The sequence below is a fragment of the Lepus europaeus genome, chromosome 9 (genome assembly GCF_033115175.1).
Source record: "Lepus europaeus isolate LE1 chromosome 9, mLepTim1.pri, whole genome shotgun sequence".
NCBI lineage: Eukaryota > Metazoa > Chordata > Mammalia > Lagomorpha > Leporidae > Lepus > Lepus europaeus.
In genome coordinates this window covers 21550714-21686610 of record NC_084835.1, presented here as the reverse complement: position 1 = coordinate 21686610, position 135897 = coordinate 21550714, and the positions used below count along the sequence as shown (strand labels likewise).

At 55.8% G+C, this 135897-nt stretch overlaps 8 protein-coding genes across 8 annotated transcripts; 6 read left to right on the top strand and 2 right to left on the bottom strand.

The window, feature by feature from the left end:
* Nucleotides 1-19035: 19035 nt before the first annotated feature.
* On the top strand, nt 19036-29932 carry LOC133766225 (serine protease 44-like). Its single transcript, XM_062199945.1, has 11 exons — nt 19036-19175; nt 19524-19786; nt 20423-20569; nt 25324-25470; nt 25650-25803; nt 26017-26181; nt 26493-26755; nt 27468-27484; nt 27527-27664; nt 29508-29654; nt 29840-29932. The coding sequence occupies exons 1-11, from the start codon at nt 19036-19038 to the stop codon at nt 29930-29932; spliced, it is 1674 nt and encodes a 557-aa protein (XP_062055929.1).
* A 5414-nt stretch (nt 29933-35346) lies between these two features.
* LOC133766223 (serine protease 44-like) lies at nt 35347-39729 on the top strand. The gene is made up of 7 exons (XM_062199944.1): nt 35347-35362; nt 35916-36062; nt 36160-36403; nt 36638-36781; nt 37154-37416; nt 38470-38630; nt 39667-39729. The coding sequence occupies exons 1-7, from the start codon at nt 35347-35349 to the stop codon at nt 39727-39729; spliced, it is 1038 nt and encodes a 345-aa protein (XP_062055928.1).
* Nucleotides 39730-42661: 2932 nt separating this feature from the next.
* Nucleotides 42662-59357, top strand: LOC133766222 (putative serine protease 45). The gene is made up of 6 exons (XM_062199943.1): nt 42662-42797; nt 44588-44614; nt 56615-56762; nt 57665-57939; nt 58652-58815; nt 59124-59357. Exons 1-6 carry the CDS (start codon nt 42662-42664, stop codon nt 59355-59357), a joined length of 984 nt encoding a protein of 327 aa, XP_062055927.1.
* A 1117-nt stretch (nt 59358-60474) lies between these two features.
* Nucleotides 60475-73876, top strand: LOC133766221 (serine protease 46-like). Its single transcript, XM_062199942.1, has 5 exons — nt 60475-60559; nt 60960-61137; nt 61320-61579; nt 62557-62720; nt 73637-73876. The coding sequence occupies exons 1-5, from the start codon at nt 60475-60477 to the stop codon at nt 73874-73876; spliced, it is 927 nt and encodes a 308-aa protein (XP_062055926.1).
* Nucleotides 73877-75465: 1589 nt separating this feature from the next.
* Nucleotides 75466-81112, top strand: PRSS50 (serine protease 50). Its single transcript, XM_062199941.1, has 6 exons — nt 75466-75721; nt 75804-75938; nt 78209-78371; nt 79195-79478; nt 80482-80648; nt 80873-81112. Exons 1-6 carry the CDS (start codon nt 75466-75468, stop codon nt 81110-81112), a joined length of 1245 nt encoding a protein of 414 aa, XP_062055925.1.
* A 1849-nt stretch (nt 81113-82961) lies between these two features.
* TMIE (transmembrane inner ear) lies at nt 82962-89915 on the bottom strand. Its single transcript, XM_062200145.1, has 4 exons — nt 89820-89915; nt 87144-87261; nt 83836-83985; nt 82962-83551 (listed from the first exon to the last, which is right to left on the bottom strand). The coding sequence occupies exons 1-4, from the start codon at nt 89913-89915 to the stop codon at nt 83448-83450; spliced, it is 468 nt and encodes a 155-aa protein (XP_062056129.1). The 3' UTR covers nt 82962-83447.
* Nucleotides 89916-96001: 6086 nt separating this feature from the next.
* ALS2CL (ALS2 C-terminal like) lies at nt 96002-116602 on the top strand. Its single transcript, XM_062200711.1, has 27 exons — nt 96002-96034; nt 96344-96462; nt 98759-98887; nt 99112-99310; nt 99615-99680; nt 99943-100108; nt 100452-100583; nt 101053-101172; nt 101921-101979; nt 102090-102156; nt 102477-102673; nt 103498-103563; nt 103950-104048; nt 104154-104315; nt 104527-104638; nt 105445-105522; nt 106097-106227; nt 107250-107423; nt 107527-107623; nt 107755-107912; nt 108288-108353; nt 109105-109278; nt 110104-110146; nt 111038-111099; nt 111197-111346; nt 111608-111704; nt 112046-116602. Exons 3-27 carry the CDS (start codon nt 98785-98787, stop codon nt 112124-112126), a joined length of 2859 nt encoding a protein of 952 aa, XP_062056695.1. The 5' UTR covers nt 96002-96034; nt 96344-96462; nt 98759-98784; the 3' UTR covers nt 112127-116602.
* On the bottom strand, nt 116265-117319 carry FAM240A (family with sequence similarity 240 member A). Its single transcript, XM_062200712.1, has 2 exons — nt 117177-117319; nt 116265-116355 (listed from the first exon to the last, which is right to left on the bottom strand). The coding sequence occupies exons 1-2, from the start codon at nt 117317-117319 to the stop codon at nt 116265-116267; spliced, it is 234 nt and encodes a 77-aa protein (XP_062056696.1).
* Nucleotides 117320-135897: the final 18578 nt, after the last annotated feature.

Genomic DNA, 135897 nt, shown 5'->3' with positions numbered 1-135897 from the left:
ATATATTTTTCCTGACACAGGAAGCAAGCATTTCTCTTCCTTTCCTTTCCTTTCCTTTTCTTTTTTCTCTTCTCTTCTCTTCTCTTCTCTTCTCTTCTCTTCTCCTTCCTTCCTTCCTTCCTTCCTTCCTTCCTTCCTTCCTTCCTTCTTTCTTTTTTAAGATTTATTTATTTATTTGAAAGTCAGAGTTAGAGAGAGAGAGAGTCTTCCATCTGCTGGTTCACTCTCCAGTGGCTGCAGTGGTCAAAGCAGCACCGAAGCCAGGAGCCAGGAGCTTCTTCCAGGTCTCCCATGTGGTGCCGGGGCCCGAGGACTTGGGCCGTCCTCCGCTACTTTCCCAGGCCATAGCAGAGAGCCAGATTGGAAGTGGAGCAGCCAGGTCTCGAACTGCTGCCCATATGGGATGCTGGTGCTTCAGGCCAGGGCGTTAGCCTGCTATGCCACAGCGCTGGCCCCAGGAAGTAAGCATTTCAAGCAGTGACTTAACCTACTGCACTACAACACCTGCCCCAGTAGTATTATTTTTATAAAAAAAAAACTCTCAAGGATGGCATTGTGGTGCAGCAAGTTAAGCTACTGCTTGGGATACCAACATCCCATATCACAGTATCAGTTTGAGTCCAACTGCTCCACTTTTGATCCAGCTTCCTGCTAATGCACCTGAGATACTTGGATGGAGTTTCAGGCTCCTGGATTTGACTTGGTCCAGCCATGGCCATTGTGGTCTTTTGGGGGAGTAAACCAGCAGATGGAACATTCTCTCTCTCTTACTCTGCCTTTCAAATAAATAAATAAATGTTAAAGATAAAAAAACCCCACAATTCAAAGTATGTTAATCCTGTCCATAATTTTTTTGATGGATTTCTGTTTTACCTATTATTTTGTCCCCTTTCCTCAAATGCTTTCTCTGAGTTTATTCTGTTAATCCTTTCCACTTTTTGAGTTGAATATTTAGCTTATTTGTTATTAGTCTAATTTGCTTTCTGATGGCCAAAGCTATAAATTCCTTTCTAGGACTGCTATATAAAGGTTTAAAAATGAATGGAAGATAAGTTTATTTTAATGCAAAAATTTTGAAATACATGCATAGTTTTTTCAGAAGATACATTTTTCACCACCCCTTTGAAGTGCTGTTGTATGTATACCACATGTTGTAGTGCTTTTATTGGCAATCATCTCTAATTTTATTATTTTCTTTATGCTTTCCTTTTTAACAGAAGAGCTATTTAGAAGGATTTTGGTTTTGTCTTACAAACATGGGATTTTTATAAAACACTTAAAGCATTGATTTTAAAAAAAGATGTATTTATTTGAAAGGCAGAGTTACAGACAGAGAGAGGGAGCAAGGCATAGAGAAGCCTTCCATCCTCTGCAAAGTATCATCCCAAATGGCCCCAACCTATAGGCCCAGGGCGGGAGCCTGAAACTCCATCCTCATCGCCAATGGGGTGGGGGGGGCTCCAAGCACTGGGAACATTTTAAACCGCTTTCTCAAGCACAGTAGCAGGGAGCTGGATGGGAAGTGGAGCAGCCAGGACTCGAACAGGGCCCATGTAGGGCTCTGGGCTCACAGACGGCAGCTTAACCCTCTGGGCCACAGCACTGGCTCCTTAACCAGCCTCGGACCTGGTTACGCGCAGGCCCATTAAGGGCTCCAGTGCAGATTTTGACAATTGGGATAATCCAGGAAGATGCTGTCTTAAACTGTATTGGACTCAGTACATACAATCTCTGCCTTGGAATCACTACAGAAAATGCTTTTGGAGGGATAACCGGAGGTCGGGAATCTTGGGGTTTTCCAGGGTGCCCTCAAAACACCTTCTCCCCAGCACGAGCGCAGGGGCGTGCGCCGCCGCCAGGGGGCGCAAAGAAGGCTGTGGCGGAGCCCATGGCGTCCCTAGAGGGTCCCCGCGGGGGCCTGTCCCTGGGCCTGCTGCTGTGGCTCCAGCTGGCTCAGCCCGTGCTCAGTGAGGCCCTGGGTGGGCGGGGAGAGGACGTGGCTGGGCCGGGCGGCGCACAGGGCCGGGGACGCGGAAGGTGGTGGGGATGGCGGTGGGGGTGTGGCGGGCACCGCAGGCCAGGAAGAGGAGGAGGAGGAGGCCGAGGGGGCGCCGGGCTCTCCTGTCTTCCTCGCTGGGCTGTTCTTCTGCAGGTGTGGGTTACCGAGCCAAGGAGGAATCTGGGGTGACCATGCTGAGCCCAGAGCCCCCGGGACCCCCGGTACCACAGAAATCCCTGAGGATCCCGGAAGTCACTGCAGCTCCGGGGTCTCCAGTGCCGGCTGGGCCTGCGGGACCCCGGGTCAGGTCAGCACTCACAGGGCGACAAGACTTGGAGCAGGCGGAGACCTCTCTGCCTGAGGAGCTGTTTCCTCGAGGTACTGCGTGGGGCCAGGTCTGTGGTGCGGGGTTCGAGAGATGGGAGCTCCCTGAGGGTAACCTGCTGTGCCCTGGGCAGCCTGGGCGGAGATGGTGGGGTGGGGGCGGCGGCTTCATTTCCGGTGCCCTCTCTTTACCGAGCCAATCAGTGTGCGGCAAGAGAACCATGAAGATAGTGGGTGGAGCGCCGGCTACAAAGAAGAAGTGGCCCTGGCAGGTGAGCCTGCAGATCGATGACGAACACCAATGTGGCGGCTCCCTCATCGCCAGCAGATGGGTGCTGACTGCGGCCCACTGCATATTAGAGTGAGTGTGGCTCTCAACACGGTGCCCCAACCTGTCTGTTGTCCTGGAGCCAACTGTGTTCCCCTGATTGAGCTTCCTCTTCATCTGACAAAGAGGGCGATGCTCCCGTGGTTGCCCAGTCGGGGTGAGACTTGAGGACTGGCCTTGCTGCCATGGCCCCGGGTGATGCTGCTGTTTGTGGCCCACACGTGGGTCCCCACGGGGCACCGTGGTCAGGGGTCCTGGGAGGGGATGTGGTTTGGAGGGTAGGTGACTGATGGCTGTCCTAGGAAGATGGGGCTGGGAAGGCGAGAAGGTAGACTCTCTGGGATCCCTGTGAAGGCCCTGTCTTTTCCCCCGCAGCCTTGAAGAATACACAGTGAGGCTAGGAGGCCGGATGTTGCATGGTGATTCTGAACAGGCCGTTGTAATCCCGGTGGCAGACATTGTCTACCCTTCAGATTTTGATGGAACAACGTTTAGTCATGACATTGCACTTGCTGTGCTGGCCTTCTCCGTGAATTTCTCTTCGTACATCCAGCCTGTGTGCCTCCCTGAAAAATCTCTGAAAGTGAAAACTGGGACCCTGTGCTGGGTCACAGGATGGGGCCAACTGTCAGAGAACGGTGAGACTGCCTGGCAGCGGGCTTCAGTGGGGCAGCCTGGTGGCCTGGGTCAGCCCTCCAGCCTCAGGCAGGAGAAAGGGGCAATAGGTGAGTGGGTGGGTGGGGTAGGGGGGGAGCAGACACTGCAGGGGGTCTTCTGAGCTGGTTGAGATTCCTGTTGCTGTGCAGGACCCTGGGTGTGGGCGCCAGGTATGGTGGGTTCTCTCCAGGGGGGATTCCAGCTCAGGGGTGAGGAGCTGTGTGCCCTATGGAGCTGCCCCTCACTAGAAATACCTGCCCCGATGGGATGGGCTGTGTGTCCCCTGGGAGGTACAAGGCAGAGCCACCCTGTGAGTCTGCAGGGCCACCTCTCCTTAGAGAAAGGCTGGGTGTGGTCCTCTTCAGGCAGTACCTGTGTGAGAGTCGGGATCCTGTTCTAGAAGGTAAAGATGCTCTGCTGATGTCAGGGCTGTCAGATTAGCACTGATGCTCGGAGGCAGATGCTGGGTCTTCCTTTCTCGGGCTGGCACGACCTTGCCTGTCTTCCTGTATTTGTTCTTGCTTACACAGACTTCATTGTGTTTCTGATCCTTCCTCTCCTTATATCATACCGGGACTGAGTTTTACCCTGTATCAAATGGGGACCCTATCCTCTGCCTTGCTTGTTGCTAAGGGGACATCTGTATGTGACACTGGCCAGGACCCAGAGTGTGTACTGAGGGATCCTGTCCTGTTTCCATCATGCAGATCCACTAACTTCTAAATTATCTTTCTCTAGTTTCAACATCATTACCTATTATTCTTCAGGAAGCTGAGCTAAGCATTATTCGCTTTAAAGAATGTAAAGCAATATTCCGAAAAAACTTGATGAAGTTAAGTAGATTGGTCAAGGCAGGATCTCTCTGTGGCTACAGTCCCCAAGGAAAGGACGCCTGTCAGGTCAGTTGCTTCCCCTGCACTGCTCTGCACTAAATCTGACTGAGTTTCCTCAGCCCTCGGCAGTAGGGCTTGAGCATTGCCTAGCCCTCCACTTACCCAGCGTCAAGTTAGTGGGATGTGAGCATAGCCACCAACTCTCCTGGGCTAGCCTGAGTGGACCCTCAGACACAGCAGCTGAGTCTGTCAAGAGGGGCCGGGGCCAGGGCCAAGTGAATCTGGCTGGTGCTACCAGCAATGGCAAGTACTGTGTTTTTCAGCCAATTCTGTGTAACAGGCAATGTGCTTGGGCAAGCACTTTACTCATTATTGTCTGAGTGGGTGCATTTTCGTTGTTTATATTCGATTTGGGAGAACACAGTCTTGAGTAGGTACATAATTTTGTCTTGTTGAAAATTGTCAGTTTTCAAATCTGTATTCACAAAAATCTATGGGCTACAGGTCCGTTGAGGAGTCTGGGCATGCCCCATAGGTACCTGATTGCTCAGTAGCTTGCTGTGTAGTCAGCCTGGTCTGATATGGATCTGTTCCATGCCTTCTGTTGGTTTCTTGCTCTTTCTATAGGGAGATTCTGGAGGACCCTTGGTCTGTGAACTTAATGACTCGTGGATCCAGGTGGGGATTGTGAGCTGGGGTTTTGGCTGCGGCCGCCAAGGCCTTCCTGGAGTCTACACGGAAGTTAGTGTTTACATGGACTGGATCTATAAGAACATGAGTCAGGCTTCCTGCCTGCACTCGACTGCCTTCCTCATTTTAAGCCTGTGTCTGGTGCTATCTGTGGGCATCCTGGTGGCCCCATGGTCACTGCAGACCATTCCTCTCCTATTCCTGAGTTTCCACTAGTCTTTTTCTCCAGCCTCTCATGACATTTCACTATCCTTGCCTCAAATTCAAGTTGAGATCAGTTGACGCTGAGAACCTCTGTATAATAGAGTGTGGCAGAGACACTAGGTCCTGCAGTTTCCAAGCCTGATGCTGTGGTCACCTTCTTCAGCTAAGCCTCCATTGTTCTACCTGACTGGAAGGATAGAAGTAGCCATTTCCAGTAGAAGACCAGTAAACAAGATGGTTGGACCAACATCTTGGGCAACATCTACCAAATAAAAGACTTTGTCAATGCTGAAACAAGTCCTAGACCTGGCTCTGGTTTCAGGACTCTTACCTGAGACTGGATCAAACCAGTCAGCTTGGCTATGGCTCAGACGGAGTGAAGGACGCATTGCTAGGACTCTACAGAGGTGTGAGATCCAGGACTTCCATATCTGGTTCAATTGTCTGGAGCTGACAGAAGTACCCTGGCTCCCCCGTATGGGCCACCCTATCAGAGAGAGCCTCTGCCATGCGGGATGTCATGGGGCAACAAAGTTTGGCACCCCCTTCCTAGTGCCCCATTAATGATGTCCAGAGACAACTTAACGTTGTGCTTGAGCCAGCTATGGAGTGTGGAGACTTCAGATGTCAACTGAGTAAATGTTTGCAATGTCCCTTGGGTCCCTCTTTTGCCCTGTGGGGTTTTCTTGTATGCAACATACTCTGTAGAGAGCTACTTCACTATTTAGCAGAGGGTGATTATTCATGGTCTTCTTTCCCCTGGAAGAAACAGGGCTGAAGAGCTTCCTGCCCCAGCTGGGTTTGATGGGTGACCCGCGGCCTGTGTCTTGTTGCCATCAGCATCTCTAGAGCAGGCAGGGTTATAACACCACTTAGCAGCCTCTGCCTGCTTGCCCTGCTGCTCTGTAACAGATGGGGCTTGAGGGGGTCCCATGGCTATGGGTTGGGCTGTGATTCCAAAGCACTGTGTCCCCGTGGGGAGGAGGATGACTGGAAGGGGCATCTGTGTCTCAGTCCCCGACTAGTGTCTCTAGCTGGTGTCCCAGATAAGCCGGCTGGCTGCTGGTCATCTTAGGATTTGGCTCCTGAGCATGTGTCCGTCTCAGTTGGGCCAGCTATCAGAGGGCCTCAGCAAGCAGTCTGTGATAGTCCTACCTGGTGCCTGAGGGAGGCCGGGGTGGGGCCCAAGTGCTTCCCCGACCCCACCTGGTCACAGCCAATCCCAGTAAATTCTTGGTTGCATCCTTCTAGAAAAATGCCCACTGGCAGATGTAGAGCCTCAAGGCTTGCCACTTACCTCCAGTGTTATTGCAGACTTCTCTGCGGCTCATCTAGCTGACCTTTTTCCATGTTGGTCCTGTGCTGGCATTGCCTGTATGGTTTCTCCTTTCCTTTCTACTCCCCCTCATCAGTTAAGCCCCCAAACAAGCCTTCCCTCCTCCAAGGAGCCACTCCGGACTTCACTGAGCTGTGTAAGGTGACATGCTTTTTTTTGGGCTACTCAGACTGGAGGTCCTGCATTTGTTAAATTTTCTGTTTCCTCAGGTGGATGAAGACTTCCTTAAGGTCAAGGGACAGTGTGTAGTTGATCACTGTCTTCCACCCGGCAGCTCCCAGCCTGGACTCTGTAGGGGTTAAGAATTATTTGGTGAATGAGAGAATGCGTGAATGATGGAGCAGATAAAGAGTACATGACCCTTCTCCCCCTGCTCCTTCCTCTCACTGCGCTCTCAGCTCATGCTCTGTCTCACGTTGTCTCAGAGAAGAAGAAAGAACACAACAGGGCAGGAAGGTTCCAGCCCCCATGGTAGGAGAAGCCCCAGGCTCTGGAAAGTTAGGGTTGCAGATGGGGTGCCCTTTGGTCTGCAAATGTCAGAGCGTGTGTCTTGTTGGAGGGGACTCAGTTACAGAATCTTGGTGACCAAGAAACAGCTGTGGTCACCAAGAAAGACAGGCATGGATCCCAGAGACCTGAACACCAAGGGATGTTAGCAGTGTTAAAAACAGACTGTGGATTGCCTTTGACTGATCAGGCAGTGGTCTGGGGCAACAAATCGGAGGTGGATCCCACGTGGGAGGACAGAGATAGTCATTAGGAGGGCCTTGGGTAAGGGGTTAGAGGCTGGGTAGACAGCCTCTGGGAGACACAGGTGACTGACAGGGGAGAAAGGTCAAGTGGCAGAGAGTCAGTTCTAAGAACAACGCACTCTGGAGAAGGAAGCACAGAGTCACACACACAAGCCAGTGGGCCGCCCGTCTCTAGGGGTGAGTGACATACAGCAAGTGAGCATTTTGAGTGCCCAGATGGTGGGTGTTAGATCTGTTTCCTACCAAAAGAAACTGGGGGTTCTTGGAGAAGTGGCTCAGAGAAGTACAGGTGTGGAACAGGAGTGTGTGAAAGGGACCTGAAACATCCTGGCACAGCAGAGAGCAAGGGAGCTTCCCCAGGACCCCAGTGGAAGAGGCACCTGGAGTGGGGTGTGGTGTTCTAGCTCTGTAGAGATTCGCACCCACTCTCAGCTTCTAGAAACAGTCACAAGAAGTGCACTGCACCGCGAGCAACACTCTCCCTCCAGACTATGTTCTTTTCGGGGGCTGCCCGTGGCAACTGATTGGTGTATGGAGAAGTAAAGACCCAGCCTTAGTCCTTCAACCAGGGACAAGTTGGAAGGGCCTCTTGCGGAACTAACTGGGATCCTAGGTGCAACTCCCTTGTTCCTCAGCTCCTCCCAATGCCCGGAACTGTCCCACTTACTCCCTTACACGTGTAACACTGAGTAGCTGTCCTCAACCAGTCACCGCACACCATTATCTCTCAGAGTATGTCCAGGAAACCCAATCTAGGACCCTCTGCCTGGCAAGAGTTGGGAAAACTTGGCCTTCAGGAAACGCCTCAGGGATCTCTTGCTGTGCAGGAAATCGCCACAAGGTCAGTGGCTCAAGATTACACAGTGCATTGTAGTCCCTCATCATTGTTCAAAACTTCTTGTTTGCAAATTTAGCAACTGGCTGAACTTTCTATGTACTTATCACCAAAGTCAGTACTCACGGTGCTTTTGTGTCCATTTGGAACATACACAGAGCATTGGAAAGTTTTCATGGTCACATTGACTATATGGCTAATGAACTTCATCAGTGGCATGCATTGCCTGTTCCTTCAGCTCTCATATGATGAACAAGTATCTTTTAACGTCATCTCTTACTGTCATGTTTTTATTTTATTTTTTTGCATTTTGTGTTTTTTTTTTTTATTTGACAGAGTTAGAGAGAGAGAGACAGAGAGAAAGGTCTTCCTTCTGTTGGTTCACCCCAAAAATGGCCGCTATGGCCGGCACACTGTGCTGATCCAAAGCCAGGAGCCAGGTGTTTCCTCCTGGTCTCCCATGTGGGTGCAGGGCCCAAGCACTTGGGCCATCCTCCACTGCACTCCCAGGCCACAGCAGAGAGCTGGACTGGAAGAGGAGCAACCGGGACTAGAACCTGGTGCCCATATGGGATGCCAGTGCCGCAAGGCAGAGGATTAACCAAGTGAGCCATGGCGCCGGCTCCCTATTTTGTGGTTCTTATCACTTGATATTTGGTGTTTGAAAGGGCCCAAGTGCACTGCTGACTGCTCACTGTTCCTATGTGCAAGAATGCTGTGAAACGCCTCAGGCATAAAAGAGGTGTGTTAAGTGTGTTTTGCTCAGGAATGAGTTATAGTTATCTCAGGCGTAAGTTTAATGGTCCACAGAGTATGTTAAGTGATTTTTTTTTTAATTAGTCATTTAACTTGAAAAGCAGAGAGAGAAACGGTATAAGAAACAATGAAAGAGAGGACTCTCACCTTCTGTTTGATTCCTCAGTTGCTCGCAATGGTCTAGGCTGACACTGGGAGACTGCACCTGCACATAGGTGCCCTACATGGGTGGTAGGAGCCAGACCACTGAGTCATCATCTGTGTTGCCTCCCGTGGTAAACATTAACACCAAGCTGAAATCAGGAGTGAAGGCAGGATTTGAACACAGATACTCTGACATAAGATGCAAGTGTCTGACCAGCATCTTAAATGATACCCCAAATGCTGGCCTGTTAAAGAGGTTTCTGTAAGGGGAACATATGTAAACACAGGTTATTTGGTGCTGATTTGAGGAGACTATTTTGAGTAAGCAATTATTTCTGTATTTCCACTGGGAGCAAAGTTCCTGTAGTTGCTAACCCAGTGCCCCGGTGACTATGAATCATCGCTGCTGTGAGTTAGAAGGTTCAAGCGTGTTTCCTAGAATTTTGCTGATTAGTTGGGCAGTTGCGCTGTTCTAGTCTGAGCTCCCTGCCATGGCAGCATTCCTGTGATAGCTCCGCTGGGGCTAGGATGTTCCAAGTGGGCCTTGCTCACCAGGAAGTGGTGCTGTGGGAGCGTGGCGGGGGGCGGGAGGGTACCGGCTCGGTATCCTGCAGTGGGCATGACAGGTGGGCTCAGGACTCAGGTGTTTCAAGCATGTTAAAAGAGAAGCTGCAGGCTGGCGCTGCGGCTCAATAGGCTAAACCTCCACCTGCAGTGCCAGCACACGGGGTTCTAGTCCCGGTCGGGGTGCCGGATTCTGTCCCGGTTGCTCTTCTTGCAGTCCAGCTCTCTGCTGTGGCCCGGGAGTGCAGTGGAGGATGGCCCAAGTGCTTGGGCCCTGCACCTGCATGGGAGACCAGGAGAAGCATTTGGCTCCTGGCTTTGGATCAGCGCGGTGCGCTGGCCGCAGCAGCCATTGGAGGGTGAACCAACGGCAAAAAGGAAGACCTTTCTCTCTGTCTCTCTCTCTCACTGTCCACTCTGCCTATCAAAAATTAAAAAAAAAAAAAAAAAAGAGAGAGAGAAGCTGCAAAGCTTCTGACTGCTAAGTTCATGAGTTCTACACTTTCTTTCCACCACACTCTGTTGGACAGAGCGTGTCACAAAGCCCGCTCACAATCAGTGCCTGTGAAGAACTAAGTTCTGTTTCTTGGTGAGCATAGACAGGGTCCTGAGGCCAGATTTCCTAATCTACCACAGTGAGGGTGATACTGAAGAGCCGTGACACCATACAGTATGGCAGCATTCACAACCTCTGTGAGTTGCATTTGTTGAGCTGGGTTGTCGGCACAGGGATGGTCCCTGTGTGATGCTGACTTCAGCTGCATAGCTGCTCTGGGTGGTGTTGGGAGCACTTTTCCTTTACCAGCCGTGAGCCTGCAAACAGCCATGTGGAACCCATGAGTGAAATGGTGTGGTGTGAAGCTTCCTGGGGCGGGGAGGTGTCTGCACTGCAGCCCGTGCGGTTAATCACGTGTTCAAAGTCCCGTCCTTCACAGCATTACCTAGACGGGTTATGGTCTCCTAAGGGGCATCGGGAGCAGGACTCCTGGGAGAGCAGCATTCCCTTGACCCCTGACCCCACGTTCCCGCCAACAGGAGTGCAGGGGTGCGTGCTGCCGCCAGGGGGCGCAGAGGAAGCTCTGGCGGTGCCCGTGGAGGTGCCCATGGCGTCCCTAGAGGGTCCCCGCGGGGGCTTCTTCCTGGGCCTGCTGCTGTGGCTCCAGCTGGCTCAGCCCGTGCTCAGTGAGGCCCTGGGTGGGCGCGGAGAGGACGTGGCTGGGCCGGGCGGCGCACAGGGCCGGGGACGCGGAAGGCGGTGGGGGTGTGGCGGGCGCCAAAGGCCAGGAAGAGGAGGAGGAGGCCTAGGGGGCGCTGGGATCTCCTACCTTCCTCGCTGGGCTGTTCTTCTGCAGATGTGGGTTACCGAGCCAACAAGGATTCTGAGGTGACCCTGCTGAGCCCAGAGCCCCTGGTACCCCCAGGATACCCGAAATGCCCCGGAATCCCAAAAGGCATTGCAGCTCCGGGGTCTTCAGCCCCAGCTGGGCCTGCGGGACCCCAGGTCACGTCAGCACCCACAGGGGGACAAGACTTGTGGCGTTCTGGGGCCTTTCCGCCTGTGGAGCTGTTTCCTCGAGGTACTGCGTGGGGCCGGGTCTGTAGGGGCCGAGCCTGGCTGGGGAAGTTGTAGAGCCGGAGCCTTAATGTGGGGTTCGAGAGATGGGAGCTCCCTGAGGGTAACCTTCTGTGCTCTGGGCGGCCTGGGTGGAGATGGCGGGGAGGGGGCAGCAGGTTCACTTCTGGTGCCCTCTCTTTCCCGAGCCAATCAGCGTGCGGCAAAAGAATCATGAAGATAGTGGGTGGAACGCCGGCCCCGGAGAGGAGGTGGCCCTGGCAGGTGATCGTGCAGTCATTCAATGCACACGTGTGCGGAGGCTCCCTCATCTCCAGCAGGGTGGTCCTGACGGCAGCCCACTGCGTATCTACGTGAGTCTTCGGGGAAGGTAACATGGGTCCTGATTTGGTGACCTGGAGCCGGTCCTCCTCCCCGCCTCAGCCTCCTGTTCCTCACATGAAGTAGTGGGTGATGCCCCATAGTTATGCGGTTGGGGTGAGCCAGGATTAGGACAGATGCTGCTGTGCTGCTGCTCTGGGCCCACACATGGAGCCCCACAGCCCAGGGTGCTCTGAGGTCCTGGGCGGGGGTGTGGTTTGAGGTGGACATGGCTGATAGCTGTCATGGAGATGGGGCCAGGTGCAAAGACACTGGAATCGAGAAGAGGAGTAGGTAGCCCCTCCTGGAATTCTGTGAAGACTCTGTTCTTTCTCCACAGCCATCGGCAATATTCGGTGAAGTTGGGAACCACAAAGATATACTCTCCGGACCCAAATGCTGTGGTGGTGCCTGTGAAAGATGTCGTCATCCATCAGAAATACCGAGTTGACACTTTGACGCATGACATTGCACTTGCTGTGCTGGCCCACTCCGTGAATTTCTCTTCGTACATCCAGCCTGTGTGCTTAGCAGAGAAGCTGATGGACGTGAAAGCTGGGACGCCGTGCTGGGTCACTGGATGGGGCCGAACAATAGGAATAAGTAAGATTGATGGGCAGGATGTGGTGGGGCAGCCTGGTGGCCTGGGGCAGCCTCCAGCCCCAGGCAGGAGAAAGGGGCGATAGGTGAGTGGGTGGATAGGGTGGGGGAGCAGGTGCTGCAGGGGGTCTTCTGCAGCTGGTTGAGATTCCTGTTGCTGTGCAGGACCTCGGGTGTGGGCGCCGGGTATGGTGGGTTCTCTCCAGGGGAGATTCCAGCTCAGGGGTGAGGGGCTTGTGTGCCCTATGGAGCTGCCCCTCACTAGAAGTACCTGCCCCGATGGGATGGGCTGTGTGTCCCCAGGTGGGAGGTACAAGGCAGAGCCACCCTGCCTGTGAGTCTGCAGGGCCACCTCTCCTTAGAGAAAGGCTGGGTGTGGTCCTCTTCAGGCAGTACCTGTGTGAGAGTCGGGATCCTGTTCTAGAAGGTAAAGACGCTCTGCTGATGTCAGGGCTGTCAGATTAGCACTGATGCTCGGAGGCAGACGCTGGGTCTTCCTTTCTCGGGCTGGCACGACCTTGCCTCTCTCCCAAGTGTTCTTCCATCTGTGGTCATGGGGGTGCTCTTACCCCTCCTCATCGGCAGCACACTGGGCCTGAGTGTCCTTTTGTGTAAATGGAAACCACGCCCCCTGCCCTGCCTCATCTGTGTGCTTCAGTGTGACCACCATTGTCAGGCCCCAGACGGGTGCTGAGGGTCCTGTCCTGTCCCAGGGGCGCAGTCCACAACTTGTCAATGGTCTTTCCTAGGGGCATCACCAAAACCAGAAAATCTCCAAGAGCTGCAGGTGTCTATTGTGGACACTAATGATTGTAAAATGAAGATCAATGAAGCTGTGGGATGCTATGGAATGGGCGTGCGGAAAGGGATGATGTGTGCCTACCGACAACAGCGTCAAAGTGTGTGCTGGGTCAGTCCGTGTGTGCTTTGCTTGTCCCTCTCCCTAGGGCCATGGCCTAGTTGATGGCATCTCCCTCACGCACCCCTCGGTTAAGGACAATCATGGCAGAAACCGGCCCTGTCCCGGGAGTTGTCAGTTGTGTTCCTCCCATAGGGAGCAGCCTTGCTACCTGAGGGCCCTGTGGGTGGGTGGGCAGTGGGGCAGGCAATGCTGATGCGCCCTTTGTGCAGTGAGTTCCCCCAGCGTGGCTGTCACCATGCAGCATGAGTGTTAACCCCATTATCAGTTAACCCCGCCCAACCCTGCTGCCCAGACGTCAGAAAATGTACCCATGTGGAAGATGAGATCCAGGATGAGGTTCAGGGTCTTCCTGTAGTGTCTGTGGGACCCCCAGGCTCACACGCTGCCCTCGGCCCAGAGACTCTGCGAAGGCAGCACTTGAGCAGGCTCTTAGAGGAGGGGGATCTGGTTTCTCGGCTAGAGAACGGCCCAGCAGGGATGGGGGATGGTGTGGACAGTGGCTCAGAGTTCTGTGGGAGCATCTCTTATCTAGAAAACCGTATTTTTTTTTTGAAGATTTATTTTTTATTTAATGGAAAGGCAGAGGTACTGAGACATGAGGACAAACAGAGAGATCTTCTGTCTGCTGTTTCACTCCCCAAATGGCCACAGTGACCAGGGCCGGGCCAGCTGGAAGCAAGGAGTTAGGAGCTTCTTTCAGGTCACCCACGTGATTGCAGGGGTCCAAGCACCTTTGCCATCTTCCACTGCTTTCTCTGGTGCATTAAAGGGGAGCTGGATTGGAAGTGCAGCAGCCTGATTGAACCCGAGCCCATATGCGATGCTGGCATCACAGGAAGACTTAACCCCCTATGCCACAGTGTGTAGGGAAGCTTTTATTTTAACCATGGCGGTCAATGAGGTGGCCAACGAGGCCCGAGGACGTGGGTTGCGGTGGGAATACACGCAGCCTGCAGAGCCCAGTCCGGGTTTGCACTTTCGTTCTGGCAGGAAACACAGGTGGGGCCTGGTAGGCGCGTGCAGGGCGACCTTGCAGAGCAGCAGCTGCCTTAGAGGGGCGCCAGGGGCTGCCGTCCAGGAGCTCGTTGTCATCACGGCGCAGTGACGGGCAGTGCAGGCTGGGCTGTGCTCCAGGCTGGCAGTGGCAGCCTGCGGGGGAGAGGTGGGGTGCGGGAGAGGTGGAGGGAGGCCCTGGTTTTCTCCTGGAGGGGGTTGCCGGTGAGACCCAGGGCCAGCTTTGGGGAGGAATGGGCAGAGCTGTGCTGGAGGAGGGGCTGGGCAGGGCTCAGGGTCTTGAAGGCAGGGGGGCTGATGTGGGGAGGGTGCGGGGCTCCTGGCTTGATGGCAGGGAGAGAATGAGGTGGAGGTAAGGGTTAGGAGCTTCCTTGCATGGGGGACCCTCAAAATACTGAGCAGCCTTGGCGTCTGAGGATGCCTGGTGAGAGTAGGCACTGCCTGGGAGCCACAGTGGGGCTCTGGGTGCCCACACTGCGTGGTCACCCCATGAGCAGCAGGGTCGGGGGTTGCAGAACGTCTAGGGGAGGACTCCTGTGTAGGGGAAAGTAGGGCCCTCAGCACCATGTTCCATGTGTTTTGGGGATACCTATGGGTTTAGTGTCTCATGTCTGTGTCCCTGAGCACCAGGAAGGAGCAGCATTCCTCCCAGGAGCTACAGTTTCCCATCAGCTTCTATCTGCTGTTAACGAACCCTCACGTGGAGGGCCCCTGCGGTGTGTGGGGAGGCCCCATGTGTGCCATGTCCTTGTGCCTGTCAGTGCTGCCTGCCTGCCTGCCTGGATGGGGATCCTCCTCCCTCCCTAGAATTTGTGTCTTTTTTCTTTTTCCAGGGTGATTCCGGAGGCCCTCTGGTCTGTGAATTCAACGAGACGTGGATTCAGGTGGGGATTGTGAGCTGGGGTGTGGATTGCGGTGATGCTCCCCTTCCGACAATGTACACGAATGTTAGCGAGTTCAGGGACTGGATGCAGTTCATCTTAAGTCAGGCTCCGTGCGTGCATTCCGTGGGGGTCTGCATGGTGCTCCTGGGCCTGGTGCTGCTGCTGGCCATGCCGCTGACCCGGTGACCTCCTCTGCCCACTCCCTCCTGCTTCCCAGTCCCCACTTCCGTGTCCCCAGCCCCCAGCATCCTCCCCTTCCTTCTCGGTGTTCTTGCCTCGAGCTCAGGTTGGCAGCTGTGGGCTCTGTGCAGATCACACAACACAGTGTGCACGGAGACTGGGTCCCGCCAGCTGCCTCTGCTGGTGACCTGGTGACCCGGTCTCCTGCCAGGCCGGGCTGCCCTGGCTGCGCTCTGCCTGCTGGGCAGGAAGGGGTGAAGTGATGCTGCCGAGAAGACGGCTCCCCTGCCCGGTGGAGCCGCTGACTGCCTGCCGTCCTGGGGAGCGTCTGGCATGAGCAGAGGCATCACCAGGAGTGAGCCAAGCCCCAGACGTGGCTCCGGTTCTGGGCTCTCACCCGAGACTTTGTCAGGCGGTCAGCGTGGGCTGCTCGGAGGGAGTGAAGCAGGCAGTGCCAGATCCTGCAGATGCGTGGGGCCCTGAGCTCTGCCTCTGGCTGAGCTGTGTGGGGCTGGGAAGTTCCCCTGCCCCCAGTGGGGACCCAGTGTCACGGAGAGGCTCAGCCTCCCAGGCCGTCTCAGGGCACCCCTTCCTCAGTGCCCCAGTGCCACATCAGGGACACCCCACGTTTTATTGAGGCATCACATATTGTAGAGGCCGCGGATGTCAGCTGAATAAATGTTTGCAGAGTGTCCTGTGTGTTCCGAGGCTCGGCTCGTCTGGGCAGGTCAGGGCTCCGTAGAGAGTGAGCTCCTGTTTACCTCGGGAAGATGTGCTGGTCCTCGTTATGTTGGAAGATTTCTGTGAGGGACAATCTTCTTTCTCTGACATGTGGCTCTCAGCGCTGTGAGCACAGCTGTGTTGTGTTTTAGCTCTCAGTGGCTCTGAGCTATCCGGCTTGTCGCTGTGAGGAGCAGGACAGCAAGGGGACAGAGTTGGGACATGGCACACACAGGTGCCTCGTGCCTCTCCCTGCTGCTCTGTAGTAGATGTGCCTTGAGGGAGCACCATGGGCTATGGGCTGGACCTTGATCCCTAGGTGCTGGTACCTGCAGGGAGGAGGGTGGGAGGAAGAGTTCCCTGTGGCAGCGAGAAGGCTTTGTGCCTCTTACTCCCCAGCTAGCGTCCCGAGTCACATGTTGGCTGCCAGTATCCCAGCCTTTATCTCCCGAGATCACGTCTGTCTCGGTCATGCCAGAAAGCCCAGGTGTCAGAGGTCCTCAGGGGGCAGTCTGTGGCCGTCCTGCCTGCTGCCTGAGGGAGGCTGGGGCTGCAACCCTCTGCTTTCGCACCCCCCGGTCACAGCTCATTCCAGGTGGTTCTTCGTCTCATCAATCTAGAGAAATGCCCATTAGCAGACATGGAGCCCAAGGCTGGCCGCCCACCTCCGATGTTATTCGTCCTCTCTCTCTGATACCTCTAGCTGGCCCCTTTTCCATTTGGTACCTGTGCTGGCAGTGCCTCTATGGTCATCCTTTCCTTTTTGCTCCTGTGTCATCAGTTAAGCTGCAAAACAAGCCTACCCTCCTCCTGTGAGCCAGTGTGTACCTCACTGTGCGGTGTCAACTGACAGCAGTTTGTTTGGGTTCTTACTCTGTGTGCTTATCTCAGTGCTTACAGGTGAGCAAGGTTGCTCCTCAAGGAAAGTTACAATTCCCTAATAATTTTTATCTTTTTTTAAAACAAGATTTTATTTATTTCAGAGGTACAGTTACAGACAGAGAGAGGGAGAGATAGAGTGAAAGGTCTTCCATCTGCTGGTTCACTCTCCAAATGGCTGTGACGGCTGGAGCTGGTCCAGTCCAAAGCCAGGAGCCAGGAGCTTTATCCAGTCTCCCACATAGATGCAGGCGTCCAAGTACTTGGGCCCATCCTCCACTTCCCTTCCAGGCCATACCAGGGAGCTGGATTGGAAGAGGAGCAGCTGGGACACGAAGTGGTGCCCACATGAGATGCCAGTGCTGCAGGTGGTGGCTTAGCCGACTATGCTGCAACGCCAGCCCCATGAAGTTTCTTTGTATGGGAACACACATGAACAAAGGTTACTTGCTGAGCGTTGATGAGAATTAAAAAATATATATTCATTTATTTGTAAATAAAAGTTATAGAGGAAGGGAGGGAGGTGAACTAGAGAGAGCGAGTGAGAGAGCTCTTCCATCCGCTGGTTTACTCTCCAAATGAGCACAATGGCTAGGGCTGTACCAGGAAGAAGCCAGGAGCCAGGAGCTTCATGTGGGTCTCTTGCATGGATGGCAGAGGACCAAGTACTTGGGTCATCTTTTACTTCTTTCCCAGGCACATGAGAAGGGAGCTTGATGGGAAGTGGAACAACTGGTACTCAGACCTGCACCCAATGTGTATGTTGGTGCTGCAGCAGCAGCAGCTTAAGTCCCTAGGCCACGCCATGGCCCTGATGAGAATTTTGACCAGGGCCTCACAGGCACCTAACCCTATATTTCCACTGGGAGCAAAGTTCCTGTGGTTGCTAACCCAGTGCCCTGGTGACTATGAATCATCACTGCTGTGAGTTAGAAGGTTCAAGCGTGTTTCCTAGAATTTTGTTGATTAGTTGGACAGTTGCGCTGTTCGAGTCTGAGCTACCTGCATGGCAGCATTCCTGTGATAGCTCCGCTGGGGCTAGGATGTTCCAAGTGGGCCTTGCTCACCAAGGAGTGGTGCTGTGGGAGCCTGTGTGTGGGGGGGGGGGGCGGGTACCGGCTCGGTATCCTGCAGTGGGCATGACAGGTGGGCTCAGGACTCAGGTGTTTCAAGCATGTTAAAGGAGAAGCTGCAAAGCTTCTGACTGCTAAGTTCATGAGTTCTACACTTTCTTTCCACCACACTCTGTTGGACAGAGCGTGTCACAAAGCCCGCTCACAATCAGTGCCTGTGAAGAACTAAGTTCTGTTTCTTGGTGAGCATAGACAGGGTCCTGAGGCCAGATTTCCTAATCTACCACAGTGAGGGTGATACTGAAGAGCTGTGACACCATACAATATGGCAGCATTCACAACCTCTGTGAGTTGCATTTGTTGAGCTGGGTTGTCGGCACAGGGATGGTCCCTGTGTGATGCTGACTTCAGCTGCATAGCTGCTCTGGGTGGTGTTGGGAGCACTTTTCCTTTACCAGCCGTGAGCCTGCAAACAGCCATGTGGAACCCATGAGTGAAATGGTGTGGTGTGAGGCTTCCTGGGGCGGGGAGGTGTTTGCACTGCAGCCCGTGCGGTTAATCACGTGTTCAAAGTCCCGTCCTTCACAGCATTACCTAGACGGGTGATGGTCTCCTAAGGGGCATCGGGATCAGGACTCCTGGGAGAGCAGCGTTCCTTTGACCTTTGACCCCACGTTCCCGCCAGCACGAGTGCAGGGGCGTGCGCCGCCGCCAGGGGGCGCAAAGGAGGCTGTGGCGGTGCCCATGGCAAACCTAGAAGGTCTTCGTGGGGGCTTCTTGCTGGGCCTGCTGCTGTGGCTCCAGCTGGCTCAGCCCGTGCTCAGTGAGGCCCTGGGTGGGCGCGGAGAGGACGTGGCTGGGCCGGGCGGCGCACAGGGCCGGGGACGCGGAAGGTGGTGGGGATGGCGGTGGGGGTGTGGCGGGCACCGCAGGCCAGGAAGAGGAGGAGGAGGAGGAGGCCGAGGGGGCGCCGGGCTCTCCTGTCTTCCTCGCTGGGCTGTTCTTCTGCAGGTGTGGGTTACCGAGCCAAGGAGGCTTCTGGGGTGACCGTGCTGAGCCCAGAGCCCCCGGGGCCTCTGGCACCACGGAAATCCCTGAGGATCCCGGAAGTCACTGCAACTCCGGGGTCTCCAGCGCCAGCTAGGCCTGTGGGACCCCGGGTCATGTCAGCACCCACAGGACGACAAGACTTGTGGCGTTCTGGGGCCTCTCGGCCTGAGTGGCTGTTTCCTCGAGGTACTACATGGGGCCAGGTCCATAGGGGCTGAGCCTGTGGTGCGGGGTTTGAGAGAGATGGGAGCTCCCTGAGGGTAACCTGCTGTGCCCTGGGCTCCTGGGTGGAGATGGTCGGGGGTTCACTTCCGGTGCCCTCTCTTTCCCGAGCCAATCAGCGTGCGGCAATAGAACCATGAAGATAGTTGGTGGAGCGCCGGCCATGGAGGGAACTTGGCCTTGGCAGGTGAGCCTGCGGATAAATGATGCCCACGTATGCGGAGGCTCCCTCATCTCCAGCAGGGTGGTCCTGACTGCCGCACACTGCATAGCTACGTGAGTATTTGGGGAGGGTAACATAGGTCCTGATTTGTTGACCTGTGGCCAGACCTCTTCCCCACCCCAGCCTCCTGTTCCTCACATAGTGATGCCCCATGGTTGTTCAGTCGGGGAGAACCAGGATTAGCATTGCTGCCATGCCTCAGCTGCTGCTGCTGCTGCTGCTCTGGGCTCACACAGGGAGCCGGTTGTGCTTAGGGGTCTTGGGCAGGGCTTTTGTTTGAGGGGGAAGTGGCTGAAATGGCTGTCATGGGATGATGGGGCCTGACAGGGAAGCCCTGGAATTGTGAAGGGGAGTAGGTAGCCCCTCCGGATTTCTGTGAAGACTCTGTCCTTTCTCCACAGCCATCAGCGATATACAGTGAAGCTGGGAACCTCGAAATTGTACACCGAAGACCCAAAGGCTGTGGTCGTGCCTGTTCGTCACATTGTAGTCCACCAGGATTTCAATGGTCGCTATTTGATAAATGACATTGCACTTGCTGTGCTGGCCCACTCCGTGAATTTCTCTTCGTACATCCAGCCTGTGTGCTTAGCAGAGAAGCTGATGGACGTGAAAGCTGGGACGCCATGCTGGGTCACTGGATGGGGCCGAATAATAGGAATAAGTAAGATTGATGGGCAGGATGTGGTGGGGCAGCCTGGTGGCCTGGGGCAGCTTTGCAGCTCTGCATAGGGCAGGGCGGCCATAAGGGAGGTGGACATGAGAGGGTGGAGCTGATGCCCTCGGGGAGTCATCTGCATCGGCCTAAGATTCCCATTGTCACGCAGGACCTGTGGTGTGGGTGCTGAGGTTGATGGGCTATGTGCCTGCCGCATGGGGTGAGCTGTGTGTCCCCAGGTGGGAGGCCAAGGCAGAGCCACCCTGCCTGTGAGTCTGCAGGGCCTCCTCTCCTTAGAGAAAGGCTAGGTGTGGTCCTTTTCAGGCAGTACCTGTGTGAGAGTCGGGATCCTGTTCTAGAAGGTAAAGATGCTCTACTGATGTCAGGGCTGTCAGATGCTGGGTCTTCGTTTCTCGGGCTGGTGTGACCTTGCCTCTCTCCCGAGTGTTCTTCCGTCTGTGGTCATGAGGGTGCTCGTACCCCTTTCCCCTGATGTTGTAGTGGGCCTGAATTTCGTTCCGTGTGAACAGACATGACACTTACTGCCTTTGCTGCGTCTTTGGCCTCAGTGTGACCATCACCATCAAGACCCAGAGAGGTGCTCCAGTGCAGCGGATTTACTGGTCAACTGTCTTTCCTCAGGGTCATCACCAAAACCCGATGACCTTCAAGAGTCACCGCAAGACATTGTTGACCATGACGACTGCAAGGAGAAAATTGAGGAAGCTGTGGGATGCTACGGATTTGGTGTGACGAAAGGGATGATCTGTGGCTTCCGGCTGGGCAAAAGTCCGTGCTGGGTCAGTCTCTGTATTTCCCTTGTTTCTTCTTCCCTAGGGCCGTGCCCAGAGTTGGTTTCGCTTCCCTGATTCAGCCCTTAAATCAGGAGATTCACGGCAGAAACTCACCGTGTCCCTGGGAGGTGTCACTTCTGGTCTTCCCATAAGGAGCAGCCTTTGCATGGTGGGTGGGTGGGAAGTGCGGTGGGCAATGCTGGTAGGCACGTTGTGTGCAATAACTTTCTCTGATGTGGCCTTCACTGGTTTGTGTCCCTGAGCACCAGGAAGGAGAAGCACTCCTCCCAGAGTGTTGCAGTTCTCCATAGCTTTAATCTCCTGTTACTGAATCCTGCACGTGGAGGGCCCCTGTGACATATGGGGAGGCCCCATGTGCGCTGTGTCCCTGTGCCCGTCAGTGCGGCCAGCCTGCCCGGATGGGGATCCTCCTCCCTCCCTGGAATTTGTGACTTTTTCCTTCCTCTAGGGTGATTCTGGGGGTGCTCTTGCCTGTGAATTCAACGAGATGTGGATTCAGGTGGGGATTGTGAGCTGGATAGTAGACTGCGGCGACACTCCCCTGCCTGCAATGTACACCAGGGTTACTGAGTACAGGGACTGGATGGACACCATCTTAAGTCAGGCTCCGTGCGTGCATTCCGTGGGGGTGTGCCTAGTGCTCCTGGGCCTGGTGCTGCTGCTGCCGTGCCGCTGACCCGGTGACCTCCTCTGCCCACTCCCTCCTGCTTCCCAGTCCCCACTTCCGTGTCCCCAGCCCCCAGCATCCTCCCCTTCCTTCTCGGTGTCCTTGCCTCAAGCTCAGGTTGGCAGCCATGGGCTCTGTGGAGATCACACAACACAGTGTGCACGGAGACCGGGTCCCGCCGGCTGCCTCAGCTGGTGACCTGGTGACCTGGTCTTCTGCCAGGCCGGGCTGCCCTGGCTGCGCTCTGCCTGCTGGGCAGGAAGGGGTGAAGTGATGCTGCCGAGAAGACGGCTCCCCTGCCCGGTGGAGCCGCTGACTGCCTGCCGTCCTGGGGAGCGTCTGGCATGAGCAGAGGCATCACCAGGAGTGAGCCAAGCCCCAGACGTGGCTCCGGTTCTGGGCTCTCACCCGAGACTTTGTCAGGCGGTCAGCGTGGGCTGCTCGGAGGGAGTGAAGCGGGCAGTGCCAGATCCTGCAGATGCGTGGGGCCCTGAGCTCTGCCTCTGGCTCAGCTGTGTGGGACTGGGGAGGTTCCCCTGCCCCCAGTGGGGACCCAGTGTCACGGAGAGGCTCAGCCTCCCAGGCTGTCTCGGGCACCCCTTCCTCAGTGCCCCAGTGGCCACCCAGGACACTCCCACCCCAAATGTATTGAGTGAGGCATTATGGAGTGTGGAGGCTGCGGATGTCAGCTGAATAAATGTTGCAGAGTGTCCCGTGTGTTCTGAGGCTCGGCTGTCTGGGCAGGTTGGTGCATCCATCTGCTTTGTGGAGAGCCGGCTCCCATTTACCTCGGGAAGATGTACTCGGTCATTCTGGTGTTGGAAGACACACGTGTGGAGCTGTCTGGGGGTCCCCAGGCTGGATCCTGTTATAGCCGTCAGCATCTCTAGAGCTGGCTGGTTGTACCTGGTTTAGCAGCCTCTGTGGCGAGGAGCAGGGCAGGAAAGGGAACGGAGTGTGGGACATGGCACACTCAGGTGCCTCGTGCCTGGCCGTGCTGCTCTGTAACAGATGTGCCTTGAGGAAGCACCATGGGCTAAGGACTGGGCCTTGATCCCAAAGATTAACCATAAGGAGGAGGGGAGTCGGAGGGGACCACTGTGTGTGTGCTTTTCATTCCCGACTAGTGTTCTGAGTCACCCATTTGGCTTTGCCGTGCATCTGTGTCGATCATCGGCAGACACCCCAGCTGTCAGAGGTGCTCAGTGGGTAGTCAGTGATAGTCCTACGTGCTGCCTGAGGGAAGCAGGGGCTCGGACCCTGTGCTTTTTGTGTGGCACCTGGTCACAGCTAGTCTCAGTCCCGGGTCACACCTTTCTAGAGAAGTGGCCACTGGGGCTTTGTGGATCCCCACGGCTGACCATCTGTCTCCAGTGTTACTTGCCGCTCTCTCTCTGATACGTCTCACTGGCCCTGTTCCATGTCAGTCCTGCTGGCGTTGGGTTTCTTTTCACTTTCTCCTCATCAGGAAAGCCGTCACAGGAGCCTCCCCTGCCTGTGGCAGCCACTGTGGACTTCACTGTGCAGTGTCATTCACAGGCATTTGCACAGGTCCTCCCTCTATGTGTTCATTTCACAGTTTCCACAGTGGGCAAGTTTGTTCTCAGGGCCAAGTTCCAGTTCCCTCATCGTTCATTATCTTTTGTCGTGCAGCACGAAGCTTAGCAGAGGAAGAGTCTGGAGCTGTGAGAGAACTTCAGAAAATTCCTTGCAAACGCATACATTAAATATTGTACGGGAATTTCAAAATATTTACACCAAATACAGTCTTAAGTCATTTCTCAAAAATTTTGAAGCCATCACAGATGGCTGAATGAGGGAGTGAGGGAGTGAATCCATGATGCATAAGTGGCTTCTCCCACGTCCTCTGTCCCCCTGCTGCTTCCTCTGCCTGCCCTCTGACCATGCTGCGTCCCCATTCCCTTCCAGGCTGCCTCAGAGAAGAGGAGAGAGCGCAACAGGGTGGGAAGGCTCCAGCCCCTGTGCGGGGGAAGTCCCAGAACTGGGAAGTTTAGGGTTACAGATAGGGTGCCCTTCGGTCTGCAAATATTAGGGTGCAAGTTTTGCTGGAGGGGACTCAGAACCAGTTCCAGCATCTTGGTCACTAAGGAACTGCCCTGGTTCCTGGAAAAGACAGACACAGACACAGAGAGAGCTGAACATCAATGGCCAGGCCAATCTGAGATGTCTGTATCTTAATAAATTAGACTGGTTTGCCTTTGAGTGATCTGGCAGTGGCCTGGGGCCACAAGTTAGAGGTGGATCCCAGGAAAGGGGGCAGAGGTAGTCATCAGCAGGACCCTTAGTAAGTGGCTTGGGGGCTGAGTAGAGGCAGCCTCTGGGAGAGACAGGTGACATGGGGTAGAGGGGTCAGGTGGCAGACTAAGTTTCGCTAAGAATGATCACTCTGGGGCAGGCATTGGGGCGTGATAGGTAAAGCTGCTGCCATCTTATGTGGGCACTGGTTCGTGTCCCAGCTGCTCCACTTCTAATCCTTCTCCCTGATAATGTGGCTGGAAAAGCAGCGGAGGATGGCCCAAATGTTTGGTCCCTTGCGCCTTTGTGGGAGACCTGGAAGAAGCTCCTGGCTCTTGGCTTCATGGTGGCCTAACTCTGGATACTGGGGAGTGAACCAGCAGATAGAAGATATCTGTTTTTCTCTATATATCTCTGTAACTCTGTTTTTCAAAAAAATAAGGTCTTAAAAAACAAAACAAACAAAAAACATGGGGCCAGCACTGTGGCATAGTAGCTTAAGGCTCTGCCTGCGGTGCTGGCGTCCCTTGTGGGTGCTGGTTAGAGTTCCAGCTGTTCAACTTCCAGTCCTCTTCTCTGCTATGGCCTGGGAAAGCAGCAGAAGATGGGCCCAAGTTCTTGGGCCCCTGCACCCATGTAGGAAACCTGGAAGAAGCTCCTGGCTCCTGGCTTTGGGTCAGCCCAGCTCCGGTCACTACAGTCATTTGGGGAGTGAACCAGTGGCTAGAAGACCTCTCTCTCTCTCTTGTCTCTTCCTCAGTCTGCAGCTCTACCTCTCAAATAAATAAATAAATCTTTAAAAGAAAACAAAATCTACAACAGTGAAGCACACAAGCCACTGAGCCTATAGGGACAAGTGATGTACAACACTGAACATTTCTGCTGCTCAGATTATGATTATGGGATCCCAGAGTCTTCAAGGGATGAAGCTCAAGGAGACAGAGGAGTGTGTTTGAGGAGCCAACATAATGGTGCAACTGGTTAAACTCCTAGCTGTGATGCCAGCATCCCATGTGAGCTCTGACTCAAGTCCTGGCCACTTCTGATCCATTTCCTTGCTAATGTGCTTGGACAAGCAGAGCAGATGGCCTAAGTGCTGGGACTCGTGTACCCATGTGGGAAATCCAGATGGAGTTCCAGCTTCGTGACTTCAGCTTGGCTTAGCCCCCGCCATTGTGGCCCTCGAGGGAGTAAAACCAGTGGATGGAAGACCTCTGTTTCCCTCTAACTGTGCCTTTGAAATAAGAATTAAGACTTTAAAAAAAGAGTGTGGTGGAGAGTGCCTTGAAGCTGTGTGATGACGGCAGTCATGCAGGGGTACAGTGTGGTGTCGGGGAAGCAGCTTGGAGTGGTCAACCCTTGAAGGCACACGAGGAAGGAGCCACAGAACTGAGACTGATGGCGGCACGAGAGGGTGGAGGACGGCTGTGTTTAGGGAGACCCCGGGGCCCTGCAAAGGGCCAGCAAGGGACATTTGTTGAGCTGGGTTGTTGGTATGGGGATGGTCCCTGTGTGATGCTGACTTCAGCTGCATAGCTGTTCTGGGTGGTGTTGGGAGCACTTTTCCTTTACCAGACCTGAGCCTGCAAACAGCCATGTGGAACCCATGAGTGAAATGGTGTGGTGTGAAGCTTCCTGGGGCGGGGAGGTGTTTGCACTGCAGCCCGGTAGGTTAATCACGTGTTCAAAGTCCCGTCCTTCACAGCATTACCTAGACGGGTTATGGTCTCCTAAGAGGGATCAGGATCAGGACTCCTGGGAGAGCAGCATTCCTTTGACCCCTGACCCCGCGTTCCCGCCAACAGGAGTGCAGGGGCGCGCGCCGCCGCCAGAGGGCGCAAAGAAGGCTGTGGCAGTGTCCATGGCGTCCCTAGAGGGTCCCCGCGGGGGCCTGTCCCTGGGCCTGCTGCTGTGGCTCCAGCTGGCTCAGCCCGTGCTCAGTGAGGCTCTAGGTGGGCGGGGAGAGGACGTGGCTGGGCCGGGTGGCGCACAGGGCCGGGGACGCGGAAGGTGGTGGGGATGGCGGTGGGGGTGTGGCGGGCACCGCAGGCCAGGAAGAGGAGGAGGAGAAGGAGGAGGCCGAGGGGGCGCCGGGCTCTCCTGTCTTCCTCGCTGGGCTGTTCTTCTGCAGGTGTGGGTTACCGAGCCAAGGAGGAATCTGGGGTGACCATGCTGAGCCCAGAGCCCCCGGGACCCCTGGCACCACGGAAATCCCTGAGGATCCCGGAAGTCACTGCAGCTCCGGGGTCTCCAGTGCCGGCTGGGCCTGTGGGACCCCTGGTCAGGTCAGCACTCACAGGGCGACAAGACTTGGAGCAGGCTGGGACATCTCCACCTGTGGAGCTGTTTCCTCGAGGTACTGCGTGGGGCCAGGTCTGTGGTGCGGGGTTCGAGAGATGGGAGCTCCCTGAGGGTAACCTGCTGTGCCCTGGGCAGCCTGGGCGGAGATGGTGGGGTGGGGGCGGCGGTTTCACGTCCAGTGCCCTCTCTTTACCGAGCCAATCAGCGTGCGGCAATAGAACCATGAAGATAGTGGGCGGAGCGCCGGCCCCGGAGAGGAGGTGGCCCTGGCAGGTGAGCCTGCAAGTCCACGATCACCACATATGCGGAGGCTCCCTCATCACCAGCCGATTCATCCTAACTGCAGCCCACTGCATATCTTCGTGAGTGTCTGGGCCTAGAAATGTGGACCTCTGACCTGTGTTGACCTGATGCCAACCAATGTCCCATATGTTCAGTTGGGGGTAGCCAGCACTGGCATTACTTCCAAGGTCCCAGCTGCTACTGCTGCTCTGTCCACCCCTTGAGCCCCGCTGGCCAGAGTGCTCAGGAGTCCTGGGTGGGGTGTGGTTTAGCTGGGGTGGCCAGTGGTCATCACAGAAAGATGGAAGCAGCCTGGGGAGCCCTGGGATGTGCAGAGGGGAGTATGTAGCCCCTCCCAGACATCTGTGAAGACCACATCCCTGCCCCACAGCGATCAGAAATACTCCGTGAGGATGGGAGACAAAATGTTGGTTTCTTCGTCCCCAAATACTGTGGTGGTTCCTGTTCGAGACGTCGTCATCCATCAGAATTTCAGTTTTAAGACCCTGACCCATGATATTGCGCTTGCTCTACTGGCCTACTCCGTGAATTTCTCTTCGTACATCCAGCCTGTGTGCCTCCCTGAAAAATCTGTGGAAGTGAAAACTGGGACCCCGTGCTGGGTCACAGGATGGGGCCAACTGTCAGAGAGAGGTAAGAATGCCCAGCAGTGGGCTGCGGTGGGGCAGCCTGGTGGCCTGGGTCAGCCCTCCAGCCTCAGGCAGGGGAAAGGAGCGATAGGTGAGTGGGTGGGTGGGGTAGGGCAGCAGATGCTGCAGGGGGTCTTCTGCAGCTGGTTGAGATTCCTGTTGCTGTGCAGGACCTCGGGTGTGGGCTCCGGGTATGGTGGGTTCTCTCCAGGGGGGATTCCAGCTCAGGGGTGAGGGGCTGTGTGCCCTATGGAGCTGCCCCTCACTAGAAATACCTGCCCCGATGGGATGGGCTGTGTGTCCCCAGGTGGGAGGCCAAGGCAGAGCCACCCTGCCTGTGAGTCTGCAGGGCCACCTCTCCTTAGAGAAAGGCTGGGTGTGGTCCTCTTCAGGCAGTACCTGTGTGGGAGTCGGGATCCTGTTCTAGAAGGTAAAGATGTTCTGCTGATGTCAGGGCTGTCAGATTAGCACTGATGCTCGGAGGCAGACGCTGGGTCTTCCTTTCTCAGGCTGGCACGACCTTGCCTCTCTCCCAAGTGTTCTTCCATCTGTGGTCATGGGGGTGCTCTTACCCCTCCTCATCGGCAGCACACTGGGCCTGAGTGTCCTTCTGTGTAGATGGAAACCACGCCCCCTGCCCTGCCTCATCTGTGTGCTTCAGTGTGACCACCATTGTCAGGCCCCAGACGAGTGCTGAGGGTCCTGTCCTGTCCCAGGGCGCAGTCCACAACTTGTCAGTGGTCTTTCCTTAGGGCCATCTAAAATTGCAGCTGAGCTTCAGGAGTTAGAGCAAGACATTGTTCTCTATGAAGAGTGTAATGCGGAGTTTCAGAAGGTTTTTGGAAGTTCTAGAGACTACGTGGGAGAAGGGGTAATCTGTAGCTACCGACCACAACGCCACAGTCCGTGCCAGGTCAGTCTGGTATGGTCTGCTTATCCCTCCATCCTCATGGGCGTGGCCTGAGTTAGTTCCTACCAAACCGGCCCTGTCCCGGGAGTTGTCAGTTGTATTCCTCCCATAGGGAGCAGCCTTTGCTGCTGAGGGCCCTGTGGATGGGTGGGCAGTGGGGCAGGCAATGCTGATGCGCACTTGTGTGCAGTGGGTTCCCCCAGTGTGGCTGTCACCATGCAGCATGAGCATTAACCCCATTATCAGTTAACCCCGCCCAACCCTGCAGCCCAGACGTCAGAAACCGTCGTACTCATGTGGAAGGTGAGGTCCAGGACGAGGTTCAGGGTCTTCCTGTAGTGTCTGTGGGACCCCCAGGCTCACACGCTGCCCTCGGCCCAGCGACTCTGCGAAGGCAGCACTTGAGCAGGCTCTTAGAGGAGGGGGATCTGGTTTCTCAGCTAGAGAACGGCCCAGCAGGGACGGGGGATGGTGTGGACAGTGGCTCAGAGTCCTTTGGGAGCATCTCTTGGTAGGGAATTTGGAAACCTTTTTTTTTTTTTTTGAAGATTTATTTTTTGTTTAATGGAAAGGCAGAAGTACGGAGAAATGAGGAGAAACATAGATAAATCTTACATCTGCTGGTTCAGTGTCCAGGTCTGAGCCAACTAGAAGCAAGGAGCTAAGAGCTAAAAGCTTTCAGGTCACCCATGTGACCTGAAAGGGGTCCAAGCACCTTTGCCATCTTCCACTGCTTCCCCGCTGCGTTAGCAGGGAGCTGGAATGGAAGTGGAGCAGCTGGGTCAAACCGGTGCCCATAAGAGATGCTGGCATCACAGGCAGAGACTTAACCTACTATGCAAAGATGTGTAGGAAACCTTTTACTTTTACTCATGGCGGTCAACGAGGTGGCCAACGAGGCCCGAGGACGTGGGTTGCGGTGGGAGTATGCGCAGCCTGCAGAGCCCAGTCCGGGTTTGCACTTTCGTTCTGGCAGGAAACACAGGTGGGGCCGGGTAGGCGCGTGCAGGGCGACCTTGCAGAGCAGCAGCTGCCTTAGAGGGGCGCCAGGGGCTGCCGTCCAGGAGCTCGTTGTCATCACGGCGCAGTGACGGGCAGTGCAGGCTGGGCTGTGCTCCAGGCTGGCAGTGGCGGCTGCGGGGGAGAGGTGGGGTGTGGGAGAGGTGGAGGGAGGCCCTGGTTTTCTCCTGGAGGGGGTTGCCGGTGAGACCGAGGGCCAGCTTTTGGGGGGTGGGGACAGGCAGAGTTGTGCTGGAGGAGGGGGCTGGGCAGGGCTCAGGGTCTTGAAGGCAGGGGGGCTGATGTGGGGAGGGTGCGGGGCTCCTAGCTTTGTGGCAGGGAGAGAATGAGGTGGAGGTAAGGGTTAGGAGCTTCCTTGCAGGGGGGACCCTCAAAATACTGAGCAGCCTTGGCGTCTGAGGATGCCTGGTGAGAGTAGGCGCTGCCTGGGATCTGCAGTGGAGCTCTGTGGTCACCCACACTGCGTGGTCACCCCATGAGTGTCAGGGTCAGGGGTTGCAGAAGGTCTGGGAAAGAGCCCCCTGGCAGGGGAAGAGTGGGGGCCCTCAGCACCACGTTCTGTGTGTTTTGGTCATAACTGCCTGCCTGAGGGTTTGGTGTCTCAAGTCTTTGTCCCCGAGCAGCGGGAAGGAGCAGCATTCCTCCCAGGATGTTCAATTTCCCCATCAGCTTTGATCTCCAGTTACTGAATCCTACACGTGGAGGGCCCCTGTGGTGTGTGGGGAAGCCCTGATGTGCTGTATCCCTATGCCCGTCAGTGCTGCCTGCCTGCCCAGATGGGGATCCTCCTCCCTCCCTGGAATCTGTGTCTTTGTTTTTTTTCCAGGGTGATTCCGGAGGCCCTCTGGTCTGTGAATTCAACGAGACGTGGATTCAGGTGGGGATTGTGAGCTGGGGTGCTGACTGTGGTGCCACTCCCATTCCTGCTGTTTACACACAGGTTAGTGAGTACAGGGACTGGGTGGACACCATCGTAAGTCAGGCTCCATGTGTGCATTCCGTGGGGGTGTGCCTAGTGCTCCTGGGCCTGGTGCTGCTGCTGCCGTGCCGCTGACCCGGTGACCTCCTCTGCCCACTCCCTCCTGCTTCCCAGTCCCCACTTCCGTGTCCTCCAGCCCCCAGCAACCTCCCCTTCCTTCTTGGTGTTCTTGCCTCAAGCTCAGGTCAGCAGCCGTGGGCTCTGTGGAGATCACACAGCACAGTGTGCACGAGACCAGGTCCCACCAGCTGCCTCTGCTGGTGACCTGGTGACCCGGTCTCCTGCCGGGCCGGGCTGCCCTGGCTGCGCTCTGCCTGCTGGGCAGGAAGGGGTGAAGTGATGTTGCCGAGAAGACGGCTCCCCTGCCTGGTGGAGCTGCGGACTGCCTGCTGTCCTGGGGAGCGTCTGGCATGAGCAGAGGCATCACCAGGAGTGAGCCAAGCCCCAGACGTGGCTCCGGTTCTGGGCTCTCACCCGAGACTTTGTCAGGCGGTCAGCGTGGGCTGCTCGGAGGGAGTGAAGCGGGCAGTGCCAGATCCCTGCAGATGCATGGGGCCCTGAGCTCTGCCTCTGGCTGAGCTGTGTGGGGCTGGGGAAGTTCCCCTGCCCCTAGTGGGACCCACTGTCACGGAGAGGCTCAGCCTCCCAGGCTGTCTCGGGCACCCCTTCCTCAGTGCCCCAGTGGCCACCCAGGACACTCCCACCCCAAATGTATTGAGCGAGGGCTTATGGAGTGTGGAGGCTTCAGATGTCTCGAATAAATGTTTGGAGAGCGTCTCCTGTTGCTTCTGAGCTCTGTTCCCCTGTGGGCCTCGGTTGCATGAACCATACTCTGAAGAGAGCTCTGCTGTGTACTGTGGGATACATTCCTGGTCTCCCATAGACCGTGGGAGATTAGAGATGAGGAGCTGCCTGCCCCCAGCCAAGTGACACGTGGCCCTAGGCGCTGGGTACGAGCTGCAGCCTGTGTCCTGTTTTACCTGTCAGTGTCTCTAAGCTGGCAGGCTTGTTGCTGTGTTTAGCAGCTTCTGCAGTGAGGAGCAGGACAGCAAAGGGGACAGACGTAGGCATTTCTATGAGTCCCTGCCTCTGGATGCCTTGGTCCTGTTCATTTCTGTTTCCATGCACCGTTTGTTCCTCAAGGTCAAGTTACAGTTCTCTAATAATTCAGAATTTCCCGACCTGCAACTGCAAGCTGCTACAGAGCAGGAATCTTGATCTGCGAGCGAACTTCAAAAAGAGCATGGCAAATGCATTTATTCAAAAATTCTGCGTGAATTTCAAAAAATGTGTTATACCCAAATCAATTTTAAAGCCATTTTTCTGAAAATGTTTGAAGTCATCTCAGATTTGCTGAAAGAGTGAGTGAGTTCATGAATCCCTGATGCACATGTTCCCTACTCTCTACTCCTACTCTCAAAGCTGTCCCAGCTCAGGCTCTGTCCCCATTCCCTCCCAGGTTGCCTCAGAGGACTGAAAAGAGCGTTACAGGGTGGGAAGGTTCCAACCCCAGAGGTAGGAGAAGTTCAGGACTGTATGGAGTGCCGTTCGGCCTGCAAATGTTAGAGTGTGAGTCTTGCTAGAGGGACACAGTTACAGCTTCCTAGTCACTGGGGAGCGAACTCTGCTCACCAGGAAGCACAGGCACAGACCCTAGAGACCTGGACACCCAGGGCCGGGTGAATGTTAGCAGTCTTAGCAACAGAGCAAGGAAGCTTTCCCAGACTCCTGGGGTCAGGACAGACTGGCTCAGGACCCCACCGGAAGAGGCACCGGTGTGGGGTGTGGAGTTCCAGCTCTGTCCCACAGGCAGAGATTCACATCACCCCGCCTCCTGGAAACATTTGTGAGCAAATCACATCCGCACCCATTACAGAAAGTGCCCTGGGTGCAGGAATGGATTCCTTCTCCGGAGGTGCCCATGGTAACTATCTGGCGTGCAGGCAAATAAAGATCCAGTCTCTCCTTCAATCTAGGACAAGTTGGAAGGGACTCTGCGGGACCAGCTGGGACCTCAGTGCCACTGCTTTGTGGCTCAGCTCCTCCCTTGCACACAGTGCCCTCTCCGAGTCGGAGTCCTGGGAACCCCACTAAGACACTGCCTGGCAAGAGCTGGGACACCCCCGGCTTCAGGAAGCGTCTCAGTGATGTGCTGTGCAGCAAGTCACCCAAGGTCGGGGCCGAAATCAACCCAGGGTGTTGTGCTTGAGCCTCCTTACTCCTTACTCCAGGATTCTTATTTGCGAATCCACTGCCTGGCTGAAATTTCTTTTTTTCCCCTCCCCTCCCCTCCCCTCCCCTTCTTTAAAAAAGATTCGTTTTCATATATTTGAAAGGCAGAGTTACAGAGAGAGAGAGCACGCAATGCAGAGAGAGCCAGTGAGCTTCCATCTGCTGGTTCCCTCTCCCAGTGACTACAACAGCCAGTGCTTGGCCAGGCTGAAGCCAGGTGCCAAGAACTCCATGGGTGGGGAGGTCCAAGCACTTGTGCCTTTCTCTGCAGCTTTCCCAGGCGCATTAGCAGGCAGCTGAATTGGAAGCAGAGCAGACTCACAGGCTTTGGCTTAATCTGAAATTCTTTTTAACCCCAAATCAGTAGTTCTTTTGTGATCATTTGTGGACACACACAGAGCAGTGGAGAAGTTTGATGCTTTGAAGCACGGTTCCTAACTGAGTTGAGCCATGAGATGCTTTGCTGTCTTTCAGCTCGTATAAACAAGTGTCCTTTTCTGTCATCTCCTACTGCTGTGTTTTTTATTGATTGTGCTTTTTTTTTAAGTGAGTCTGAATAGTATGGCTGAAGTTCTTAATGTTGCTAAGTACAAGGAGGCTATTAAAATAGACCATGTAGAGGATACAAGGGGACTTGAAATATTTCTGAAACTATGGAATTAAAGATGAAAATTAAAATATAACTTTAATTTTTGATTATAAAGTACACCAAGTTCAAGAGAGTTTTTGTAAGCATTGATATGTGCCATTTAGTTTATTCTTGAGGAATTGAGGTACTAGAAATTTAACCAAGTAAATGCCACGTTTTCACAAATTTTAATAGCAGAAAAATGCATGCCCTTTACAAATGTTTTATGATTAATAAGAAAAAAGTCAGAAGGAGCCAAATCAGGACTGATTGTTGAATGACATATGCTTTCCCATCAAAACTCATAAAATTATCCTTGTTTGATGAGAGGAATGAGAAAAAGCCTGGTTGTGGTGGCAAAGGACATCCTGGGGGCAGTGTTTTCAAGTATTTTCTGCTACAGAGTCAGCTAACCTTTTTTTTTTTTTTAATTTATTTATTTATTTGAAAGAGTTACACAGAGAGAGGAGAAGCAGAGAGAGAGAGAGAGAGAGAGGTCTTCCATCCGATGGTTCACTCCCCAGATGGCTGCAAATGGCTAGAGCTGCGCCAATCCGAAGCCAGGAGCCAGGAGCTTCTTCTGGGTCTCCTACATGGGTGCAGGGCCCCAAGGACATGGGCCATCTTCTACTGCTTTCCCAGGCCATAGCAGAGAGCTGGATCAGAAATGGAGCTGTCAGGTCTCGAACTGGTGCCCATATAGGATGCTGGCACTGGAGGCAGCAGTTTTACCCTCTGTGCCACAGCACTGACCCCATCTCCTCCCTTCCTGATATGTGTTATTCACTCCTAAGCTGCTGTTTTATTCAGGACCTTTTGCCCCTAGGGTCCATATAAGACAAGACCATGTCACCATTCTCCTGCCCCAGCTTCGCTGTGTGTTTTATGTTTGCTTCAGTTTTGGTTGGATTCCTGTTGCCGTGTAAGTGCTCACTCTGGACTGGTGTCTGATCCTTTTCAGTGTCTCGAAGTAGAACAAGTCAGTATGACTCTGTTTTGTTGCAAGAAATTTTTGAAATCCATGCTCAGTTGTTTCAAATTCTGGATTTTCTCTGAAGCTTCTGAGGACCCTGGATGGTCTGGTAGACACGTTTCACCCAGGCATGGGTTAAAGAGCTGTTGGTGTGGCTGGCATGGCGCAGCAGGTTGAGCCATTGTCTGCATTGCCAGCATCCCACACAGCACCAGTTGGTGTCCTGGCTGCTCCAGTTCTGGTCCAGCTCCCTGCTAGGGAACCTGGGAGGACAGTGGAGGCTAGTCTAAATCCTTGGATGCCCGTACCCATCTGGTAGGCATGGATGGAGTTCTAGGCTCCTGGCAACTGACTGGCCCAACCCTGGCTGTTGTAGCCTTTTGGGGAGTGAACTGATGAGTGGAAGTTCTTTATCTCTGCCTCTTTTTCTAACTATGACTTTCAAATAAATAAATTAATTAAAATAAATAAAATGAAGTGTTGTTTGCTATGAGTTCAATGATGCAGCAGAGTATATTGAATCAAGCTTCTTTAAACAAAAACACACAGAAATATAGGTTATTTGCTGATTGTTTGATAAGAATATTTTGACCAGAGGCTCACAGGCACCTGGTCCTTTATTCCTACGAGAGAGAAAATCTCTGTAATTGCTAATTCAGTGTGCACGATAACTTTATGAGTTATAATTTCAGCTGTGTTTCTCACAGTTGTGTTGGTTAGTTGGGCAGTTGTGCTGTTCAAGTCTGAGCTCGTCCCTCAGGTGACATTTGAGGAGTAGCTCTTCCTGGGCTAGAATGTCCTAAGATGGCCTTGCTCACCTGGAGAGTGGTGATGGGGAGAATGGGTAGGCATCCTCCAATTTCCTCCAAGGGCTTCTCATTGTAGAGCTATAGCAGGTTGACTCTGGACTCAGGTGTTCTAATAGCATGAAAGTAGATGCTATACTGCCTCTTTATGCCAACTTCAGAAGGTGTACAGCCTTCCTTTACCACATCCTGATGGTCAGAGATGGTCATAAAGACAGCTGGGTTGGGAAGCAAGTTCTACTCTGGTAAATGTGGAGGGAAAATATTGTGACCTCATATTTAAAATCTATAGTAAAAGTAGTAACTGCGAGGTATTGAAACTCATACAGTATGTTTAACTTCAACATTTTTGTAAAAGTTTTCCTCACAAGGGAGAGAGAACCATACAAATAGAATAACAATATTTTCAACTCCCAGTAAATTGAGGATCTAGGCCAATGTCATCATCAGCTGGTAACTTCTCCAAAGGCAGACATGCAGATATCTTGAGTCTCCTAGAAAAAGAATGCACAGGCCGGCGCCGTGGCTCAACAGGCTAATCCTCCACCTTGCGGCGCCGGCACACCGGGTTCTAGTCCCGGTCAGGGCACCGATCCTGTCCCGGTTGCCCCTCTTCCAGGCCAGCTCTCTGCTGTGGCCAGGGAGTGCAGTGGAGGATGGCCCAAGTGCTTGGGCTCTGCACCCCATGGGAGACCAGGAGAAGCCCCTGGCTCCTGCCATCGGATCAGCGCAGTGCGCCGGCCACAGCGCGCTACCGCGGCGCCCATTGGAGGGTGAACCAACGGCAAAAGGAAGACCTTTCTCTCTGTCTCTCTCTCTCTCACTGTCCACTCTGCCTGTCAAAAAAAAAAAGAAAAAGAATGCACACCCTGCAATCTTGTTGATCAAAGTACTGAGCCTGGGTCCAACTCCAACTGCCAGCTTGCAGGATGTTGAGAAGACAGGGAACTTGCAGAATGTCATCATAAGAGCAGTTGACAAAAGGTTGACTGGAGACTCTGCTGGTGAGACAAGCCAGTTCCTCACAGGTGAACTTCACGAAGAAAGATGGAGAAGTATAAAAGTGAGTCTGTAAGGATGTGTGATGACGGCGGTCATGCAGGGGTACAGTGTGGCGTTGGGGAAGCAGCTTGGAGTGGTCAACCCTTGAAGGCACACGAGGAAGGAGTCACAGAACTGAGACTGATGGCGGCACGAGAGGGTGGAGGGCAGCTGTGTTTAGGGAGACCCCGGGGCCCTGCAGAGGGCCAGCAGAGGCACATTTGTTGAGCTGGGTTGTCGGCACAGGGATGGTCCCTGTGTGATGCTGACTTCAGCTGCATAGCTGCTCTGGGTGGTGTTGGGAGCACTTTTCCTTTACCAGACCTGAGCCTGCAAACAGCCATGTGGAACCCATGAGTGAAATGGTGTGGTGTGAGGCTTCCTGGGGCGGGGAGGTGTCTGCACTGCAGCCCGTGCGGTTAATCACGTGTTCAAAGTCCCGTCCTTCACAGCATTACCTAGACGGGTTATGGTCTCCTAAGGGGCATCGGGATCAGGACTCCTGGGAGAGCAGCATTCCCTTGACCCCTGACCCCACGTTCCCGCGACCCCTGACCCCACGTTCCCGCCAACAGGAGTGCAGGGGCGTGCGCCGCCGCCAGGGGGCGCAAAGGAGGCTGTGGCGGTGCCCATGGCAAACCTAGAAGGTCTTCGTGGGGGCTTCTTCCTGGGCCTGCTGCTGTGGCTCCAGCTGGCTCAGCCCGTGCTCAGTGAGGCCCTGGGTGGGCGCGGAGAGGACGTGGCTGGGCCGGGCGGCGCACAGGGCCGGGGACGCGGAAGGTGGTGGGGATGGCGGTGGGGGTGTGGCGGGCACCGCAGGCCAGGAAGAGGAGGAGGAGGAGGAGGAGGAGGAGGAGGCCGAGGCCGAGGGGGCTCTCCTGTCTTCCTCGCTGGGCTGTTCTTCTGCAGGTGTGGGTTACCAAGCCAAGGAGGCTTCTGGGATGACCGTGCTGAGCCCAGAGCCCCCGGGGCCTCTGGCACCACGGAAATCCCTGAGGATCCCGGAAGTCACTGCAGCTCTGGGGTCTCCAGTGCCGGCTGGGCCTGCGGGACCCCGGGTCAGGTCAGCACTCACAGGGCGACAAGACTTGGAGCAGGCGGAGACCTCTCTGCCTGAGGAGCTGTTTCCTCGAGGTACTGCGTGGGGCCAGGTCTGTGGTGCGGGGTCTGAGAGATGGGAGCTCCCTGAGGGTAACCTGCTGTGCCCTGAGTGGCCTGGGCGGAGATGGTGGGGTGGGGGCGGCGGCTTCACGTCCAATGCCCTCTCTTTACCGAGCCAATCAGCGTGCGGCAATAGAACCATGAAGATAGTGGGTGGAGCACCGGCCCCGGAGAGGAGGTGGCCCTGGCAGGTGAGCCTGCAGTCAAAGGGTAACCACGTATGCGGAGGCTCCCTCATCTCCAGCCGGTGGGTCCTCACTGCCGCCCACTGCATACTAGGGTGAGTAAGTGGGGCTGGGCCTGTGGGCGCTGATCATTTTCATGACTGGTCCCAGTGTTATTCCTGATGGAGGCTTCCTCTTCTCATCTGAAACATGGGGTGGTGCCCATAGTTGTTCATGGGGTGAGACCTCATGATTGGCATTGCCGCCAAGCCGTGGGTGGTACTTCCGCTGGGCTGGGCCGATGGGCCAGAGTGGTCATGGGTCCTGTGATGGGATGTAGTTTGGAGGGGATCTGGCTGACAGCTGGCATTGGGAGCTGGGGCCAGAACTGGGGTGGGTTGGGGGCACACGAGGAAGCACTGGGGTGTTTGGAGGGGAGTATGCAGCCACTCTGAGGTGTCTGTGAAGGCTACCTCCTTTTCCCACAGTTATGAGGACTACACGGTGAAGCTGGGAGACCACAGGTTGCGCCCTCCATCCACAAATTCAGTCATGGTTCCTGTTCGGGACATTGTTATCCATCAAGAATTTAACTCAAATTCGATGAGTCATGACCTCGCGCTTGCGCTGCTGGCCTTCTCTGTGAATTTCACCTTGTACATCCAGCCTGTGTGCTTACCTGAGAAGCTGGTGGAAGTGGATAGCGGGACAGCGTGCTGGGTCACTGGATGGGGACGACTGGCACCAAACTGTGAGATTGTCAGGCAGGTTGCTGAGGTGGGGCAGCCTGGTGACCTGGGGCAGCCTTGCAGCCCCACATGGGGACAGGGAGGCCATATAGAGGGTGGGTGGGGTGGGGAGCAGATGCTGCAGGGGGTCTTCTGAGCTGGTTGAGATTCCTGTTCCTGTGCAGGACCCTGGGTGGGTTCTCTCCAGGGGGGATTCCAGCTCGGGGGTGAGGGGCTGTGTGCCCTATGGAGCTGCCCCTCACTAGACGTACCTGCCGCGATGGGGTGGGCTGTGTGTCCCCAGGTGGGAGGCCAAGGCAGAGCCACCCTGCCTGTGAGTCTGCAGGGCCTCCTCTCCTTAGAGAAAGGCTGGGTGGGCAAGCATCTAGGGTCTTGTTCTGGAAGGAAAAGATGCTTCACTAGTGCTCAGAGCTGTCACAGTTAGCACTGATGCTCAGAGTGGCCGTCACTTGGTTATCCTGTCACAGGCTGGCAGGGCCCTGCCTGGCTCCCTTATGTGTTCTTTCTTCTGTGCTCTTACCCCTCCCCCCTTTTTCTTAAATTTTTTTTTTTTACTTATTTTGAAAGAGTTATAGACAGAGGGAGAGAGAGAGAAATAGAGAGATATCTCAGTCCTCTGGTTCACTCCCCAGATGGCTGCAATAGCTAAGGCTAGACCAGGCTGAAGCCAGGAGTCAGGAGCTTCATTCGAGTCTCCCACATGGGCGGTCTCAAACACTTGGGTCATCTGGTGCTGTTTTCCCCAGGCCATCAGCAGGGAGCTGGATCATAAATGGAGCAGCTAGGACATGAAAAGACGCCCATATGGGGTGTCACTGTCACAGGCTGGGGTGGGGGTGTTATCTATTATGCCACAGTGCTGGCCCTACCCCTCCCCTCTTGATGTCCCACTGGGCCTGGGTTTCCCTCTGAGTTGGGTGAGGACCATAGCCCACTGGCCAGCCTGCCTCTGTCAGGTGGTTTGTGTGACCACATGGTCAGGCCCGAGTGGGTACTGAGAGATGCTCTCCTGACCCATGTGCACATTCACTAAGTTCTTCCTTGTCTGTCCTCAGTGTCGATACCATCACCAGTGGAGCTTCAGGAGGTGGAGCAAGACATTATTCCCTATAACATCTGTAATGCGCAGTTCCAGAAGGAATTAGGATCGTTGAGCAACATAGTGCGAAAAGGGATGATCTGTGGCTACCGACACAAGGGCAAGAGTCCATGCTGGGTCAGTCCGTGTGTGGTTTGCTTGTCCCTCTCCCTAGGGCCATGGCCTAGTTGGTGGCATCTCCCTCACACACCCCTCGGTTAAGGACAATCATGGCAGAAATCGGCCCTGTCTCCGGGAGTTGTCAGTTGTGTTCCTCCCATAGGGAGCAGCCTTTGCTGCTGAGGGCCCTGTGTTGGGTGGGCGGTGGGGCGGGCAATGCTGATGCGCACTTGTGTGCAGTGAGTTCCCCCAGCGTGGCTATCACCATGCAGCGTGAGTGTTAACCCCATTATCAGTTAACCCCGCCCAACCCTGCAGCCCAGATGTCAGAAACCGTCGTACTCATGTGGAAGAGGAGATCCAGGACGAGGTTCAGGGTCTTCCTGTAGTGTCTGTGGGACCCCCAGGCTCACACGCTGCCCTCGGCCCAGAGACTCTGCGAAGGCAGCACTTGAGCAGGCTCTTAGAGGAGGGGGATCTGGTTTCTCGGCTAGAGAACGGCCCAGCAGGGATGGGGGATGGTGTGGACAGTGGCTCAGAGTTCTGTGGGAGCATCTCTTGTCTAGAAAACCAGTTTTGTTTTTTTTTTTTTTTGAAGATTTATTTTTTATTTAATGGAAAGGCAGAGGTACAGAGACATGAGGACAAACAGAGATCTTCCATCCACTGGTTCACTCCCCAAAAGGCCACAGTGGCCAGGGCTGGGCCAGGCCAAAGCAAGGAGCCTGGAGCTTCTTTCAGGTTGCCAATGTGGGTGCAAGGGACCAAGGACTTGGGCCATCTTCCAATGCCTTCCCAGGCGCATTAGCAGGGAGCTGGATCTGAAGTGGAAGGAGCTTGAGTGGAAGTGCAGCAGCCTGATTGAACCCGAGCCCATATGCGATGCTGGCATCACAGGCAGAGACTTAACCCCCTATGCCACAGTGTGTAGGGAAGCTTTTATTTTAACCATGGCGGTCAATGAGGTGGCCAACGAAGCCCGAGGACGTGGGTTGCGGTGGGAATACACGCAGCCTGCAGAGCCCAGTCCGGGTTTGCACTTTCGTTCTGGCAGGAAACACAGGTGGGGCCGGGTAGGCGCGTGCAGGGCGACCTTGCAGAGCAGCGGCTGCCTTAGAGGGGCGCCAGGGGCTGCCATCCAGGAGCTCGTTGTCATCACGGCTCAGTGACGGGCAGTGCAGGCTGGGCTGTGCTCCAGGCTGGCAGTGGCGGCTGCGGGGGAGAGGTGGGGTGCGGGAGAGGTGGAGGGAGGCCCTGGTTTTCTCCTGGAGGGAGTTGCCAGTGAGACCGAGGGCCAGCATTGGGGAGGAATGGGCAGAGTTGTGCTGGAGGAGGGGCTGGGCAGGGTTCAGAGTCTTGAAGGCAGGGGGGCTGATGTGGGGAGGGTGCGGGGCTCCTGGCTTTGTGGCAGGGAGAGAATGAGGTGGAGGTAAGGGTTAGGAGCTTCCTTGCAGGGGGGACCCTCAAAATACTGAGCAGCCTTGGCGTCTGAGGATGCCTGGTGAGAGTAGGCGCTGCCTGGGAGCCACAGTGGGGCTCTGGGTGCCCACACTGCGTGGTCACCCCATGAGCGGCAGGGTCGGGGGTTGCAGAACGTCTAGGGGAGGACTCCTGTGCAGGGGAAAGTAGGGCCCTAGCACCATGTTCCATGTGTTTTGGGGATACCTATGGGTTTAGTGTCTCATGTCTGTGTCCCTGAGCACCAGGAAGGAGCAGCATTCCTCCCAGGAGTTACAGTTTCCCATCAGCTTCTATCTGCTGTTAACGAACCCTCACGTGGAGGGCCCCTGCGGTGTGTGGGGAGGCCCCATGTGTGCCATGTCCTTGTGCCTGTCAGTGCTGCCTGCCTGCCTGCCTGGATGGGGATCCTCCTCCCTCCCTAGAATTTGTGTCTTTTTTCTTTTTCCAGGGTGATTCCGGAGGCCCTCTGGTCTGTGAATTCAATGAGACGTGGATTCAGGTGGGGATTGTGAGCTGGGGCATTGCCTGTGGTAAAACTTTCCTTCCTGCAGTTTACACGCAGGTTAGTGAGTACCGGGAGTGGATAAAAACCATCTTAAGTCAGGCTCCGTGCGTGCATTCCATGGGGGTCTGCATGGTGCTCCTGGGCCTGGTGCTGCTGCTGGCTGTGCCGGTGACCCGGTGACCTCTTCACTGCCCTCCTGTTTCCCAGTCCCTACTTCCGTGTCCCCAGCATCCTCCCCGTCCTTCTCAGTGTCTACGTCAAACTCTGGGATGCATTGATTCCAAGCTCCACACGGTAGTGCTGCAGGGAGACTGTGGTCTGCAGAGTATCCCAGGCTGTTGCTCTGGTCTCTTGCCTCGGCCAGGCCTGATCTAGAGTCTGCTTCCGCCCCCAGTTTGTTACCTGCATGCTCCTGGGAATGATATTTCTGGTGTGAAGCGGGTGGGTGCTGAAGGGGTGTCCGCTAGACCAGACAACCTACCTGGTGTAGCTGAATGACCGATCAACATTATGGAGAGCACCTGTTAAAGTAACGCCAGCCTCAAGTAACGCCAGCCTCAGTTGGCTGGTTTTAGGGCTCTCACCTGAGACTCAGTCAAACCAGCCAGCTTGGTGATGCTCAGCGTTTGCCAAGAAGGCATTGTCCGGTTCCTGTTGAGGTGTGAGGCCCTGATCTCCACGTCTGGCTCATTGGTACTGGGGGAGGTTTCCCTGCACCCCCGTGTGGACCCACCTGTCAATGAAGAGGCTCAGCCACCCACGCCCTCTCTGTGCAACCTAGTCCGGCACCCCCTTCCTCAGCGCCCCGGTGGCTGCATCCAGGGACGCCCTGCACTGTGGTGAGACACTTGTGGAATGTGGAGATCTCAGATGGTAACTGAATAAATGTCGGGAATACATTCTGTGTGTTCTGAAGCTCTGCTTCCCTGGGGTCACACGTGACAGTCTTTGTATTGTTTCCTCAGGTAGGTAAGGAAGTCATTTATGGTTCTTATTAGGCTGTAGAGGGACAGGGGTCAGGTCAGCCTGCTCAGGCTGCACAGTTGGAGAGGGGAGAGGGGAGATAGATCTTCTATCCAGTGGTTCACTTCCCAGATGGCCACAATGGCTGGAGCTGGGCTGATCTGAAGCCAGGAGTTTCTTCCAGGTCTCCCATGTGGGAGCAGGGGCCCAAGCACTTGGGCTATCTTTTGGTGCTTTCCCAGGCACATTAGCAGGGAGCTGCGTTGGAGGTGGAGCAGCCCAGACTCCAGCCTGCACCCATATGGGAGGCCGGCACTGCAGGCGGAGGCTTTACCAGGCCCCAAGTTTAACAATTCTTTTTACTCGAACATCACAGAAAGGTGTTCTTGGTCAGCAGGTAGCTCTTCTCCATGTCTGGTTCCATTCCTAGCCCGTGGTTCGGGCTTTGCCTGCCTGCCATCCTCCGAGTGCTTAAAACAGTTAATGCGCATTTCCAGTAAGTTCCCTTGTGCTGCTGGTGTCTGGGGCCCTCGTGTTGAGACCCAAGGCTTTGCAGTAAGCAAGGCACTGGGGGGAGGGAGGGAGGGAAGAAGTGGCACTCTGCTCCTCTCATGTTGACCCCCGCAGCCGGGGAACGTGGTCCCCTAGGGGTAAGCGTGACACCCACACTAGACCAGGGAAGCACGCTTCGTGGTGCTCCCCTCCCAGTGTCTAATGCCCAGCGGCTCCGCAGACAGCGTCCGTCTGCAAAGCAACCTGCTAGAGCCCTCCGCCGGGCCGTCACCACCTCTCTCCGTTGCTCTGATCTTCTTGGTAGTCGGCGGAAGAAGGCGGCTCTTCTCAGCTCGCGTCCTGGGTTTAACCTTAAATGCAGCTCGAGTATTGCTTCTGTGGCCCAGGCCCGGGGATCTGGCCTGGTCCTGAAAGTTAGGGGAGACTCGGGGTGCTTTCATGGGGCCAACGACCGCGGCAGTCACCACAGTGCCCGGGGCTCCAAGGTCAGCTTGAAGATTCGCGACTGGGAGGTGCGCGGGACGTACCCGTGTAAGCGCAGGGGTGTCCGCGAGGCTCGGCGGCCGCCTGGTCACGTGTGGGCGAGGTCACGTGCTCCGACGCCATCATGCCAGCTCCAGGCCTCATGGCCGCCGCCGCGCTGCGCAATGTGGGCACTGGGTCTGGGCCCTCGAGGCGCTGGGTCGTCTGCCGCCGGGTCATGCTGCTTCTGCTGCTGCTCTCGGCGCCGCCCCTGATCTCGGGTGAGGAGGGCGACGCCTCAGCCGGGCCTCTTCCGTCTGCCAGGCCGCTTCGCCCACTCAGCCCTGCGCCGCCCCCAGGACCTGTGTGGCCCACACCACGGTCGCTTGTCCTCTACTGCCCTCTCCCACTATCTCACCAAGGCTCTGGCCCTCTCCGGCCTCCTCCCCTCCGGCACAGCCGCCCGACTGCCCCCTGGGGACGCGAGCGGACCAGCGCTCCCTGCACACTGCCACTGCCTTGGCCTGCCAGTCCCCACGACGGCGTGACTAGTGGCTCAGCCTCGCCAGTTCCCGTCTCCACTGCAGCCTCTAGCCAGGCCCCACTAGAGACCCCACACTGGGGCAAGCAGCTCGGCCCAGGCAAATTCTTGATCTCCATCCCTTAAAGGACCATTCTCAAATTCGTCCTCTTCCCAGAGCCTCTATTCCAACTCAGTTGGCTTCCTAGCAGGGGCCAAGTTGGATCAGAAACTGCAGGCCCTCAGGGTGCCGTGTTCTCCAGCTCTCCGCAACCCGTTGTCCCCTGCTTTTCAGGAACCGAAGTGAGCAGGCTGCTGTGCAGGGCCAGCCCACTGCGCGGTGCCCTGGAGTGTGGGACCCTCTCTCATACATCTGTTCCCCCTCTTTCCCTCCCCTGGCTGCAGGCCTTCTCAAAAGAAGAGTTCCACCTGAGCTTCCATTCCCACTTAAATCTTAGCCTTTTCCTGCTGTGTGTCTGCCCTTGGGGGCCTTGGCCTTCCCACTACTACTTGCTCTGTCATTTTCAGGTTTTCTCTGCCTGGGGGGGGTGACTCCCTCTCTCCCCTCAGCCCTGCACTGTCCAGCCTGCCCTGTTGATATTCCCTAAGGAGCCTGTGGGCGTCTGCTGCTTCTCTCTTCACTGCTCCATGGGGGAGGTCGCTGGCCCTGGGCGCTCTGCTGCCATTTGTGGGGTGGTGCCGCATAACCCAGCATGTCTGCGTGTGCAGCCGCCTGCCCGTCATCTCCACTCGAACCACCTGGAAACACCTCCTGGGCGTCCACAGCAGAGGTGGTCATCTTCCTACAGACTGGCTTCCCCAACCCGGTCCTCCCACCTCAGTGGGTGGGAGCCACCCTTCTCCAAAACCGGAAACTGAGATCTCATCCTGAACCCACTCCCGTCCCTAAATCTTGGTGGCTCATCACATCCGTTCTCATAGCCGCTTCTTCATTCAGACTCCGTTCTTGCTGTGGCTCCGCAGAGCTTCAGTCAGGAGCTCACTGCCTCCGTCTTACCACCATCACGATACCGCCTAACCCTCTCGGACCTCGGCTGGCTCGCAGGCTCTCACGTTGGACCCCTGACTCTGCTCCCATGGTATCATCTCTTGCCGCCATGGCCTTGCCTTTGTCCTCTGGTTCTCTGGCATACACCAGGATGTATGTTTCTTCTTTAAAGAATGTCATGATCACTTTTCATTCCTCTTTAACCTCATCTGTAAGACCTGGCTCAAAAGTCTCTTCCGTCTGCCACCTCTATGGGACATACTGGATACCAGTGGCCCTCTTCCTGCATTGACCTGAGATGGTTGTGTGTCTGCACCTGCTCTGATTTGCAGATGATCATGTATTTACGTCTGTCTCCTCCTCTGTACAGGGTATGGCGGGCTGTGTCTGATGCCCCTCTGGCCTCAGGCTGGGAAGCGAATGGGAGATTAGGAAATATTTAGTGAATGAGTGAACTAACTGATTAAAGAAAAATGTACCTCTCCTCACTGTCATCCTCTCACAAGCTGGTGCTTCACCTCTGCCCCTGTTTTCTCTTCCAGGTTACACAGAGGACAGCACCAGACGAGGTGGGTCAGGTGAGCCCCTGCTGTGGGAGGAGCCTCAGTTCCTGGGGGGATCTGTCCTGAACAGGATCACATAGACAGTGTTTCTGGGTCTGTGGGAGCAGAGTTAATCTCAGGCTCTGTTTTCTGAAGGACAGCTTGTGGCTGCCAGGACTAGAGATGTTAAGAGTCCAGAGGAGGTGTATCTGGGCCTCCTGTGGGAATGCAAAGCAGGTGCAAATTCAGCCCACCCTGCACCCCATTAGGGGCTGCCGCAGAGCCTTTCCACGCCTTCGGGGCCCTGAACTGTTCAGATGCAGCTGGAGCCTCCCAGGCCTGTGGCAGGGTCTGCAGAGCCTGGCTCTTGGGTTGCCTGTTTTTCTTTAGATCCCAGGGCCAGGTTGCTCCTGTTCTTTGGTTCGTGGCCCTGTGTTGTCACAGGTCCTACCAGGCCCTTACTCAGATGCATTATTGATTGTGTGATTAAGTTAGTCATTCCTGCATCTGTCCATGCCCCACTCCTCTTTCCCTTTTCCCTCCCCCACCCCAGCCTTTCTGCTGTGTTCAGTGTGGACCATGCTGTTTGTGTTTTGGTAAGAATGCATGTTGCTGTTTGGTATGCATATGTTTTTAAATGTGTGTAAATTGGGTGTATTCTAAATCTGTTTCCTCTTTCATTCAGCCCCATTAAAACTTTCATTTAGAAATAATTTTAAAAGTACAAAACACTGCAAAAATACAAGTCGTACAAACAACTCATACACGTATTTTTTTTCCAGAGTCAGTGGACAGTATGTATAACATGTCTGTTTATGACTGAATATTTTGATATATATTTTCTTTTTTCTTTTCTTTTCTTTTTTTTTTTTTTTTTTTTTGACAGGCAGAGTGGATAATGAGAGAGAGAGAGAGAGAGAGAAAGGTCTCCCTTTTTACCGCTGGTTCACCCTCCAATGGCTGCTGCGGCCGGCGCATCGCGCTGATCCGAAGCCAGGAGCCAGGTGCCTCTCCTGGTCTCCCATGCAGGTGCAGGGCCCAAGGACCTGGGCCATCCTCCACTGCCTTCCCGGGCCATAGCAGAGAGCTGGCCTGGAAGAGAGGCAACCGGGATAGAATCTGGCGCCCCAATCGGGACTAGAACCCGGTGTGCCGGTGCCGCAAGGCGGAGGATTAGCCTGTTAAGCCACGGCGCCGGCCTTGATATATATTTTCTGAAAATAGTCTACTAGTCATCTTTAAAAGTTTACACTGATTGGCCGGCACCGTGGCTCAACAGGCTAATCCTCTGCCTAGTGGTGCCGGCACACCGGATTCTAGTCCCGGTCAGGGCACCGGATTCTGTCCCGGTTGCCCCTCTTCCAGGCCAGCTCTCTGCTGTGGCCCGGGAGTGCAGTGGAGGATGGCCCAAGTGCTTGGGCTCTGCACACATGGGAGACCAGGAGAAGCACCTGGCTCCTGCCTTTGGATCAGCTCTGGAGGGTGAACCAACGGCAAAGGAGGACCTTTCTCTCTGTCTCTCTCTCTCACTGTCCACTCTGCCTGTCAAAAAAAAAAAAAAAAAAAAGTTTACTCTGATGGGGTCAGCAGGTTAAGCTGTTGCTTGTGATGCCGGCATCCCACATTAGAGTGCTCTTTTGAGTCCTGGGAGTCTGCTTCCACTCCAGCTCCCTGCTGATGAGCTTGAGAAGGCAGCAGAAGATGGCTCAAGTACTTGGACCCCTGCCACGCCCATGGGAGATCTGGATGGAGTTCCAGGCTCTTGGCTTCAGCCTGGCCCCGCCCTGGTCATCGTGTCCTTTTGGGAAGTGAATCAGTGGATGGAAATAACCTCTCTCTGATATTCTGCAATCTCAAACAAAAATAAACCTTGAAAAAAAAATCCCAAATTTTATGTTAATACCATAATTTTATCTGCTATCCATCTTGGATAATTTGGCCAGCTCCCCAAACTTCTGATGATGTGTGAAGTTGACTATGTTGCCACAGACCTACCAACTCTTGATCCAGATTTTCTGTTTGCCAGTCTAATAGGTAGAATATGACTTATTGATTTAATTTAAACTTTTTCATCGTTGGTGAGCCTGAGTGCATCTCACTGTGCTGGTGGCCTCTTGAGTTTCCCCCACTGATAAAGTGCCTGTGCTATGCTTTCTGTCTTGGCTACTCTTTTTTCTTTTTGATTCCTTAGAGTTCCTTATTATGCCTCTAGTAAAGTATTCCATTAATTTTCGTTATTGTGAATGTCACCTTCCAGTCTGTCCTCCGTTGACTTTGTTCCTGGGGTCAGAACTCCTTGATTTGCATGTAGCCAAGTTCATCAGTTTTTTTTTCCCCCAAAGAAAACTTTTATTTAATGAGTACAAATTTAAAAGTACAACTTTAGAAATATAGTGATTCTTCCCACAATACCCATCCTCCCGCCCCTACTCTCACCCCACCTCCTCCTCCCTCTCCCATTCCCAGTCCCATTCTCCATTAAGAAAAAAAAAAACTGTTCCTTGACAGTCAAGACAAGTGCTGTTCAAGTCATTGCTTCTCAAAGTGTCAATTTCACTCCTACAGATTTCCTTTCAGGTGCTCTATTAGTTATCACAGATCAGGGAGAACATTTGATATTTGTCCCTTTGGGACTGGCTTATTTCACTAAGTACAATGTTTCCCAGATTCATCGATTTTGTTGCAAATGACCAGATTTCATTTTTTTTTTTACCACTGTGTAGTATTCCATAGAGTACATATCCTGTAATTTCTTTATCCAGTCTTCAGTTAATGGGCATTTAGGTTGATTCCATGTCTTAGCTATTGTGAACTGAGCTTCAGTAAACATGGGGGTGCAGAGAACTCTTTTATTTGCTGATTTCATTTCCTTTGGGTAAATTCCCAGGAGTGGGATGGCTGGGCCATATGGTATATCTACATTCAGATTTATGAAGTATCTTCAAACTGATTTCCATAGTGGTTTTACCAGTTTGCATTCCCAGCAACAGCAGATTAGGGTACCTTTTCCCCCACTTCCTCACCAGCATTTGTTGTTTGTTGATTTCTGTATGAAAGCCATTCTAACTGGGGTGAGGTGAAACCTCATTGTGTGTGTGGTTTTTTTTTTAAGATTTGTTTGTTTATTTGAGACATAGAATTAAAGACAGTGAGTGGGAGAGACAGAGAGAAAGGTCTTCCTTCCGTTGGTTCACTCCCCAAATGGCTGCAACGGCTGGAGCTGCGCTGATCTGAAGCCAGGAGCCAGGTGCTTCTTTGCAGGGGCCCAAGCACTTGGGCCTTTTTCTACTGCTTTCCCAAGCCATAGCAGAGAGCTGGATGAGAAGAGGAACAGCCGGGACTAGAACTGGGCGCCCATATGGGATGCCAGCACCTCAGGCGGAGGATTAACCTACTGCGCCACAGCGCCGGCCCCTGGGTTGTTTGTTTTGTTGTGGAATTTCTTGATCTGTTTATATATTCTGGTTATTAATCCTTTATCAATTGCATTGTTTGCAAATAATTTCTCCCATTCTGTTGATTGCCTCTTCATTTCCTGAGTGTTTCTTTTGCAGTACAGAAGCTTCTCAAGTTATTGTAATCCCATTTGTTAATTTTGGCTTTGATTGCCTGTGCCTCTGGGATCATTTCCAAGAACTCTTTGCCTGTGCCAATGTCTTGCAAGGTTTCCCCAATGTTCTCTAATAATTTGATGGTATTGGGTCGTGGATTTAGGTCTTTAATCCATTTTGAATGGATTTTTGTGTAAGGTGTAAGGTAAGGGTCTTGCTTCATACTTCTGCATATGGAAATCCAGTTTCCCCACACCATTTGTTGAAGAGACTGTCCTTGCTCCAGGGATTAGTTTTACCTCCTTGGTCAAGTGTAAGTTTGATGTAGATGTTTGATTGATTTCTGGCATTTCTATTCTGTTCCATTGGTCTATCCATCTGTTTTTGTACCAGTATCTGGCTGTTTTGATTATAACTGTCTTGTAGTATGTCTTGAAATCTGGTATTGTGATCCCTCCAGCTTTGTTTTTGTTATATAAGGTTGCTTTATCTATTCGGGGTCTCCTGTGTTTCTATATGAATTTCAGCATAATTTTTTCCATATCTGAGAAGAATGCCCTTGGTATTTTGATTGGTATCACATTGAATCTGTAAATTGCTTTCAGAAGAATGGACATTTTGATGATATTGATTCTTTCAATCCATGAACATGGAAGATTTTTGCATTTTTTTGTATCTTTCTATTTTTCTTTAATGTTTTATAATTCTCATCATAGAGCTCTTTGACATTCTTGGTTAAATTTATTCTAAAATATTTGATTTTTTTGGTAGATATTGTGAATGGGATTGATCTTAGAAGTTCTTTCTCAGCTGTGGCAGTGTCTATGTATACAAAGGCTATTGATTTTTGTGTATTGATTTTATATTCTGCTACTTTACCAAACTCTTCTATGAGTTCCAATAGTCTCTTGGTGGAGTCTTTTGGATTCCCTATATATAGAATCATGTCATCTGCAAATAGGAATAATTTGACTTCCTCTTTCCCAATTTGAATCCCTTTGATTTCTTTTTCTTGCCTAATGGCTCCATCTAAAACTTCCAAGACTACACTGAATAGTAATGGCAAAAGTGGGCATCCTTGTCTGATTCTGGATCTCAGTGGGAATGCTTCCAACTTTTCCCCATTCAGTAGGATGCTGGCCGTGTGTTTGTCATAAATTGCCTTGATTGTGTTGAAGACTGTTCCTTCTATACCCAATTTGCTTAGTTTTCATCATGAAAGGGTGTTGTATTTTATCAAATACTTTCTCTGTATCTATTGAGATAATCATATGGTTTTTGTTCTTCAATTTGTTAATGTGATGTATCACATTGATTTGTAAATGTTGAACCACCCTCGCATACCAGGGATAGATCCCACGTGGTCCAGCTGAATTATCTTTCTGATACGTTAATGGATTCAATTGGCCAGAATTTTGTTGGGGATTTTTTTGTCTATGTTTATTAGGGAAATTGGTCTGCAGTTCTCTTTCTCTGTTGTGTCTTTTCCGGGTTTAGGAATTAAGGTGATGCTGGGAGGATTCCCTCCCTTTCAATTGTTTTGAGTAACTTGAGAAGAAGTGGAGTTAGTTTTTTAAATGTCTAGTAGAATTCAGCAGTGACTAGCAGGACTAGCCATCTAGACCTGGGCTTTTCTTAGTTGGGAGGGTCTTTATTACTGATTCAATTTCTGTCTTGATAATGGGTCTGTTTAGGTTTTCTGTGTCTTCCTGGCTTAATTTAGGTAGGTTGTATGTGTTCAGGAATATATCCACTTCTTTTAGGTTTTCTAGATCCTTGAGATGCATTGATAGCTCATTTATTTGGTTCCTTTCCAATTTCTTGATGTAGGCACCAATTTCTATAAGCCTACCTCTTAACACTGCTTTTGCTGTATCTTATAAGTTTTGATATGTTGTATTGTCATCTTCGTTTGTTTCCAGAAATTTTTTGATTTCTATTTTGATTTCTTCTATGACAAGCTGTTCATTCAAGAGCATCTTGTTCAGTCTCCATGTGTTTGCATATATTCTAGATATTCCTGAGTTGCTGATTTCTAGCTTTATTGCATTGTGGTCTGAGAAGATGCATTAGGTATGATTTATTTTTAATTTGCTGAGACTTGTTTTATGGCCTAGCATGTGGTCAATCCTAGAGAAGTTTCCATGCAAGGTTAGAAGAATATGTATTCTGCAACTATAGGATGAAAATTTCTGTAGATATCTGTTAGGTCCGTTTGGTCTATAGTGTTGATTAACTCTGCTGTTTCCTTGATGATTTTCTGTCTGGTTGATCTGTCCATAGCTGAAAGTGGGTTATTGAAATCCCTCATTACTATTATATTTGAGTCTATGTCTCCCTTTAGATCTCTTAACATTTCTTTTAAATGGCCAGGTGCCCTGTAATTAGGTGCATATATGTTTATAATAGTTATATCTTCCTATTGAATTGATCCCTTAAAATCATTACATAGGTCCTTCTTTGTCTCTTTTAACAGTTTTTGTGTTAGTCTATTTTGTCTGATATTAGGATGGGTACACCAGCTCTTTTTTGTTTTTTCTTAGCATGGAATATCTTTTTCTGTCTTTCACTTTCAGTCTGTGTGCATCTTTGTTGGTGAGATGCATCCTTGTAGGCAGCAAATATATGGGTTTTGTTTTTTAATCCATTCAGCCAGTCTGTATCTTTTAACTGGAGAGTTAAGGCCATTTACATTCAAGGTGACTACTGATAAGTAACGACTTTGCCCTGCCATTTTCCCAGAAATAATCCTATTTTTTCCTTTGGATTTCCTTTTACTTTACCTGGGAGATTTTCTTCCTTACCTTCTTCCATAGTGATGACCATGTTTCTGTGTTTCTATGTGCAGCACATCCTTAGCATCTTCTGCAGGGCTGGACAGATGGTGACACATTCTTTCAGTTTCTGTTTGTCATGGAAGGTCTTCATTTCACCTTCATTCATAAATGAGAGCTGTGCAGGGCATGGTATTCTGGATTGACAGTTTTTTTCTCTTAAGACTTGGAATATATCTCGCCATTCTCTCCTGGCTTGTAGGGTTTCTGATGAGAAGTCCACTGTGAGTCTAATTGGTGCTCTTCTGAATGTAATCTGGTGTTTTTCTCGTGCACATTTTAGAATCTTTTTCTTTGTGTGTTACTGTGGAGACTTTAATTATAATATATCGTGGTAAAGATATTTTCTGGTCATATCTATGAGGGCTTCTGTGTGCTTCCTGTACTTGGATGTCCCTTTCTTTCTCCAAGTTGGGGAAATTTTTCTGTTATTATTTCACTGAACAGGCCTTCTATTCCTTTTTCTCTTTCCACCATACCTTCAGGAACATCTAGAACCCATGTGCCGGGTCATTTGGTAGTATCCTGTAGATTACCAACAGTGTTTTTTAGTTTTCTAATTCCTTCTTGTGTTTGGTCTGACTGTATAATTTTCTGTGCTTTGTCTTCTATTCTTTCTTCTTTCTTATATTCTTTTTTTTTTTTACTTTTTTTTTTTTATTTTTGACAGGCAGAGTGGACAGTGAGAGAGAGAGAGAGAGACAGAGAGAAAGGTTTTCCTTTGCCGTTGGTTCACCCTCTAATGGCCGCCGCGGTAGCGCGCTGCGGCCGGTGCACCGCGCTGTTCCGATGGCAGGAACCAGGTGCTTATCCTGGTCTCCCATGGGGTGCAGAGCCCAAACACTTGGGCCATCCTCCACTGCACTCCCTGGCCACAGCAGAGAGCTGGCCTGGAAGAGGGGCAACCGGGACAGGATCGGTGCCCCGACCGGGACTAGAACCCGGTGTGCCGGCGCCACAAGGCGGAGGATTAGCCTGTTGAGCCACGGCGCCGGCCTCTTTCTTATATTCTTTCTTCTGCTTCACCAATTCTGTTGTTATGGCTTTCCACTGTATTTTTTATTTGTTCTATTGAATTCTTAATTTCCAAGATTTGATTTTGATTTCTCTTTAAAACCTCAATTTCATAGGAAAAATTTTCTTTCATGTCATGTATGGATTTCATTAGTTTGTGCATTTGTTTCTGATTATTTTTAAGTAATCCTATGATCAATTTTTTGAATTCCATTTCTGGCATTTCTTCAATCTCATTTTCACAATCTAGTGTTGAAGTGTTGTGTTTTTTGGGGGTATCATGTTGTCTTCCTTATTGTTGTTTCCTGAATTGGTGCATTTGTTACTTGGCATTTGTGGAGATTCTCATTTGCTTCTTTGTTTTTTTCGCTGTGGTGGCTTTTATCTTTGGACTATGTCTGATTGGATTAGTGGAGTGTCTGCTTTCAGGGAATATCTAGAGGTGTGTAGTGGATGTGGCCAGGGAGCTCTGTTCAGTGCTCCAGTGTAAAAGGCATATCTAAGGTGACACACCCAGGTTTGGCATGGTAAATTTCCTTTTTTTTAAATCAGAGGGTAGGTTTCTTCTTGTCTGTTGGCATAGACTCAGCTGAGCTCCTCTCCTCAAAGGAGATAAGTGCCTGGGCACTAGCCCCAGTGAGTATATTATTTGTCTGCTGTGCCACAAGGACATACAAAGGATCTGTGCAGTCCCCAGTGTAAGCTCAGATCCTCCAGCAATGTCCCTTACCAGGCAACCAAGGAGCCCTGATCGTGTGGAGCCTCCCACAGTGACTGCCCAAAGTCCCAGCCACATCCTGAGTTCTCCCATGCAGTCTCAGTATTTTCACAGTCCCAGCACACAAGCCTCCCACAGTCATGAGTACCCAGCCCCCCATCTCTTCTCCCCACCAGACTCAGGAGTTTCTTCTTGGCTGGTTGCTGGGTGCAGACACAAGCTGGTGCAGCTGTAACGTATGGCCAAAATGGCACCTGCTCTCTGTCAGCTTGTTACAGGACACCTTTTCAGGGTGATTGAGGAGAGAGAAAACATGCCCATGCTTTGTTTGTTTTTTGTCCTCTAGTTTGGTGGGTACACTATCCCCCACGGGGTTCCAAGCCAGATTCCCTCTAGGCTTTTCCTGCAGCTTTTTCCCAGTGGCTTGGGCTGCTGCAGTCTGGTCTTAACCTCACTCTCCAACGGTGGTATGGAGGCTCTCGGCTGCTGGGATCCTAAGTTGTGTGCATCCTCAGCCTCCAGGTAGGTTCACTGCATTCTTCCAATTTGTGTAGAGTTTCCTCTGCTGTTTTGTACCTAACTTCCCTGAGACTGCACTCTCCACTTTTTTGAACTATCTTCTACCTCCGTACTCTACCATCTTAATCCCTCTTGCCCAAGTTCATTAGTTTTATGCTTTAGGGTTTGTGTTTCAAGATTTTGTTTCAAGAATCTTTCCCACCCCATGTCACAGGTTTTGTTAGTTTTACCTTTAATCCTTAGGTCTTCAAGTGTTAGCAGGGAATATCATTTTTTTTTCTTTTGTGGTGAGTCAGGTATTTTTTTTTTTTTTTTTGACAGGCAGAGTGGACAGTGAGAGAGAAAGGTCTTCCTTTGCCATTGGTTCACCCTCCAATGGCTGCTGCGGCTGGTGCACCATGCTGATCTGAAGCCAGGAGCCAGGTGCTTCTCCTGGTCTCCCATGCGGGTACAGGGCCCAAGCACTTGGGCCATCCTCTACTGCACTCCTGGGCCACAGCAGAGAGCTGGCCTGGAAGAGGGGCAACTGGGACAGAATCCGGCACCCTGACTGGGACTAGAACCTGGTGTGCTGGCGCCACAGGTGGAGGATTAGCCTATTGAGCCACAGCACCGGCCGGTGAGTCAGTTTTGCAAGCTACTCCACGTCCTTTCTTTCCCACTGATTGTAGTGGTTCCTTTATTTACATTAAGTTCCTGTGTGTAGTGTGTGGAACAGTCTTGGGCTCTCTCTTCCTTTGTGTTGACCCATTTGTCCTTGTACTGTTACGACATACTTCTTGCTGTGACAGCCTTCGCCTGCATTTTTATGCCTGCCAGGACAAGGGCCCTCCCTACCTCTGTGCTCTACTTTTTCAAAGACTGGGCTACTCGTGGGCCTTTGTTTTTTTATGTCAGCTTTATCAAGTTCCTTAAAAATTCTAACTTGGAAAATGAACGTAAAGATTAATTTGGGGGAAATCAGTCATTCTATTGCAGAACAAGGATTATGTGTCTCTGCTAATCATGTATTTTTTCTTTTTTAAAAGATTTATTTATGTATTTGAAAGCAGAGTTACACGCACAAAGAAACAGAGAGTGAAAGAGAGATCTTCCGTCTGCTGGCTCACTCCTGAAGTGGCTGCAATAGCTGGTGCTGGACCAGGCTGAAGCCAGGAACCCAGTACTCCATCCAGGTCACCATGTGGGTGGCAGGGATCCAAGCACTTGGGCTATTTTCCGTTGTTTTCTCAGGCACCTTAGCAGGGATCTGGATTGAAAGTGAAACATATGGGACTTGAACCAGTACTCATATTAAATGCTGATGTTGCAGGTGGTGGTTTAATCCACTGTACCACAACACCGGCCCTCTCTACCAATTGCTGTCTATGCCCTTTATTAGAATTAATTTTATTACCACAGGAGTTGGGTCTAGTGTTAGATAAGTTAATTTTTCTGAACTTTGTAATTCCTTATTCTGAAAATGTTATCTCATTTTCAGTATATTTTCTAGTTGGTTCTGCTGGGATAGAGAAGTATTGTTGTTGTTGTTGTTTTTAAAAGAATTATTTTATTTATTTGAAAGACAGAGTTACAGAGAGAAGTAGAACCATAGAGGCAGGTCTTCCATTGCACTGGTTCACTCCCCAAATGACCGCAACAGCCAAAGCTGAACTGATCTGAAGCCAGGAGCCAGGAGCTTCTTCCAGGTCTCCCACATGGGCACAGTAGCCCGAGTACTTGGGCTGTCTTCTGCTACTTTCCCGGGTCATAGCAGAGAGCTGGATCAGAAGTGGTGTAGCTGGAACTTGAACCGACGCCCATGTGGGATGCTGGCACTGAAGGCTGGGGCTTTAACCCACTGCGCCACAGTGCCAGCCCTATGTGTTGATTTTTAAAGTAAATTGTTTTGCGGCTGGCACTGTGGCATAGTGGGTAAAGCTGCTGGTTGCAGTACCGGTATCCCATATGATGCTGGTTTGAGACCTGGCTGCTCCACTTCTGATCCACCACTCTGCTGTGGTCTGGGAAACAGTAGAAGATGGCCCAAGTCCTTGGGCCCCAGCACCCACGTGGGAGAACTGGAAGAAACTTCTGGCTCCTGGCTTCAGATTGGCACAGCTCTGGCTGTTGTGGCCATTTGGGAAGTGAACCAGAAGCTCTGTAGTTCTGCCTTTCAAATAAAATAAAATAAATCTCTTTTTAAAAAGTAGGTTGTTTTGTTGAAATTTTGTCAGCATGTAAAAACTGCACAAATTCTAAGTATCTGACTTGAGGAATTATCACACTGCTGTGTGATCACCACCCATGTTACAAGGTAGACACTTCTGGTACCCAGCCCCTCCTCTTCTATCCCTCTGCCATGCTGTCCAGTGTGCAACCACCCTTGCACTCTTGGTGAAATCCTTACATGATCAAGGAATGTGGTTTTTTTTTTAAAAAAATGATGGGGCTAATATTTTATCTAGAATTTCTGCCTCTCTGTTCATTCTTAGCCTGGACTGTTAGTACTCCATGCAGACTAAGAGTATGTGTGTGTGGGGGGGTAGGGCTGGGTGGGCTCCTTAAGCTTTCATAGACTTCGAGTGGTGTGGGAATAGAGGACAGAAACCTTTTGCATCTGAGAGATGCAGCAAAAGTAGCTCATCAGGAACACAGCTTGGGAACTTCCCCACGTCCCACCCCTCACCCCCGCCCCAAGGAAGTGTTATCTACATCTTGGAATTCCTCTATTTCTCCCTTGTTTTGAGGTTCTTTGTTGAGTGCAGTCTGTGAATCTTTTTTTTTTTTTTTAAAGATTTACTTATTTATTTGAAAGGCAGAGTTACAGAGAGGCAAGAGGCAAGAGGGGGAGAGGGAGAGAGGGGGAGAGAGAGAGGGGGAGAGAGAGATCTTCCTCTTCCATCTGCCGGTTCACTCCCCAGATGGCCACAATGGCTGGAGCTATGCCGATCCAAAGCTGGGAGCCAGGAGCTTCCTTCAGGTCTCCCTTGTGAGTACAGGGGCCCAAAGACTTGGGCCATCTTCTACTGCTTTCCCAGGCCATAGCAGAGAGCTGGATCAGAAGTGGAGCAGCTGGAACACGTACTGGCGCCCATATGGGATGCCGGCACTGTGGTGGCAGCTTCACCTGCTACGCCACAGCACTGGCCCCTGTCTGTGAATCTTAGTATCTCTCCCTCTGCTGCTTTCATACCTCTAAGCCTCTGTCTGGATGCTTTTTGTCCCTGTCCCTGTTTCTTTCTGTGTAGCCCAGTGCCTTTCTCCTACGCTCTATCTCCCCTCTTTGAAATAGGAGTAGGCCTGAGTTACAGCCTTGTGCACATTGGCCCTGGATGGAGTCTTTGTCTCAGTCATTCTCATCTTCCCCTATGTGATCACTACGTCTCCCCTATATGTTTTGTTCCTGAAGATTGTGGTAAACCCTGGTGGGCAGATGATTTTGCCAAGACCCGCCATTGGCCCTGGGAGGTGAGCCTGCGGATGGAAAATGAGCACATGTGTGGAGGGGCCCTTATTGACTCCAGCTGGGTGGTGACTGCTGCCCACTGCATCCAAGGGTGAGTGTGGGCCAAGTGTCCAGGGCCTGGAGACCCAGGGCTACAATGGGCCAGCATCCTCATTTCCTCTGTGAAACAGCATGGGGGAGAGGGGGCTGGGGGAGAAGAGGAAGGGGTCTCTGGAACAGGGAAAGGTCATGTTCAGGATCTCACAGGGGGCAGAGAATGAGCTGGGGCAGGAGCTCAGGCAACAAAGACTGTATCCTAAGTAGTCAACAAGAAAACTCAGAGCCTTTCCCAGCCGCTACACACATAATACCAACACCTGTACACCTGCACACACAGCACGACAGAGAACACACACATACACCAATACCTGTATACCTGTACACACAACTGAGAACACATACACCAACACCTGTACACTGGCACACACAACTGAGAACACACACACCAACACCTGTACACCTGCACACACAGCACAACTGAGAACACACACACCAACACCTGTACACCTGCACACACAGCACAACTGAAAACACACACATACACCAATACCTGTATACCTATACACACAACTGAGAACACACACACCAACACCTGTACACCTGCACACACAGCACAACAGAGAACACACACATACACCAATACCTGTATACCTGTACACACAACTGAGAACACATACACCAACACCTGTGCACCTGCACACACAGCACAACTGAGAACACACACACCAACACCTGTATACCTGCACACACAGCACAACTTGACTACCTTGACTCAACTCGACAGCGAATGAGGAGGAAGTCAGATCTCTGACTCTGAAGACCCCAAGATTAGATCAGGGGTCAACAGAGCAAATTGAGCAGGACTTCTGACAAGCAAGAGGGTCCTTGAGAGAGGCAGGAGAGCCCTTTGCTGGGGGCCCTGACGTTTACCAGGTGGGACTCTGTCTCCTGCAGCACCCAGGAGTACTCTGTGATGGTAGGCTCCTCCAAGCTGCAGCCCGTGTCTCCTACCATGGCGCTCTGGGTGCCCGTGAAGGACATCATCATGCACCCCAGGTACTGGGGTCGAACCTTCATCATTGGCGATGTTGCCCTGCTCCGTCTTCGCACTCCTGTCACCTTCAGCAAGTATGTGCAGCCCATCTGCCTCCCGGAACCCAACTTCAACGTGAAGGTTGGGACACAGTGCTGGGTGACCGGCTGGAGCCAGGTGAAGCAGCGCTTCTCAGGTGAGCCGCATGGCACAGGGTGGGGCACGGTCCCACAGGATGCACTCTTTCCTGGTGGACCCCTGGTGGCACCTCTCACGAAGCTTGTGACTGTCATCTCTGGGTATGTTAGGATCACTCCCAGTGTGTTTACTGTTGTCATGGTTTCCATGGACACCTTGTTCATGCTGGCAAAGCCTCTTACAGATACTCAGCACAAGGGTTCATAAATTCACCCACTCACTCCTCCACACCTTTGCTTGACTAACTTCAAACAGCTGTCTCAGGCCAAGCCCTTAGTACTGGAAGCACTTTCTCTGCCTGGAAGGAAGTCACAAGGAAAGAGGGGAAGACCCAGTCAGGCAATCTTGGGATCATGCTAGGAGAGACCTGGCCTGTGCTCTGGGCACAGGGGCTGCCTGAGGGCACCTGTAGGGGCCCAGCACCTGTCAGGTGCCACAGCCAGCAGCCAGCACAGAGTTCGGTCTGGAGAGAAGCAGCAGCCTCTGGCTGCACTGTACCTTGGACGGTGACCAGTTTGATTCTGTAGCAGAAACTTTCCAGGGAAGGGGATCCCCCATCGGAGCCTTAGAGGGGGAGGGGCTGGCCCGACAGGCCAACACTGCAGGGGGAAGGACCAGGCGGAAGAGTGTAGAGGGGGCATGGCTTGCCTGGCCAGACACTGGGCAGAGGTCAGGGCCGAGCGGGGACTCACTCCTGGTCTCACCCATAGTGAACACCACACTGACGTCAGAGCTGCAAGAGGCCGAGGTGTTCATCATCGACAATAAGAGATGTGACCGGATGTACCACAGGAAGTCCTTGTACCCCCGCATCATGCCCCTTGTCCTGGGCGACATGATCTGTGCCACCAACTATGGGGAAAACTTGTGCTATGTGAGTTTCCAGGAGGCTCTGGCAGCTTCTCCCGCGGGAACAGTCCTTGGGTAGGGGCCAGTCCTGGGCAGGGGTCTGGCCTCACTCGCTATCACCCTCACCAGGCAGCCGTCTGTTCTCCTTCCCTTCTCAGTTTGGTTTTGGCCACTACTAGGGGAAGGTCCCCAGTTGAGGAGGCGAAGGAGGACTCCTGGTGGTGAGATTGTGCGGGAGCAGCACATCTGAAAAGAGCTCCAGGGGCAGCCAGTCTGGGGCCCAGCGGGCCCATCTGGGCCCAGAGCCTCCATTACTCCTCTCTCATTGTCCAGGGTGACTCCGGGGGGCCGCTGGCTTGTGAAGTGGAGGGCAGATGGATTCTTGCTGGGGTCTTGTCCTGGGAGAAGGCCTGTGCCAGAGCCCAGAATCCAGGTGTGTACACCCGTGTCACCAGATACACCAGCTGGATCAAGAAGCAGATGAGCAGGGGGACTCTCTCAGGTGCCTGCACCTCCCCCTGGCTCCTACTCCTGTCCTGGCTGCTGCGGCCCCCGCTGGGCCTCTGACTGCTTTCCCCTTCCTCTTCCTGCCCAGCCTCTGCTGAATGGCACCAGATGGACTCGGGCCAAGTGTCCACATTCACCAAGAGTCAGGGCAGGGAAGGAGTGGCCCTGGGAGCTGGGGCCCTTCTCTGGTGTCCCAGCAGAAAGGGGTGTGGTGGCTGACTGGGCCCTGGGTAACCAGGAAGAGGGAAGTGTGGCCTAGAAGGTTGTAGAATGGGCGATCAGGAGGGCAGGCATTAAATTTGTGCAAACAAATCGGTGAGCTGACTCTTTTTTCCTATCTTCTGATGGGGACTGGGGGTTGCGGGTGGGTGGGAGGTATGGGCTGTGCCAGGGAACTCCCCAGGTAGGGGGTCATAGTTTTTGTTGTATCACTAGTGCCTGAGTGTGTGTCCCCACTTTCCTCTGCTGTAACGTGGGCGTGCATATTCCCGAGTGCCAGCCACCTGCCTCCAGGTGGGCACTGACCTAGTTCTCCACAGCAGCCTGAGCTGATCCAAGCTGAGACCCACCTGCTCCTGCTCTCTGAGCGTCGACAAGCAGGCATCATGTTGGCTGTTGGCGGCATTTTCAACAAGGGGACCAACCCGGGATGAAGGCACCACCACTGAAGACAGAGAGAAGAGAAAAGAGGTGGCAAGTGTCAGCCTGTTTGAGTGGAAGCTTCCACACCTTCAGAGGGGCTTCCTAAAGGAGTCTGGGCTGGGCACTAGGGGTGCTTCACAGGCCAGGCACTGGGCACCGTCCCAAGCCAGACACATGACACCATCAGAGGCACAGGGCCAGACAGCATCATGAGGCCACGGCTGGGTGTCGGGTGCCTGCTGAGAGCCGGACACAGGAAGTGCTGCCACGGGCTCAGCACTGGGCACTGGCAGCGCCATGCTCAGACGGGCCTGAGAGCAGCCTCAGTGCGTGCTCCAGGAAGGGCCTTGCCATGTCCAGACTGCGTCCTTCCTGGAGCCCTGCCCCTGCACAGCCGGGGAAGCCCTCAACCCTGTGCCCACTCCCCACCATCCTGAGTAAACAAACCATGAGTTCTAGAATCCTCACATGGCAGCGACAGCCTGTCCGCCCCGCCCCAGGTTCCGGCATCGGTGAAACTGACCATCTGCATGCCATGGCTTGTGGGCAGGGGCATCTTCAGGGCCCTCTCGTGTCACCGCTGCCTGCTGCTAGATTTGAGAGTCAGTCCTATTTGGAAGGTAAGGTTTCAGGGACACAGCCAGGGTGGGAGGGTCTGGTTCCCTGGGGCCTGTGTCTGCTGTCCTCATGCTCCAGGGGTCCCTGTCTGTCTATATTCTGATGCACATGTCCTTTACACAGGGGAGACTCAGACAGTGCCAGGCACTTCAAGGTGACCATGAACGTGACAGAACAGCCATGTTGCAAATGGGAGAGCAGGGGCTGGTATTGTGGCACAGTGGGTTAAGTCACTACTTGTGATGCCAATGTCCTGTGTGAATGCACATGGCAGTGATGGCTTGTGGCAGGGCTGGAAGGTGGCTCTCTCCACCTGGACAGTCTGAGTAACCAGGGGTGTATGGGTCGCCCTTTGCCGTCCAAGAGCCTACAGGGCACAGTCCATCTCCTATCTTTCCGCAGGGCCGTGGTTCCAGGCCTGTGGTCAGACCAATGTGTCCTGCAAGATGGTCAAGGGGAAGGTGGTGGAGGTGGGCAAGTGGCCGTGGCAGGTGAACATCCTCTACCTAGGCCTCTACCTCTGCAGCGGCTCCCTCGTCCACCACCAGTGGGTCCTCACAGCTGCACACTGCTTACAAAGGTCAGTCAGCGTGCCCACTGGGCCCAGGGACTTTGCTTTCTGGCCTTGGGGGAGGGGAGCCTGGTGAAACCGGGGACCTGGGGGCTAGAGGCCTGCGCGGGTGGCCCCATGCTCAGGCCTTGTGTCTCCACCTATGGTTGACCTCACTGCTGGTGATCTGCCTTCTACCCATGGTCCCGCAGATCCAAGGACCCCAACCAGTACTCTGTGAAGGTGGGAGTGCAGCAGCTCCCAGAGAACAACACTCAGCTCCTGATCACTCGCATCGTGATTCATGAGGACTTCAACAATCTCATGTCCCAGGACATTGCCCTGCTGAAGCTCAGGGACCCCGTCTCCTGGTCCCCCTTCATCCAGCCCATCTGCCTCCCCAAGAACAATTTCAGGCTAACCATTGGAACCATGTGCTGGGCCATCGGCTGGGGATTTGCGGAGAAAAAAAGTGAGTGAAGGCAAGCAGAGGTTCCGAGACACCTGCCCTTGGGGCACAGCGGCATCACGGCTCGGCCACTCATTTCTTTACTCATCACTCAGCAGGCATCGCCTGAGCCCCTGTTTGTGCCGGACACTGTCCTGACCCCTTTCTGATCTGTAACTCTGTATTTATTTCAAAGACAGAGAGGTCTCCTGTCCTCTGGTTCACTTTCCAAATGCCTGCCACAACTGGGACTGGGCCAGGCCAAATCCAGGAGCCAGGAAGTCCATCTGAATTTCCCATGTGGGTGGCAGGGACCCAACAACTTGAGCTATCACCTGCTGCCTCCCAGCGCACACATTGGCAGGAAACTGGAATCAGGAGCAGAGCCTGGACTGGAAGCCAGGCACTGTGATATGAGCCGTGGTTGTCCCAGGCAGTGTCTTAGCCACTGTGCCAAACTCCTGCCCCATCACTTTGGTCTAAAAGACACACTTGCCCTGCATAGACCAGGTTTCCAAAGCTAACTGCAGTGCCAATCTCTCACCATGGCAGGAAGTTAACCTTTGACTGTCATTGAGGTTCACAGTCCGTAGGTGGCATGAGGGATGACCTCAGGTGGTATGGAGGCGCTGAGGAGGCTCCTCTAGCCACTGTACATGTTGCTTCCCTGGAGGCACCCTTGATTCCTGGCGGTCTGGTTCCTGTTGGTACCCTGGGCTCCTAGAACTGGGGAACCTTTGAGTCCTGCTGTCCAGCACTCCCACACTCGGGGTCCTAGGGGCTTGCCTCCTTGGCAGGTGGCCATGGAGCAGTGCTTCCCTCGCAGCCTCATTCACTGCCTAGATGTCCTTCCAGTGAGCTGGGGATTTTTCCAAAGTCAGGCTGTGGGCTGAGGTCTTCATACACGACCTTCCACTCACACTAGCCAGTGTGGACAGTTCTGAGATGGAGTTAGGGCAGGAAGGAGGGGAGGGGGTAAAACAGGAGCTCTCTCTCTCCAGAGACCCCCAGGCCCCCCTACAGTCTTCAGGAGATGGCAGTGCGGATCCTGAACAACGATGTCTGCAACCAGCGGTACCACTTCCTCTTGTCGGCCGGCCAGAAGAAATTGATGGGGAAGGACATGCTGTGCGGCGGCTCCGAGTGGGGCTTGGACACTTGTCAGGTGCCGAGTGTGTGGGCCGGGCTGGGGACGAGGCTTGGGGGTCGTGGCCCTGGGAGAACGTGTGAAAGTCTCCTTTCCCTGAGCGTCAGGTTCCTGCTCTGTGAAATACCCTTTGCCCCTGCCACAGCGATGGTGGTGATGGTGGAGTGTCTCTGGCTGTGGACGTTTATCTGAGGATTAGCCACGTGCCAGGTGCCGGCCCAGACAGCTCTGCATGGATGGCATCATTCTGTTTGCGTGCTTCTGCCTCTCGCACCTTCTGTTTGGCATTGTTTCTGAGATGTACCGTCTTGACGCATGCAGTTCTCGTTCAGGAACAGCTCTGTGGCATTCTCTGTGGTGAACACGCCACAGTTTGTCCTCATGTTGACAGACACCTAGGGCGCTTCAGCTTTTTCACATCACTGTCTCTGCTGCTCTGAAGTCTCTCACACATTTCCCTGCTTAGTGTAGAACTTCTGTATGGAAGTGGTTGGGCCATCGGATGTATTTTCTTTCATCTTTAATAGTCATCGCCACATTGTTTTCCAGAGTTGTCGTCTTAGCAGTCTGTGTTCTGACAGCAGTGTTGGAGCGTCGCACTGCTCTCTATCCTTGCCAGGCTATGCGGCGTTCCATTATCATGGCTGGGATACTGTGGCTGTTGTGACTGCAGCGTGTGTGTCCCCAAACGCAAGTGCAACTGGGTGTGTTTTCATGTGTTTATGCACTGTGCATAGTTCCTCTTCTATGAATCATTTATTCATAGACTTTGCACATTTTCCTGTTGTTTGCTTTTTCTTTTTTTAAAAAATATTCTGGGATGCTAGTTCTGTGTTCATTGTGCACGTTGCAAAAATCTTGTCAGTCTTCCGTTTATCTTCCTTTTGTTTCTACTGTCCTTTGCTGATAGCAATTTGGATTTTACTTTAGTCAAATATATCATGTTTTCCTTTCTGGTTTATGTTTTTGTGTCTTATTTAAAAAATTCTCCCTTTTCCTGAGACACATAAAGAGGTTTTCTTCTATTTTGTTCCTAAAAGTTTGGAAATTTTGTTTTCCAGATTTTGAGTCCATGTGGCATTTATGTGGTGAAGGTGTAGGGTGGGGGTCTATTTTAATTTATTTCATCATTTGGGCTGTCGGTTGTCTTATACTGACCCTACCAGCCCCCCATACATCAAGCTTCCAGACACACATGGCCTATTTTCTTGAGTTGGACACCCAGATAACTTAGCTTGGGGTTTGCTTCTTTTTTTTTTTTAAGATTTTATTTATTTATTTGAGAGGTAGAGTTACAGACAATGCGAGGAAGAGAGAGAAAGGTCTTCCTTCTGTTGGTTCACTCCCCAGATGGCTGCAACAGCCAGAGCTGTGCCAATCTGAAGCCAGGAGCCAGGTGCTTCTTCTGAGTCTCCCACGTGGGTGCAGGGGCCCAAGGACTTGAGCCATCTACTACTGTTTTCCCAGGCCATAGCAGAGAGCTGGACTGAAAGGAGCAGCTGGGACTATAACTGGTGCCCATATGGGATGCCGGCCCCGCAGGCAGAGGATTAACCTACTGCGCCAGTGCGCTGGCCCCTGCTTGTTATCTAATACAGTATTTGAGGCTACAAATTTCCCTTTAAATACTGCTGTAGCTTCATGCTGTAAAATTTTAAATATAGCATGTTTTTCTCATGTAGCTCTAAATGTTTTGTATAACTTTGGTTTGATTTTATTTTGAACCATGCATGGTTTTTGTTACTACTGCTGATTTCCAATACAGGTTCCCTGTGATCATAAAACTAGGTCTATAGTGGTACCAATTTAATGGAATATATTGAGACTAGTTTGGTGGTCTAGTATGTGGTTAAATTATCTAATGTTTATTTCATTATTTTCAGTTTCAATAAATTTGCTTTCCTTGGGCTTGATTTTATATTTTCTTGAGCAGAAAGTTCAAACTGTGTTGAAAGCATTTAAGATCATGAAATCACCTTTGATTTGAGCTTTGAATTCATCTTGTAAATGTGTACTGTTGTGATTTTATCATCATTATTTTAAAATATGTTTTGTTACTTGGGAGGAAATGTACCCTATACATAAACACAAACATTAGAAAATGAAACTTTTCTGTAATCAAACTACCTTGAAATTTCCACTTTAAATTGTATGGGAGTATAGCCCAAATGATTCTTTCTATGCATATAAAGCCCTAAATAAGTTTTGGATTTTTTTTTCTGGTTTTTACTTTTAACACAAATATGTTATATCACTTTATTACTCAGCTTTTAAATTTTCTCTTAAAATATATCTTGAACTCTTTTCCATGTCTATACATATAAATATATTCTATTCTCACTAACTACTGGATAATAATTCTCTCATGTGGCTATATCACAGCCTATTTTACCAATGAGTATCCTGTTGGTAGAAAATTGGCCCATATTTATATGTTTTTATCATGTCAGAGTAAAAATCTTTATATGTTTATCTTTTCACATTTGTTCAAGAATTTCTCTAGAATAATTTTTTTAAATTCCATTTTATTTTATTTTAAAATATTTATTTATTTGAAAGGCTGAGTTACAGAGAGAGAAGAGGGAGGGAGGGAGAGAGAGATATCTTTTTTTTTTTAATTAATTTTAAACGCCTAAGAATGATTGTGTATTGATTACAGAATTCAACCAGTGGTATTAAGTAGAACAAACAGAGCAACAACAACAACAACAACAAATACTAAAAGGAATAAAATAGTAAGTTGTTCCTCAACAGTCTAGACAAGGGCTGATCATGTCATTGTCTCTCACAGTGTCCATTTCACTTCAATGAGTATCATTTTAGATGGACAGAGATATCTTCCATCCACTTTTTCATTTCCAAAATGGCTGCAATGGCCAGGGTTGGATCAGATTGAAGTCAGGAGCCAGAAGCTTCTTCCAGTTCTCCCACGTGGGTGCTGGGGCCCAAATACTTGGGCCATCTTCTGCTGCATCCCCACGCCATTAGCTGGGAGCTAGATTGGAAGTGGAACAGCCAGGACTCAAACCTCTGCCCATATAGAATGCTGGAATTGCAGCCAATGGCTTAACCCATGACACTATAGCACTGGCCCCTTAAATTTTATTTTTAAAAATAGTTTATCTTATTTGAAGATAGCTAGGTAGAGAGAAAATAACCCCCATCTTTTGGTTCACTCCCCAAATGCCCACAATATCTGGGGCTGGGGCTGAGCCAGGCAAGAGCCAGGGACTCAATCCAGATCTCCCTTGCAGATGGCAGGATCTACCAGAGCTATCATCTGCTGCCCCTGAGGGTGGGTATTGGCCGGAAGCTGGAGTCAGTAGCAGAGCCGGGACTTGAACCCGGCACTCTGACATGGGTTGCGGGAATGGGAGGAATCTTAACTGCTACGCCACATGCTTGCTCCCTAGAAAAACAATTAGAGGTACAATTAAAGGATCAGCTGTATATACATTTAAATTTTTAATAAATATTTACAAATTAGCCACCCCAAAGATTTAATTTGTTTTTATTATCACCGACAGTAGGAGTGTAGATGAGTGTCATTTTCTCACATCTCACCAGCATTAGGTATCGTCTTTGTTTTTACTTTCATCTTTTTCCAGACTAAAAGTTGTCTTATTTTCATTTTAATTTCGTGACATTGAACAGTTCTGTAAATTGCTTGTATAAACAGGATATTACATAGGAATTGTCAACAAAAGCACCAGCATATTTGAATGTACATCCGAATTCAGACAGGTGTGTACTGATATTCTGCTCTGTGTCTGGAAGGGTCCAGAGGGTACAGCAGGAGGAGATATTGCCAGGAGGGTTTCTCTGGAGAGGATGGGTCCTACCAGCTCAACCTGCCCCCTTTAAGGAATGGGGTGCCTGTCCTGCCCTTCAGCTCCCATAGGAGGAGCTACAACAGGGTCACCTGCAGGGTGGGATGAGCACGGATAAATCCTCTCCAGGCCTGGCTTGCCTGTGTAGCCTGGGAGGTTAAGACAGCTCCCTGATTTAACCCTGGCTTCTGATCCAGCTTCCTGCTAATGTACCTGGGAAGGCAGCAGATGAGGGCACACATATTTAGGTTCCTGTCACCCATGGGGGAGACAGGGATGAAATTCTATTCCTGGGTCTGGCCTGGCCCATCCGTGGCCATTGTGGCCATTTGGAGAGTGAACCAGTGGATGGATGATCTCTTTCTCCATCTCCCCCTCTCTGTCACTCTGCCTTTCAAATAAATAAATAAATCTTGGGGAAAAAAAGCTTGTATATTCACTTTTATGAGCGTTTCCCTGAATTATTTTCATTCTTTAGCTGTGCTTAGAAATACCTTGGCCGGTGCCGTGGCTCAACAGGCTAATCCTCCCACCAAGCAGCGCCGACACACCGGGTTCTAGTCCCGGTTGCCCTTCATCCAGGCCAGCTCTCTGCTATGGCCTGGGAGTGCAGTGGAGGATGGCCCAAGTGCTTGGGCCCTGCACCCCATGGGAGACCAGGAGAAGCACCTGGCTCCTGCCTTCAGATCAGCGTGGTGTGCCGGCCGCAGCACGCCAGCTGCGGCGGCCATTGGAGGGTGAACCAACGGCAAAGGAAGACCTTTCTCTCTCTCTCTCTCTCTCTCTCACACACACACTGTCCACTCTGCCTGTCCAAAAAAAAAAAAAAAAAAGAAAGAAAAAAGAAATACCTTTTCCATGAGAGTAAAATTATTTAGTCATAATGTTCTAATTATTTTTATTAAATATTTTATTAAATATTTTATTATTAATATTAAATATTTTATTAATATATTTTATTAAATATTAAATATTTTTTGAAAAGTTTTCATTCATCTAGAGGTTTGAGAGGGAATTCTGCTTTATTTTTCTCTAAATGGGTAGCCAGTTCTGAATTATGAATTGAATACGGATGGATTTTTTCAGTGGGTGAATTACACAAGACCTGTTTATTATATGCAATTCCCATCTTATTTTGGTGTCTCTCTGCAGTCTCACCCCTAGGCCACCACCACTCTGTAAAATGATCGTAGCATATGATTCCTTTTTGTTTGTGGTAATGCAAGTCCCTCTTCCTCCTTCTTTTTTTGAAGAATTTTCCTGGCGGTTCTCAGAGGTACATTCTCATTGAGCAATCTGTGAATCATGTTGTCAGAAAGAAAATCACGTCAGGGATTTTTGGCAGAAAGTAACGGTGCATTTAGGGAATGTGGACCCTTGTTCGGTCTGTTCTCCGTGTCCCCAGGTCCGGAGTCTGTCGCGCTCTCCGTAGTCACTGCAGGCTGCTGCTAGCAGGTATTCCTAGGTGTCACAGAGATGACTTTGTTGTGAGCAGGGTTTTTTCTTTCCTTGTATTTTCTGTTGATCTTACATGTTTGTTGTGCGTTTGCTTTGTAATAAACTACCTGCCTGATGGAGTTGATTCTCTATGAGTTTGATTAACCCAGAGACATAATACCTACAAACAGTAATGATTCGCCTCCTTCTTTGCTATGTGTGTGTTCCTTTTTTTTTTTTTTTTTTTTTTTTTGTCCACTGCAACGCCCAGAACTGGATCCCAGACCACAGCTGTCTTCCAGGAGACTCTGTGTCATTGGGGTTTAGGTGTGTTTCTTGGAAACAGCTTAAAGGCAGGCTTTTCAACGTGTCTGAACGCGTGTCCTTAAGTCAGTTTACCAAAGACTGGGGTTTTTGTCCCCTGACTCTGTATTTGGTTTTGATTTTTTCCCCTTGCCTCCGCTCCAGTTTAATGGGTTAGAAGTTACATATGTAGATTTTATTCTGCCGCTGGGCACCTCCTGTTCTCCACGCACCTCTTTCAAATGGAGTTCGCACCAAGAACTCATCCGTGACTGCGCTTCCTTAGCAGGGCCAGAACCTTCTGCCTGCTCAGTCTTCCTTGGCGTCTCCTGTTGAAACATCTGTGAGGGCAGCTGACAGGGCTCCTCCATGCTAGCTGAGTGTTTCTCGTTGACCCTCCAGGGCCTTCCAGGCCTGTGCTCACAGCAGCTGCCGTTCCCAGTGGATTCGCTTCTCATTTTCTTGATTTTCCCTTGTTTCATAGTTTTGGGCAGCGTTCCCTGGGACATCCGGGAAGCATATGCTTCCTCGTGGGAGCGCTCTTACCTTTCCCCCTGCAGGCTGCTGCCTTCCTGCCGCACGGGGGCACGTGGTCCCCGGGTGACGGTGGTGCCTCGTGAGTGTGTTTGCTCAGCAGCTCTCAGGACGGCGCTGCGTTCTCGCTCAGTGCGCTGAGCCTGTTTCACAGACAGATCGCTCATGTCTGCCTTCCAGGAGCATCCTTCCCCGGCATGGCATGTGTTTGTTTCATCCATCTGTTGGATTCAGGTACATTCTGTCTTTGTCAGCACATGTTTTAGCTTGTTTGTTCATCCACAGCAGGATACCGCTGGGTCTGGGGAGAGGTCCCAGCCTGCGGAAGAAACCCTTGCACCTGGCCTGAAGCACGCTGCCTTTTCTTCTCTTTTCCCTCCAGTGAGGTTGGACTCCACTCTTAGGAGCAGAGCGGAAGTCACTGTCCCCTGATCGAGCTGTAGCATCAGGGCTCTGCTTCACCTGCAAAATGTTCGTCTGTTGCCGTGGCACAGGTGATCCCCGCCTTAGACACTGGATCAAAGTTGCCTGTGAGGCCTGTCTTCCTTGGGGTAGTTGTTCTTGGGCAATATTTTGAAGTTGGTTTGCTCATAGTTCTTGGGCTTGTCAGGCTTTCTATTGCACTTTGAATTTGGTTAAATATTTTACATTTTCTTAGAGATTTTTCATTTCATGCAGAATTTAAATCCACAAAGAGGGAGTTGTAAACAGTCTTGAGATTGTGCAAAAGTATGTTTTCCATGGATGTGGTTGTAGTCTGTTTTACTCAGACCACAAAGTGTTTGCGTTTTCCTTGTCTGTTTTTCTTCATTAAGACTTACAAGGTGCTAATGTGTTATTTTTTTTAAAGATTTGATTATTTATTTATTTATTTATTTATAAGGCAGAGTTACAGAGAAGCAGAGGTAGAGGGAAAGAGAAATCTTCCATCCACTGGTTCACTCCCCAAATGGCTGCAAAGGCCGGAGCTGAGCCGATCTGAAGCCAGGAGCCAGGAGTTTCTTCTGGGTCTGCCACGTGGGTGCAGGGGCCCAAGCACTTGGGCCGTCTTCCACTGCTTTCCACGGCCATAGCAGAGAGCTAGATCAGAAGTGGAGCAACTGGGACTTGAACCGGTGCCCATATGGAATGCCGGCACTGCGGGTGGTGGCTTTACCCGTTATGCTACAGAGCCAGCCCCTATCTGTTATTTTTTGAGAACAAGTAATTGACTTCATTTCTAAAGTCTATAATTTTTTTGCTTTCAAATGTATGTCTTTATTATTTTTCAAGTAAGTTGAGCTGAATCTACAATGATAAATAATTGATACTAATAAAAAGTTTATTTTGTTCTCTCCTATTGTTAAAAGTGTTTTAGACTGGATGCCACTTTGTGCAGGGCAGGCCCATACCCCACATGGCAATGCGTGCTGTTCTTTTCTTCCTGCGTTCTGTGCAGTTTAACGTTTCTGAAAGCTACTTTTTGGTTTCCACTGATGCGATGGTTCCTGTTTTGTGACTGAGTGCTGACTTTAGTTCACTGTGGCAAGAGCGTGTCCACGTGCAGTAGATGTCTGAGTGTCTGTGTTCCCGCTCTCCAGGGTCCTGTGGTCAGTCATGTGTGCAGCAGGGACCCTCACCATGTCGTGCTGGCTTGGTCTCTCCTCCATCTTCCATCTTCCCTCCCACACAAGGCTGACCTCTAGCTGGTGTAAGTCGTGACCTAACTTCAGTGAGGCCGGCTGTGCCTCCCTGCTAGCCTTAATTTCAATTTGATGAAATCTACATGTTTCCCCTCTTGAGCTTTGTGGGTTTTAAATCTTATGTTAAAAAATATGCCTCCTCCCAAGCCATGTAGACATGTGCTTACGTTCGTAAGCTTTATCTTTTTTACTTTTCATGTTGGAGTTTGTAATTCTTCGGGAGTACGTTGTGGTTTGATCTGACCTCACTTCCTCCATCTGCTGAGTCAGTGTGGGCCCCGTCCACGGAAGAGTCCTCCCTGCGCATAGCCCTGATGCCTTCTGTCGCCTTCCAAGTCCCATCGTGTGCAGGCACCAGGTTACGGGCTCGCCGTCGCCCATTGGTCTGTTTCCCTGTGACTCTGCTGGTTCCATGCTGCTTGCATAATTATAGTTTGAAATCTGTCTAACTATGTGGTAGGTAAATCCGCCCCCAGCCTGTCTCTCCGGTTGTCTCTTGTTTTTCAAAACTGTCATAGAATTCATGGATCAGTATAATATTTATCAATTAAAGAATCAGATGGTCAAGTTCCTAAAAAAATTCTGCTGGCATTTTTTTAAACATACATTTACTTATTTCTATTTTACTTGACAGACAGACAGGTAGGCAGACAGACAGACACACACACACACACACACAAAGAAAGAGAGAGAGAGAGAGATCTTCTATTCTCTGGTTCACTCCCCAAATGCCTACAACAGCCAGAACTGAGCTGGGTCGAAGCCAGCAGCCAGGAGCTCAATCCAGGTCTCCCATGTGAATGACAGGGATCCAGGTAGTTGAGCCATCTCCTGCTGCCTCCTAAGGGTGTGCACTGGCAGGAAGCTGGGTTGGAAACAGGAGCCAGTACTCAAAGTAGGCCCTCTGATAGGGGATCTGGGCATCCCGGGCAGCATCATAACCACTGCACCCAGTGCGTACCCCTCCTCTTCCTACTGGCTTTTTAATTGGAATTTCTTGAACTCTGGAGATCAATGTAAGGAGAAATCACATTATTATAGTTTTGAATCATTTTTGCTCTGTTGCGTAGAGACAAAGGAGTTTATAAAACATGTGTGGGGAGTAAAGCTGAACGCAAACAACGTCCATTCACTGACCGCCAAGCCTAAGAAACATGAGCAGTCTTCAGAACGTCCGTGGGAAAGTCACATTATCTTTTTGTTCCATTTTCCATGAATGTTCTGAAGTCCCCTGTAGTGCCTCCCTCTTGGTAATTCCCGGGTTTTCTGTTGCCGGGTGTTGTCCTGGGGCCTTGGCCTGTCTGCGTGCTGGGCGCCGTTTGTGGAATGAGGACGCGCCCTGTAGAGCCGCATCTCTGGGAGTGCTGGGGCATGCTTGAGAGCTCGCTTCCGCTGGGCAGAATCTGCGCTTCTGCCAGGTGCCTGGGCACTTAACAGCTGCCCTTGGCTCAAGTTTTGGGAACCATGCAGACCGTGCAAAATCAAGTTGCACAGTCACACGTGGGCAGCATTCCCAGGGTGTCCTCACTCTGAGAGGGGCCCTTTTGTGAGGTAGGACTTTCTGTAGGAATTCTCCTCCCAGGCTCCCCTCCTCAGGAAGGCTCTGGGCTAGGCCTTTTGTCCCCCATACCCATGAAGCAGACTGAGAAAACCAAAGCCTCGCCGGGGCACTGGGTTTGCCTCTGGGGCAAAACTGCCTTTGGGCTCTGCCGACCTGAGCTCTTGGCGCGGCAGGACTCGCTCAAGCCTCTGCACGCTGTGTCTTTTCTTTGCTGTCTGCTCAGCCACGCGTTTATGATGGTGCAGTTTTGGAGCCCAGTGTTGCAGTGCAATGGGTTAGGCCTCCGCCCCCAATGCCGGCTTCCCATCTGAGTGCTGATTCAAATCCCAGCTGCTCCGCTCTGATCCGGCTCCCGCTAATGTGCCCAGGAGGGCAGACCAAGGTGGCTCAAGTGCGTAGGCCCTCAGCCCAGTGTGAGAGACCTGGATGGAGTTCCAGGCTTCTGGCTTTCCATTGCAGCCATTTGATAAGTGAACCAGCCAATGGAATATTAATTATCTATCTCTACATTTACCTCTATTTGTCTCTAACTGCCTTTCAAGTAAATATTTTTAAATTAAAATAATAATAGATTTTTAAAAATTTTTTAAAGATTTATTTATTTATTTGAAAAGCAGAGTTACACAGAGGCAGAGGGAAAGAGAGAGAGGGAGAGAGAGAGAGAGAGGTCTTCCATCTACCAGTTCACTCCCCAGATGGCTGCAATGGCCGGAGCTGGGTTGATCCGAAGCCTAGAGCCAGGAGCTTCTCTCAGGTCTCCCAAAGACTTGGGCCATCTTCTACTGCTTTCCCAGAGAGCTAGATCAGAAGTGGAGCAGCTGGGACTCGAACCAGTGCCCATATGGGATGCTGGCACTACAGGCAGCAGCCTTTACCCACTATTCTACAGCACTGGCCCCATAATAATACATATTTTTAAAAATCTCACGTTTTTCATTATCCTCAGCAAGAGGTCAGTTAGAGTATCTCGGCTTCCATACGGCAGGAAACCAAACTGCGAACTGGCATTTTCTCGTTGTTTTGCAAGGTGTCACCGGAGCACAGCAGAGTGGTTCTGCGCCTGGGTGTAGATCTGCTGTTACGTGCTGAGGCCTAGTTTGATGCTTTTTCCCATTCAGTATTTTATATCCTCTTCATTCGATTGTGCCCCGTAACTCTTAGTGTGCACATTATACTAAAAAGTAAATTCAACAAGCTGCTTTTCTTATTTACAACATTTCCCAACATGATGGAAGAGTGTAGAGAAACACTTTGAAAATCATTAGGGCCCCAGATAGTACCTGGTACCTTCCCACGTAAAGATGACTGTTCATCCATGCCCACGTTCCCACAGAAAGAGGGAGCTGGCCTGCACGGGGCCCACTGGGAAAGACTGTCAAAGACAGCACCTTGGGGGTCACCAGGATTTAAAGGGACAGCGGGGGAGGGTGCCAGGGGGAAGCAGGAGAGTGAGCTTGGGTCCCAGTGCAGAGCGTACTGTGCAGAGTGGGCTCACAGCCAGGTCTCCTCTTGCGCACAGCACAGGCTGGAGCTGTCTCGCGTGGGCCCACTGCAGCCACCCTGACGCCCCCTCCCTCTGCTCCACAGGATAACTCGGGCAGCTCCCTCGTGTGCCAAGTAAACAAGACGTGGATTCAGGTGGGGGTGGTGAGCTGGAGCTTCAGCTGTGGCCGGCGCCAGTTCCCCAGCATCTACACCAGCACCCCCCACTTCACCCAGTGGATCAAGAAGCAGATCTCCGACATGAGGTTTGTAAGCCGGGCAGGCTCTGCCCTCCTCACTGGCTACATTCTGCTGATCTCACTGGGCTCCCTGTGGCTGCTGTGAGCCAAGTCCCAGATGGTCACTCCGGAGACGGCGTCTCCTGCCCCTCTGCTGCGTGTGCAGGACAGGGGGAGGCAGCAGGTGTCCAGACAGCAGGACCCAGTGACCTTGGGGACGGATCGCAGATCAATGAAGACCTGTTAGCCACGGAAGATCATTGTTCTTGACTTTAGCCAGAGCTCTGCAGCTCCCCCTCCCCTGACAGGCCGGCGTCCCCCTGGTGAGCTCTCCCCGAGGGTCTTGCCCGTTTCTGCTTCATGCTTGAGGTGTGGCAGGGGAGACCTCTCCCCGCTGTGGGGCTGAAGCCCCTGCCCGGTCTTCCCCGCGCCCCATCCATCCCGGGTACCCATGGCCCTCCCCAGCTCTCTGACGAGCATTTCTCCAGGGCTGTCTGGGACAGCTGGAAGTCCTCTTCCCAGGAAAATGCCCTTGTGGCATGCGTCCTGGGACTTGTGGGCCTCTGCCCCCCATTGGGTCCCTCGGGGTCTGCAGAACCCACCCAACCCCTGTTTACTCCAGGGCAGGGCAAGACTGTACCCCGCACTCCTGAGTGGCCTCTGCCACCTCCATGGGCTCCAGGCCGGGCAGAGGGCCCCTGCCAGCCTCAGGGTTGGAGCGGCCAGCTGCCTTTGCCCCTTGCCCCTTGCCCCTTGGGGCACCAGAATAGCAGTGGGTGGGATTTGCCCTCTTTTCAGAGCGTCTCTCCCCAGACCTCAGGCCTTGGTAGATGTTAGCATGTCCCGACTTGATTTAACTTTTACCATATCTTTTATTAGGTCAGCATTTTTCAACAGCTTTGAACCAGATTTTGTAGGATTCCCGAAATGACTTTAAAAAATAGATCAAGTAGCAGAGACAGGGAGTGGGAGAACCAGTGAACATTCCCATCTGCTGGTGCGCTACCCAAATGCCCACGATGGCCAGGAGTGGGACTGGCTGAAGCCCGGAGCTTCTCAATGCAGATCTCCCACGTGGGTGGCAGGGACCCAGTCACCTCCCAGGGAGCCGAGGCATGTGGGTGCCTGAACCATGTGTGCCTGCCCCCCACCCCGCACACACTGCTTTTAAAGGCTGTTACCCATTTGTGTCACTGAACATCCCAAATGTCCCCCAAAGTCCAACACGCCGAGTGGCCGAGGCCCCCCGCGGCGGGAGGGGTGCGTCGCTCTCCCGGTGGCCTCACATTTCCACAGGCAGGGGCGTCGGGGATACAGGAGCTGTGTGTGTGGGGGGGAGGGGGGCATGGGGTGGGGGGGTTGTTGGTTAATGCCGCAGACTTTAAAAATCATTCTTTACCATGCGTTAACCTGCTTCATCTCAGTGCCCTGGGCGAGGGCCCCTGTGCTTTCTGGGCTGGCAAGGTGGGGCTGCGCTGGGCTCGGACGCCAGCCCCAGGGCTTCGGGGTTCCCTGCACTGCAGGAGCGGGGACAGCAGCGACGAGTCCAGGGCAGTGGGCCGCAGTGCCGGAGAGGCCTGGGTGCTGACCGAGGGTGGGCTGAGCCCTGGCAGGTGGGGTGAGAGGGGCCGGAATCCTGCAGGGAGGGAGGACGGTCCCTGGGCGTGGTCTTGGCCGCAGACCCCCCGCAGCGCCATGGCAGGGGGCCGCCAGGGGGCGCCCGCGTGGGCCGGGCACAGGAGCGCCTTCACCTACCCGCACGGAGGCCTCGGCGGGCAGCCCGTGGGGGGCGCCATCCTGGGGACAGTCACCAGGAGCGCCCCGGCGGAAGGAGCTGGGCGGCGCAGTCGCTGCTCTCGCGGGATGGAGCCCTGGACGTCTGCCCGGTGCCGTGTCCACGCCCTTCTGCTTTTGTTGCTGCTGCTCCTGCTGCTGCTGCAGAGACCCCCAGGTGAGCCCCGCCCTCCCCCTCACCCCCCCCCCCCCCCCGCAGGCTTGCGTCTGGCCGCCCCTCACCCTGTGTCCTTCCGCAGGATGCTCGGGCACGGGCGATGCCTCAGGGACAGTGTCTGTGGCTGCTGCCCAGCACGACCCCTGCGGGCCCCGACCTCCCCGGCAGGCCCCGATCTCCCCAGCCGTGCCTGTGACTCCGATTCAGGGAGTACCCTGTGAGTACTGGGGTGTCGGCGGGGGCGAGGAGAGTGCTGGGGGGTTTTCAGGCCTTTGGATCTATGCGGTCGGAAGAGCCTGGGGAAGAAGGGGCAGGAGGAGTGGGGGCAGAAGGTATATTTTATTTATTTGAAAGAGTTACACAGAGAGAGAAAGAGAGGCAGAGAGAGAGGTCCTCCATCTGCTGGCTCACACCCCATTTTGCTGCAGCAGCTGGAGCTGCACCCGTTTGAAGCCAGGAGTCAGGAGCTTCCTCCAGGTCTCCCACGTGGGTACAGGGCCCCAAGGACTTGGGCCATCTTCTGCAGCTTTCCCAGGCCACAGCAGAGAGCTGGATCAGAAGTGGAGCAGCTGGGACCCAAACCGGTGCCCATATGGGATGCCGGCACTGCATGCAGCTGCTTTACCTGCTCTGCCACAGCGCCGGCCCCAGGACTTTTCCTCTTCTCCTAGTGTTTACCTACTTGCGGTCGGTCACGGCCTGGTCCAGTCAGAGCTCACTTGCTGGTGACATGGGGGCAGGAAAGGCAGAGGAGTGGGCTTCCTGTCCCTGGGCTGACTGTGGAGCCACTGGCCCCTCCCCCCGCTCCAGGCTCTGACCCTGTCTGCACCTGACCAGGGTCAGGGTCCAACTCCCATCACCCCCACCCCGGCAGCACAGTGGTCTGAGCCTTCCCCTAGGGGTCTCTGGGACAAGCAAGGAAGAGAGACCCTTGAGCTAGGGTCTTTGACTGAAGGCCACGTTGGAAACACTTATTGCCCCAAAGGCCAAAGCCAGGAGCCCAGAACTCAACCCAAGCCTCCCGTGGGAGTGGCAGGGACCCAAGCGTGTGAGCCATCACCTGCTGCCCCCCAGGGTTGGTGCCCCTGCTTTCACTGCCACAGGAATTCACCCTGCACTGTCTCTGTTGAATCTCTCTTCCCCATGTTTGCTCTGAAAATCCTGCTCCGGGCATCCTGGTGTTGATTTCCCATCCCCAGTTGGCTTGCAGAACACCTAGGAGTGGGACTACCGGGATGTCCAGAGTACGCGTCTTCATTAAAAGCTGTTTGCCTAACTGGCTCCAGCAAGTGAGGCTCCCAGCAGCAGAGGGAGTGGGTTCTGGGCAGTAATCTGCCCTTCCCCTACTTGGTGTCACAGAGTTTAGACCAGGCAGGTGGCATGGAGCAGAGCCTCACAGAAATTTAAATCTAGGGATGGGAGTGTGGCACACGGGTTAAGCAGCCACTTGTAATGCACACATCCACACACCCCATAGGGGAGTGCCTACTTTGAGTGCCAGCTATTCTGCTTCTGTTTGTTTGTTTGTTTGTTTATTTATTTTAGGATTTTGTTTATTTATTTGAGAGGTAGAATTTCATACAGTGAGAGGGAGAGACAGAAAGGTCTTCCATCCACAGGTTCACTCCCCAAATGGCCACAATGGCGAGAGCTGGGCCTATTTAAAGCCAGGAGCCTGGAGCTTCCTCCGGGTCTCCCATGTGGATGCAGGGGCCCAAGTGCTTGGGCCATCTGACTGCCTTCCCAGGCCACAGCAGAGAGCTGGATCGAAAGAGGAGCAGCTAGGACTAGAACTGGTGCATTTATGGGATGCCAGCACTTCAGGCAGAGAATTAACTTACTGTGCCACAATGCCAGCCCCTACCCTGCTTCTGATTCAGCTTCCTGCTAGTGAGCCTGGGAGGCAGCACATGATGGCCCAGGTACTGGGATCCTACCATCCACAGGGGAGACCCAGATGGAATCCCTGGCGCCTGGCTGTTAGGGGCTTTAGCAGGGTGAAGCAGTAAATGGAAGATCTTCTGATATATCTCCTGATGCTCACTCTGCCTTTCAGAGAAGTAAAAATAAAGAATCTGTATCTCCCTGAGGACAGATAGGGTGAAGAAGCTCGTGTGGCCACTGCCCTGGGGTCTCCTGCTCAGGCCATGCCTGGTCATGCACATCACTCACCTTTCTCTTGCAGAGCCATGGGGCCAGGAGAGGGGCCTGCCTTGCCTGAAGTAGGGACACTGAGGGTGGGTCTAGATGGAGACATGGATGAGGGGTCAGCGGCAGCCGAGGTTGCTGGGTGGATGAAGGCCCCACTGGGGGTCTCCAGCCTGGGCTGTGGGACCAGGGAGAGGGATACCTGGGCAGTGCCGAGGTCTGGGCTCAATGCACAGCTGCTGAGCGGAGCAGGAGAGCCGTGGAGAGGTGGGAGGCCAGGCGGAGGACACGGGACAGACAGGGACTGAGCCCTCACTTGGCGCTTGTCTTCCTCCTCAGCCTGCGGCTTCTCTAAGGAGCGGGACCCCACCCTCAGAGACCCGGAGGCCATGGCTCGGCGCTGGCCGTGGATGGTCAGTGTGCGAGCCAATGGCATACACATTTGTGCCGGTATCCTCATTTCCTACCGGTGGGTGCTGACCGTGGCCCACTGCCTGACTGAGTGAGTGGGGGCCCAGGTAGGGTGGGGAGAGGCATTCGGAGTGCCAGGGGCCCGGTCCTTCTGCTCAGCTGGTCCAGCGGCGGCAGCTGTGCCCTCTGCAGAGCCCACTGTCCCAGCCCCAGCCTCTCACTGGCCAGGAGCAAGTGGGGGCTGTGTCCCACAGAAACCTTCTGGGGGCAGTCCTGGAAGCACTGCTGCCCTTTCGCTCCCTCCTCTGGCCCCGTGGTCCCGTGCAGCAGCCCACAGGCCGGCCACGGGGCTGCAGGAGAAGACCCTGCTGTTCCCTTCCAGCCCCGTGGATTCCGCTGCCTCGTTCCCCTTTTCCTTCAGTCAAGTGATTGGCAGGCTTTTGTGAGCCAGCGTAACCTGGCACCAGGGCAGAGGGGCTGAGTGATTCCACTCAGGCTGGAGACAGGTGCTCCTGGGGATCCGATCAGAGTGGGTGCCGGCCTGATGGGTGTGCCAGCCTCAGGGACACACAGGAACGCCAAGGGATTTATGCTGAGAAAGGTGGTTTGGGAACCAGGCCATGTTCGATTCCTAGGGCCTCTGTCACCTGCGAAGGAGCAGCGCAAGGTGCTGGCAAGAGTGCAGAGCTGGGAGCCGGGGGACACTGGCTTCGCACCTCAGCCCTGCCGCTCCCCAGCTGTGCGGCCCTGAGCAGGGCGTGTGCTTCTCTGTGCCCCAGGCTCTCAGTAAGCTGCTGTTGTGCTCAGGGCCCTGGAGCAGTGGGTGCCTGCCTGGATGTGCTGGGGAGGGGGGGCAGCAGAGGGGCAAGGGGCAGGGCTAGAGCTGACAGCAGACGCCCCTGGGGGCTCCCCAGGAGCAACGTTCACTACACAGTCAAGATGGGGAGCCCATGGTTGGACCGGGAGGCGAACTCTACCTCCGAAGTCTCAGTGCTCCAAGTCATCGTGAATAGTAGGTTCCGAGCCCAGCGTTACTGGTCCTGGATCGGCCGCGCCAATGACATTGGCCTCCTCGAGCTGCAGCAGGTGTCCCGGTACAGCAAGTACATCTGGCCTATCTGCCTGCCCGGCCCGGACTTCACGGTGAAGGAGCAGACCGTGTGCACCGTGACGGGCTGGGGGCTCTCCAAGGCTGACGGTGAGTCCCAGCCTCCCAGCCCGGGGCGTCCCAGCCTGGGGCGGGTGCTGTGAGAAGGGCTGGGGCCCCCACAGGCAGGCAGTGCTGAGGTTCCTGTCACACTCATCTCTGGGGTCCCCTTCCCTCGAGGGTCTCAGCAGTGAACACACCCAGGCCACCTGGGCCTGGAGAACCATGATTGCCTTGGCTCCCCTCCCCACCCCCAGCTCCCCCTGCCCAGGCCAAGGTGTATAAGCAGAACTGCCTCAAAGGCAGAGAGTGAGAGTAATGCAGGTCATCCCACACCTGGAGCCGAGCCGTCAGGGGAGCAGGTCTGCGTCTGTGTGATGCCCCCGGCAGACCCGGTGGTGGGAGTCACGCAGGGCATCCTGGGGTCCTCGACTCCCTTGGGGGTCCTCAGTCTCCTGCCACTGCAGTTCAGGAACAGGCCCACCCAGGGCTCTGCTTCCTGCTGAGCCTTGGAACGCCCACTTCCTTCAGGGAACCCGCAGCCCACCAGAGAAGCACAGCTCTGGGGGCTGCAGCCCACGTGGGAGGAATGGGGGTGATGGGGCCATCTCCCGGGAATGGCTGGGAGTGGTGAGGAGTCCCCTGTCTCCCAGGAGCTCAGGCTAGTGACAGAGACCCCTGGGGTAGGGCAGGGGTAGGGCCTGCACCTGGCTCCATGGAGGGGGTCTGGGAAAGGTCGGGGGGCGGGGAGGCCTTTTCAGAGGGCTTGAAGAACAGGAGGGATGTGGCCTGAGGGAGGCTGGCCAGGCACTGAGAGGGATGCCGAGGGGGTGTGGGGAGACGTGGGGGGCCCAGTGGGCTGGACTCTGCAGGAGGGGAGATCAGGTCCAGGAAAGCCAGGGCAGTGGGGGCAGGGGGTGGGCAGGGCTCCATGCTGCCGGTGACATGTCCAAGAGGCTGGTGAGGGACTGGGGGCAGGGGACAAGGCTGCTGACAGGGCAGTGGTGGTGGGCGGTGGTGAGGCCAGGCCTGAGCAGGAGCCCCTGTCTCACAGGCACGTGGCCCCAGTTCCGGACCATTCAGGAGAAGGAGGTCACTGTCCTGAGCACCAAGGACTGTGACAGCTTCTACCACAAGTTCTCCAGGACGCCCAAACTGGTTCGGATCGTCAACCCCCAGATGCTGTGTGCAGAGGACACCAGCAGGGAGGAGTTCTGCTACGTGAGTGCTCGCCCTGCTCAGTCTCCTCCAACGGCAGCTGGCAGGTGGGGCTGGGCGGTGGGCGCTGAAGACAGAGCAGCCCTGGGTCTGGAGCACCTCTCAGCCCTGAGGACCCTAGGGGACCCTGGGGAGGATCTGGTGTAGGGGGTGCCTCGGGCTGAGTCCCCTCCCCGACAGGCCTTACCTGGGCTCTGACCCCTTGTATCTCCAACGGGTCCCCGCAGGAAGAAACTGGAGAGCCCTTGGTCTGCCTTTCGGGGGGTGCGTGGTACCTGCTGGGGATGGCGAGCTGGGGTGCAGGCTGTGAGAAGAGACAGGCCCCGCCCATCTACATGCACGTCTCCTCATACCACCAGTGGATCTGGGACACCCTCAACAACCTGCAGCCCCGGGGCCCGCCAGCCCCCTCCAGGGCCCTGCTCCTGGCCCTGGTGCTGCCCCTCGGCCTCCTCACTGCTGTGTGACACTGTATGCTGTCCCTGGGCGCCCCCCCCCCCAGGCCCGCCCTTGCCCTCTGCCCAGGGTGCTGCAGGTGCAGCTCTCAGAGCCCTGTGGGTCAGGGCGGAAACTAAGCACTCAATTAAATGCTTCCCTTTCCCACGCCTCGCTTCTTCCCCAGGCCTGGGAGGCCTGCGCTGCCTGGGTCTGCTCTAGGGGGAGGCAGGTGATCTGGATGGTGAGGGTGTGGGGGACTACTGAAGAGTGCAGGGCCCCTAAGATCTATGTCCATGCAAAGGCTCGGGATGGCTACTGTGGGACAGGGGGACATTGGGGTCAGATGATGGAGGGTCTAGAAAGTACTGCCAGGAAGCAACCTGAGGCTGGGGCGGAGTGAAGCTCTGACTGCCTGGGAGGGGAGTGGGAGTCAGGCTGTCCTGGACTTTGGCTGCCTCCTGGCCAGGGGCTGGGACACAACTCCTGTTAATCCAAAGAGCTGTAAGGCACCTTGACCCTCTGGCCCTGCTCTTGCCTGGAGTCCAGAGCAGGTGCCCACTGAGGCCAGGCAGGATCCCTGCTGTCAGCCCACCAAGGGTTAGTGGAGGCCACAGGGCAGGGGGCTGGAGGTGATGGAGCCCAGGACTGGACTGCCCCTCCATTGTCTTGTGTGACCTTAAGCGGCCCCTGCCCCTCTGGACTTGCGCTGTCTGTGTCTAGCCACCCAGGAGGGTTCGAGCCTGAGTGGGTAGGGTGGCTGTTGTGTGAGAAGCCCACAGGCTGGACTTAGTGGGCAGAGGTGGTGGGGAACCAGCTGCTTCCGTGGGGCGACCTTCTGTGTCTTGGCCTCTCCGACCCTCTGCTCCTTTTCAAGTCAGCCTGGGCATCCGTCCCTGTGTTGTGATCTGGGTCCAGGCCAGGCACCTGTGTGACTCAGTTCTGAGTTCCCAGCCCTGGGCACAAAGGCACAAAGGCCTGGGGCAGCCAAGGGAGCAGCAGGCAGCTTCCCTCCATAGGCCTGAGGTCTGCCTCAGGGGAGCCAGGGACTGTAGCTGCTTCTATCTCGGGTTCACCTAATTCAGGCTGGGAGATGAGCCAGGGAGGGAATGTCATCACTCGGCCACCTCCCACATCAACACCCCAGGGACTGTGTGTGCGTGTGTGTGTGAGTGTGTGTATGTATGTCAGTGTGTATGTGAGCATGTGTGTGTATGTATGTGTGAGAATACACTGGAGTGTTTCTGTGTCACAGTGTGAGTGTATATGAGTACATGTGTGTGAGTGTATATATGTAACAGTGCATGTGTGTATGTATGTGTGTCAGTGTGTGAGTGCGTGTGTGTATGTATGTGTGAATACACTGGAGTGTTTCTGTGTCACAGTGTGAGTGTATGTGACTGTGAGTACATGTGTGTGAGTGTGTGAGTGTATATATGTAACAGTGCATGTGTGTATGTATGTGTGGTTATGTAAGGGCACCTGTGTGTGTGTATGTGTATGAGTGAGTGAAGGCCCTCTCCTCGCCTGCATCTCGGGGCTGTGTCCCAGCAGGCTCCTGGCTGCCTCTCCTCCTCCGAGCACCTCTGTGACATTCTGTTCCAGGCCTTCTGGAAGCCTCTCTGAGCATCTCCTCTCCCCTAGCGTTCTTTGGCTGGAAGAAGCTCCTTGCAGGCGGTGGGTAGGGAACGGGCAGAAAGGAGCTGCGCGCTGTTTTATTCAGCAGGTGGAAGACTGGTGGAACCCACTCCTTGCCGTGAGCCCAGGAGGCATAGAAAGGGCCACCAGCACAGCCGCGGGTCCCCGTGGCTTCTCAGATGTCCCCGATGCACCCCAGCAGGCCAGGGGTCTCTTCCCTGCTCTTTTCCCCGCTGCCTCAGGTCCACCTGTCTCAGCCCTCTGCTCACTCCTCTGGACTGGAACCCCTTTCCGCCCCCCGCCAGGAGTAGGGCAGTCTCTCTGCCTGGCCCAATCTGAGCCCTCCTGCTCTCCCAGTGTCCCCCTCTTCCCACTTCCCTCTCTTCCTCCTCACAGCCAGGCTGAGGGTGGCCTCACACCCACCGTTCAGTTCAGAATCCCACATGGCCACTGCTGTCCTTTGAGGAGTGGGTGGGGCCGAGGCACATGTGGGCGGGGAGCGCAGTGTGCGGCTGCTCTGCATCTGCAGGGTGGCCCAGGCCACCTGTGCTGAGCACAGTGCCCACAGGGAGGGCATAGGAGCAGTGGGATCCAGCAGGCACCTGCTGGCCATGGGCCTCTGCTTTCCCCTCTGGCCACCGCCCTCGGTCCTTGCATGAGGTGAGTCCAAGCCCTGGACTTGAGCTCCTGGGCCTGCCAGCCCCAGCTGCTGCCTGCAGGGCGTGCTCCTCATTTCTCCCCTTTCTTCTTCTTGGCCTCATTCTTCTCGTCCTCTTCTACCTTGATGGCCACTGTGTCCACACTGTCCTCTTTCTTCTTCTTCTTTTTCTCCTCTGTGGGGAGGGGAAGAGGCTGTGAGACCAGGGCCCGGCAGCCTCCAGGGGCCTGCCCTTTCCTGCCCAGGTCCCACCCCTCTGTCCCACTGAGCATGGACTCCTGTTGTGTTATCCTCACTCCGATCAGTCCCTGAGCTCTGGTCTCCTGGGCCTGGCCGGCTCCCCTCTCTGAGTCTGCTGCAGGCTGAGAGAGGAGCAGGCTGACTTCAGGCAGCAGGGCCAAGGAAACTGGCTGGCTCGGCAGCGCGGAGAGTAGCTGGGGCTGGCCAGGGTCCGCTCACCTCCCGGGATCTCCGTGAGCTCGTTGAGGGGTGGCACGGTCTCCAGCTTGTCCGTGTACATCTTGGCTGCCTTCCGCTGCAGGTACCGGGCTTCGATCTCCTTCCGGGTCCGTGGCACACGGCAGTTGAAGACACAGCACAGGGTGATAACTGGAGGGACGATTGGGCAGGCTTGGTCTCTGGGAAGCAGTCGGGGCAGGCCTCGGTCATCAGAGAGATGACACCCGAACTTCCGGCCTACCTCCATCCTCTTCCGAGTGCCCCCCCCCCCAGATCCTTGGGTCTGGGGTCCCAGGTAGCTTCTGGAGCAGGGCTGACTTCATGCACAGGTGCCGAATTCAGAGAGGTTTGTGTCTGGTTTAATGCTTTGCTGCCAGCTTTTACGACTGCTTAATTTGCTTCCACAAGTGACCTTGTATTCTCATCTTGCCCTGGCCCTGTGAGCCGTGCAGCCAGCCCCAGTCCTCAGGGTCTTTTTGACTGGGGTGGGGGTCCAGCAGGGGAGGCCCTGGGCTGCATCATGACTCGCGCTGGAGCTCCCTAGAGGCTGCTGGGTTGCTCCCAGGGCATCCACGTTTTTCCTCCCCAGGCTCCAGAGAGCTGGGCCCGAGCTGGCTCAGACACTCACGGACGTGACTGTGTCCCCAGCCTCCCCGAGGAGTCCTGCTGGCCTGGGAGGGAGCCTGCTGTGAGAGGGCCCAGACCCGGCCCGGGGCGTTCCCCTCACATGGAGTTATTCCCGCGGTGGGTTTCCGGCCAAGGGCTGCTGCGCCCACGCCAGTTGGGCCGAGGCGTGGAGTTGGCCTGTCCTCTGATGGGCAGGGCAGGGCTGCCAGGACCTGGCTGGCCCGGGGTTTACTTTTCTAAGGCCCCCACAGTCTGACCACCTTGACCCCAGCCCCAGGGGAAGGGACAGAGCTGCTTCCTATAATAAATCAGATGACATAGCTTCCTGGCAGCCTCCCCGGGGCAGACGGGAGCGGGCAGGACAGACTGGGGCTATTTTGGGGAGGATGGGTCAGACCTGTGTAGCCTGGGCTGCAGCGCCCTCTGAGTTCATCTGGTGCAGCCAGGGCAGTGCTCCTTCAGATAAATACCAGGGTCCTTCCGAGAGCTCACAGAACGTAAAATAAAAAGCTCAGTTTATTTTGGTGCCAAAAAAAAAAAAAAAAAAAAATCAAAATCCATGCCTATGAAGGATTATGGGGAAATGTGTATTATTAGAAAAAGATGCATGGATTTCAAAAAATTTTTGCACCAAAATAAACATCTGGGAGCTTCCTTTCACATCAGTTTTTGAAGTCTTCTCATATTGTGGTCCCGTTTGGTCTCACCCAGGCCCTCAGGAGAAAGAGAGTGAGTGAGTGAGTGGGATGGCCCCCAAGCCAGAGCCGGGAGCAGGACTGGGCTCCCGAGGGAAGGATTGGGAGTACATCCAGTGTGCATCTGGGTGTACGTGCACGCCTTTCTTACCCCAAAGGCTGGACTCTGGTCTCCTCCAGACCCCTGTGTGTGTGGCCCCTGACCTTTACCCTGCTGGCTTGGGGCACCTCCCCTAGCCCCTTCCTACACCCCAACACACAGCAGACACCTCCTCAGGACTGTGCCCATCCAGGCTCCATGGAGGCTGGAAGCTTCAAAGGGAGCCTGCGGGCAGCTGCTGGCAGTGAGAGCCGGGCTCAACCCCACTGTCCCTCCAGGACTGCCCCTCCCAGCCTGCCTGGTTGCTGCTCTTGAAACAAGCGACGGAGTTTAGGGACCCAGGTGGGGGCTTGGGACATGGGATCCTGTGCTGAATGAGGCCCCCAGGGGCAGCCAGTGCAGTCCAGCCCCTGTGCCTGTGGGTTCTGGGCAATCAGCGCCACCACAGAGGCCCAGGCAGACTGCGACGCAGCCGCCGTGTGCTCTCCTGGGAGACGGGCTGTGCAATGGGAGGCGAGCTGTGGGGCGCGGTCCTTGGGGGGCTGTCCGGGCGCCTCCTGGGGTCTGCAGCTGTGCAGCTGTCTGCTCAGGCTGTGGGGGCCTCCTCCTGGTTTCTGGTCAAGCAGAGCCCGGCAGAGGCGCCACAGTGACCCCTGCCTCCTGGGGAGCCCCAGGGCTGCTCCTTCGAGCTGCGCCCTGCACTGCTGCTGGGGCCCCTGAAGGGCCATGAACTCAGCCAGCCCGGCTCTGGGTGCTGCCTGCTGTCTCCCTCCCAGGGCACCTGTGTGAGCGGCCTCCACTAGGGCGCCGCACTGCTTCTGGGCCTCTGCTCGGAACGGAATGCAGCCCCCTGCTCACATGGACTGGGGGGTTATTTTCCCTTCCCGGGGGGCACTTCTGGTGGCAGGAGAAGCACATGCAAGTCAGATGTCACACGAATGGCTTGGGGCCCTCACATCTGGACCGGCCCTTTGTGGGGGCCGCCCCGCCCTACAGGGAGGCTCCAGCCAGAACCTTGGTGCATTAGCCTCCAGTAACTGCCTGCCCGGGGTTACCTGGGACCTTGTGTGGAGTGGGTAGCCCCAGCCTCTGCTCATACCAAACCCCTGCCAGGGTTGCCTTCCCGGCTGTGGCTGAGAGGCCGCTCCAGGAAGCCTCCGTGGAGGGTGGGCTTCTTCTCAGCTCATGGCCTGCATCCCCATCCTCCATCCCTGCCCGTGGGAACCTCTGCCAAACCCCGCTTTGTCCCCAGGCAGCCTCCCCCACCTGCCACGCCCTCGTGACTTCTGGCCCCTTCCCGGGCTCAGACCCCCACAGCTCAGGGAGGAAGGCTGGGAGTGGGGATGGGGGGAGGGGACGGAGCTCATTTCTGCTGCGTCTTTGCACGCAGAAGACCCCAGCAGAGGAACCGACCTCCTGCTTTTAATTGAGACGGCCGTGAGTCACTCCCAGGGACATGGCGTCCGACGAGGCTGGGTTCGAAGCCCGGGAGCCACATCTGCGGGGCATCTGGGGCGTCTTGGATGGAGGGCGGCCTTTCTGGGGCCTTGGGCGTGGGCTCTGTAAGCTGGCCCGACTGCAGGAAAAGCATCAGGAGGCCAGGCACGAAGGGGAAAATGACACGTCCTCCTCCTCCTCCTGAGTCCCCTGTAATTACCATAATTGCCCTGCGGCTGCCTCCCCGGGCCCGGCAGAATACTTTGGGTCGCCACTGTCCCATCAGCTCTCCGTGGGGACTTTGTGTGGATCAGGAGGTGCCAGAAACCACCGTGGGCCTCCTGCGGGTGCCTGGCCAGCTCGCGCTGCCCGGAATCGCCGCTGGGAGCCCGCGGGGGGTGCTGTGCTCCCACTGCGCTGGGGCGGAGAAGGCAGGGGCAGCTACTCACTGATGGACAACACGAAGAGGGAAAAGATGCCCACCACGTGCCACAGGCGCATGTCCCAGAACACCACTGTCTCCTTGGTCAGCGGGGGTGGCTTGGGCTTGGGCGGAGCCGTGCTGGGCTGTGGGGCAGGAGAGAGGGGGGTGAGCAAGGAGGCAGAGGCCAGTGGGCTGGGACTGGGCCAAGGGGGACCCAGGTCTCAGCCCAAGCATCTCTGCATCTCCTCTAATCAAGCGTCCTAGACATTCACAGCCAACACCCTAGACTTCGGAAAGTTCCAGATTTAGAACAAGAGGACTGGGCATGTGGCTGATATTGGGGAAGCCAAGTCTGGGTGACCAGTTCCAGGCAGGCTCAGGGCCTCCCACTCCAACCCCGAGCCCCATGCAGGTAGATGGGGGTCTCAGGACCAAGGCCAGAGGCATGGCCAGCCCAGGGCCACACTGGGGCTGGCTTTGTTCCTTTGGCTCCCCAGTGGGGTCTTGGAGTGGAGGTAGGAGTCAGGGCCCCAGAGCTCCTCCAGTCAGTGAAGATTTCCCCTGGGTAGCCTCGCACAGTGGCCTACGCTACTGGGAGTCACAATCATCAGGTCAGGACAGGACTAGATAAACTGCCTGCAGTGCAGCAGCGACACCTGGAGGCCAAAACGTAGAAGTGCTCTGCTGTGAACCTGAGCGGGGCACTGCCGCCTCCCTGCTCTGCAGGACTCAGGGTACATGATCCCGCCCCAGCGTCCAGGCGGCACAGATCTGCCCCATGTAGGAGGGGGCCTGGTTGTGCCCTGGGCTTCTAGGAGAGACTCAGGGTAGGAGGAGATACTATCCTGCCCTAGGCCTCCAGGGAACATGGTCATACCCCAAGATAAAAGGGGACACGGCTCTTCCCTGGTGTTTTAAAGTGGCCTTGTCCTGAGGGGACACTGCCTGCCCTGTGGAATCTGAGCAGGACCTGTACCTGACCAGAGAGGAACATGATCTTGTCTGTTGCAAGTTTGGCTGTGGGGAGGAAGGGGTTAAACACCCAGAGCAAGAGAGGGGCGTGATATCTGCAAGGCCTTGTCCCTGGCTCACTGAATGGGGGGGGGGGGGGAGGCATGAAGGAGTCCCTCTGGCTGTCTTGGAAACAGACATGACCTCTACCTCAACACCCCCACCCCCTGTGATGCTTCACCCTGGTCCTTAAACAGAGTGGGCCCCTTCCCAAGCCATCTGACGACCACCACCCTCCAGCGTGGGGTGGGGGCACTCGCAGAGGGCCAGCAGTGTGCCCCCCGTGTGGGTGCAGGGTTCCCAGGAGGAGCTGCGGCAGGACCTCAGTTTCTCCACCTGCGAGAGGAATGGGTCATTCCAGAAGCCTCGGGGGGGGGGTTGTCTGCACCCCACTTGATGGGGACACTGACAATAAGGCTCCTGTCCTCAGCATGTGTTCACATGGGGAACACGTGGGTCAGGCACGCACGTGTGGGGCTGGGCACATTTTGTGCGTACAGGGCCCACGGTTGGAGTCTTGGACCAGAGGCAAGTTCTCCCATTCTGGGCTTACATCCCCTGGGGGAGAAGAATCCCTGGCTCACAACGGACTTGACCCCTGTCCCAGCCTTCTGCCTGCGCCTAGGCCAGCTCCATTCTGCACCTGAGGCCTCCAGGCAGCTCCACGGGGCTCCAGCCAGCCTGTCTGCACTTACAGGGACACTGGAGCTGACACCTGATTCCGCCCCTGCCTCCGGGACACGCCCCCTTAGCAGCAGCAGGGACAGGCTTCACTGGGGTGCGGGGGCCTGTCCCCATGCCCCCCTCAGGGCCCCCTCGGTCCAGGGCTGTGTCTCCTAGGTCACTCTGTCCCTATGACTCTGTCCTTTCTCTCCCCTCCCGTCCCCTGGACCCACCCCTTCCCTCGAGGGCTCTCCAGGGCACCTCTGCCTGCCCCTGTGTTTCTGTTATCCTGCTTACTCTGTGCCCACATCTCCCTGGCTCTGGCTCTTGGGCCTTCTCCCTCTGTCTTTGTGCCCCAGATCTGATGGCCACCTCTTCTCTGGCTCAGTGGGAGTGGGGTGCAGAGGCGGCGGGGCGGCTGCAGATGGCCTACCCTGGCCCTTCCTGACCACCCTCCCCAGGGCTGGCACCCAGCTCCTCCCAGCTTCCCCCCCCCCCCCTTCTTCATTCCCCTCCTTCCAGACCAGATCTCATCACCAGGCGCACCTGCTCCAAAACCTTCCACTGATTCCGGAGATCACCAGGCGCAGGTCAGCCCCCACTCCCTGGGCCCCGCCCCTCCCATGCCTTCTTGGTCCCAGGGCTGCACCTGGCCGCTCCCTCATTCTGCTGCCGAACCAGACTTGGGACGCTCTGACCTCTTTCCCAAGGCTATGCCCCTCCCCTCAGACGGGGTCTGGGGATGTCAGGAGCCCCAGGTTAATGGTCTACACACACACCCCTCCCCCCTTAGACTAGAGGTCAAGGAAGCCAGGGGCCACCATGAAAAGAAAGCATGCAGCAAGGGGAGTGTGTCCCCAATTAGACTGGGAACCCCCAGGTGAGGGTAGGTCTCTCCCTCGAGAAATTAGGGTCCCTGGGAGTGGGGGCCGAATGTCCCCACAGCCTGGCAGGGTGACACAGGGCCCCAGGAAGGGATAAAGCCAGCGTGCACCCCCAGCCCCTGGCCCCGCGTCGCCAGCCTCACCTCCACCAGCTGCCCGGCGACCCCCGCGAGACAAACCCCGAGCACGGCGCCGCCCAGCCCCCAGAGGGGCCCCGCGCCGGGCGGTAGCCGCGCCATCTTCTCGGCGCTCGCGCAGCTGTGGCCGAGGGGAGCCGGGCGATGCCCCTGCCAGACAGGTGGCGCTCTGGTGACAGCGGCGGTGAGTTCCGGGCGCGGGCTGGTGAGCAGGCCGGCATCATTTATTCATCGTGGGTGTCGGGTTCCTGTGCCGCCCGCCCCAACCCTCCCAGCAGGATGGAGGCCAGGGAGAGCTGGCTGCAGACCCCCGGGGCGCCAGGAGCAGAGCTGGGGGTCTGGTCGTCAGTCAACAGGTCCCCCTCCCTTCCCCACTGGGGCCTCACTTCCCTGGAGCTGGGGAGGGACTGGCCTCTGCCGGTCTCCCAAGCCCTTCCCATTCTGAAGTCTTTGAAAAATGGATTGGACTTGGGGGGCGGACAGAGTGCACAGGTTGCCATGGCGACGGGCGCTCAGGGATGTCCTGGGCCTTCTGGCCTGGCTTCCTGCCCAGAGGCAGCTCTGGTCACTCTGGACACCAGAGCTGCTGGAGGTGGGGTGGGGGCGGTGAGCCAGAGATGCCAGCTGCAGGGGCCGTGGAAGGTTCCTGAAGGAACCAGCATCCTGTGCCCCACAGGACAGGACAGGCTGAGACTTGACTCAGTTCAGCCTGAGCAGGGGCCCTGGCCGCTCCCTGAAGCTGACCCAGGCTGAGCCGCGGCGACCTAGGGTGCAGAGGGTCCGGGGTGAGCAGCTGGAGCTGGGAGGGGAGTGGGGAGACTGCCCTGGTTCACTCCCGCCTCCCATTTCTTGTCATCACTGATCTGCCTACTGGGTGCAAGGAGAGGCAGCCTGGCATCTGCATCACCAGGGACAGCTGGGGAGACCTGCCTGGGGGGAGCCACCAGGTCCCCCTCCCACCCCAGCAAAGGCAGCCCTTGGGACTGGGGACCCTCAGGGACCAGGGCCTCTAAGCGCTGTGGCCTGGAGGTGCCGTAGATGGCCAAGAAGCAAGGCAGAAGGCAGCAGGGAGCAGGGCTGCAGACAGCTTCGAGCATCAGAGCCTGGGCAGGACGGGGCTGGGGTGGGGCGGCAGGCAGGACGGCTGCTGGCCCAGTGTGGCTGGCCCCGGGGACCCACTGAGGAACCCTCACCAGGGGCTGGCCACCCCAACCCCCACCCTCCACCCCCAGGCAAGCAAACAGGAGCTCCACTGAAGCCCAGAGAACTCCCACAGCTTTGCGCCCTCGCTCCCTGAGCCCACCGGCCACAGGCCAGGCTAGGGAAAAACTTTACCCTGACCAGCAGCAGCGAGGTCGCCGCAGGACATGGGGCCAGAGAGGCCAGACTGCGCAAACCATTGCTCCTCTCTGCCTCTGCCTCCTGACTGCGGGACAGGGTGGCCAGAGCACCCACAGCACTGCAGGGATGGACCTAGGGGTACCAGCTCTCCTTCCCAGCTCCCTGGGCTCCCATTGGAGGCTGAGCCAGGGGGAGGGGTGTGTTTGTGTTCTGTAGAGTTCATTCTCTCTCTCTCTCTCTTTTTAAGATTTATTTATTTATTTGAAAGTCAGAGTTACACAGAGAGAGAAGGAGAGAGAGAGAGAGAGAGAGAGAGAGAGAGAGAGAGAGAGAGAGAGAGAGAGAGGTCTTCCATCCGCTGGTTCACTCTCCAATTGGCTGCAACTGCTGTGCTGATCCGAAGCCAGGAGCCAGGAATCAGGAGCAGTTCCAGGTCTCCCACGTGGGTGCAGGGGCCCAAGGACCTGGGCCATCTTCTACTGCTTTCCCAGGCCATAGCAGAGAGCTGGATAGGAAGTGGAGCAGCCGGGACTCGAACTGGCGCCCATATGGGATGCTGGCACTGCAGGTGGTGGCTTTACCCACTATGCCACAGCGCTGGCCCCATGGAGTTCATTGTCTTTTTCACCCATCAACCACATGGGAGACTGGGAAGAAGCTCCTGGCCCCTGGCTTCGGTCTGGCCATTTGGGGTGTGCACCAGCGGATGGAAGGGCTCTTTCTCTATCTCTCACTCTCTTTCTGACTCTGTCTTTCAAGTAAATGGAATAAATCTTAAAAAAAAAAAAGAAAAGGAAGTTTAATGATTTAAATTCCCTTTTCCATTGTCTGATGATGGTAAAGTTTGGCTGAGGCAAAAGTAAATGCTGTCATTCAAAACTCACAGGACCAAAGCAGCACGAAGAAAATGTACTTCAGCTTTCACACGATGTTTCTCGGCGATTGGCAGGCTCATGTTTTCTAACTTCTGAAGTTGTTAAGGCTTAAAGCGGCTCTAAACTTCCGGCACAGGAAGGGTTCTGTGAATGTCTGCCCACCCCTCTGCGCTCCAATCCCTCACCTGTGAAACAGGTGTCACTACGGTGTCAGGCCGCCTGCCCGTCACAAGCCTGCTGTTAAATGTGGCTTGCTATGAGTCTGGTTGTCATTGTGTTAAATGCACTGTAGTATGACACTCTGTAAAAACCAAACAACCCGTGGGCAGGTGGTTTACTGGTTAAACCACAGTTGGTGCCCACATCCAGTACCTGGGTTCAAGATCCAGCTCTGCTCCAATTCTAGCCTCTTGATAATGCAAACACTGGGAGCCAGGATTGACAGCTTAAGTACTTGGGTCCCTGCCACCAACATGGGAGATTCCGATTGAGTTCCTGGCTCTGTCCTGGTCATGGCAGGCATTTGAGGAGTGAACCAGTGAATGGGAGTGTTCTGGGTCAGTCTGTCTCACTGTCTGCCTGTCTCTCGCTCTCTGCATTTCTTATTACTATATTAAATAAATAAGCAAAATGTAAGGGACTGGCATTGTGGTACAGCTGGTTAAGCTGCCACATGCAATGCCATCATCCCAAAAGGGTTGTAGTTCGAGTCCCATCTACTCTTTTGATCTAGCTCGCTGCTAATGTGCCTGGGAAGGCAGCAGAAGATGGTCCAAATATTGGGTTTCTGCTACCCATGTGAGATACCCAGATGGAGCTCCTGGCTCCTGGCTTCAGGTTGGCCCAGCCTTGGCCATTGTGGCCATTTGGGGAATGAACTAGCAGATAAAAGATCTCTGCTTCCCTCTCTCTGCCTTTCAAACAAATAAACAAATCTTTAAAAATAAAGTTAAAAGATTTTTATTTTATTTATTTTAGCGCTAGGCAAGGGTGGGGGCAGGAGAGGAAGAAACAGCAGGGACCCGAGTACTTCAGCCATCACCTGCAGCCTCCCAAGTGCATGTTAGCGGGAAAGTGGATCCAAAATGGAGGGGCTGGGACTTGAACCCAGGCACTCTGATATGGGATGCAGACTCCCCAAGCAGCATCTTAACCACCTGCCAAACATCTGTCCCCAAACACACTGGAAGTTTTAAAAGAACAGAACAATACGTCACTCACCAGACGCCCCATTCCTGCACATGGGTCTCCATCTCCAGTACTGAGCACCACGTTGAAACAAGCACAGGTGTGACTTCCTCTCCTGTTGGCTGGCGCGGACTTGAAGCCCTGGGAGGAGGTGGCCCTCAGGTCACAGGGGAGCCGGGGTCTCCAGCTCAGTGTTCTGAGCTGTCCAGTACTGCTTCTTGGGGGGTCCCCACACCCCCGCACCTGCTCCCAGTTGAGTTCATTGGGTCTAGGGTGGGGGAGCGTGGCTCCCTGGAAGGCAGTGTTCCCTCCATGGGGGACGTGGGTGCTGGTCTGCACAACCCTGTTTGTCCCTCCTTCCTCTGCTATTTTTAGCTCAGTGGGTTTCCTGTGGGGACCAGTGCAGCCTCCAGGGCCTTGGGGTTGGAGGCTATGGGGAGGCCATGAGCAGTGGCCACGGGAGCCCATGGACACTTCTCTCCTGGGGCACCAGGGAAGTTGGGGGCAAACCGTGGAGAACCCCCAGGCACACGGGCAGGCTGGCATTGAGAACAGTACAGATGCAGCCAGGAGTGGGGGTGGGGGCTCCACAGTCTGAGCCTGTGACACAGTGCCTGGGGCCTGCTGGGAGCGGCCTTCCCTGAACTTCTTGGTCCTAGGCCTGGCCTAGAATAGCTCTGGGGCCGAGCCAGGGTTGGGTCAGAACTGAGTGTTTGTGTACCAAAGGGAGCGTGTGGGCACCCTGCACGCGGCTCTGTGCCTGGCTGGGTGTGTCCCAGAGTCCCAGACATCAGCCACAGATCTGTGTGCATTCCCCGTGGACCAGCACCTGATCTGTACGCGTGCCTGCACACAGGGCCGCTCCTCTGTGCAACAGAGGCCCTGCCTGCCGGTTCCCCCAGCAGACAGGGCCGTGTCCCTGGTCGTGGAAACGCATGTGTGTGCAGGGGTGTGGGAGTGTGTGCATCTGGGGAGGGACTGTGGCCAGGGGCGAAGGGCAGCTGGCCCCAGGGGAGGCTGTCCCTTAGGCACCACCAGAGGTCCCGAGGCCCTACCTGGCCCCAAGCCAAGAATGAACCAGGAAAGAAGCTGGACAGGTGTTGCCCCATGGGGCAGATAATAAAACTGGGCTTGCAATGCGCGTGAATTTGCCCAGTGAGTGTGGCAAGGCTGGCCCCCAGCCCAGAGCTTAGCCTTCCCATCTCCCTAGATATGGCTGAACAGGAAGTGTGCACGCTGGGGAGGGGGCCCAAGGGGAGCCCTGCCCTTCCTGCCTGAGCCTAGTTGGCACTGCTTCCCTCAGCTACCTGTCCAGGTGAGGAGGCTGAGGCCAGAGGGGGGAGGGAATAGCCCCTGGACACCTGTCTCTGCCGTCCCATCTGGAGACACCACCTGCTCCTGGGCTCTGTGGCCACTCTCCGGCCCTTGCCCTCCCACCCCAGCCCACACCCATGTCCCCGGGATCACAGATCTGCTAAAACCCTGCTCATCCTTGGAAAGAACCACTCCAGCCTGCCACGCCCCACCTCCAGCGAGGGAGGGGCAGGTGGCACCATTCCACCAGCGGGGGCACTGGGGCTCCTGAAGCCCACGCACTGCCCAGGGTCCTGGTTTGGCTGCTTTCTGGAACACTCTGCTGCCTCCCACTGCCCCACAGGGCAGACCTGGGAGGCCTGCTTGGGACGTGACGCTTCAGTTCATTCCACACTAGGGGCATTGGCTCTGGCCGTGCTGCTCCAACCCGGGGCAGGTGCACCTGGCTGACTTCTCAGGGAAGGTGGTAGGACACCACCAGTGCAGCCGTGGTCGGGCAGGGAGGGAGTGGTCTCCCCTGTGGAGGAGTGCGGGCACCAGGGAAGCAGGCGTTTGCCCTGGCGCAGCTGGGCCCTGAGAGGTCACAGCCAGGGGCCTTGGCAGCCATGGAGGGCAGGGAAGGGTTGGGTTTGGAGGAGGATGAGGACCCAGGAGGACAATGTCTTCCTCCACCCTTTCCAAGGTCGCGGGCCCTGGCGCAGCCGGCTTTACGCTCCACAGCGCCCTGCTGGTCACCGACGTGGGGGCAGGCAGCTTTCCAAGGTCACAGGCCGCCCGGGGTGCCAGCTTCCAACGTCACCGATCCGCCCAGCGCTCGGCTCGCGCGGTCCCCGTGTAACTTGGGGCGGGCGGGGAGGCCCGAGACTGCACGCCGCGCCGCGCGCGGAAGCGGAGGCTGCCTCCCCACGCCGCGCTCCGCGGGCGGGACGCAGGCCCGGGTCCCGCCTCCTGCCCAGCCGGCCGGCCCGCCTCCCGCCGTGGCCCGGGAGCGCCGCGGACCCGGAGGGCGCCCGAGGGGCACCCCGGAGGAGAGCGCGCTGGCCGGGGCGTACGGACGCCGCGCCCCACCCTCGCGAGGCCCCCGCCCGAGGCGCAGGTGAGGGTGCTCTAGGGGTCGCGCGGCTGCGGGCGGGCTCTGGGCTTTCGGGGCGGCGCAGGGGCGGTTCCCCGGGCCGCGGGGCCGCACCCACGGGAGAGGAGGTGCCGCCGGCCCGAGCGAGAGGCCGAGAGGGTGGCGTTGTTCGCCTAGCGGCTGGAACAGAGACTCCTGTGAGTGGCAGGGAGAGGGAGGGGAGGGCTGGGACACGTGCGGCGGAGATAGGGTGGGGGCGGGGGAGCTCGCAGCCTCGGCTTGGGAGCAGAGGGGGAGGTGGGAAGGGGAGCACGTGTGGCCCCGGCGGTCCCTGTCCCCGCCGCCCACCACTGGGCATGCTGGCCGCCCAGGGGACCTTTAGAGCATCCAGGGAAAAGCGTCCACAGCGAGCAGAACCAGGAAATACGGGAGTGAGTGCCATGCCGGGGTGTGGCAGAGGGGCTAGGCCTGGGGTGGTGGTGGAGGGAGGCAGTGACCGTGCCCTGGGGGGCCCTAGCAGTAGACAGAGGCCAGGAAGGCAGGGGAGAGAGCAGGTCTGGCTCCAGGTGAGATGGCTGACTCACCTGGGCAGGCAGCAACTGGCCAGTCCCGTCCTCACCCTGCCCCACGCCCCGCGCAGAGCACCAGAGCTGTCTGGGGCCGGGCTCTGAGGCTGGGCCCTGCCAGGAAGTTGCTGTGTGCCTCAGTGAGTCACCCAGCCTCTGACTTACCTGGCGCAGGTGGGGCTGGGAGCCCTGGGAGCCAGAGGCTGGGTGTGAGCCCTGCGGATGCTGTGCCTCCGTTTCCCCTCCTGTACAACCTGCCGTTAATGAACCTGTGAGCTGGACGCAGGGAGCAGGTGAGGAGGCCCTGCCCTCTGCCAGTGGGACTGGGGGGGGGGTGCTCCTGCTGGGCCCTGTCCTGTCTGGGCTCAGCACCCCTCCTCTTGCCCTGCACAGCCACACACTCAGGCACGCTCACGGCCACACCCCTGCCTTTCACCCTCCTCATGGCTTCCAAGATGAAGGCTCAGAGGTCCTTGTCTGGGAGACACCCCAGCAGGCTGAGCCCCCACTGCAGCCAGGCCCCGCCCACTGGCTCCACAGTGCCCACCTGTTGCCTCTCCTCTGTGCCGCATGACTCCATTTCTTGGGGTTACACATCCCGCTAGGGCCACTGACCTGGAGGGGTCGCCAGAGTTAGGGGTCCCCTGGCAACCTGGGTCTGTCTCAGGCTGCTTTGTAGGGCGGAGAACCTGGGGCCCAAGCGCCCACACCTAAGAAAGCCCCCTGCATCAGTTTGCCCTGTTAGGGGGTGACCAGTGGTTCACAAAGCTCTGATCTACACAGACCCTCTCGCATGGGAGAGTGACAGCCCAAGAGGGGCGGGGTTACAGCCAAGGGACAGGAGCTCTCCTGGGGGAGCAGCTGAACTGTGGGTAGTTCCAGGCCTTGGGACAGGCGGACGGAGGGGCCCTGAGGGGAGAGGCTTTTTCCGGGGGCGGAGACCTCCCGGCACAGGTGTGGTGGTGGGCAGGGGTGCTGGTGATTTCCTGCAGTGTTTCTTGGACTTGTCCCGAACTGGTTCTTAGTCTGCACCTCCCAGCCTGGCCCACCGTGGCCTCCAGCCCTGGGGGTCCTGGTCTCAGTGCAGCTGGCCACCAGCTGGGGTGGAAGGGTCACCCCTCAAGGGGCCTCTCTAGTCCCTGGGTTTCTGGGGACTCCCTGCTGCCCCTGCTCCCTGGGCTGGGCGCCCCGGGTCTGCCCCTGCCCTGCCGCCGCCATGTGCCCAGGGCGGGGGCCGCCTTGGGCCAGTAGGGGAGAGATGGCCGCAGCTGGGCGTCCAGCGGCTTCCCCTTCCTGCCTCTCCCCAAGCAGCAGGCGGGAAAGGTGGGGCAGGAATTCCTGGGCCTGCGCTCTTGGCCTCTTGGCCGCAGTTCCCAGGCGCCTCCCTTCTGTGCTCCTGCACCAGCTCCCTGGGAGGGCTGGGCACTGCCGGAATCCTCGGAGCGGGGTAGGACCCTTCCTGCTGGCCCGCCGGTCTGCCTGGGACACCTGGCCGGCCCTGGCTGCGCCCGGAGCCTGAAGGAGTCAGAAGGGAAATGGCCTGGAGGCCGCGAGGTCTCTGGTCAGGTCCTGTGGGCGGAAGAGGGCACAGGTCTGACGGGGGAGGGCCTGGGCTGCAGGGCTGGGTCTGACGGGGGTGGGGTGGGGGGGTTGGGCTGTGGGGCTGGGTCTGAGCCTTGGCCCCTCACTGCCCCTCCCTGCTGTCAGGACACCTTTCCCAGGTGCTCCCCCCCTGCTTAGAAGGTCGCTTACTCCGGGATGGGACGGGGAATCCAAGGCCGGAGCTCCCCTTTCCACCCAGTGCCCAGCCCTACATTGAACGGGGCTCCTTGGCAGGGGTAGGGAGGGTCCAGACCCCACCCCATGCTGACTTGTGTCTCTCAGTGCCCGGCCCCATCTCCTCTGCACCTGACACCGAGTTCTCCCAGAGTCTGCCCTTGGATCCCACCGTTGCCTGGCTCTCGCCTGCTCCGCAGCTCCCGTGGTCTGCTGGGGCAGTCAGGCCCCTCTGTTGCCCTGTTAAGGTGCTACTTGGTGGACCGCGCTCCAAGGCCGGGCCCTCGTACTTCCCCTGCCTGCGTGCATGGCCTTTCTTCCTTTTCTTATCTCTTCCATCCCCCATGGCTCCAGCAGGAAGCCCCCTGAGCCATGGCCTTGAGGACAACACTGGGCTCCTCTGTGTCCAGGTTTCCAGAGCCTTCGCTGAGCAGAGGAAGTGCAGAAGGGGGCCTGGCTAGAGCGCAGATATTACCCTGGGTGCGTGGGCTCCCTGGTGCGTGTCTGAGCAGAGGAAGGAGACTGCCCCCAGCTGGGCTGGAAGAGCATCTGCCCTTTTGGGTAGAAGGCGATGTGCCCTTGGCAGCTCCGAGCCTTTCCTCCCATTCTTTCAGCCCCTAGAGCGGGCTGGCGCAGAGAGCAGGGCAGAGGCAGCCGCCAGCCCGGGGTCTCCCCTTTGGGATGACCTGGGCTCGTTGCTCAGCTCTGATGTGGGTGCCGATGGTCCTTGCTTCTGGGTGCCCAGTCCAAGAAGACAGGCACCGATCCTCTCCCACCAGTGCCATCTGGCTCTGAGCTGTGTCCCCCCACCAGGAGCCCCTACGTCTGGCACTCTGGCCATGTGCAGCCCCGAGGAGTCAGCCCTGCTCCGGGTGGAGGAGGGCTTCTCAGCCGCCCTGACTCACATCAACAGCCTTGTCCTCCAGCCCCTGCTCTCTGCCGGTGAGTCCAGGCAGTCCAGGCAGTCCAGGGGATGTGGGGATGGGGCCAGGGCCGGGAGCCAGGGACCAGCAGGAATCGGTGGTGGCCAGGCCGTGGCTGTTCAGTGAGGAGCTGGACACCTGCTCCCTCTGCCCCAGCCCGCCCTTCCCCTGCTGAACTCTAGGGCCATGCCCCTCCCCAACCCCCACTCACCCCCTACTGTGCTCCCCCCCCCCCCCCCCCAGCCTCAGAACTCTCAGAGCTGCAGGGTGCAGAGTGCCTGCAGCTCTTGGAGCAGCTGCACGGGAGCACCCAGCAGCTCTGCGTAGTGACAGAGGACAGCCTGTGCTCACTGCGTGAGAGGCTGCGCCACCCCGACTCCGCCGGCCTCCAGTCCCTGCTGTTGCTGCGCGACCCCGACCGTGTCTTGCAGGCACACATGGAGTAAGGCTGCCGACATGGGGCTGGCCTCTGCCATGGTGGGCTCAGGCTGGGGCTGGTGGTTCTCGCCTGGGGGTTGCTCGCCTGCATGGGGCTTGCCTATGTCCAGATGTTGGCCCGGTGGCCCGAGCCTTGGGGCCTCCCTAGGAAGAAAGACTGTGATGTGGTCTGTCTCATTGGGCCGGGACTCGCGGTCGCCAGTGCCCAGAGCCAGGCCACCACAGGGCTACAGCTGCCCAGTGGGTGGGATCGGAGGACCCCGGAGCTGGGGGCCCTGCTCTCAGGGTGTCGCCTGTGCTGCCTGCAGGTACATCGAGTCCTACACGAGCTGCTTGGTGGTGCAGGCTTTTCAGAAGGCAGCAAAGAGGAGGAGGTGAGCCTGAGCTGTGCCCAGGGCAGCCCGCTACACCTGCAATGTCCGTGGTCCCTGCAGGAAGGCAGGGGGACTGTCACAGCGGTCTGGTCAGCCCGAGGTGCTGCCCGGGCTCTGCAGTTCTGACTGGCTTTGGCTGTCACACACACGGGGCAGGCCCTGGGGTCTGGGGCAGTGATCATGGCAGGGAGGTGGTGGCGGTGGTGGTGCAGGGGTGGAGGAGGGAGGGCAAAGGCGACACGCGGACCTCTTCCCCCTGCAGCGAGTACTGGCGGGGCCGGCGGAAGGCGCTTCGGCAGCTGCTGTGGGGCATGAGCCCGGAGGGCTCGGTGGGCACGGTGCTGGTCCAGGCCCTCTGGCAGCCGCTGGCCCACCACGTGCAGCAGTGTGTGCTCCGGCTGCTGAGCCTCAGCGGCGCCATCGGGGAGGTGGGTACTGGCAGCTTCTGCAGGGAAGCCGAGGGAGGGCAGGAACGGGGGCCTTAGCTCTGGGGGACCCTGTTCCGAAGGAGCTGGCCATGCCTGGGGGCCGAGGGGCTCACTCCCCTACCCTGGTGGGGCCAGCGGAGACCCGGAGAGCAGATGTAGAATGGGATCCTGGCTGTGAGGACGATGGCCATGGGGCCAAGCTGGAGACACTGGGTGTCCCCTGAGAGCATCTCCAAGACACCCCCCCCCCCGCCCCGTCCCCCAGCAGCGGAGGAGCCGGCTGAGAGGGAGGGGCTGGCTTTGGCTGTCACACACACACACACCCCGGCTGCCCACCCTGCAGCGTGACCCCGCCCGGGAGCTGGTGGTTCGTGCAGCCGTCCTGTTTGGGAACCTCGAGGCCTTCCTCCGGCAGGCTCTGGACCAGGCTGTGGCCACGCAGGACCTGTGGCACACCCTGAGCAGCCGGCTGAGGGTGAGTCGGGGCCTGGGGCTGCTGTGTGGCTTGAGTCGCTGGCCGTCTGATGCCTGCCTGGAAGGGGGTGGCAGCCAACCTGGGCAGAGCCTCTGTCGAGCCATGCTCGTTCGTCAGCTCAGCGCCTCCCAGGCCAGTCCTGACCTGGCTCCTGTCACAGCCCCACCTGCACGGCGTGTCCTGCCCCTGCCAGGAGAGTCCCTGTGTCCCCAGAGGGAGCTTGGCGAGAGCAGGCGGGGAAGGCAGGGCCTGCGAGGGTGGGCTGTGGGAGAGGACCAAGCGCAGCTCCAGGAGAGAGGCGCTGTGCCACCTTGCTGGGCTGGGGAGGGGGCCCTTGCCAGCCTCTGAGCCCCAGTGTCTGCCTCTGCTCTGGGGGTCACTCCAGGTCACCCGAGGAGGTGTCCTGCAGGAACCTGGGGTGTGGCGTTCAGGCTAGGGTGCCTGAGCGATCACCCCGGGTCCCCCCCAGGACGTGCTGTGCACCCCTGCTCGCCGGCTTTTGCAGGACAGCCACGACGTGCCTGTGACGGCCGCCCCGCTGCGGGCCGAGCGTGTGCTGCTCTTTGACGACGCCCTGGTGCTGCTGCAGGTAGGGTGGGGCTGACCCGCGCCTCGGGGCTGCAGTGGGGTTCTGGGGTTTGGCCGGAAAGGGAGCAGGAAAGAGACAAGTCGCTGGGACTGCAGACATGAGCTGGGGAGGAGGCGGGGACAGGAAGCGGGTGCTGCTGGTTGGGGGAGGGCAGGCAGGCAGAGCTGACCCTGAAGGAGCAGGGCTATGGGGCCGGGCTGCCCCGGGGGGGGGGGGGGGGCGGAGACCTGGCCTGCTGCCCCTGTGATGTCCCCAGCGCTGACCTCTGTGCCCCTCAGGGTGTCGGCCCGGAGCTTCCTCACAGCCGGGGCAGCGGGTGTTGGCCCAGCCTGGCCAGGGGGTTGATTCTGGGGTTTGAGTTCCCCTCCACTCCACACCCGGGCCCTGGAGATACTGCCCTGCCCCTGGGCCCTTGCGTGTGCTGTTGACAGTGCTGGACCTGCCCTGGTATCTGGCTGCATCATGGCGAGCTCCTCATATACCCCTGGTTCCCCGGCCTGGGCCTGCTCCTCCTCCCCTGGACTGCGGAGCGGCCTCTGGGCCGCCCCAGCTGGTGGGGGTCACCACGTGGAAGCATCCTAGAGGATGGGGTATCAGGTCTGACCCTTGGAGTGGGGGCTGCAGGAGCAGAGGCGCTGAGCGGGAGAGTTTGAGGCAGCGCTGGAGAGGGCGAGGGTGGTGCTGGGGCAGAGGGCAGGCGAGGGGCGGGTCTGGGCTCCGGATGACACCTGTGCCGCTCTTCTTCCAGGGCCACAGTGTCCACACTTTTGATCTGAAGCTGCTGTGGGTGGATCCTGAGCGGGATGGGTGAGTGACTCCCGCCCCCCGCCCCCGACACCTGCCCCCAGCCCAGGGCCCTGGCTTGGGCCTTGCCCGCGGACCGAGCAGGGGCCTCCCCACCGCCTCCGTCTGCCCAGGTGCGCGTTTCACCTCCTCACGCCTGAAGATGTGTTCTCTCTTTGTGCCAAGGACCGCCAGGGCCAGGTGAGCGGGGCCGAGCTGCATGGTGGCTCTTAGGCAACTGGGGTCAGGGGTCAGGATCCCCCAGGGAGCGGGTGGGCCCCTCTCTGAAGCCAGAACCAGAGCCTGACTTGATCCCTGCTTGCTGGTCTCGTCCAGCCCCTCTGGACGGGCCCTGTGCAGTGGGTGGGGATCTCAGTGGGGCCCGGGCAGGGTCCTAGGAGCAGTCGGAGGTGCCCACCTCCTCCGGGGACAGAGAGGGACCCAGAGCTGCCCCAGAAGGCTTCTCAAAGGGGCTGCCCCGGCAGCCACCTGTCCTGAATTTCTCCGTCCACTCCCGCCAGGCGGTCTGGCAGTGGAAGGTGACCCGGGCTGTGTGCCAGGCCCTGCGGGGAAAGAAGGACTTCCCGGTGCTGGGGGCTGGCCTGCAGCCGTCGGAGCCCCCCGCCCACCGCTGCGGAGCCTACACCTTCCGCGCTGAGGGCCGGCTCTGCCATGCCACCTACGAGGGCGAGTGGCAGCGTGGCAGGCCCCATGGCAAGTGAGTGACTCGGCTCCAGGCCGGACCCCAACCCCTCGGGGCTCCCTGGGTGGACTCTGCGGAGTCTGCCCCCAGCCCTCTTGGACAGGGTCAGTCCGTGCCTGCTGCGGTCTCTATAGGGACACACTGAGCAAGACCAGCCCCCAAGTCCCCAGGGCTTTGGAGGGGGAGAGGCCGTCACCTCTGCACCCTGTCTGGGGTGGGGCGGGGCTTGTACACGTTCTGTCTGCACGTGACCGGGAGGGACGCTGAGCCTGGTGACCGGTGTGCCCTAGCAAGTCTGCAGGCAGGTTCTAGGGCGAGCCTGGCCTTGGTCACGGGTCTGTATGACCCCGCAGGCTGGCAGGCCTTTAGAGAGTGTGTGCCCCATCTCATGCTGTGGCTGGGAAAATGGAGACCCTGAGCGCAGCGGGGCTGCATAGAGCTTGCCCTCTCAGGCACATTCCTTACCCTTACCAGCCTGCTTCCAGAAAGAGCTTGAGGAGGCTCGTGAACAAAGTGTGGGAAAACAGTGCCTCGTCAGAAGAGAGGAACTCACTGACGGGCACGTAGCCTGAGCTTAGCATTTAGCTCTGAGCCTCCTGCTGGCCAAGGGCAAAAGGGAACCTAGACGATTGCAGGCTCTCTGGGGTTTGTGTTGTGTGCACTTGTCTCGAGAAAGGCAGGTGGGGCCTCCTGGGGGTACAGGGAGGTCTCGGAGCTGTGGGGAGGGCAGAGTCCCGTCCAAGGGGGCGCCTGGGGGTGAGGGAAGAGAGGGCCTCTGAAAGTGTGGCCGAGGAGGCCGAGGGAGGGACAGTGGGCCTGACGCCCGTGGATGCTTGCAGGGGAACCCTGAAGTGGCCAGATGGGCGCAGTCACGTGGGGGATTTCTGCGAGGGCCTGGAGCACGGGTAAGGCTGGAGGGGGTGCGGGGAGGGGGTGGCGGGCAGAGTGGTGTTCTGCCCCCGCTGCCGCGGTCAGCAGCCCGGCCCCGTCCTACGCTCCCACACACCCAGCAGGAGCTCCAAGACCATCTGGTTGGGCTCCTCTTGTACAGAAAGGGGGTGCAGGCCTGAGTAAGGGGTAGAACTCAGCCCAGCTTGGGGAGCAGGACAACCGGAGACCCTGGGGTGCCTGGGGCTGCCGCGGAGGGAGGCCCTGGGAAGAAGCAGGGCTAGGCACCTGCGTCTCCCGGGCAGCTGGGAAGGCCCTCGCAGGGACGCCCTGGGGGCACCTCCGGTTGGGGCCACACAGGGTGCTGGCCCTGGCTCTGACTGCCACCCGGCCACACCGGCAGCTTTGGCATCCGCCTGGTGCCGCAGGCCTCCGAGGACAAGTTTGACTGTTACAAGTGCCACTGGACGGCAGGCAGCATGTGCGGCTACGGCATCTGTGAGTAAGTGGCCCTCAGCCGGGGCGGGGGTGGAGTCGGCTCCAGGCGGGGCCCTCCCTGGGGCCCAGGGTCGGCAGGGCCAGGCCAGCTGGCTGTGACCTTCACCAGGTACGGCAATGACCAGGTGTACAAGGGCTATTTCCGTGCGGGCCTGCGGCACGGCTTCGGCGTCCTGGAGAGTGCGCCGCAGGGCCCCCAGGTGTTCAGGTACACCGGCCACTGGGAGAGGGGCCAGAGGAGCGGCTATGGCGTCGAGGAGGACGGGGACAGGTGAGAACCCTCCCAGGAGGTACCTCCCTCCCCCCCCGCCCCGCCTCAGGCACACGCCATCCCTCTCCTCCACTTGGCTGTCCTGACCTCACCTCCCCTGAGTGGATTCCAGTGATGTCACTCTTCCCTCGCTTGCCCCTCCCCCTGGCCCCGCCATGCCAGCAGGTGCCCAGGAGTGATTCTGATCCAACCCTGGCCCCTCTCTCCCCAGGGGCGAGCGCTACATCGGCATGTGGCAGGGCGACCAGCGCCATGGCCCGGGGGTCGTGGTCACCCAGGCAGGCGTCTGCTACCAGGGCAGCTTCCAGGCGGACAAGATGGTGGTGCGTGTGTCCTGAGCGCCCCTCCTGCTTGCGGGCGTGGGAGGTGGGGGGCTGAAGCTGAGGCCAGTCGGGGGTGAATGGGGACGGAAGCCCGGCCCTGCTGCCCTCCTGCCCTGGCCTTGGCTAAGTCCCTGCCCCATATACTCAGTGAAGTAGCGAGAGTGAAGCGCGTGGTAGGAATGACGGTGCGGTGGCCTCGGTACCAGATGCTTAGAGACCTCCCTGGGCCAGAAGCCTGGCTCTGGGCTGGGCCTGCTACATTGATCTGGTCGGTTCTTCCCTGGGTCTGCAGGTGGATGTCATTGTCCCTAGTGATGGTTAAGTGTAAGGTGGCGGAGGCTCAGGGATCCGAGAACCTGCCCGTGCCACGTTCTGCAGAGTGGCAGCGCTGGTCCCCCAAGCCTAGGCACCCCAGCTCTCGCCTCCTGCCACTCCCAGCCTCCCAGCTGCCCCTGCAGCATGCCAGGCCCTTCTCACACTTTTGAGCCAGATTCAGAAATAAGTGGAACACACACCACATCCCACCCGGCCCTGAACTTCCTGGCAGCCAGCGCGGCAAGGGAGCCTGACCGGCTCTGCTGTGCACAGGGGCAGGGACAGGAGGCAGGCGGGGCTCAGACGAAAACAGCTCTTCCCAAAGAGGAGCCTGGCTGAGCAGAACCTAGGCAGGAGGTCCCTGGGGCTGCTGGTCAGCAGGCCAAGGACTGGGGTTACAGTGGGCACGGTCCTGGGGGGAGGGTGCCAGGCTCGCTCCGGTGGGCCCCACTGTACCCACCGTCCCCACTCTCCCCTGCTTCTGACCCCAGGGCCCCGGCGTGCTGTTGTCTGAGGACGACTCCCTGTACGAGGGCACCTTCACCAGGGACCTGAGCCTCGTGGGGAAGGTGAGGGCCCCCAGCCCTGATCCACACACTACCAGGTCAGGCCCAGGGTGGGGGTGGGGCGGCCCCCCGCTCCCCACGGTGCAGCTGTGAGCCTGCTTGCATCCAGGGGGTGCTGCTGGCCTCCTGGCCGGGTCCCCTTGTTCAGCACATGTGGCCCTCATCCCTGTCTTCTCCTACCCCTTGCCTTGAGCAATCGCCCCTTCAGTCACCACCCTGCCTGAGCCACCTAGCAAAGGGACACTGCTGGGTCTTTAAGGGGAACTGCAGGCCATCTGGGTTTTCTGATGACTGGAGGGTTCTCCTGGCCTAGAGCGGGAGAGGCTCGGGGAGGCGGGGCCGTGCACGGGACAGCCCCACGCAGCAAGGAGTCGCCCTTCCCCCTGCCTCTGGCCTTCTTCCCCACCCCCAGCTCCCCCAGGGACAACTGTCCCCCCTTTTCCCCTGGGAATCCCTTCTCCACTGCTCTCCCTCTTGCCCAGCCCAGAGGTGAGCTCCTGGCCGGTGGGGGTAGGGGTGGCTCCTGACACACCTGTCAGTCCGTGGCCCCTGCCGACAGTTCCCCTCCTGGCTCCAGGGCAAGGTCACCTTCCCCAATGGCTTCACCCTGGAGGGCACGTTCGGCAGTGGGGTGGGGAGAGGACTGCACACGCAAGGCGTACTGGACACAGCTGCTGTCCCGCCGGACCCCAGCAGAACCCGTAAGAGGTGAGTGCCTGGCCGGTGTGGCCCAGGCTTCCAGAGCTGTCGGGGGTGTGCCTGTGTTTCTGCCGCCAGCGACCTGGGTCTCGTCCGAGGGGCCTCTCCACACCCCGTCAGGAGGCCCAGGGCACGCAGCACCCGTTGCGGACTCTCGAAAGCAAGGCCTATGCGGGGATAACTGCACAGACCAGAAAACCGGAGACTAAACAGTGCACGCAGTCTCTCTTCTTAGAAGACTCCTTTGTTTTTCGACAAAGGGTGCAGGAGACTTTACCAACCAGATGCACACTCACAAATAGGAAATAAAAGCGCGAGTGGACATTGGAAAGGTGCTTGCACAGCAGGCCCCATGTGGTTATGGTTGACATTAGCGTGGCTGTGCGTTTCCTGGCAGCCCAGGACGAAGGGAACCTGTAGAGTGGAGTCATTGTCGCCATCGAGGGGCATGGCGGGGTAGCCTTCTTTTCCTGTGGGGACAGAGCTCTTCCTTGGAAAGAGTTAGAGTGGGGGCTCTTGGTGTGTCTGTTGAGAAAGCCCGGGTGGCACACAGAGAGGGGCTGCTGTGGGTGACACATCCGCGGGGGCGGCTTGCCACGAGGCTGACGGGTTCCTGGGATGTGCTGGGAGTGGGGTGCAGGTGGGGGATGCCCTGCAGGAGGGCTGGGCTGTGTGAGACAGCGTCCACTCTGGGATCAGCCACAGGGACAGACCGGCAACTGGGGAAGGCAGAGCCGGGCATCATGGCAGGGGCAGCTGCAGCTTCGGTCCCTGGGCTCTCCTGGCCGGGAAGTGCCCTCTGTGCCCTGCAGACTACCCTCCTGTCTGCCTCTGTCTCTCCAGGCCTCTGAGCCCCGCTCTGTGCCCCATCATGGGGTCATCTCTCTGTCCCCTCTCTGCCTCTGTCTCCCAGAGCCTGGGAGGTCAGTGCCACCGGCATACCCCCTCGATCCCCCCTTCCTGGGGCCTGGACGTGGTCCTGCCCACGCTGCCCTGTCTACTCCGCCTGTCCCCCACGTCCTCCATCGCAGGCAGCTGGGGCTGGGCGCCTTACCGGTGGAGAGCCGCTGGCAGGGAGTCTACGGCCCCTTCCGGGACTTCGTGGCTGCTGGCTGCCCCGCGGACCTGCAGGAGGCCATGCTGGGCTTCCACGTGCAGAGCTCGCGGGAGCTGCGCAGGTCCCAGGAGTACCTGTGCTACACGAGGTGAGGCCCTGGGGCATGTGGGGCGGAGCAGGCTGGGGGAGGATCCCTGGGAGCCCGGTGGGCCTGGCGTGGGTGAGGGACCTGTGTGTCGCGTGTGCCCCAGGATGCACCCCGAGGACAGTGAGGGCGGCGTGGCCGACACCCTGGAGGAGCTGCTGCGGCACCGGCAGCCTGAGGCCCTGCAGCAGTACCTGAGCAAGGTGAGGGCCAGCCCCTCGCCTCCTTGTCCGTGGAGGGCCTCTGAGGTCCACCCTGGGAGGCTCGTGGGGCGGGCCGTACTCCCAGGGACCTGGCCCCGAGCGTCTCTGTTGCCCGCCTCCCAATGGCCCAGGCCCTGAGCCACCCCCTGCACCCGCTGGGCAAGCTGCTGCGCACGCTGATGCTGACCTTCCAGGCCACGTACGTGGGCATCGGGGCCAACAAGCACCTGCAGGGGCTGGCCCAGGACGAGGTGAAGCAGCACGCCCGGGAGCTCTGGGCCGCCTACAGGTGACGTCCGCTGCCCTGTGCCCCCTCCCCTGGCATCAGCTCCACCCGGCACCCAGAGCGGTGGTGCCCCGCTCAAGGCCAACTCCACAGAGCCAGGGAGGGGTGGTCAGGGTGCGGCTGCTGGGCACAAGGGCTCCAGAGCACCCGATGTGGCCCACAGCTGGAGGCCGAGCCCCAGCCGGGCCCTGGGCTGACCCCTGACCCCCCGGTAGCTGAGTGTGACTCAGGCCCCAGCTGAGCTGTGGCTGCGGTGCCGAGGTCCCCGGCTGAGTTCCTGGCTCCCGTCTCTAGCTGCTGCGGTTGGGGGGACTGTGCGGGTGGAGCTCTGGCCCCCGCGGGCGCGGCCACACCATCGCTGTCTCTGTGGGCTTTCAGGGGTCTGCTGCGGGTCGCCTTACAGCGCAGGGGCCACACCCTGGAGGAGGAGGACACCGAGACACGGTGAGCGGCCCCGGGGCGCCTCCAACTCTGTGCTCTCAGGGGGTGCGGAGTGGGGGGCATTCGTGCTGTCGACCAAGCATTGTGTGTTGCTCATTAGTGGATCCCAGTGACCTGTGACCTCTGTCCTGGGAGTAACCAGGGAGCTGGCGCGGCCACACACTTGGAACATATCTGTTTGTTCTGTGTCATCCCAGCTTTCTTGCTCAGGGCCCTTCTTACTCCTGCACATAGCTGGGGAAACGGAGGCCTGGCTGGGGCCGAGCCTGAGGTCCCACGGGGCAGGATGTGGGTGGAGCTCCACGTCCATCTCCCCCAGCCCTGGGAATGACCCGTACCCTCCGCCTTCAGATCCCAGCCCTGCGAGTGTCTGGCCAGAGAGGCCTTGCTGTCCCCGCCCTTCAGGAGGCTAGGAAGGGGGTTGGTGGCAAGCTTGGCAGCAAGGGAGGGCTCAGGGAGACCTTTTCCCCAAGCTCTGCTACAAGCTGCTTGGCCCCCTGGGGCCTTGGGGGTCACAGTCGTACCCCAGCTGCAGAATTGGTTCTGGGAGGAGGGAGAAAGGCGCCCATCGGTTGGCTGAGTGAGCAGTGGCTGAAAGCAGGCTGGGAGAGGGTTTTTTTGGTAAGTAGGGGAGACTGCAGGCTGGGACGCTGTGACTGGGAGCTCCGTGGGGGCTTTCAGGGGTGGCCCCGTGAGGCGACCCCCACCCCGGGCCCTGTGCTGCCGACCCCAGCCTGTCCCGTCTCTCGCTCAGGGACCTGCAGGTGCACGGCGTGATGCTGCCGCTCGTGCTGCCCAGCTTCTACTCGGAGCTCTTCACGCTCTACCTGCTCCTCCACGAGCCCGAGGATGGCCTCTACAGCCAGGGCATCACCAACCTGAGCCTCTTCCCCGACACCAAGCTGCTGGAGTTCCTGGAAGTGCAGAAGTAAGCCGCCCTCCGCCGCCGCACCCCGGCCACCCTGGCTCGGAGTGTCCGCAGCAGCAGAGCCCTGCCGTCTGTGTTCAGCGGTGGCTGGAGCTCGGTGCCCAGCGGCACAGCGAAGGGAAGCAGCGTTCTCTGCGGGTCCCCCTGCAGAGGCAGGGTGATGCCCTCCCAGCCCCGTGGGGCCCCAGCCCTATCCCCGCGGGGACCTGCCATTCCCTTCCCAGCTCCTCAGCAGAGGCCCTCACTGGCGTGGCTTGGCTGAATGCTGGCTGCCTCAGTGTCCCCTGCTCTGGGCACCTGAACTGGGAGCAGGTGGACTCCCACGGGGAGCTTGAGGACTGTCCTGGGAGCAGGTCAGGCAGGCCTGTGGCACGTCATGGGCCGTTCTCGGCATCCCTGGTATTGACTCCATGGGTGGCCTGCCCCTGGCACGGGGGTAGGGACGCTCTCCCCCCTTACGCTTGGGTCCCCTTTGTTGCCCTGAGCCCCTGGCTTCCTGCTGACTCAGTGCTGCCCCCTGGAGTCCCTGTCCCGCCTTACAGCCTCTCGTGTTTCCGTGGCTCACCTGGCAGGACCGATTCCCTGGCTCTCACCCCGGCCCCTTTGCTTCAGCGCCGCCCTCACCCAAGTGCAGCTTCTGTCTTGGGGCCCCCTCTTCAGGCTCCACACCCGGGGGTCCCCCACAGGCCCGTTTGCTTCCCAGGATGGAGTGACTGGGGGACTGGTGTGGTGGCGCAGGGGACACGGTGGGGCGGGGAATTCGGCTCTCAGCTCGGAGCCTGCGCTCATCCCGACAAAACCTCTCATCTCACTTTTCAACTGCAGGCACCTGTGGCCGCTGAAGGACCTCAGGCTCACCAGCAATCAGGTGGGAGGGCTCACCTGTTTGCCCCAGGGAGTGGGAGGCCTGAGCCCTGGGGCGCGAGGATCAGCCCGCAGCATCCTGTGCTGCTCTGGCCCCTGGGTGTAGGGGCAAGGACCGGGCTCTGCCCCTTTGCTGGCTGCATGGCTGTGCCTCAGTTTCCCCTTCTGCACAAGAGAGGCCACACTGGACTGCGGCCTAGGGGTGCTGTCGGGTGAAGCCGGCACACGTGCGCCAGACCTGTGCAGTGTTGGTTTAGAACCTACGGGAACCGCGGATTCTGGAGCTCAGGACGGACCTGCTGAGGCAAACTCAGGAGTGTGGGTGGGCGTCACCCGCATCCGATTCCTGGAGTGTCTGGTTCAAATCCCAGCTCCTCTGCTTCTGAAGCAGCTCCCTGCTAATGCACGCTGGGAGGCAGCAGTGATGCCCCAAGTCCTTGCGTCCCTGCCACCCAGGTGGGAGACACAGAGGGAGCTCCTGACTCCCGGCTGCAGCCTGGTCCAGCCCCAGGTGTTGTGGGCACTTGGGGAGTGAACCAGCAGATGAAAGGTCTTTCTCGCTGCCTTTAAGAAATGAAAATGAATTGCGTTTGAAAAAGAAAACACAGAACCTCAGGGAGTGGCCCTGGGAGGTTGTGACTCAGGAAGCCCTAGGGTATGAGGCCCAGTGACGGAGGTGCTTGGAGTAGGGGGCCCGGGGGGCCAGTGGCTGCTGCCATGCTGGGCTCTGTCCATGTTGCTCCTCCCAACTTCCTGGGCCCATTCAGCCCATTTTACAGTTGTGGAAACTGAGGCCCGCAGCAGAGCTGTAACTTGCTCTGGGTCACTCCATGCTCAGGGCTGGCCTGGGTGCTGGAGACCCCGGCCTCACCCAGCCGCCTCCCCTCCCACACAGAGGCACTCCCTGGTCAAGGACAAGTGCTTCCTGTCAGCCACTGAGTGCCTGCAGAAGATCATGTGAGTCATGGCCTGGGGAGGGAAGAAGGGGGGGGATGCAGGGGTGCGGGGCTCCCCTCTGGGACTGAACCTGGGCCCGGCTCCGTTCCTGCTGCAGCACCACGGTGAGCCCCCGGGAGAAGCTAGAGGTGCTGGAGCGGACGTACGGGGAGATTGAGGCCACTGTGTCACGGCTGCTGGGCCAGGAGCACAAGCTGCCCATGGATGACCTGCTGCCGCTGCTCATCTATGTAGTGTCGCGGGCCCGGTGAGTCCTGGGCAGGCTGGGACCCTGCACCCGCCACCCCTAACCAAGGCGGCCTCTGAGGCCCGGGAGTGTCTGGTTACAGGTGGAACTGTTCTCAGTACCGATGGGATAGTCAGGCTGGAGAGAAGAGGGCCCCACCCGGCATCCTGTGGTGCCAGAGGCCGAGCAAGGACACCCCGGTGTCCAGCCCTCCCCAGCCGGCCCCCTCCCTGGCTGTGCCGGAGCTGGCCGTAAAGACCCCTTCTCTCCCGCTCTCCTTAGAATTCAGCACCTGGGAGCTGAGATCCACCTAATCCGGGACATGATGGATCCCAGCCACATAGGGGGCCTCTATGACTTCCTGCTCACGGCCCTGGAGGTGAGGGCGGAGGTGGTGACCCCTGGGGGGCAGGCCCCCTCTGCCCCGGACACCACTGTGGGGATGAGCTCAGGCGCCCGGCTCATGTGTGTCCGTGGGAAGGGGCCTCACGGGGCCTCTGCTTCTGCTCACGTTAGGGGTCTCGCCGTGCACCCCAGCCCTGGGGACTCTAGGGCCCTGCCTGCTCCAGGCTGCACGCCGAGCTCCCTGGGAGAGGGAAGACCCATTCGCCCAGCAGATGGTGGCTGAGGGCGGCATTGGAGAGGCAGCAGTGGGGGCTGGGGGGGATGCCCTGGAGTCTGTGTAGGGAGCCGGCCCCAGCCGCCTCTCTCTCCCGCCAGTCCTGCTACGAGCACATCCAGAGAGAAGACATGCGGCTGCACCGCTTGCCAGGCCCTTGGGGCCCCAGGGAGCACTGGTAGCCCCACGCCGCCGGGACACATGGGAGCAGCGACGCCCGGCCTGGCTAGAGTGAGGGCCAAGGTGCCGGTGTGGCCCTGGAGCTGATGGTCTCCCCCTCGGTCTCCTGCGGCAGCTCCATGGCAGTGAGGAGCCGCTGGCACCAGTGCTACCGCACCGTGGAGCCACCTGGCGGTGGAGGAGGCAGTCTCTGGGGACCTTCCGCTTCCGTTTCCTTACCTCCCTGCGTTCTGGAGCCCTCCTGAGGTCCCAGTGCGTCCTGGGCTGCAATTCCCCTTTCACCGCTGGTCGGGTTCCCTGCTGCTCGTGACTGCCTGGTTTAGCCAGTCCTCTCCCTGGGCAGACCCGCCCCCTTGCCAGCTCTGCTGGCTCCCACCTGCTGGGTCTGTGCTGAGGATGGCCACAGTCCCTCCACGATGACACGGAGGGTGGTGCAGGAGCGAGGGGCGGCGTCACTGTCCTTTGGCTGCCCCACTGCCAGTGGCCCGTGAGCCACACACCTGCGACCTCTGCGGGCCTCTCTGTGGCAGGGCCAGCCCGTGTCCTGGCCAGCCAGCCCCTCCGGCTCAGGACCCACCGGGAATGGGGCCCTGGGACCCCTGTGGGAGGGAGCACTTTAAGTAGGTGTTCTGGTAGGGAGCCAATCCCTGCTGGGCCTTGGTTTCTCTCCTCAGGGGGCATGGCCCAGGTGACCTGCAAGGCCAGTAGGGTGAGTGACAGCAGGCAGTGCGGCCCGGGAGGGGGAGGGGCAGAGCACCGGGTGCCCCCCTGGGAGACAAGCGGGGCCCACCGCCTGCAGTGTGCCCTGGGCGGAAAGCGAGTCTGGCCCCTGCCCTGGCTCTAGATGTGCCTTCCACAACCAGACGACTGACCTCAGCCCCGGAGGCCCTGTGACCTCCCAGCGGGCCCTGGGAGAGCCCTGTAACACCTGAGCCACAGGGGGCCACTGGCCAGGCGCCTCCCCAGGGAGCAGACACCCTCACCCTGGCTGGTGCCACTGAATGTACTGCTTGGAGAGGCTGCGGGCTCTGCTTCTGTCCAGACCTACAGCGTCCCCAAGAAAGTCCCCGCGGGAGTGGAGCTACTGTGAGGTGAGGATCCCAGGACTCCAGGGACAACCACGTGCCCAAGGCCCCTGTCAGTGCCCTTCGATCCCCTCCAGCCGTGTGACCTGTTCTGGGCCCCTCCTGCAGCACAGCCAGGCATTCGTGCCCTGTACTCCTGCACTTCCGGCCCCCCTGGGGTCAGTGGGCCTCACCCCACACCTGCTGCACTGGAGCCTCTGGGCATGGCCTGGGAGGGGGCTGCACATTTCCAGGGGGAGCCCCAAGAGCAGCCACGTCTACCTCAGACCCAACGGCACAACCCTCCCAGCTGCTGGGGTCCTTCACACTGGGCAGTGAGGAGGTTGGCAGTGGAGCTCAGGAGCCAGGAAACCACCTGCTGTGGAGGTGGGACCACACCCCAGGGCCGGCCTCCCCCAGCTGGGCCCTTCCATGGGTGATCACCGTGGGCCACACCAGCAGGACCACGAGTGGTCTCATTCCTGGCCACTGCCCAATCCAGCAGGTGTAGCCAGGAGGTAGGAGAGGCGGCAGCTGAGGGCCGCCCACCCCCCTCTCCCCCTTGCGCCGTAGGTGCCAAAGCCTGCTTTCCAGAGGCAGCCTGGAGGTGGGGAGGGGGCGTGGCCAGGGTCAAGGGCGGCCTGTTCTCATCCCCCCTCCCCTCATAATTAAACGGTGTGTTTGAGAGATGCTTCTCGGGGGCGTTGCCAGATTTAGAGCCTGCTTATTTTGTCAGGTTTTGTTTTGTTTTTAGTCCATTTTGTCTTTTGATGGCACCTGCTGCCTGGAGGTGACAGGGGACGTGAAGTGTCCCAGGAATGCCCCAGACAGCTGCCCATGGCCACTGCTGTTGCTGCGTGCGGCACCTCGCCTGGCTGGCTGTGTTCAGGGACCTGAAGCGGGGAGCAGACCACTGGGGAGGCAGAGCCCCCCTGGCTGTGCGGGGGGAATTGGTCGGACCCAGAGAAGGCGTGCATGGCAGTTGGCGCCTAGCGGTACCCCTGGGAGCGGGGCACGGGGCCTGCGGGGTGTTAGACAGTTCTGGTCTGCAGCTGTCCTTCCCATGGCTGTCCCTGCGGGTCACGGACAGAGCCGACAGGCCCATGCCGTCTGCTGCCAGCACGTTTGTCCCAGTGGAGGCTGGGAATCCTTCTTCTGCTGATGGTTTCAGGAGCCAGACCACGCTGGAGGCCCACTGGTTGGTGAGAATGTAACAGGTGCACTGGGGGCCAAGGTCTCCAGGGCAGGCGCCCTCAATCTGCCTGGGGGCAGACATTTTCCTGCACTCACAGTTTTCAGCAGGTGTGTCCCTGGCTGCTGGCCACTCTGGGCACCTTCCCTGATCTCTGGGATAGCCCTCAGTGTACTGAATGAAGTCTCCAGGGTGCCCCAGGGGCTGCATAGACTCCACACCTGGGATGGCTGCACTGTGCATGTGTGTGTGTGTGTGTGTGTGTGAGGGAGAGAGAGAGAGAGAGAATCATTGTGTGTGTGTGAGGGAGAGAGAGAGAGAGAGAATCATTTCACGCACGTGGGAGGTTCCGGGGGTCCTAGCTTACTCCTGTTTGGGATGTCCTGTTGGCATTGACGACAGATGTTGCCTGGGCCATGTCTGCTCTACTGTGTTTTCCCTCCAGACACACCCAGAATGGGGATGCCCGGGTGTAGCCACACACAGGAAACCAGGCTCTCTAACCCTAACCCTGCCCATTACAAGTCCAGTGATTGCCACCCTGGTGGGCTGTGCTGAGGTTCGCTGTAGCACTTGCTGTACTCAACTCGAGGGGGCGCTCTTGCTGAGTGCCAGTAGCCTCCTGCAGTAGGCACAATGGTTACTCGCCGTCGCTTGCCCTTTGGAAGGCTCTGTGGCACTGCCTGGCTTTGGTGGTTGGCCAGGGTGACCGTCTGCGGGGGCCTTGCCTTGGCTCAGTTGTCGGGGTTCTGTGCTGCGTTGCGGCCACTCTGGCTGGGCCAGGGGAGCCAGGGCTCCCACCTGCCGCTTGTCCCAGGGTCAGGAGCGGGTGCTTAAAACTCAGTGATCACAGTGGCCGCCTGGATGCAGAGCTGCCTTTGCCCTGCAAGTCCTCATCCTTCCCCTCCCCAGCCCAAGACCCCCGGACACCAAGGCGGAGGGCACACTCGGGTGGCTGCTTCCGGTTCTCCCTCCAGCATTCCCTGGTGGGCAGACAGTGTGGTGCCCCGCTCCCCTCTGCTCAGCCATCCCGGCAGGTCCTGTCTTTTCACACCCTTAACTCAAAAGAGGCTGTGTGGACTTCTGGCTTCCCCCAAGCAGGCACGGTAACCCCTTACCAGCCCCAGCAGAGGATGGGAGATCTCCTCCCCCCCCCTTTTCTCTGTCAGCTCTGCCTTTCAAGTAAATAAACACCTCTTTTTAAAACATTAGATAAAGCAACAAATCCTGAAGTTCGTGATTAACAAACTAACATTTAAAAACCAAACAAAAAAGGCTAAAACACTGGAAAGAAGGCCAAGCACTGGGTTTTAGTAAAAGGATATGGACCTCATCGGTGTTTTTGAAAAAGCCAATTAAGCTTGCAGGAAGGAAGAAGAATATTAGAGCCGTTTGTTTTCAAACCCGATGATGATGATGACTTACAGGGCTTTGTTCTGCAGATGGGAGCGCGCCTGTTCTCACAGAAAACGAGACAGGATTACGTGACACGAGTTTCCCGGGTGAGCTGGTGCAGCGACTCTGCTGTGCCACGTGAGCGGTGCGGCCACAAAGCTAGGACACTGCCTGGTGTGCCTAGGGCCTAATGATCGCATTTCCAGATGGGCGGGTGTTCTATGGAAATGGGAGGTGTGTGGGGTTTTGACAGCAAACCAGCTGTCCAGCCACTGTTGGAAGAAGGACTTTGCCCAGGCAGGGAGGTGGCTCGGGGGCTAACTCCCACCATGCACTGGGAGAGATTTGCAGGTAAACCCCTGCAGGTGGGGTGGCAGCGGCGTGACGTCTGTTGGGCCTAGCAGAGGGACTCGGCGACGTGCATGGACGGCTCCTAGCCGAGGACCTCGGGGCCCCGGCTCCTCCGGAGGAGGGTCCAGCCGGGAGCTCTCAGCCGATGTTCGCCTGCTTTTCAGTCTCACCGGGATTGTTCCTGAGCCTCAGCTTGGTCTCCAGCCTCTGCTTCCATTCTTCCCTGAGCCTAAACATGGAACAGAACACAGACAGGTGGGATGCCCGTCTCCACGGCTGTGGACTCCAGGGCGCTGACTTCCTCCCCCTCCCCCAAGCACCCGGGAAGCGGTAGAGGCCATGGATGGAGTTCTTGGCTCCTGGCTTCGGCCTGGGAGTGAGTCACCAGATGGAAGATGTTCTCCCTCCCTCCCTCCTTCTCTCACTGTTGCTCTGCCTTTCAAATAAATAAATGGATAACTAGTTTAAAAGATTCTATGTGCGAAGACAATGAACACACTTAAACCCTTCAAGATGCCCATCCTACATTCTTCTGGGAAAGTCAGTTTTTGATTTTACAAAACGAAGTCTCCCTCTAGGCTGGTGGCTCTCACAAAGGTGCCACTGGCCAGGATGTTGGTAGTGGGCTGTGGGGGCACAGAGGGCAGGTGCCAACTCTGAACCTTCTCAGTTTTGCTAAGAACTTAAAACTGCTGTACAACATGAAATGTGCTGTTCTAAAAAATTATTTACTTGAAAGGCAGAGTTGAGAGAGAGATTTTCCATCTGCTGATTCACTTCCCAAATGGCTGCAACAGTCAGGGCTGGGCTAGGCTGAAGCCAGGGCCTGGAACTCCCTCTGGGTCTCCGTGGGTGGCATGTGCTTGGGCCACCTTCCACTGCTTTCCCAGGCCATAGCAGAGAGCTGGATAGGAAGTGGAGCAGCCGGGACTCGAACCAGCGCTTTCCTATGGGATGCCGTCGTCCCAGGCGGTGGGTTAATCCGCTTTGCCACAGGGAAGTCCACTTTTAAAACCCGAATCTTAAGAAGTAGATGCGGCAGCCACGCACCTTCTCAGTGCACTTCGTCCTAGACGGTGCTCCTCCGATTCCCGGTAGTAAGTCTGTTTGCCAATTTCCCGTTCCCAGAAGCGTTTGAGCTCATGGCAGGAGTTGCGGCAGAAGACCTCCCGGCGGGCGTACTGGTGGTTCATGCCCTGGAAGGGAGAAGAACAGCCCAGCCCTTGCAGACTCTGTCGCTCAGGCTCTGTGGGCTTGCAGGGGCCTGCCCGAACCTCGGCCCTCAGCCTGCAGGAGGGGACGCTGGCCAGCCGCAGAGCCTGTGTGGCAGCAACAGCCAGGCTCGCCTCCCACTGGCTGCTCAGTCCTTGTGTGTGTTCAGTGAGATGTGAATGCAGAAGCCCCGCACGTTGGCTGGGGTGTGTACCTGAACAGGTGTGCCGTGCACAGGTCGCTGGCAAATACCTTTGTCCCTCCTCCTCTCAAAGATTTCTTGGGGCACGCGTTGTGGCACAACAGGTTAAACTGCTGCCTACGGCACTGGCATCCTATATCAGAGCGCTGGTTCGAGTCCCCAGTTGCTCCACTTCCAATCCAGCTCCCCACTCACGCACCTTGGAAAGCAGCAGAAGATGGCCCAAGTGCTTGGGCCCCTGCACCCCCCTGGGAGACTCGGATTGAGTTCCAGGTTCCTGACCTCAGCCTGGCTCAGCCCCAGCCATTGCAGCCCTTTGGAGAGTGAAGCAGTGGATGGAAGATCTCTGTCTCTCCCCGTCAGTCTGCCTTTCACAGTAAATAAATAAATGTTAAAAAATGTTAGTAGAAATAATATTTCTCAGCTTGTTTTCAGCAGGTAACGTGTGCTGGTGTTTTGTGCACCTCTGTCCGCTTGGTTGTCAGAAGAAACCCATGCGGAGGGCGTTGCCTCCCTCACTTCACACGGGAGGCGGCGTGGAGGAGTGTCCGAAGTTGCCTGTAACTAGGGAAGGAGGGCTTCAGACTGCAGACAGCCTCAGGCTGCTTCTAGAGGGACTTGTTACAGGGACAGGTTCCACGCCTGACACACCCAGAGCAAGGTGCTTTGAGGTGTGTGTGCATGTAAGTGTGTTCACGTGCATGTGTGAAGTCCATGCAGGTTCCGTGACCTCTGATGCCAGGGTGCTCGGAGCGCTGACGTTCACCGAGACCCGTGTCTGCGGAGATGCAGGGTCCCCCGTGCTCGGGCTCGCTGCGTCTGCTTACCTCCTCTTGCCGGTTTCCCTGAAGATCAGCTCGGGTCACAGATAGGGAAAAGTCTTGCAGTTTATCCAGCCGGGTCCCGGCCCTCTGCTTGTCTCAGACGGGCTCTGACGCCCTCCACCCAGCGGGTCAGTACCAGCGCCAACCCCAAGGAAGCTTCGGCTTTCCCCGCTTGTCTGCCACATTGAGCATTCTGCTTCTTGGGGCTGGGGCTGCGTAGTGCGTAGATGACAGGGCAGACTTGGTTCAAGGTTGAACGATGGACTGTGCCCAGAAGACCACCCGGCAAGAGCTTTGGTCCTCGCGTCCCTTTGTGTGTGTGTGTGTTGGGGGGGGGGGTGTCCGTGTGCATTTAGAAACCTTTTCTTTGTGATCATGGCTTACACCAGCTCAGAAGGGTCCCGGTTCCAGGTCAGGTGGAGGAAGTGCACTCCACTCGTGTCTCACCAGAGAACGGCATCTCCAAGACCTGGGCAGAGAGCACAGTGCGGCTGGGTGGGGACCCTGAAAACTGCCCAGTGGCCGGGGTCTTGGGAGCCCAGAATTCCGGTTACATTGAGTGGCACTGATGTTCCATTTTTACTCTGGCCGCCTCAGTGTAGACTGAAGGTAGTCAGAAACCCACAGAGGGGCATGAAGGAAGGATCCACACTGTTCTGGCTGCAGGGACACAGTAGACTCCTGGTGCTCAGAAAATGGGAGAACCACTTATTTTTCCAGAAAATTCTGAAGTCAGGACAGTGTGGCTGCAGCAACAGAACTGAACAGTGGCCCGACCTGCAGAGGCATGAAACCCTGGGGGCAGAAACTGCACCCCTGGTAGGAGGAGCTGTGGTTCTCATCGGGGGCACTGGCCCTGGCTGCTCTTTGCCTCTCCAGTCCTCTTGGCACATGGCCCATTTGTCCGTGCAGCCACGGTGCAGCCACGACAAGCATGCTGCTGAGCTGGGTATCTCGAGTACCTGATTGCTGGCCAAAGGCCTGAAAAGGAGGAGCCCAAGGAATTGGAAAGTCCCAGGGAGGACCCCAGGAAGGACTTGGAAAGCTGCTCCTGAGCTCCTGGGTCGGCGTCCAAGTGGTGCACGTGTGGGTGGATCGGACTCCACACAGCAGAAACTTTTTTTAAAAGATTTATTTATTTATTTGAAAGTCAGAGATATAAAGAGAGAGGAGAGGCAGAGAGAGAGAGATCTTCCATCTGCTGGTTCACTCCTCAATTGGCTGCAACGGCCGGAGCTGCGCCGATCTGAAGCCAGGAGCCAGGAGCTTCCTCTGGGTCTCCCATGTGGGTGCAGGGGGCTCAAGGACTTGGGCCATCTTGTACTGCTTTCCCAGCCATAGAAGTGGAGCCCATATGGAATGCTGGGGCTTCAGGCCAGGGTGTTAACCTGCTGTGCCACAGCGCCAGCCCCACAGCAAAAACTTTTTTTTTAAGAGCTGAATGCCAGGTTCAGGTTCCAGACTGGCCCCCAGAGGCACACACCCGTGCCGGAACGGCCCTGCTCAGGCTTTGGAAAGCAAACTGGGCTGGGCTGGTTGGAACGTGAGGCCTCAACCTCGCCACACGGATTTCTTGCTGAAACAAAGGTATCGAGGTTCCCTAGAGGTCATCAACTAGCCTTTGAGTGTGGCAGCATGTTAAACACATCCGAACAGCAACTAGGAAAATCTCAACTAGAGTGAGGAAACAGAATTAACTGCGATAGAAGCCACACACACATAATTATATAAGTCTTCAAATAGCCATTATGCAAATACTCTGAGGGATAAGGGCAAGTCCTCTGAAAGTGAGTGGAAAGACAGCAAGTCTCAGTAAATAACAGTAATGAGAATAATAGTAATATAGAGAACAAAATAGGAACATTAGAACTGAAAAATGTACTAAATGAAAAAATTTTTTTAAAAAAAAATCTCCCTATGGGGGTCGGTGATGTGGTGTAGAAAGCTGCTGCCTGTAGCACCAGCATCCCATGTGGGTGCTGGTTCGAGTCCTGGCTGCTCCACTTCCAATCCAGCTCTCTGCTGTGGCCTGGGAAAGCAGTAGAAGATGGCCCAAATGCTTGAGCCCCTGCACCCATGTCGGAGACCTGGAAGAAGCTCCTGGCTCCTGGCTTCAGATCAGCACAGCTGCAGCTGTTGCGGCCAACTGGGGAGTGAACCAGTGGACAGAAGACCTCTCTCTAATAAATCTTAAAAACAAACAAACAAACAAACAAACTCCCTGGAGGAGACCACAACAGGAAGGAAGTGTTGGAGAAGAGACTGATCAATAGGAATTATGCAGTCTGAGCAACAGAGAGAAACAAGCAGTGGATTCCACCATTTATAGGGAAAGGGAAAGGGACTTGAGTGGCTACACCACTTTAGAAACCGTGAATGAAAGCAGGGATGACGTTGAGGGAATCACACGGCCCGATTGCAAGAGCCTGCTGTAAAACTACGAGGATGAAGACACGGGGGGCTGGGGAATGGAGCCGGGGCGCCCGTCCAACGCTGGGACCGTGGAGTCCAGAAACAGCCAGGGGCCACGAGAGAGCGCGGTTTGCTCATGTGAACAACAGGGCCTCAGCGTGGGGCGAAGAAGGCCTCGGCCTAAGCCCCGACCTGAACCAACTCCGAATGGCTCCTGGGTGTGAGTGTGGTGTAAAACCTGAGACCTCGTAGGAGCGAAGGGAAGAGAGGTTTTCCATGACATGGGCTTAGGCATCGCACTCTCAGGCCGGCAAAAGCCCAAGCCGAGAGGAAGAAGTTAACAGATCGGACTTCAAAATGAAGTTCCCGAGGAATCGCACCCTTGTCCCGACTTCCAGGTGAGGCCAGTGCCGCCGGCATGTGTTTAGGAGAATGCTCTCTGACTTCTTACGGATCACTGCACGCTCAGAGATTGTTCCCGGCCTCTAAGCGCCGCTGAGCCCTGCTCCCCGACAGCTGGAGCAGCACTGGCCTCACCTGGAAGTCGGGACAAGAGTGGAATTCATCAGGAACAAGATTGGGATCCAAGCCCGCACGGCACCCCATCCCCAGGTGATTCCTGTGAGGATTAACGCCAGTTTAAGACGCTCTGCTTCGGAAGAGGAAGGCCGGCCGGCTGCAGCCGCCACCCTGCGCTCCAGAGCCCCAGAGACGGCCAGCCCCTGAGGGCGTGCGCTCGCTCCGTCCTGTCTGTCTGGCCCGTCTTCCCTCTTAGCCGGTCTCGGGTCTCTCTCGATAGGTGGGCGCTGGCACTGCTTTCTGTCGTCTCACAGTTTCGCTCGTTTTGAATGCATCGCTTAACCGTATTAACCAGGTACGGAAGCCTGGTGAGGATTTCTAAGTAGCTTCCAGGCAGATTCAAGACAGACGGCCCTCGGGAGGGGAAAGGAGAATCCCAGGAGCTGTGCAAGGTAGGTGAGCGAGGAGTCCGTCCTTTGTCCTCCCCTCCAGGGTGTCAGGTGCACCTCCATCCCAGCACGCTCAAGGCCAACACCCTTACCTTGGAGGCGAACCTGCTGCCGTCCTGATGTGCTGCAAGGGAGCTCAGCACTGCAGCTCTTGGCTCCTCGGCTCCGGGGCTCGCAAAGGCCATGGTCTGGCCCTGGATCCCCCGGGTTCAGCTCTTTATAGGCCGAGTAGAGGACTTGCAGGAAAGCTGCTGCTGGCAAGGTGAAACGTGCCAAGCTCCTAGCAGAGTCACAGAGCTCTCCTTCCAGGGACAAGGTGGCCTTTGCCTGACGAACGAGATCCCCATCCCGGGCTGACTCCCACCACCCACCCCACCGGCAGGCCCCGCAGGCCATGACTTGGCTGTCAGCAGGGCTGCTGATAAGAACACGTTCCGGCTTAGGGGCACCCGCAGATCCCCCCGCGTCAGCCAGAGCTGTCCCCGCCCCTCGGTGCGACAAGTCACACTTCAGGGTCACCTTACAGGATGACTTAGTGATGCGCGTTGCTCTTTGGAGCCGCTAAGCCAGGGATAGAGCTGGGGATGACAGGCTACCATCTGCTGAGTCCCTCCTCCCCGGGGAGCAGGCTGTGGGCGCCAGGGCCGGTTTTCCAGCAAAAGGCGTCAAACCAGAAGGCTTCTCGGCTGAATGTGCGCTGGGTGCCCTTTGAGAGAGCACGCGGTAGCTTTGCACCAACATCTGGGGTGAAACACACGCGTGGTCAGGTCGTAATCAAAGCCGGCTCCAACAGGATGGGCGTGCTGCTGACAGGGTGTCGACACTGCGGGCAACACCGGTGTGGCTGAGGGCTGTTGTGGGGCGCACAGATGAAAACAGTGAGACCTTGCAGATCTAATTAGGAGTCTTTGTTGGCCAGCTGGCGGCTGCCTGGCTCACAGGGCAAGTCCGGAAAACACAGCCCCGAGCTGCAGTTGTGGGGAGTTTTTGAAGACAGAAAACACATCCTGGTGGCCTTGACCTTTATCAAGCAAGCAAGCAGAAGTACAGAGGCCAGAAATATGCCGGCTACAGCCGGATGAGCGGACCGGTATCGATAACTTGCTTATTCCAAAGGCACAGTTCTTGCTCGGAAGCAGCCAGCGAGTTAACCTGTCACCACGCCCGGCTATGTTACATCTTCTGGGAAATTTTAGTTTTGAGTCACCCTGTTGCATTCCCCACTGGTTATGCAGGATCAAACTCATCTTCTTCTTGGTTTAAATGTTGGTGTTGGGCCGGCGCCGTGGCTTACTAGGCTAATCCTCTGTGGTGCCAGTAACTCTGTGGTTCTAGTCCCGGTTGGGGTGCCGGATTCTGTCCTGGTTGCTCCTCTTCCAGTCCAGCTCTCTGCTGTGACCCAGGAAGGCAGTGGAGGATGGCCCAAGTGCTTGGGCCCCGCACCCGCATGGGAGACCAGGAGAAGCACCTGGCTCCTGCCTTCGGATCGGCACAGCGCACCTGCCGTAGTGGCCATTTGGGGGGTGAACCAATGGAAGGAAGACCTTTCTCTCTGTCTCTCTCTCTCTCACTGTCTAACTCTGCCTGTCAAAAAAAAAAAAAAAAATGTTGGTGTTGGATTCTAAATGTCATTAACTTGACTGTCTACAAGCGGCTGGTCATGTGTCGGGACAGGCAATTCGTGGCACAAGGGCCTGTGAGTAGCCCGAGTATTGTCCTGCCAGAGCCAGAGAGTTGCCAGCCAGGGTGAGCAAGAAAGCAGGTTTCACACAGGAGGTCCAGGCCCCTCCTGTTCGGGAGAACAACTTCAGCCAATAAATGCAGAGAGGATTCTCATTAGATACAGACTTCTCTAGTTCTGCCTGTTTACTTAAAGCTTTGCTGGTCGGTAATCACGGCCGACATTCCCACAGCTGTGGAGCCGGCCATTCCCAGCCAACCAGAAGGGGAGCTAGTACTGGGGCTGCTCGCCTCTCTCGGTGGAGAAACCCACCTTCCTACCTTCTCCTGAATAACAGTACGCATAGCTCTGTTTGGTTAGACGTGGTCCCACGTGAGAGAGGCAAGGCGTGCTTCCCAGGGAGCAAGCAAACCGGGTTCCCTCTGGGCTGTGATGTAATTATTAATTATATATAATAACATTAGTTCCTGCACCCACATGGTAGTGGGGTTCTGGGTGGTATTGGGATTAGTTTCATTCAGGAAGGTGAAGACGGAAGTTAGCATGTCCAATAGAGGATGGCGTGGGGCGTCTGACTCCATTTGTTCTGCTGGCCCTTCTAACAGATGTTAAGGGTGATGTCAAAGGAGGGGCCAGGTGCAGGTTGGGGAGCTGGAGGGTCCTCGTGGGTGACAACTGTGGTACTGTCTCTCCGCAGACCAATAGGCTTGGGAGGATTTTTTGGAGTGGGTCTTTGGAGATAAACTCTACACCTGCTGACATATTGCCATGGCCGGTGACATACGGTCTCAGTCCCCAGGTGTCCTCCCTGACCATTTTTAACCCGTATGAGGATGGGGTTGTAGGAAACTGTGCTACAGGCCTTGTTTTGGGCTCCCTGGGAGAGTTGGATGAGGTGGTCCCTCCCCTTATTTGTTACCCATCATTTTGCTTTAGTTTCACAACCCCAGCCAGCACAGTGGTATTGATCCTCCCCCTCACGGTCAGGAGGTCCTTGGGGGCATACAGAAAATCCAGTGTTTAACAAACCCTATGTTGGGGTTATTCTAACCTTTTCTGAACAGCTCACAGAGGTCAAAATGGAGGGTAGGGGAAGAGAGAGGAATTCTTTTTTTTTTTTTTAAGATTTTATATTTATTTATTTGAAAGTCAGAGTTACACAGAGGAGAGGCAGAGAGAGAGAGAGAGAGAGGGAGGGAGGGAGGGAGGTCTTCCATCCGCTGGTTCACTCCCCAATTGGCCGCAACGACCAGAGCTGTGCTAATCCGGAGCCAGGAGCTTCTTCCGGGTCTCCCACATGGGTGCAGGGGCCCAAGGACCTGGGCCATCTTCTACTGCTTTACCAGGCCACAGCAGAGAGATGGATCAGAAGTGGAGCAGCCGGGACTCGAACCGGTGCCCATATGGGACGCCAGCGCTTCAGGTCAGGGCGTTAACCCGCTATGCCACACACAGCGCCAGCTCCGAGAGAGGCATTCTTAACAATATAGTGCTATAGAGTGCCGTCCCCTGTTCTTAGTTCTCAAGTGTAACTGACTGACTGAGGTGGGTGAAAAGACGACCCACCCCCCACCCCTTGTAACTGCGTTGTCCACGATTAAGAAGCCTAAGAGACAGCTGGGGAAGTCATGTCTGTAGCGACCTCTGCAGGACTGGAGGGCCATTGTTCCGACGCCTGGCGCCTTGGTGCCTTTTTTTTTTTTTTTTTAAATCTGGATCTGATGAATCCAGTGGCGTTTTCCCACTAGTTTGACTGCTGTTGGCATGCTCAGATTATAGGCAAATGTCCCGTCCACCGCACCTTGAGGGTTGAGGGGTTGTGTTTCTTTATCCACACCAGAGCTCCAGACTGAATGTCTCGGGAGTCGGCACTGGGAGGCTGATTGGAGGTGATACGGTTGTGTGGCTTTTTCCAAGGCGTGGGCTTGTTGGAGGACCGTCTGAAGAGCCTGTACAGACTTAATGGAGTCATTACTCAAATCTGCCCACTGTTCCTCCCCTAGCTTGGGGAGTAGGGGTGGCGGCCTTCCAAACATTGTCTCATAGGGGTTAAACCCTTTACATAGGGAGTGCACTGTGCCTGTAATAGGGAGAAGGGAAGGAGGCTCACCCAGTCTCTAATTTTAATTTTGTTAAAGTTTCCTTTAGGGTCCTATTCATCCTTTCCACTCGTCCTGAACTTTATGGTCTATAGGCACACTGTAATTTTCAATTTATCCTTAACACCTTAGCTAGTAATTGGGTTACCTGAGCGATAAACGCAGGCCATTGTCAGACCCAATCGTTAGAGGGAGGCTAAGTCTCGGGACAACATTTTAACCACTCTCTGAGCTGTTTCTGTTTTGGTGGGGGAGGCCTCTGTCCATCCTGGAAAAGTGTCAATGAATACTAGAAGATAGTGGTAACCATATTTTCCAGGTAATGTTTCAGGAAAGCCCACTTCCCAGTGTTCTCCAGGGGCCTCTCCCCATAACCCCACCCCTTGGGCCAACGCTCCTCTTCGTCCCGGGTTTACCTGGGTGCAGCTATGACAATGGGACGAGACCTGGTGCGTCCACTGAGCCAGTCCGGGGATGCGATAGTAGCCTTGCAGTAATTCAGTCAGTTAGTGCTTCCCAGATGGTGCCGGGTGGGCTCGTTCTATCAGCTTTTGGCCAACTGCGGTCGGGAGGAGCGGCCTCCCATCAGGAAGCTGCATCCACCCCTCGGGGTCCGTCTTAGCCCCTCGTGACTGTGTGGCTTTCTCCTCTTCTGTATAGACAGGGACCATGGGCACCACGGGAAGACTTTGGAGGGGCCGCACTGGTTTTAAGGCAGCTTCCTGAGCTGTTTTATCCACGAATGCATTTCCCTTTGCCTCTGGGGACTGCGAGTTCTGATGTCCCTTACAGTGGACGGTGGCTATTTTCTTTGGCAGCCACACTGCCTCTAATAGTGCCAAGATTTCGGACACATTTTTTATCTGTTTTCCTCCAGATGTTAGGAGCCCCCATTCCTGATACAGTGCCCTGTGGACATGGGCAGTGGTAAAAGCAAACCTGCTGTCCTTGTAGATGTTGACAGATTGTTCCCTGCTCCCTCTCACAGCCTGAATTAGTGCTATTAACTCAGCCCTCTGGGCAGAGGGTCCATGTCCCATTGTCTGGGCCCAAACAAATTCTGTGAAGGTGACCACGGCTGCACTTGGGTACCTCACTCCTTTGGAGATGAAGCTGCTCCCATCAGGGAACAAGATAGCATCTGGGTCTTCCAGTGGGGTGTTGGACAGCTCCGCCCTCGGGTTGGTTGAGGACTCCGGCACCTCCTTACAGTCGTGGATAGGCCCTGATGGATCATCATCAGGAAGCAAGGCAGCAGGATTTAAAGCAGAAGTTTTTAGAATTTTGATTCTTGGTGGGTCTAGGAGCAGTAGCTGGTGTTGGGTGATCCTGCATTGGAGAGTCACCTCTCTGGGGGGCTTCACAATTAGGTTCCACCATGTGCAAGTCCTGAGCCAGGGTTGACTTTGAGGCTTCCTTCATTAGCAGAGCTGTAGCTGCTACAGCCCTTAGACATCCCGGCCACCCAGCATCTACATAGTCCCGTCTCTTGGAAAGATAGGCCAGGGTTGCTTTCATGGTCCCAGAGCTTGGGTTAGGACTCCCTTTGTGAGACCCTGAACTTCTGCTGCATACAGCTGAAAGGGCTTTGATGATCTGGGAGAGCCAGGGCCGGGGGTGCTCGGAAGGCCTGACTCTCGGTCTCAGGCCACTGGAGAGTCCTCCTGTTCTCTGATGCTGGCAGGGCCGTTTCTGCAAAACCTGGAATCCAAAGGCAACAGTGGGCTTCGGCTCCTAAGAACTCCCTGACTTGTCTTTTGTTTTTGGTCAGTGTATCGTAAAGATGGCCTCCATGCAGCTGGATGACAAGGCCCTCCTCCCCTCTGTCAGTTCAGACCCCAAGCAAGTGGCTGTGGGCGTGCAGAGCGGGGCCTTCCAAGTGGATCCTCAGTATCCCAGGTCTGACAGTTCTTGGAGCAGGTCCTCAGTGGCCTGAGAGTGCTGGGCCCAATTCTTGGCTGCCAAGAGGTCATCCACGTACTGTAGTAGCACGACCTCTGGGTGCTGGTGCCGAAGTGGGCCAGGTCTTGGCTCTAAGCCTCATCAAATAGGGTGGGGGAATTCTTAAACCCCTGTGGCAGTCTAGTCTGTGTATGTCAGTTGTCCTGAGAAACCGCCTTCAGGGTCTGTGCACTCAAAGGCAGAAGTAGGCTGACCCTCTGCAGCCAGAGGAAGACTAAAGAAGGCATCCTTCAAATGCAGGACGGAGTCCATCTGATGGCTGGGAGGCAAGAGACTTAAGAACGTGTACAGGTTGGGCACGGTGGGGCGGATGATTTTGACCGGTTTGTTGACCTCCTGTAGATCTCACACTGGCTGGAACTGGAGGGCCCAGGCTTTTGGATGGATAACAGGTGTGTTCCATGCTGGCTGGCAGGGAATGAGGATGCCTGACTTGCAGAGTCTGTCAACTTGAGCAGCTCCCCCTCTCTTTGCCTTTAGGTGAACTGGGTATTGTTGAACCCAGACTGGTTCAGCAGAGCTGGTTAGCTGGACAACGATGCAGGGCTGGTGGGCGGCCAGTCCGGGGGCATTGTCCTCTACCCAGACCTCAGGGATTTTGTTCTTGAATCTCTGGAGGCAATCAGTGTTCGGTGGGGTGGAATCAGTTTCAGTCATTAGAAGATATTCCTTGGACGGGGGCATGGGAGCAAAATGGAGGATGGGCTGGAGCTAAAAGATAACTCGGCCAATTCCCTGAGAAAAGATTTTATGGCCTGTAATTTTTGGAGTAAAACCCTTCCCAGCAGGGGATAGGGGCAGTCCAGCATCACCAAGAAGGAATGAGTAGTAGTTCCCTTTCCCAAATTGGTGATCCGAGTCTTTGTCCAAGGATATTTTTTTAGTTTTTCCTGTAGCCCCTTGAATGAGGGTCTTCTCCTCCATAACCGGTCCCTCTGCTTTTTGTAACATTGAATGAGTTGCCCCGGTGTCTACTAAAAATTTAATAGGCTTGATCCCCTACTTCTAATGGGATCATGAGCTCTTAAAGGTATGGAGCCCTGGCCTTGTTAGTCACTCTTGCGCCAAAATTGTGGCAGCCTTTGATCCTTGTTATTTTTTTAAAGATTTATTTATTTATTTGAAAGTCAGAGTTACACAGAGAGAGGAGAGGCAGAGAGAGAGAGAGAGAGAGGGAGGTCTTCCATCCAATGATTGACTCCTCAGTTGGCCACAATGGCCGGAACTGCGCCAATCCAAAGCCAGGAGCCAGGAGCTTCTGGGTGCAGGGGCCCAAGGACTTGGGCCATCTTCCACTGCTTTCCCAGCCATAGCAGAGAGCTGGATCAGAAGTGGAGCGGCCGGGTCTCCAACCGGCGCTTCAGGCCAGGGTGTTAACCTGCTGCGCCACAGCGCTGACCCCTGATCCTTGTTCTTTGTTTCCTTTTGGGGCACTCATTTTTCCAATGTCCAGTTTATTTTCAGTAAGAGCACTGTTCCTTTTTTAAAGGAGGTCTTGTGCGACCTTTTTTACTTCGAGGTTGCGGGCCTTTCCCTGGTCGGTCCCCTGGTCTGTCAGAGGCCACTGCCATAATTCTAGCCATCGTTTTTGTGGGCGGTCACGGGGTCTTCCCTGCTGTTATAAACTCATTGGGCTGCCTCCACCAGTGTAGAAGGGAGCTTTCTCACAAATCCCTCTAATCTCTGTAGTTTGTCAGGGGCCAACCGAGACACAAAAGCTATGTTAATGGTGTGCCTGTTTTCTGGTGCCTCTGGGTCAGTTGGGGTGTACGTGCTCAAGAAAAGCCGTGGGGGACTCATCTGGCTTCTGAATGGTCTCGCTCACCTTAGACAAGTTGGTCGGCTTCTTTGCTGCCGCGTGTACCCCTCTTAGGAGAATCTGGCGATACCGATCAAGGGCCTCCTCACCTCTGTCATCATTTGGGTCCCAGTGGGGACAACTAGCGGGAAAGATGGTTTCCAGGTGGGCCAGCTCGGCAGTGGGCTGCCCGTCGGTGCCAGGACCAGTTTCTGAGCCGCTCACGGGTGCGGCCTCTCTCTCCTCCGAGGTGGAGAGGGTGTGCGGAAGGAGCTGGCAGTCGTCCCAGGTGGGTGGATGAGTAAAGAAAATAGACTCAAGGAGAGAGAGCTTCATCCCAGGCCTCTCTGGAAAGGAGGGCTTTTGTTTCCAGTTGTGCAGGTCACTAGTAGAAAAAGGAACATCAATCATAAGAGGGGGCCTGCCCCTCCTAACGGGGAGGCACCCCATAAGGGGAGAACTAGAGCAGGTGGCCCGGTAGAGTCCGGTGCTTCCTGGGGCTGCGGGTGATAGGTTGACCCGCTCCGTGTGTGGGGACGACTGAGGGCCACGGTCTGTCACCCGAGAAGAGTCAGGAGTCGCTGGGGCCGAGGCACCGACTCCACAAGGGGAAGGATCCGGCAGAGCCGGGTCCCCTGGAGGGCCCTGTGCCACAGGAAGGAAGGGCTCCTTCCCCTTTGACTTGGCCAGGAGGACGCGCTGTTTCTCAAGTATTTTTAGATGTTTATTCTGGCAACTTTTTAACCAGGATGGGGGATTAGAGAGAAAAATCTATCCAGATATCGATATGTGGAGTCTGGTCGGCATGGCCAGGCTTCCCGTAGACCCTTCTGGAAAGCTATGGAAAGGTTAGTGGTTCCCTCCGGCGGCCACCTGACATCAGAGGCTGGCCGTTCTGCACAGCAGAGCTGGAAATGGAAAGCATTCAAAGTAAAACCAAACGTCCTGGCCGCGCGCTTTATGACTTTACTAAAATTCCGTAAGAAATGGACTGAGGCTGGTGCCGTGGCTCACTTGGCTAATCCTCTGCCTGCTGTGCCAGCATCCCATATGGGCGCCGGGTTCTAGTCCCAGCTGCTCCTCTTCCAGTCCAGCTCTCTGCTGTGGCCCAAGAGAGCAGTGGAGGATGGCCCAACTCCTTGTGCCCCCGCACCCGCATGGGAGACCAGGAGGAGGCACCTGGCTCCTGGCTTCGGATCGGCGCAGCACCAGCTGTAGCGACCATTTGGGGAGTGAACCAACAGAAGGAAGACCTTTCTCTCTGTCTCTCTCTCTCACTGTCTAACTCTGCCTGTCAAATAAATTAAAAAAAAAAAAAAAAAAAAAAAAAAAAGGCCTACTGGTGGGTCCACAGGGAGAGAAGACCCTTGTCCCATGCCGGTAAGAGAACACCAAGATGACAGAACAAGGCCGATGAGCAGGCACAGTCTTAGGAAAAGTAGATTGCACAGTAACCAGAGGTCTGAGACGCCGTCTGGAGCTCAGGCCAGGCTGTGGAGGCAGCGCTGCGTCCAGCCTTCCAACAGCCCCTGACGGTCGACCCACAGAACAGAAGAAATCAAGACGGTTTCTACTCACCGGTGAGTACCAGGCGACTCCTTCGAATTAAATCTGGAGACCCTGAAAACCGTGTCGGCTCAGGGCTGAGCAGCGTGTCTCAGCGGCCGCCCCCGAGCCTGCCTCTTGGCTTGAACACGGTGTCCGAGTCGGTCCGCTTGTCCCATGAGGGATCCGGGAAGATCTCCCTGGGGCCTTCGAATGTTGCGGGGCGCACCAATGAGAACACAGCGAGACCTTGCAGACCGAATTTGGAATCTTCGTTGGCCAGCTGGCGGCTGCCTGGCTCACAGGGCAAGTCTGGAGAACACAGCCCCGAGCTGCAGTTGTGGGGAGTTTTTGAAGACAGAAAACACATCCTGGTGGCCTTGACCTTTATCAAGCAAGCAAGCAGAAGTACAGAGGCCAGAAATATGCCGGCTACAGCCGGGTGAGCGGACCGGTATCGATAACTTGCTTATTCCAAAGGCACAGTTCCCGCTTGGAAGCAACCAAGCGAGTTAACCTGTGACCACACCCGGGTACGTTACATCCTGTGGGAAATCTTAGTTTTGCGTCACCGTCACCCTGTTACAGGACCAGGGCACTTTGAAAGCTTCTTGGGAAAATTGAAATCAATATATTTATTTGGTGCAAAATATTTGAAATGTGTGCAAGGTTTTTTTCATTGTACTCCATCTTAAATGAACTTTTTGAAACTCTCTCTTTGGCATGAATTTCAAGCCTTTTTTTTTTGGAATATTTATTTATTTATTTAAAAGAGTTACAGAGAGACAGAGAGGTCTTCCATCCACTGGTTCACTCCTCCAGATGGCTGCAATGGCTGGAGCTGTGCTGATCTGAAGTCAGGAGCCAGGAGCTTCCTCTGGGTCCTCCCATGTGGGTGCAGGGGCCCAAGCACTTGGGCCATCCTCCACTGCTTTCCCAGGCCACAGCAGAGAGCTGGATGGGAAGTGGGGCAGTCGGGACTTGAATCAGCGCCCATATGGAATGCCAGCACTGAAGATGGTGGCTTTACCTGCTCTGCTATTCCACTTCCAATCCGATGTGCTTGGGAAGGCAGTGTAAGATGCCCCAAGTGCTCAGGCTCCTGCCACCTACAAGGGAGTCCTAGGTGGAGGTTCAGGCTCCTGGCTTTGGCCTAACTCAGCCCTGGCCATTGTGACCATTTAGGGAGTGAACCAGTGGATGGAAGATCTCTCTCTCTCTCTCTCTTTCTCCTTCTCTATTTCTGTAACTCTGCCTTTCAAGTAAACAAATAAAATCTTTTTTTTTTTTTGGACAGGCAGAGTTAGTAGGAGAGAGAGACAGAGAGAAAGGTCTTCCTTCTATTGGTTCACCCCCGCAAATGGTTGCTATGGCCAGCGCACTGCGCTGATCTGAAGCCAGGAGCCAGGTGCCAAATAAAATCTTTAAAAAAGAAAATCTTGGTTCTCTTCCCCAAGCGAGAGACTTCAGCCGGTGCTCTGATACAGGATGCTGGCACTGGTGTCACAGGCTGCGGCTTAACCCACTGCGCCACAGCACTGATCCCAGAAAGCCTTTTTGGTTGAGATTCCTCAAACTTTATTGAGGAAGCCATTAGCGAGTCCTTTAAGAAAAAGCTTGTAAAATTAAGCCTAAGAATTGCTACTTCCCACGGGCTCACAAAAAACCTAGCTGATCTGCGAGTGTGGAGCATCATTGCCTCCACTGTTTGCTTCATGGAAGGGGGATTTACAATTTTCCCACTTTGAATTTTGAATCAACAACCTGAATTTCCAAATTTTAATTACGTTACTAATTTATTTTTCTAAAGATTCATTTTTATTTATTTGAAAGGCAGAGGCAGAGAGAGAGAAGTCTTCCATCCACTGGTTCACTCCCCAGACGACTGTAATGGCCAGGGTTGTGCCAGGTTCAAGCCAGGAGCCAGAAGCTTCTTCAAGTTTCCCACATGGGTACAGGGGCCCAAGCACTTGGGAGTGTAGCAGCCGGGTTTCGAATCGGCGCCCATATGGGATGTTGACACTGCAGGCGGTGGCTTAACCCACTAATTATTGCTATTATGTGAAGTATTGGTAATAGTAAGGCACAGAGTGGGTTTTGAATCCAGTTCAGTCTGCCTCAAAGTCCTTAACCCAGCGTGAGTACCAAGTGCAGCACATGGCCAAGACTGGTGCCCTCCCCACCCCCACCATTTTGAGGACAGACCTGACTGCAAATATTTCAACCTTTGAGGAGGCCACTCTGTGCCGATCACGGCATTCCTTGTTTGGTTCGTGAAAGGCGCTCACCGGAAGTACAGAGGTCTCCGGATGACGGAGCCAGATCAGCAGGAAGTCTGGATGTCGCATCCACTACTACGAGGGGGCTGCATCCTTTATCCCACCCTCCGTGGGTGGCTGTGACCTTGGGAAACCTGGGCACAGACTGCGAAGGTGGCAAGCAGCTGAGTGTCCTCTCCCAGGTCCACCAGGCCTGACTCCTGCCTTCCAGGCTACTCGTGGGCTAACAGTCAAAAATGCTGAGTCACCATTGTGATCCTGCTGGTGCAAACCCTGAAGGTGGAAAAGGACCAAGGAAGTCCCCCAGGCAGAGGGGCCCCTTTGGTGGGGTGGGGGTGGGGGCGGGGGCTGTCCAGAGTGAAGGCGGAGTGTGGAGGGTGAGAGACCCCTGGTGTTGGGCAGCCCTGGCAGGGTCAGGATGACAGCTGCAGGGCTTCCCACTGCCCACCACAGACACACAGCACCAGGAATGCGAGCTTCTCTCAGAAGTACCCTTTGCCAGCTCTGGGCGGAGCCCCCCATCCCGAGGCTGTGAGTGCCTTTGGGTGATGCATGGATCCTTAGGGGACTGGACATCTGTCCCCCTGGGCACTCAGCTCCAAAGACCTCATTTAAAATCAAGCATGGCAGAGGCTAAGATTTGCAAACTTGACAAGGCCCGGGTGTGTGTCTCTCTCAGTGCGACCTTTCCCAACCCCTTTATAAATCTGCTCCGTATTCCATTCCCTTCGGACGCTCGAGCCGTGCCTGCCGGGCTGGGAGGTGCAGCCCAGCCTGAGAGCCGCCCAGATCATGGTGGCATTTTCACCGCGGTCTTCCATGCCATTCTCAGAGGAAAAATGAGAACGAGGTGACATTTCTCTGGCAGTACTTTCAGGGAAATTATTTTGGGCAAGGGACAGTTTGGGGATTTTGCAGACGCTCAGGGTGAGGTGCTGAGCCCCGTCCCGACTGCCCAGGCACGTCCTGAGGTTCCCAGGGTGACAGCTCGGGAAGGGCGGAGTCAGCAGTGGTGGCAGAGCAGGTGTCCGGCCAGCCCAAGGCTGGCTTCAGGGAGAAGCATGGAACTGAAGGGACATGGGGCTGGGAGACGTCCTCCACATTGCCACCCAGGGATAGTAAGCAAACGTCTCTGCTGGCCCCAGGGTGGGCTGTGCCCTGGGCTCTGTGTGGAGGCCAAGACGGCTGTGGCCTGAACATAGCAGCTGCTGGTGGTCAGACTCGGGGCCTCTGCTTTTCCGGCACCGTTTCCCTCCAGGCTTCTCCACGTCCTGCAGACGCCCCAGGGCCTGAGACTCTGTCCTGTCCACCAACGGCTACTTCTGTCGTGTCTAGATTGACAGTGGTACCTGGGTGGGCCAGAGGCCAGTTAAGACGGGGCTCCCCTGGGGCTCTGGCCTTGGCAAGTCCCCTCTGATTCTGAGCCCTCCTTGGATTCATCTGTGGGGTGAGGGGTTGTGAAGTCATCTCCAGTTTGAACACATGATTTCAGAGTGCTTTTTAAGATTTATCTATTTAAATCTTTACTATTTATTTGAAAGGTAACATGAGAGACCCAGAGAGAGAGGGAGAGACAGACAGACAAGAGCCAGAGAACGAGATCCATCTTCTCTCCAGTGGTTCACCCGGCAAATGTGGTCTGTTTGCTACCCAAATGTTTCTATAGTTCAAAAATGTGCATGAAAACATAGGGAGACATCAAAGACAACTCCTTGGGGCCGGCGTTGTGGCACAGAGGACTAAGCCACTGCCTGCAACGCTGGCAACCTGTAAGGGTGCCCGTTCAAGTCCTGGCTGCTCCGCTTCTGGTCCAGCTCCCTGCTAATTCATGTGCCTGGGAAAGTGTTAACCCAGTCAGAGACTGGGGTATGGGTCCCACTGTCGCAGGTGGCCAGGCCGCTGCTGTGTGTGCCTGCTTACCTCTTTATTTCCCATGCTCTTTCTGCTGACCACACCCCACTTCCCTCTTTCCCTAGGGCACTGCAAAAAAATTGACCATGGGGTGGACAACATGGCCCAGCCCTGGTTGTGAGTTCATTAGGGAATGAACCAGCAGTAGAAGATCTATCACTCTGCCTTTCCAATAAATAAACTTTAAAAAATTCCATCCACTTGGAATTTTGTATCCGCAGGGAATTACGTGGAAAACAAACTGTGGATCAAGTAATACCCAAATAATGGAAGCAGAGAAACACACACACACAGACACACACACACACCTCAAAGCCAGAACACAGACCGGGCACCTACCCAGAGCCCAGGGTTCCTCTGGGCTCCTCAGTTTTGAACCAGATGAGCTTGTCCCATCCTCACCATGGAAGGCTGAGAAAACACACCAAGTGCACAGAGGGAGAAGCTACTACCATGGAGCACCAGGCATTTTGCCACCTAGAAACTGTTCACACTCAGTCGCTGTATTTCCTGTTTGCACTGTGCATACCCAACACATGTATTTTAACAACAGACTTTGCAACACTTAGTTTTACCACTTGGCTTACAACGAAATATGTTGTGAACATTTTCCTCTTCTACAATAATTAAAATAAATGCTAAGTCGAAAGAAAACAATTTATTAAGCAATCTTACATAACAAATTTCTAGAGAGAGTTAGTTCTTTCTACTGCATTGAGAAAGAAATCAGGAGTCCCTGGCTTATATTTTTATAGACAATGGAAATTTGCCTTGAGTTAGCATTTTCAACTTGTCTACCTGTACATAATCATCAAACACTCCATTTGACTTTTCCAATGTCTCTTCCACTCGCTTCCTCCTATTTTCGCAGTCCTCCC

What these genes read in the sequence shown, in the direction of transcription:
- LOC133766225 (XM_062199945.1), top strand. Translation starts at nt 19,036, where the DNA reads ATGAAGATAGTTGGTGGAGCGCCGGCCATGGAGGGAACTTGGCCTTGG. An exon ending in GGGCCGAATAATAGGAATAA is followed by an intron (nt 19,787 to 20,422) that starts GTAAGATTGATG and finishes GTCTTTCCTCAG; the next exon opens with GGTCATCACCAAAACCCGAT. An exon ending in GCAGCCCACTGCATATCTTC is followed by an intron (nt 26,182 to 26,492) that starts GTGAGTGTCTGG and finishes CCTGCCCCACAG; the next exon opens with CGATCAGAAATACTCCGTGA.
- LOC133766223 (XM_062199944.1), top strand. An exon ending in CCTGCGGGACCCCGGGTCAG is followed by an intron (nt 36,404 to 36,637) that starts GTCAGCACTCAC and finishes GTGCGGCAATAG; the next exon opens with AACCATGAAGATAGTGGGTG. An exon ending in GCCGCCCACTGCATACTAGG is followed by an intron (nt 36,782 to 37,153) that starts GTGAGTAAGTGG and finishes CTTTTCCCACAG; the next exon opens with TTATGAGGACTACACGGTGA.
- LOC133766222 (XM_062199943.1), top strand. Translation starts at nt 42,662, where the DNA reads ATGCCAGCTCCAGGCCTCATGGCCGCCGCCGCGCTGCGCAATGTGGGC. An exon ending in GCTGCCCACTGCATCCAAGG is followed by an intron (nt 56,763 to 57,664) that starts GTGAGTGTGGGC and finishes TGTCTCCTGCAG; the next exon opens with CACCCAGGAGTACTCTGTGA. An exon ending in ATGGGGAAAACTTGTGCTAT is followed by an intron (nt 58,816 to 59,123) that starts GTGAGTTTCCAG and finishes CTCATTGTCCAG; the next exon opens with GGTGACTCCGGGGGGCCGCT.
- LOC133766221 (XM_062199942.1), top strand. Translation starts at nt 60,475, where the DNA reads ATGGCTTGTGGGCAGGGGCATCTTCAGGGCCCTCTCGTGTCACCGCTG. An exon ending in GCTGCACACTGCTTACAAAG is followed by an intron (nt 61,138 to 61,319) that starts GTCAGTCAGCGT and finishes ATGGTCCCGCAG; the next exon opens with ATCCAAGGACCCCAACCAGT. An exon ending in GGGGCTTGGACACTTGTCAG is followed by an intron (nt 62,721 to 73,636) that starts GTGCCGAGTGTG and finishes TCTGCTCCACAG; the next exon opens with GATAACTCGGGCAGCTCCCT.
- PRSS50 (XM_062199941.1), top strand. Translation starts at nt 75,466, where the DNA reads ATGGCAGGGGGCCGCCAGGGGGCGCCCGCGTGGGCCGGGCACAGGAGC. An exon ending in GCTGCTGCAGAGACCCCCAG is followed by an intron (nt 75,722 to 75,803) that starts GTGAGCCCCGCC and finishes GTCCTTCCGCAG; the next exon opens with GATGCTCGGGCACGGGCGAT. An exon ending in TCCGATTCAGGGAGTACCCT is followed by an intron (nt 75,939 to 78,208) that starts GTGAGTACTGGG and finishes CTTCCTCCTCAG; the next exon opens with CCTGCGGCTTCTCTAAGGAG.
- TMIE (XM_062200145.1), bottom strand. Translation starts at nt 89,915, where the DNA reads ATGGCGCGGCTACCGCCCGGCGCGGGGCCCCTCTGGGGGCTGGGCGGC. An exon ending in TCGCCGGGCAGCTGGTGGAG is followed by an intron (nt 87,262 to 89,819) that starts GTGAGGCTGGCG and finishes CCTGCCCCACAG; the next exon opens with CCCAGCACGGCTCCGCCCAA. An exon ending in CCTCTTCGTGTTGTCCATCA is followed by an intron (nt 83,986 to 87,143) that starts GTGAGTAGCTGC and finishes TCGTCCCTCCAG; the next exon opens with TTATCACCCTGTGCTGTGTC.
- ALS2CL (XM_062200711.1), top strand. Translation starts at nt 98,785, where the DNA reads ATGTGCAGCCCCGAGGAGTCAGCCCTGCTCCGGGTGGAGGAGGGCTTC. An exon ending in TGCAGCAGTACCTGAGCAAG is followed by an intron (nt 107,624 to 107,754) that starts GTGAGGGCCAGC and finishes CCAATGGCCCAG; the next exon opens with GCCCTGAGCCACCCCCTGCA. An exon ending in GAGCTCTGGGCCGCCTACAG is followed by an intron (nt 107,913 to 108,287) that starts GTGACGTCCGCT and finishes GTGGGCTTTCAG; the next exon opens with GGGTCTGCTGCGGGTCGCCT.
- FAM240A (XM_062200712.1), bottom strand. Translation starts at nt 117,319, where the DNA reads ATGAACCACCAGTACGCCCGCCGGGAGGTCTTCTGCCGCAACTCCTGC. An exon ending in GGACGAAGTGCACTGAGAAG is followed by an intron (nt 116,356 to 117,176) that starts GTGCGTGGCTGC and finishes TTCCATGTTTAG; the next exon opens with GCTCAGGGAAGAATGGAAGC.